This window comes from Drosophila tropicalis, unplaced genomic scaffold (assembly GCF_018151085.1).
Source record: "Drosophila tropicalis isolate 14030-0801.00 unplaced genomic scaffold, ASM1815108v1 contig_979, whole genome shotgun sequence".
In the NCBI taxonomy this organism is placed as follows: Eukaryota; Metazoa; Arthropoda; class Insecta; order Diptera; family Drosophilidae; genus Drosophila; species Drosophila tropicalis.
In genome coordinates this window covers 1,009,985-1,143,204 of record NW_027173482.1, presented here as the reverse complement: position 1 = coordinate 1,143,204, position 133,220 = coordinate 1,009,985, and the positions used below count along the sequence as shown (strand labels likewise).

The following is a 133,220-nucleotide window of genomic DNA, read 5'->3' as shown; positions in this document are numbered from 1 at the left end:
TTTTCAAATGTAGTGTGCTATTTACGTTAGAATTACCAATGCCTTTTAAAGCGACTAGATTGTTAATTCTTTTGCCACTTAGAATTTTTGCATATCCTTTAATAACAAATACTCTGCTCCAGAGCAAAGGTAATTGGAAAATTATCAGCTCGTAACTGCATATTTGTTTTTAGCTCGTCTATCACACATAATTCAGCTCTCTTTTCGGTGCGTGAAGCCGCTCCTCCCCTCGACAGTTTCCATGGATAGTGAGTAGCCATATGCTCTTTTTCCTTATAGCGACAGCACGTTATGTTGTCCTTTGCCTATGGTAAACTTCCTCGGTGGTCTCGTCTCGAACATGTTCCAGTGCCTTGACCTCGGACTCCGCATTAGGCCATCTTGCATCCCAGCTTTCCACATTTATGGCACTTTATTGAAAATGACTTTGCCCGCTTTGAGGCTCCTCATTTGCAAAATTGGGTGCTCTCTTGTCGAGCCCAAAGTCTTGCAACTCCGCCTGAAGATTGCGTCTATTTTGAATGTCGGCAGTGTACGTAATTCGTGGCACACGCCTATATGTCCCAGAACCAGGGACACGGCAATTTATTCTAAATTCATGTTCTTTCATTTCGTAAAAAGTGACGTTACCAGGCGACTCGCATATATTGCAAGAGATTCACCGTTGTTGGGACGACTATTCGGCATATTTAAAATGGCAGCGGCAGACGTCTCTGTTTTCAAAGCGTTGTTAAAATAACTGCTTAAACTATGGAAATTTGATTCCAGCATAAAACGCATGCGACAGCCATCGTACTGCACTTCCTTTAAGCGCTTTGCTTAATGCCAAAATTAATGCAGACCCTTGTAATGGCTTCTCACATAACACAATGCCAACAGTCGTACACCATTGCTTAGCATCGGTAGTATCACAGCACTGCCAAGCGACGGTTCTCTTACCGACACTTGCAAGTTTTTTGTCAATTCCATGAAATTTGCATGTTGCTGCTCCTATAGGACGCGCAGATGAACTTCAATACTTTCTTGACGAGGATTGCATCCCACTTCTGATGTCGGGGCGCCAAGACTGTTGTTCACTTCGAAATAAACAATGCTCTAAATACTCGAGTGTCTTCGGCTTTTCAAAAGTTTTGATCTGCTTTACGCTTCATTCACTCGAGTGAGTACCTTGGTTATGAGTCACAATACACAAAAACATTCATACACATCGAATTCATTGTGTGCGCCTCACTCACACAATTCCCTGTAATCTGTTCAGAGTCTTCTATCCTTTTTCGCACAAAAAAATTTGTTTCCAAAATAATTGTATTTGTTGATTTGTTTGGTTTGCACTTTAAGCAAGCATGTTTGGAGCTAAGAAACATAGCGACTCGCTCTCTTCGTCTTTCCTTTTTGCTTAGTTTTTGAAGTAACTTCCGTCACTCAATGTTTGCAGTGCTGAATTACAACCGCCTCCTAAGTTTCTCTTAAAATACCCAAACGAATTCTGGTTTTTCGGCTTTGATATGATTTAACATTAGTAATTCGCACGATATATCAAAGAGTAAAACTTTCTAACTTCCTTCTTCTGCATCTAGATACACAATTTCTCAATAATTATCCTGATTTTATGTGTTTTATTTATCTGTTCAAAGAAGGTTATATGTTTAATAGTTACAAAAGAATACATTTACCATTATCTATAAGCTTGCTTGTCCATATTTTAGACGAATATTTATAAATATATATATTCTTATATTGTACTGCCATCATAACTAAACAACTTGCAATTGAATTTTCTTTTCTCTTAGTAATTCTTGTGAATTTTCGTATTCAGTTAACTTATTGAGGAAAAATACATCATCTTGGTGGTAGTCTGCATCAACAACAAAAACATCTACTACCTTTTCAAAATAATACCGCCTGTTTTGTAGAGTATCAACCAGTAACAACGTTGATACTCTGATTAGGCCCAAATTTGAAGGAGAAATTGATAAAGAAAACTCGGTCTTTTCCGCCGGTTGTAATACCTCCAAAAGAAAATCAGCAGATCCAGTATAGCTGCTTGTTAACATTTTAGTATCAATATGAATATGCAATTTCATAGGATGATCAGAACTATTTGTGACACAGAAAGGAAAATATTGATCCAATTTTAATTACGTTTTTTGGCATCTATCACTTCCAAACAAAGATCTTTGTTTTCAAAATTTATGTATGTACAAGTACACTTGTTAGTTTTAAACATTCTGTACACACCTTTATGCAATAAAGAAACTGACAGCTATTGTTAGGCTGCAGTATGTGTTTTGAAGTTAAAAATTATCCTCATTTTATGTGTTTTATTTATCTGTTCAAAGAAGGTTATATGTTGTAAGGAAGCTCTGGCTGGGGTACAGTTCTCAGTCCCAGAGTCCCGTCTACAGAACATTTATTTGATCTGGAGACCTTGATGAGTATTAGGATAGGTGACTGAGACCACATACAGGGGTGGAAAGGGAAGGGAAAGGAGTAGAAGGAGAGTCCACTTGTCAACTTTTCACTCTCGAGGTTACTGGCGAAGTGATTTTCTCCTAATTCTAACTCTCTGTTCAAACCCACCCTTGCTCTGCCTACTTATGTCCTTACGGTGAAGACATACGATGCGTCTTGTGCTTTGTCACGCGTCACGATCGCCGTCTCTCTCTTTCACTTTCGATTTTCTCATGGTCTCTTTAGCGTCGACATGCAGCGCAGCGTCCGCTGTCGGGAGGTTGTTCTCTCCGCGACGCGTCGACGCTGCAGCCGCATCAAGACGATAGCTAGAAAGAGAGGGAGGCGGCGATCGTAAGTATTGACTATCAGAAAAAAGAACTACAGTTAGTTTGGGTGTTGGGATATTTAATGTGTCCTCCATGGGCGTATCAAAATAAACGAAAAAATAAAAAGGGGCCCCACAGGAGCGTAGTTGAGATTCCAGCAAAAAAAAAGTGACTCGTCACACGGTGTCCTTATTTGGACCGGACGAAATGGACCGTGACTCGCCCGTGTATCTTGATCTCGATGCGGAATAGTCGGTCGTCTGCCCTCATGAGGAAACGGTGATTTCTGTGGGGTTAATCCTGACGGACTACCACCACCCGATCTCGGACTTCGGCGGGCACTCGCCTATCCGGGGTGTTGACGATCCATTCTGGCGGTGTGATGACCCAATTGGAAGCCGCGGCGGTGGCCTCCGGCACATAAATTGCCGTGGATCGGCGCAAAGTACCTCGCGACGTTAGCCCAATGCTGGCGTGAGTTGGTGTGGTAGCGGTCTCGTTTGCTGGGGCGAGCGCTGGTCGGGGGCGGGGCCCAGAAAGATCCAGAGGCATCTCCTCGTTGACAGGTGGACACTCACGGACCCTGACGGTTGGGGGACTTATCGGCTCATACGCTGTCCGCGGAGGGGTGTCCGGTACTGTACTTTTACGTACTTCTACGGCTGCCAGAGATGGACGTGTCTCCAGACACTCACAAACGGGCCGCGGAGGGGTGTCCGTTGTGAGTGGAACTGGGTCTGCTCGGGCTTTGGAAGACTCATGTACGGGCCGCGGAGGGGTGTCCGATACACGGTGGGACGGAGAGTGGGACTTGGATCCCTGGTCATCGGCGGCTGGGACTCTGTAGTCCTCCATTGGGACGGCGAGTACTTCATCAGGGTCCGGCCCTGGGTACGGCAGGACGAACATCTCCTCCAAGAAAACGCGCTCTGCCGGCCAGACGAGGGGCTCCGTTTGGGGTAGCGGGGGGTGTGACCATGTTTTGTCGATATTGTCCGAGCGCCATATATCGGGGGCACACGGGCACCGGGACTGATCCAAAGAACGTAGCTGCGGCCGAGACGATCGTCTCTTCCTCTGTATGAATGGGGACGGCAGACTCCGAGGGTCCAATATCTTGTGCCAAGGAGGGGAGGTTGACCACCGACAGGATCACGGCGCGCTCCGGTCGGGCAGAATCTGCAGCTCGTTGAGCCTCGTCGGGTGGTTTTCGGTCGCCCTGGTGACCCTTGCTCCCTGATGGTCGCTCCATAGGGATGTCTGTCGGGGCCAACTCTACGCGGCAAAGCCGGACAGGTTCTTCCGGTGCACTATCGCCTGTGGGGGAACGGGCATGACAGGGCCATGTTCCCTTTCCCATACGGCTATAATTTCTTCGACGATCCGGGCTGTATCTGCCGCGCGATCGCCGTCGTCTTCTCCTTGCTGTGACATACTGTCAAATATAAAGTGCGTTAAAACTACCCTGCATTCTGAGTGTACTAACGGGGCCCTATGAGTGCGGTTTACAAAAATGCTATGATTAAAACTAAGATACAATGGTTTTAGACAATTCTTGCCTGGCATCGGCGCGACGAACCCCTCTTTAGAAGGGAGGGGGACGTTGGGCAGGCGCACCCACCAACAAGTGATCCCCCTTGAAAGATCTTTAATCAGTGGCCTCGTGCGGGCCGTGGGAACGCGGTGTCCCGAGGCCGATGTCGTCAGAAGGACCAAGTTCTGGTGGTTCGCTGTCGTCACAATTGAAGGCCTTTAAGTCAGCCAGACCCGCGGTACGTCGTTTACGCCCCTGGGTTTCTTGTAGTCTAACGACGATGCTGGAAAGAAACTTGATTATTTTACACCGGCCTTTATACTTAGGCTCCAGTTTGGCATTGAACCCTTCGATGGCATTAGACAGCACATGTTGCTTGAGCATGACCATGCTCCCGATGTTTGGACGCCAGTTGCGTCGCCTCAGGTCGTAGTATTTCTTTTGATTCTGGGTCGCGTTCAGTTGATTCTCATGTACGAGCTTGAAAATATCTTCCATTCGTCGGGTGCGCTCTTCAGGGCTAGGGGGTTCGTTACCGGCGACATCCGTTACTTGGTCATAAAGGGCGCCGGGCATACGGGGTTCCCACCCTAATATGATGTAGGCTGGACTGAATCCGGTGGTGTCGTTGACGCTTGAGTTGATCGCTAGTGTTATTTCTGGAAGCCATTGATCCCAAGTGTTTTGCCCATTCTCCAGGTATTGTGCAATCATGGTTTTGATTGTTCGATTTGCGCGCTCGGTAGGATTCTGCTGTGGAGAATAGGGGGCGGTATGCTGGAGTATAATTCCGGACGTTTTGCAGAAGTTTTTAAAAAGCTTGCTAGTGAACTGGGTACCGTTATCGCTCACGAGGGTACGAGGATTGCTGAATCGGGCCCAGATCCTTTCCCGAAATGCCTTCTCCAAAGCAACTGCAGTGGCCTTACGAAGTGGTACCATCTCGACCCAATTACCTTGCTTAGAACGCGGCAAAGGCCCGATAAAGTCAGTACACACGGTATCGAACGACTCCGCGACTTGACGGGTGAGCATTTTGCCCGCTGGTTTCATTTGCGCCGGCTTAAACTGCGAGCAGATGAGGCAGCATCTAACGTAACGCGCGACATCTCGGAAGAGGCCAGGCCAAAAGTATCTTTGGGTCACTCGCAAAGTGGTTTTCCTGATTCCCAAGTGGCCAGCCGTCACCATATCATGACATTCCTTTAGTACTTGGTGTCGAAATTCTAAGGGGACGCATAGTTTCCAAGGTGTAGAATCGTGGTCATCGGGGTGGGAGTCTCGTCTGCGATAAATCTGGCCGTTTTCGAATATATAGTCTGAGAAATCCACAGGGTGCTCCGTGACGTGCTGCCGCATCTTTAGCCACCATTTGCACTCCGGTTCTACTAGTTGTGCCCAGTGAAGTACATCCAAAGGTTGACGCGATAAGGCATCGGCAATCACGTTCAGCTTACCTCGTCTATAATGTACCTCGAACTCGTATTGTTGCAACTCCAGCGTCCATCTGGCCACCCGCCTGTGGGATTTTCTATCGAGTTTAGCCATTTGAGAGCTAAATGGTTCGTGATCACGTCGAAGCAATAGCCTTCCAAATAGCAACGATATTTCCTGATGGCCCAGACTATCGCTAGGCATTCTTTCTCAGTAGTCGAGTAATTTTCCTCCGCCTTCAAGGGACGTTGACTAGCGTAAGCAATGACTCTTTTCGCACCGTTGATACTCTGAGTGAGCATTGCGCCGAGGCCAACGTCGCTGGCATCAGTCTGTAAGCAGAACTTTACCGGAAAATCCGGACAAGCTAGGACAGGGGCAGTGATGAGACGGGTCTTGAGTACATCGAACGCCTGTTGTTGTTCTAAGTTCCAAAACCAACTCAAACCTTTCTTTAACAAACTCGTGAGAGGTTGCACCGTGTCAGAGAAGTTGGGTACGAACCGACGATACCAAGAGGCGACACCGAGACATCGATGTAACTCCTTGCCATTGGTTGGAGGCTGAAGATTGCGGATAGCTGCTACCTTTTCAGGGTCAGTATGGATATTATCCTCTCTGACAACGTGACCTAGAAATTGGATCCGTTTTTTGAAGAAACGACATTTGTCTCGGTTGATTCTTAAATTGGCTTTACGTAGATGTCGAAAAACTTCAAGCAGGTGTGAGAGGTGTTGCTCGAGCGTCTTTCCGATTACGATAATATGGTCTAGATAAGCGAAGGCATGTGGTTCCATATCGGGTCCAATCACGCTATCCAAAGCCCTCTGGAACGTGGCGGATGCGGAGTGTAAGCCGAAAGGCATGACTTTCCAATGGAATAACCCGCGTCCGGGCACTGTGAAAGCTGTACACTCTCTACTTTTGACCTATAAGGGTATTTGCCTATACCCACTCATTAAATCTAGAGTAGAGATGTATTTTGCGTTCCTCAATTTCTCTAGAATATGGTGTATATGAGGTAAGCGGTATGCGTCGCGCACTGACTGAGCGTTCAGCTGCCGAAAGTCTATGCACATGCGAGTATCGCCAGTTTTCTTACCTACCAACACGATTGGTGCGCTGTGAGGGCTTTTGGATGGTTCAATACGGTCTTCCTTCAGCAATGCGTCTACTGTTTCGTTGATAATTTGTTGTTGGGCCGGATTACGGGGATAGTACCTCTGCTTCATGGGTCGATCGTGTTTCAAAACAATGACATGTTGTGCTATTGGGGTAATGCCGTTGAGTCCATCGAACTTAGTGATTTCCGCGTCAAGAATGGCTTAAAGTTCCGGCTCTAGTGTCTCCTGTTCCATACTGGATGATTGTTCCGGCTTTAAGTCCTCGTCGCGGATCTCAGCTTCTACTGAGGCTAATCGGGCGTCCATCTCGGTTACCGGTTCCTTTTCGCTGGCGGAATGGGTTTTTAAGGACGGCATCAGGTGTTGGAGGCGGCAAGACTGAGCCCGACTGAGATACTGTTTTGTCGCTATGTTGAGAGTCCGAGCTATCCTGGGGCTTAGCGGGCGTTTCTGCAGGATCTAACCGAGTTATAAGAGCATTAGGCTGCGTGTGTTCCTTCGTCACGACGGGACTGTGGGGCTTATCGAAAGTAGGCAACTGTAACAGATAACCTCCACAACATATTGAAGTTCCTATGTTCCGAAGGAAATCCACTCCCAGAATAAGAGGGTCCATCATCGATGGCATCGCTAACAATGTCATATGTACGGTTTGTGCCCCGAGACTGATGCTTGCCCTGAGAGAACTTTTGATCGAGGTCCGAGTATTATCGGCAAGGTTAATATTAGTATGAATGTCTCGCAGAAGGAACGGAAGTATTGAAGAGCCACTTCCTCGTTTATGAAACTCTTGTTTGCTCCTGAATCCAAGGTAGCTACCATTGGTTTTCTATTGACGAAGACATGGAGTTGGATGCGGTCTTTCTTTAGGAGAAGGGGGTTACTGGGCTGGGATCCTGGTCTGTCCCCTCCGTCTGGCCCAGATTGAGACGGAGGTTCGGTCCGTTTCCCGAACGGCGGCAGCATTCGATAGTCCGTACCCCCCTTCGTCCGCATTGCCAACAGAACATGCACTTCGTACATTCTCGTGCGAAGTGGCCAGCTCCCGCACATTTGCGGCAAGCTGCGCTAGTATCCACGAGTGCTTCAGAGAGTTGGCATAAAGCAGTCCCGTTTAGGTTAGAAGTTATTTGATCCGAGGGCTTATTTTGAACGGCGTTGCTCCTTTTCCAAGATTGCGCTGAGTCATCGCTGCCTTGCTCCAATCGGATTGTCTCATAATTTACCACCAACTTAGTTAAGCCGGGTAACGTTTGGAAATCATTTCGTCGGGTATACAGCTTGTAGTCTGTCGAGTTCCTGTAACGTCGAGTAGTGAGCTCTCTTCATCATCAATCGTAGATCCACTAGATACTCCTTGTATGGTTCCTGATGGCGTTGCTTTCGGGCGCGTATGCTATCCTCTAGTTTCTCAAAATAGCGTGGGGGTAGAAAAAACTCAAAAAATTCGGACTTGAAATCGACCCATACCATCTCCGGATACCCGCTAGTTTGCCACCAACTTTCGGCCCTTCCGGTCAATAAGATTGCTATCATCGGAGGCAGGGTCTCCAAACTCAACCGGTACGTCGCGGCTCTGGTCTCTATTTGTTCTATGAAATAGATAGCATCGGTAGTTTAGTTATCCGCTCCGCGATCGAAGCATAGCTCCCAGTCGTACGGCCTACCATAAATTCAGGGCTCGATTCCGCTTACTGGGTTCGACGTTGATCTTTGAGCCAGGCATAACGAAAGGTGTCAGAGAATCGGAACGAGAACCAGAATGCGATTCAGAACGATAGTCAGTGTCTTGTGGCACCGGTAGTTGAGAAACGATTCCTTCGGGAGTAGGCAACGGTGCTCTAGACTGTAGTTTTACATCTAATGTCTTGTCCCCGGCACTAAATTGGGCTTCGATTTCGGCAAGTCGACTCAATACCTCAGGATGATGATCTTCCCTGGAGGCGAACTCGCGGAAACGATTTCTTAGGTCCTCCACGATTCCACCGGTGTCTAGTCCGAATTCGTCACAAAGGACTTCCAACTCGGCTTTGCGACGATGGTTTATCCAATGAACGCCCATTGCTAGTATATTAGTAAGGACTCGGGGTCGTAATCTAAGCGATAAGCAACCGAAGGATATCGGAGTTCGCCCAGTAGGCTACGCGATACGATGTAAGGACGGCTACGGTAAACCGATAGACTATGATATGGATGTGCAAGTTGACCAATGCGTATATATATTTTATTTAATTTTTAATAAATTCTGCAGGGGAAGGGTCAGAAAATATAAAAATATATATGTTTGTCCAAAGATAAGTAAATAACGGTGACGCGTAAATGAGACTTATAGCCGCTATGGAAACTTTCGAGGTGGTTTTCGGTTTAAATATTTTGAACAAAATTTTTGCAATGGTTCGAATATATAAGAAAGATCTTGCCTGTTGATGGAATTAGACCCAGTTTGTTTATTTAGATTCTGAAAATGCTTGAATGTAGAATATATTCGTTGGGGAAGTTATTAAATCTCCCTCGATGTTGCCCAAAGAAAATAAGCGTTTACTCCGATTAATGTTTAGAATATCCTTGGGAAAGTAATGGTCCTTGCTGACGAATTTCCTGATGTCCTTTGCATTAATCTCCTTGGGTGCTGAGGTATCCTTGAAGCTTAGTTCACCTTAGCAGTGAATATCCTTGTCCTATGTCCTTGTTGATCCTTCCGTCATAAATCCTTGTTTCGACGAGTAGTCCTGTTGATGATCCTTGCCCAATTGTTATCCTTCCTGATTGAAGCAATTTTTTTCTCCTCGATGTTCTCTTGCTGAGTTCCAAACACTGACTCCCTTTTTAGTGCATATGCTTGGACTTAAATGGCCCCTTGTGTTTTACTCTTCCGTCTCTTTCACTCTGCTGCTATTGCTGCTGCTGCCACTGCTGCTTTGGGTGAGAGTGGTGGATTTTTAGGTTACCCATGCCCAGGTCCCGTTCAACTCGTAATGCGGTAGGTTACATCCTCACTAATGGCTCTCTGAAAGAGGCACCTAGACTCGTACTATCTGCTTCGGATAACTTTACCTTTTTTTCTGCTCTGTTGTAAAAAAAAATTTTAATAAAACTAATTTCCTTATGCGAATCTGTCGATGGCTCCGTTGATGACTCTATCGTTAGCTCTGTCGGTAACTCAGTAGCTGACTTCATTAATAATTCCCTCCGAACTATGATGTTGAGGATGCTGTTAATCCTGTCGAAAACTCTGTTGATGACTCTGCTGATAATTCTGTCGAAACCCTACCCGAGACTGCCGATTTTCTCACATAGCATGGCATGAATGTGTGAGTGTTATATATACATTTTTTTTTTTTTTTTTTTTTTTAAATGTTGCTTTTGTTTCACTGTACTCAACAAAAAAAAAAAATAATCATGCAAGTCTGCATAAAAACGAATGGTTTTCTTTTGCTCATGTGTGTGTTAAACTTAGGCGATATACCCGTGCATACCCTTCCATACGTATACCCATACGAATGTGTTGATGTCTATGAGTCGCCTCTTCACGCATATGTACGTCACGAGTGAACCAGAAATTTTCTACCTTGGAGGACGCTTGCGTCACACACTGACACTTTCAGGCCAATCTGTACAATTCGTGTCGTGAGCGCACACATACACGAGAGTCAGCGACACTCATACACACTCACACGATCGGATGTGGCATCACCCATGTGAGAGCCAGTGCACACACACGCACTTTGAAAACTCTTTTTTTTTGGCACAATAAAAAAAATACACTGACACGAAACCCAACGCGCGACTGTACTTGCGAATCAGTGTGAATGAATGCTGTGTGTAAGAGTGAGATAAAAATGGCGAGAGAATGCTCGTAGCTCACACACACGCCCCGAATCAAGCGGTGAATTGTCTGCTCTCATTCTTAACTGTCGCTTGCAAAGAAAACTAAAAGCACGTGGCACATCGACAACGTATATGCGACTTTTAAATACCCTAACCAAAAATATTCATATATAAGTTAATAATTAATATACTCAGACTGTTTACTTGTGATCTCTGCACGAAGTTAAATCAGAGAGATAGAATTATACTTGTTCGTTTATTGGTCAAATCCGTACTAAAATATGAATGACAAAATATTCTTAACATAAGCTAGCCCTGACCTATAATCGCTGTGTCAGCGATTATGCTGAATGGATTATGTTTCAACGTCGCGACGGCGCATGGAATGTTGACGGCAACGTATTGTGCAGTTTGGCATAATTGGCATTAAGCATTGTTGCGGCTTTGCTGATCGTGCAGAACTGCAGTCGTTGACTTTGTTTGACCGGACGTGTTAACTCCTCCCTCACTAGTTTGAAGGCCGTCCTCGGTTTTCCTCAAAGTGTCGATGACAGCTCGTATCGAGATTTGTTGTTTATTCTCTTTGCATTTTTGATGAACCTTGAAGACGACGAGACCGATGATCAGAGTGACAAGGAATGCTGCAAACATCATAGGCCATATTGCCAGTTTTTTTTCGATGTTTCCAATATATTGAAGATTCCCAAGGTTCAGCCTCTGAAGATAGGGCATGCTTAAAATTTCTCGGTGGCCAGTTATGTTTAGGGTTGTCGATACTGCTGGGCCTGGGTGACGCCTGAGTACGTTTTTGGTATTTTCAAAGAGAGACCCATTCACGTAGATTTCCTCATCAAACGTCAGCAGGTGTGTGCCATGAATGACTCTATCAGTGTTGTTATTCATCTGTATTGTAGCTGTAGCATCGTTGATAACGATGATACCATCGTCAATTATCATCAGCGGCTGCAGATGGCTGGGACGAGTCCTACAGTGTGCTATACCTCCAGAATGTAGTTGTTGCGCACAAGTTGCTGATTTCAGCTGCTTGCAGAATGTAGAGGTGAGAGTAGCGGTGCAGTTTCCGATTGCTAAGATATTGTTTCCACAATCTGCGACGTTGTTATTTTCTTCGAGGTCAAGTATCGTTCCATTATGTTGGACGGGGAATATGGTTATTTTCTTACATATTACGCTAGGATTTGGGTACTTGATAAGAAAGTGTACAAAATTATGATCTAAAAAGACTTTTACATAGGCTATTTCAATTAAATCTGTTATAGTTAAATTTGTAGAGTGCTCATTTAAAATTTGACTTAGGTCATTAGAGTCAAGAATTGTTGGGTTTATAATTTGAATCTTTGCGAGCGTAATAGACAATATTAATGTTTCGAGTTCGGAGATTATAATTCTATTTCTTGTGAGTAATACTTGATAGAGGTTTCTTGTATCGATCTGTGTCTCTTTTGCAAATCTAATTATTTTATTTACGGATTCTGTTAAGTTATTAATTTTTTCTTGTACTTTTGTATTTATAACTGCCTGCTGTTCAATTGAGTCAGTTAGTTTTTGCTGGTGAAATTTCAGATTTTCGAAGTCATCAAAGTCAGGAGTTCCTGCTACTATCTTTAAAGCTGTTCCTAAAATATTTATACTCCTAGCTTGCCTATGGTGAGTGTTAACTGTTTCTAGCAGTGTCCTAATATGACCTAAATCTGATTCAAGAATTTGTCTCATATGAGACTGTGGGAATTGTGAATTCATAAGTGAATTAGTTTCCTCGGCAATTTCCGAGTACATTGTGAGATTAGAAGAATGTCTTAAAATTTTAAAATTTTCCCAAATAACTACGTTTCCGTCCATGATGGGAATATAGTCCGAGTTCGAGTAATTAATAATCTCTCCAGCTGCTGTTGCTACTAGGAGTAGAAAGCGAAGAATCCAAGCCCTAGTAAAGATAGGATACAAAGCAGAATAAGTACTGGAAGGATAATTATTTTTTCTTATCTTATGTTATCCTTGTGTACCTCCCTCCCCTTTATAAGAACCGTTGACCCCAAATCGGCTTCCACAATGACTTCCTCAAACAAAGGTGTTAGCTTGTTAATAAGTCTTTTATTTAATTTCATAAGTACCTTGTCGCCTACTTGAAAAGTTCTATTTCTTCTGTCCGCGTTTTGTCTTTTCAGTAGCAGATCTTGCGCTTTAGATATTTTTCCTCTTATTTCTGCTTCAAATTCTGGTGGGGATGCATGAATTATATCGATTGGTTTTTTATTAACGACTGAGTGAATTGATTTATTGTATTCTATTGTTGCCTGAAGTATAATATCGGTAGTGTCATTTAATTGTTTTTCTAATTTCAAGCACCTGGCAATTTCTGCAAGAGTACTGTGAAATCTTTCTACCTGTCCATTTGAAGTACTATGTAATGGTGGCGAATTTACAATATCAACATTAAACCGGTTTTTTAAAAGAGACCTTATTGTTTCTGAATTCAGTGATGGTTCGTTATCGCAGTAGATAATTTTAGTATTAGGGTAGAAATTCATGAGCTGTAAGATGGGGGACTCGATATCTATTATCGTTCTGGAAGCTATGGGCTGAACAATGGCAAATTTAGAAAATTTATCAATACAGGTTAGAAAATACTTTTTATCTGTAGAAAAAATGTCAATATGGAGAATTTCCCCTACTTGATTAGGTACTGGCGTTTCGCCAATGTACTGTTTTTGTGGGTGTCGGTCATATTTTCCTTTGCTACAAGTCTTACAATTTGCAACTACTTCGTTTGCAAGACGGGTCATTTTTGGGAAAAAATAGTCTTGGAGAATTTGTTTTACATTCTCTTGCACTGCTCCATGTGCTCTGCCATGTTCTGTGACTATGATTTCTTTTTGCTCATTCCTATCATGAACATCGATGACCAATTTATTTGAATGACAAAATTTGGTTGAAGGGAAAGTCTCAACTAGCTTGTTTTGTATGAATGCTAGTATCGGCAGGTCGCATTTGATTGCATTCACTACTTCTTTTTTAACCGCATCACACACTTTTTCTATTAAGTTTTCTCTATTCGAAAAATGTATGATATGTCTTGTTTTTTGTCCGAACATAATAATAATTTTTTCGGAAGCTATAGTGCTTTCTTCAATAATTATTTGGTTCCTGAAACAATTAATCGGTTTTTCAGTAGACTCTATAGTGTATGTCAATGATAACTCACTATGTATAGTGGCTAAGTCTGATGGAGCATCTTCTTCAAGAGCGTAAAGGTTTTGTCTTGATAAAGCATCGGCGACAAAATTTTCTTTACCGGGCTTGTAGAAAATTTGAGCATTGTGTTCATCGATAAAGGATTTCCATCTCTTAATTTTTGCATTAGTGTTTTTGTCTGAGACTGCAAATGTTAGTGGCTGGTGATCGGTATAAATACTTAAATTTTTTACACCGTACAAATAGTTTCTTAGGGATTTTAGGGCCCACACTATTGCCAGTAGCTCACGTTCATTTGTGGCGAAATTTAATTCGTTGTCTTTTAAAGTCCTGGAAATCATGGTTATCGGCTTCTTGTTTTGTGACAAAACAGCGCCTAAGCCAGAGGACGAAGCATCTGTCGTCAAATCGAATGGCTTCTGATAATCAGGGTATAGGAGCATTACATCTTCGGAGCTTAAGATATTCTTTAATTTCTCGAAGCTGGCTATCTGCTCTTTATCAAGGGTAACAGGAATTTTTTTTGATTGTCCTGCACTTGTTTTACCATTATCACCCTTTAGTATATCTGTCAGTGGTTTGGCTATAGATGCAAAATTTTTTATAAAGCATCTGTAATAGCTCGCTAGACCAAGGAACAAATTGGAAGGCTGTTGAAATTTGCTAAGTGCTTCAACTTTGCTGGGATTAGTTGTTATACCGCCACGGGAGACCACAAATCCAAGATACTCGACCTTTTCTTTAAAAAAATGAGATTTTTCCCGTGATACTCTCATGTTAGCGTTATACAATTTATCTAGTACCCAGGCGATGTGGTGAACATGACTTTGCATATTTTCAGAGAATATGATCACGTCATCCACGTAGACGTAGCATGACTTCCCAATCTGTTCTCTAAGTACGTCGTCAATTGCTCGTTGGAAAATTCCGGGGGCATTCTTCAAACCAAAGGGAAGTCTGCAAAATTCATACTTCCCATTTCCTACAGAAAATGCAGTTTTTTCTCTATCTTTTTCTGCAAGAAGTATTTGATGAAATCCTGATTTCAGATCGAGCGTCGTGAAATATTTGGCTTTACCAAGGTTTGAGAGAATAGCTACAATGTTCGGTATAGGGTATTTGTCATCAACAGTTTTTGAATTAAGCTTCCTAAAGTCAATTACAAGGCTTTTTTTCTATTTCCTTGTTCGTCTAGACCCTTTTTATCTACTACCCACACCGGATTATTATACGGTGAATTAGATGGTCTGATAATATTGTTTCTCAGCATGTCATTAGTTTCGTTATTGACAAACTCTGACACTCCTAATGGGTATGGGTAAAGTCTAGAGAACACTGCTTTTTCGTCTTCTGTTCGAATTGTAGCGACAATATTTGTGTTGTAGGGAAGAGATTCGTTAGGGTCAGCAAAAACGTTTATTTTTTCTTGTAACATTTTCTTAAATTCTTTTTCAATTTCTTGCGGAACTTTAATATTTTCTACTTCGGTAAAGTTAACATTTGGGCTTTTTTTATATTGAATTATTTCAGATCCATTTTTTGTTTTTAAGACGTTATTTTTCAAATCTAGATTTGCGTTAATTTTTTTTAAAAAAATCAAGTCCTATTATTCCATCAAAGCTTGACAAGCTAGGAAGTAAAAAAAAATGTGGTTGTTGTATTAAAAAGGTGCATAAGACATTTCTCTTGGACGGCATTAAAGCCATGAAGTGACTTAACTAAAAATTTTTCTTTAACTTTAGTTACATTTTTAAGTTCCGGGCTTGGTTTTATATTGTTTTTTGAAGCGCCTGTGTCTATAAGTAATTTAATCTGTCTACCTGCTATCGTTCGCTCTACAAACGGTAACAGGGAACAATTTCTAAAAAATTGACCTCTTGAATCTGATCCTCATCTTCTAAATCTGATACCTCAGCCTCCGCTACTGCTTGATACTCCTGCTCCGATTGACCTTCAGAATTTTCATCTTGTGAGAGATGATTAATTCTCTGTTGTTTGGGACCTGTAGTTCTAGCTGTTCCACTACTTGCTCTTTTTGGCACCTGATTTTGGTAGGAACCACCTTGGTTTGGGTATTGAGTTGTTTGCTTAAACCGAGATGAAGTGTCAACGTCCATAGGTTGTGGTGGTTCTTGTTTTATATTCGGGCTATTGTTTTGGGTTTTTTGTTTGTAAAATGGAGTTTTTACTTGGTTTGGGGTATTTTCTACAGTGGGCTGCCTTTGCTGTCTCTGTTCCTGACGCTGAGCTCTTTCTTCATTATTCCTAGCAAAACAACTAGCGAATTGGAAGCGTTCATTATTAGATTCAACTTCCTGTGCAAGTGCCAGTGCTGATGGCAAATCTTTTGGCCTTGCTGAAAATAGAATGTCACTGAGAGATTTCTTTGTGCCTGAAATGAAGACTCTCAATGCATCTGCTCTGTATTTTTCGTTTAAAGAAGCAGCCAAAGTAGAATCGTAAGTCATAATTGTTTTGTTTATGAGTAGTGTTAATTTCTTTTCAATTTCCTCATAATATTGGGTTATTGTCAGGGTTCCATGACGTAGAACGGACAACTCTTGCTCGATTATATAGATGGGACGTTTATCGGCATATGTAAAGTCAAGTCTATTGATAATTGCTTTAAAATTTAATGGAGTGTCGTATGACGACAATACCATATCAGCGGGGCCTTTGATTTTATTCCTGATTATACCCAGCGCCTGATAATGCTTTGAGCTTCCTACATAATTTTCAAAGATTTTATATGCAGTGTGTGCGGCTTTCCGCCACGAAACATAAGTCTCGATTTTTCCCTCAAAGTCTGGTACTGATTTAATTATGTCCAGTGTTTCGTCACATTTAATACCTACAATAATTTCTGCATCTTTAAATACTTCAACCTCGGGTACGGACACTGTTGTATTTCTAAACTCGTTTCTCATTTCCTCCATTTTTCTTTCAAATAATTGCGCTTGATTTTCTAATGCACTGTTTACTGCATACTCGAGCAGCGCTTTCAAATTTTCTTCACTCATTGTCATTTTATTTTTTGTTTGTTCCGACACTAGTTTGTTTTTTATATCTTTTATTAGTTCTTCTAGTTCTAAGTCATATACTTCTTTTTTACTCATAAGATTTTCAATTTAATTCAAAAATTTTCTGTCGCAAAGACTCTTTACAAACACTTTTTGTTTAAATTTTTGTATTTATTTACTTTAAATAAGCACTCTACTCACATTTCTTTTAAAACTATGGTTTTTATATGTTATTGTAAATCTCCTTTTTCGTCTGTTTATCCCGTCTGCAAGTCCAACGATGTCGATCCAACGATGTTGCCTCCTTGCTTGAGATTTCTTTGGTGAGCAGGTTCTGCCAGTTGGGCGCCAGTTAATAATTAATATACTCAGACTGTTTACTTGTGATCTCTGCACGAAGTTAAATCAGAGAGATAGAATTATACTTGTTCGTTTATTGGTCAAATCCGTACTAAAATATGAATGACAAAATATTCTTAACATAAGCTAGCCCTGACCTATAATCGCTGTGTCAGCGATTATGCTGAATGGATTATGTTTCAACGTCGCGACGGCGCATGGAATGTTGACGGCAACGTATTGTGCAGTTTGGCATAATTGGCATTAAGCATTGTTGCGGCTTTGCTGATCGTGCAGAACTGCAGTCGTTGACTTTGTTTGACCGGACGTGTTAACTTATATATATATAAAATTTTGCCTCTGTTTTGACTCCGATATATATATATATATTAATGAATAGGCATACATATACAATTTTCACCCTTGTGTGGACTCATATATTGTAACGTGTATATTGTAACGTTCCTTTCTCGTCCCTTGGGATATTTATGCTATCTCTTGGGCCAGGTTCGGCACAACAAAATTTATTTTGTGCCGAATTTATTTGTGTGTATTTATTTACGATTATTTATGGGCTTGGTTGGATATGACAAGTTTCTCTGAAGGAGTCCCGAACTTGGACAGCGCTGCTTGTGGCTGGGGTCCCTCGACGCTCGACCCCAGTCCGTCTCTCGTTCCTTGTGTCTCCTCTGGTTCCTGTTTCAGACTCGTGATATAAATATCTTGTCTGATATCTCTCTCTTCAGAATAATGCCGGCGCGTTTATTGGCCTTAGGATATATCCTATGGCTTTTCTCTCACGTTACTGGCGTATTCTGATCTTCTAGGGACGTTGCTTCCACCTCAATGGCCCTGACTGGGTTTCAAAGATGGTCTTTGCGTGCTCGTAGCCCCAAGGATAAATAATGTGGCCGTTTGTCGTAGGGCAGGATTCTCTCAGCAATTGGTATTCGTCACGATATATAGATCCTGGAATTTCGGTAACAGGATATATCCTTGTACCTTCCAATATGCTGGGAATCGTCCTGGAGCAGCTTGACTTTTCTTATTTCTTGCCTGGGCACTGTGTTCTAGTCCTATTCCAAGGACTTGCTGGTTATAGGATAATTTGAGAGGTTACTCGTAAGGCCTTCTCAAATTATTCTAACTTTCTTGATCCTTTCACTCGTTTTTGTTTCACTAGCTGATGAGCTTTTATGGTTACTCGTAAGGCCTTAAAACTCCCTTGGTTGATCACGACTTGTAGACTTGATAATTTGCTTGATGGGCGTTGCCCTTATATAGGCAACTCCCACGGCCTCAGGAATAGATTGGTGTAGTACCGCTATACAGCTGGTACATTTCCATCGGCCCTCTGCTTTCACCTACGCATCCACTTGTTTCTATGCGTGGTGAAAGTCCCGTAAATCCTTGGCGCATATGTCCACTTTCTCTGTGGCTGCGCGCCCATTCATTTCTTATTCATTCTTATTCATTTCGCTGCTTTCCCTTTTTCTGGCGGCGCTGCCGTCGCCCGTCGCTTCCCTCAATCCGCTTGTCATACCCAACTTTGCTCAAATTATTCCCACATTATAATTATGCATATGTACATATATATTCGTTGTATTTAAACTTAATCTATTATTTAATAATAATTAGCCTGATTAACTCAATGTATAATGTTGATTACTTTTATTTATATCGCAATTCAACGCACGCATCGTATCTATTAGATAGAGGGCTTCCACATTGCTCATCCCTCCCCCTTCGGCTTGCATATTCCCTTTTCCAATCCACAAACCATTATCGTTTTTACATGTTGTCACTCTCCCCCCTACTCCCAGTTCATCAGCATAGCCCTCACTTGGTTTTGTTTCGGCACCATGCATTCCCCGCACCCGTCTCGCGGGCTTGCTTAGCCCTCACTTTTATGTATAATGTGGGTGTATGTTTATTCAGCGTATTTGCACATGCATTGTATGTTAATGCATGCATCTCTATTATGGCCTCTCTGTGCTCCTAAATTGTCTCACTGGGCCAATGCCCTTTTTCGCTTGCATTTATTTGCTCTTACACAGCCGATTTCGTCTATTATGCCTCCCACGCATCTTCCCGCTTGTACGAAATTGCCAATGGTTGCGTGCGGTTCGATCGATTGCGTTTGATCGTAACCGTATGGTATATCGTACCTCGTATATGTGATTGCCGACTTCTCGCATTATGCTTCCCACGCATCTTCCCGCTTGCACGAAATCGCTCGCGGTTGCGTGTGGTTCGATCTTATTTGATCGTAACTTATTTGCTTTGCACTGGTTCGATCGACCAGTAACTAGCTTGGTCGTATATCGTACATTTTGTTTGTGTCTCGGCTGTATCTTGTATCTGGTGCGTTATTTTCACCGTTGGATTGCTTTGCTGCTAGTTGGTTGTGTGGGATATTATTATCATTTATAATATTCCTCACAATGTATAAATATATATATCTATAAATGTGCATACATATATATATATATTTAATTTAACATTTCCCCCATAATACGCATCAAGGTTCCTGATCGGGCACCATCTGTAAGGAAGCTCTGGCTGGGGTACAGTTCTCAGTCCCAGAGACCACATAAAGGGGAAGAAAGGGAAGGGAAAGGAGTAGAAGGAGAGTCCAAGAGGAGTAGCAACGACTGATCTTGTCTGCCAAACGAAGCCCGCTTGCCTCTTGGACTGGGAAAAGGAAGCGGGAAAGGAAATGTTAGTGGGGTTATTAGAAAGGGATGGTGAAGAGGAACTGCAACGACTGATCTCGCCTGCCGAGCGAAGCCCTGAGCGAAGACTGAGCCTAGAGACCAACGACTGACTTCGTCTGCAGGAGAATAAATCATCCTGCCGAAGTCCGCTGATCCTTTGGCTCCACTCAAATAGTTAAGTGGCCAAGGAAAAGGGAAGGGAAAGGGTATACATAATTTGGTCACAAATAAAGAAATAATGCTGGGTGTATTAAATGATAATATATATTTTATTGTTAATTAACTAATACTAAGCATTTTTAGTAAGTTGGGTCCCTACCGCACTCAAGCAATAATAAAGGGGATCTAAGGACATGGGCTCACCTGCTAATCCTGGATGATTTCCTAAGGGCACTATGTGTTTTGTCTTCTGCTGCTATTGATTTCACTTGTCAACTTTTCACTCTCGAGGTTACTGGCGAAGTGATTTTCTCCTAATTCTAACTCTCTGTTCAAACCCACCCTTGCTCTGCCTACTTATGTCCTAACGGTGAAAACATACGACGCGTCTTGTGCTTTGGCACTCGTCACGATCGCCGTCTCTCTCTTTCACTTTCGATTTTCTCATGGTCTCTTTAGCGTCGACATGCAGCGCAGCGTCCGCTGTCGGGAGGTTGCTCTCCGCGACGCTGCAGCCGCATCAAGACGGTAGCTAGAAAGAGAGGGAGGCGGCGATCGTAAGTATTGCCTATCAGAAAAAAGAACTAGTTAGTTTGGGTGTTGGGATATTTAATGTGCCCTCCATGGGCGTGTCAAAATACACGAAAAAAAAAAAAGGGGCCCCATAGGGGCGTAGTTTAGATTCCAGCAAAAAAAATGTGACTCGTCACAATGTTTAATAGCTACAAAAGGATATATTTACCATTATCTATAAGCTTGCTTGTCCATATTTTAGACGAATATTTATAAATATATATTTTCTTATATTGTACTGCCATCATAACTAAACAACTTGCAGTTGAATTTTCTTTTCTCTTAGTAATTCCTGTGAATTTTCGTATTCAGTTAACTTATTGAGGAAAAATACATCATCTTGGTGGTAGTCTGCATCAACAACAAAAACATCTACCACCTTTTCAAAATAATACCGCCTGTTTTGTAGAGTATCAACCAGTAAAAACGGTTATCAATGTATTTCCAAATATTATTTCTAACTACAAAAATAATGAATGGTTGAGTGAGCGAGCAATTTTAGCGGCTAAGAATAAAGATGTAGATGACCTGAACTACATAATTCAAAATAAGATCATTGGAACAATGCATTCATTCAAATCTATTGACTGCGTCACAAATCAAGATGAAGCCACCAACTATCCAATTGAGTTTTTAAACTTTGGACGTGACTGGCTTACCACCGCACAATTTGCGCCTAAAGGTTGGCTCCGTAGTAATCATGCTTCGAAACATAAACCGACCAAAACTGTACAACGGTACGCGGTTGGTGGTAAGCAAATTGATCAACAATGTAATTTACGCTACGATAATGATAAGAAAATTCAAAGGTGAGGAAGTTCTCATTCCGAGGATCCCGATGATCCCAACCGATATGCCGTTTGAATTTAAAAGACTTCAATTTCTAATACGTCTTGCATTTGCCATGACCATCAACAAATCACAAGGCCAATCCTTAAAAGTTTGTGGTTTAAATCTGGAACATTCATGTTTTGCCCATGGTCAATTATACGTGGCATGTTCACGGGTCGGAAGACCATCTGCGTTGTTTGTTTTGCGTCGATAATAAAACAAAAAATGTCGTGTATCACAAGGTACTGTTTTCTAAACTATTGGGGGAAAATAAGAAGATTTTTTTAAAGAAAATAAAGGCTTCTAAACTCAAAAATGAAATCAGAAAAAAATCTACAAGTTTTCGTTTAGCTTCCAGGTGCAAAAAATGTAATGAGTGTCTCAAGGATCTCTTGAGTAAAGTATTGAATAGAATTGTTAAATTTATTTATTCGTATGGTATATTTTGTAACAATTTTTATTGAGCTGGATTGCTTTTATCGATTTTTTATTTCAATTTCTGCAAAACACTACATGCAGCAGATCATATTACACGCGCGAAAAAACACATGTTTTGTGTTTGTTAAGAAAAAAGGTACCTTTAAAAACTTTGGTGAGCCTTTAAAGATTTTTTATAAATATTGTGGTGGGATTTATTAACGATCAAAAAATATTTGAGTGGCCAAAAAGCTCCAAGTTTTTTTCTAAAATAAATAATAAAATAAGTGTCTGAAGACACTTGAAGAGCAACCTATGTACTAAATACAGAAATAATAATGAATGATTAATGCAGTTAGTTAATTTTCTTTTGTATTTTTTCCAAAAAAAAAAAAAAAACACAATCTGCTTATTTATTGTCATTATTAAGGCGAAACAAAGTTCGCCGGGTCTCTAGTTGGAAATATATTTTATAATATTAAATAAAATACCTACCAATCGTTGCAATTGACTTGTTTGCAATCTTCCTCTTTCACCCAGACTAGATCGCCAAACAATATCAAGCTTACCCACATTGGTAAATTGACGCAATACTTTGGAGCATCTCGCAATAGTAGATTTTGGCTGTGAATTTATGTATGTACAAGTGCACTTGTTAGTTTTAAAAAATACCTTTATGCAATAAAGAAACTGACAGCTATTGTTAGGCTGCAGCATGTGTTTTGAGGTTAAGTATTATATTCCACCTTTTCTAGTCAAAAAGGTCCAGTCGTAACATTTTGTATTTGAGATTGAAGGTATATTTCATCCATTTCCGCATTATAAAATTTGGTCTTTACATGTGGTTTAAGCACTTTAAACTTGAACAATTTCCGTAACGATTGACCAAATCCAGCAGGAGTGGTGTAGTTGACTTCGCAAACCAGTCTAAATGTATATATTTATAAATAAACAGAAGGTATACGCTAGCCGATTAAGGATAGGGAAAAGACCTACAGAAAGTAAGTCGTCTTTCCGACTTTGGCAGACTATGTACTACATACTTGTATGTACTACGTACATATACATATGTTTATTAAACTCTTTTTGCATGCCTCCTACCATATGCTATTTCGCTCACTCTTATAAACTCACGTGCACTCTGACACCAACTCCGCCCCTTAGACCGCCTAGTAAAACTCGTTTATAAGAATATTTTGCGTGTTTTTAGTCCGATTTTAGTCAAATTTAGTAGGTCGGTAGAAATGAGTAAGAGTAGCTTGTGTGCCAAATTGAATTATTCGATTCGATAGTCAAAAATTGCTTGAGGCAATCGAGTTTTTCTTAAATTATGGTTGGAGCTATGATCATGATATCATCCATGTAAACTATCACGTACGAATATGCTATCTCCTAATGCTTTCAAAATAGCCCCTTGGAACACTGAACGAGCGTTTTTAAGTGCAAAGGGCATGGACAAAAATTTATATTGCCCATCTAGTGTAACGAATGCCGTATATTCAATAGAATTTAAACTTATCGGAATGTGATAAAATCCGCTTGCCATATCCAAGCAGGTAAAGTATTGCGCGTCTCTTAGTCTAGCTATTTGATCTGCAATCAATGGCAAAGGAAACCTGTCAGAAACCGTGTTCAAATTCAACTGGCGATAGTCTACATATGGACGTCTCTGTTTTTAAAGCGTTGTTGAAATAACTGCTAAAACTCTGGACATAACCAGCATGCGACAGCCATTGTACTGCCGTTCCTTCAAGCTCTTTGCTTAATGCCAAAATTAATGCAGACCCTTATAATGCCTTCTCACATAACACAATGTCAACAGTCGTACACCATTGCGTAGCATCGGTAGTATCACAGCACTGCCAATACCTACCTTGGTTATGAGTCACAACACACAAAAACATTCATACACATCGAATTCATTGTGTGCGCCTCACTCACTCAATTCCCTCAGAGTCTTCTACCCTTTTTCGCACAAAAAAATTTGTTTCCAAAATAATTGTATTTGTTGATTTGTTTGGTTTGCACTTTAAGCAAGCATGTTTGGAGCTAAGAAACATAGCGATTCGCTCTCTTCGTCTTTCCTTTTTGCTTAGTTTTTGAATTAACTTCCGTCACACAAATGGTTGCAGTGCTGAATTACAACCGCCTCCTAAGTTTCTCTTAAAATACCCAAACAAATTCTGGTTTTACGGCTTTGATATGATTTAACATTAGTAACTCGCACGATATATCAAAGAGTAAAACTTTCTAACTTCCTTCTTCTGCATCCAGATACACAATTTCTCAATAATTATCCTGATTTTATGTGTTTTATTTATCTGTTCAAAGAAGGTTATATGTTTAATAGCTACAAAAGGATATTTACCATTATCTATAAGCTTGCTTGTCCATATTTTAGACGAATATTTATAAATATATATATTCTTATGTTGTACTGCCATCATAACTAAACAACTTGCAATTGAATTTTCTTTTCTCTTAGTAATTCCTGTGAATTTTCGTATTCAGTTAACTTATTGAGGAAAAATACATCATCTTGGTGGTAGTCTGCATCATCAACAAAAACATCTACTACCTTTTCAAAATAATACCGCCTGTTTTGTAGAGTATCAACCAGTAAAAACGGTTATCAATGTATTTCCAAATATTATTTCTAACTACAAAAATAATGAATGGTTGAGTGAGCGAGCAATTTTAGCGGCTAAGAATAAAGATGTAGATGACCTGAACTACATAATTCAAAATAAGATCATTGGAACAATGCATTCATTCAAATCTATTGACTGCGTCACAAATCAAGATGAAGCCACCAACTATCCAATTGAGTTTTTAAACTTTGGACGTGACTGGCTTACCACCGCACAATTTGCGCCTAAAGGTTGGCTCCGTAGTAATCATGCTTCGAAACATAAACCAACCAAAACTGTACAACGGTACGCGGTTGGTGGTAAGCAAATTGATCAACAATGTAATTTACGCTACGATAATGATAAGAAAATTCAAAGGTGAGGAAGTTCTCATTCCGAGGATCCCGATGATCCCAACCGATATGCCGTTTTAATTTAAAAGACTTCAATTTCTGATACGTCTTGCATTTGCCATGACCATCAACAAATCACAAGGCCAATCCTTAAAAGTTTGTGGTTTAAATCTGGAACATTCATGTTTTGCCCATGGTCAATTATACGTGGCATGTTCACGGGTCGGAAGACCATCTGCGTTGTTTGTTTTGCGTCGATAATAAAACAAAAAATGTCGTGTATCACAAGGTACTGTTTTCTAAACTATTGGGGGAAAATAAGAAGATTTTTTTAAAGAAAATAAAGGCTTCTAAACTCAAAAATGAAATCAGAAAAAAATCTACAAGTTTTCGTTTAGCTTCCAGGTGCAAAAAATGTAATGAGTGTCTCAAGGATCTCTTGAGTAAAGTATTGAATAGAATTGTTAAATTTATTTATTCGTATGGTATATTTTGTAACAATTTTTATTGAGCTGGATTGCTTTTATCGATTTTTTATTTCAATTTCTGCAAAACACTACATGCAGCAGATCATATTACACGCGCGAAAAAACACATGTTTTGTGTTTGTTAAGAAAAAAGGTACCTTTAAAAACTTTGGTGAGCCTTTAAAGATTTTTTCTAAATATTGTGGTGGGATTTATTAACGATCAAAAAATATTTGAGTGGCCAAAAAGCTCCAAGTTTTTTTCTAAAATAAATAATAAAATAAGTGTCTGAAGACACTTGAAGAGCAACCTATGTACTAAATACAGAAATAATAATGAATGATTAATGCAGTTAGTTAATTTTCTTTTGTATTTTTTCCAAAAAAAAAAAAAAAACACAATCTGCTTATTTATTGTCATTATTAAGGCGAAACAAAGTTCGCCGGGTCTCTAGTTGGAAATATATTTTATAATATTAAATAAAATACCTACCAATCGTTGCAATTGACTTGTTTGCAATCTTCCTCTTTCACCCAGACTAGATCGCCAAACAATATCAAGCTTACCCACATTGGTAAATTGACGCAATACTTTGGAGCATCTCGCAATAGTAGATTTTGGCTGTGAATTTATGTATGTACAAGTGCACTTGTTAGTTTTAAACATTTTGTACATACCTTTATGCAATAAAGAAACTGACAGCTATTGTTAGGTTGCAGCATGTGTTTTGAGGTTAACACGGACTCTCCGTTTGAAAGAGTATTTAAGGATGTGACTGTGTAATGTTCCGAGTTATCCAATTCCACCTTTTCTAGGCAAAAAGGTCCAGTCGTAACATTTTGTATTTGAGCTTCTAGGTATATTTCATCCATTTCCGCATTATAAAATTTGGTCTTTACATCAAGCGGTTTAAGTACTTGAAACTTGAACAATTTCAGTAACGATTGGCCAAATCCAGCAGGAGTGGTGTAGTTGACTTCGCAAACCAGTCTAAATGTATATATTTATAAATAAACAGAAGGTATACGCTAGCCGATTAAGGATAGGGAAAAGACCTACAGAAAGTAAGTCGTCTTTCCGACTTTGGCAGACTATGTACTACATACTTGTATGTACTACGTACATAAATGTTTATTAAATTCTTTTTGCATGCCTCCTACCATCTGCTATCTCGCTCACTCTTATAAATTAACGTGCACTCTAGCACCAACTCCGCCCCTTAGACCGCCTAGTAAAACTCGTTTATAAGAATATTTTGCGTGTTTTTAGTCCGATTTTAGTCAAACTTAGTAGGTCCGTAGAAATGAGTAAGAGTAGTTTGTGTGCCAAATTGAATTATTCGATTCGATAGTCAAAAATTGCTTGAGGCAATCGAGTTTTTCTTAAATTATGGTTGGAGCTATGATCATGATATCATCCATGTAAACTATCACGTACGAATATGCTATCTCCTAATGCTTTCCAAATTGCCCCTTGGAACACTGAACGAGCGTTTTTAAGTGCAAAGGGCATGGACAAAAATTTATATTGCCCATCTAGTGTAACGAATGCCGTATATTCAATAGAATTTAAACTTATCGGAATGTGATAAAATCCGCTTGCCATATCCAAGCAGGTAAAGTATTGTGCGTCTCTTAGTCTAGCTATTTGATCTGCAATCAATGGCAAAGGAAACCTGTCAGAAACCGTGTTCAAATTCAACTGGCGATAGTCTACATATGGACGTTTCTGTTTTTAAAGCGTTGTTGAAATAACTGCTTAAACTCTGGACATTTGATTTATCTGTTTAGAGTCTTCTACCCTTTTTCGCACAAAAAAATTTGTTTCCAAAATAATTGTACTTGTTGATTTGTTTGATTTGCACTTTAAGCAAGCATGTTTGGAGCTAAGAAACATAGCGATTCGCTCTCTTCGTTTTTCCTTTTTGCTTAGTTTTTGAAGTAACTTCCGTCACACAAATGGTTGCAGTGCTGAATTACAACCGCCTCCTAAGTTTCTCTTAAAATACCCAAATAAATTCTGGTTTTTCGGCTTTGATATGATTTAACATTAGTAATTCGCACGATATATCAAAGAGTAAAACTTTTTAACTTCCTTCTTCTGCATCCAGATACACAATTTCTCAATAATTATACTGATTTTATGTGTTTTATTTATCTGTTCAAAGAAGGTTATATGTTTAATAGCTACAAAAGGATATATTTACCATTATCTATAAGCTTGCTTGTCCATATTTTAGACGAATATTTATAAATATATATATTCTTATGTTGTACTGCCATCATAACTAAACAACTTGCAATTGAATTTTCTTTTCTCTTAGTAATTCCTGTGAATTTTCGTATTCAGTTAACTTATTGAGGAAAAATACATCATCTTGGTGGTAGTCTGCATCATCAACAAAAACATCTACTACCTTTTCAAAATAATACCGCCTGTTTTGTAGAGTATCAACCAGTAACAACGGTGATACTCTGATTAGGCCCACATTTGAAGGAGAAATTGATAAAGAAAACTCGGTCTTTTCCGCCGGTTGTAATACCTCCAAAAGAAAATCAGCAGATCCAGTATAGCTGTTTGTTAACATTTTAGTATCAATATGAATATGCAATTTCATAGGATGATCAGAACTATTTGTGACTCTACACAGAAAGGAAAATATTGATCCAACTTTAATTACGTTTTTTGGCATCTATCACTTCCAAACAAAGATCTTTGTTATCACAAGTACACTTGTTAGTCTTAAACATTCTGTACACACCTTTATGCAATAAAGAAACTGACAGCTATTGTTAGGCTGCAGCATGTGTTTTGAGGTTAACACGGACTCTCCATTTGGAAGAGTATTTAGGGATGTGATTGTGTTATGTTCCGAGTTATCCAATTCCACCTTTTCTAGGCAAAAAGGTCCACATTTTGTACTTGAGCTTGTAGGTATATTTCATCCATTTCCGCATTATAAAATTTGGTCTTTACATCAAGTGGTTTAAGTACTTTAAATTTGAACAATTTCCGTAACGATTGGTCAAATCCAGCAGGACTGGTGTAGTTGACTTCGCAAACCAGTCTAAATGTATATATTTATAAATAAACAACAGGTATACGCAAGCCGATTAAGAATAGGGAAAAGACCTACAGAAAGTAAGTCGTCTTTCCGACTTTGGCAGACTATGTACTACATACTTGTATGTACTACGTACATAAATGTTTATTAAATTCTTTTTACATGCCTCCTACCATATGCTATCTCGCTCACTCTTATAAACTCACGTGCACTCTGACGCCAACTCCGCCCCTTAGACCGCCTAGTAAAACTCGTTTATAAGAATATTTTGCGTGTTTTTAGTCCGATTTTAGTCAAATTTAGTAGGTCGGTAGAAATGAGTAAGAGTAGCTTGTGTGCCAAATTGAATTATTCGATTCGATAGTCAAAAATTGCTTGAGGCAATCGAGTTTTTCTTAAATTATGGTTGGAGCTATGATCATGATATCATCCATGTAAACTATCACGTACGAATATGCTATCTCCTAATGCTTTCAAAATTGCCCCTTGGAACACTGAACGAGCGTTTTTAAGTGCAAAGGGCATGGACAAAAATTTATATTGCCCATCTAGTGTAACGAATGCCGTATATTCAATAGAATTTAAACTTATCGGAATGTGATAAAATCCGCTTGCCATATCCAAGCAGGTAAAGTATTGTGCGTCTCTTAGTCTAGCTATTTGATCTGCAATCAATGGCAAAGGAAACCTGTCAGAAACCGTGTTCAAATTCAACTGACGATAGTCTACATATGGACGTTTTTGTTTTTAAAGCGTTGTTGAAATAACTGCTTAAACTCTGGACATTTGATTTATCTGTTTAGAGTCTTCTACCCTTTTTCGCACAAAAAAATTTGTTTCCAAAATAATTGTACTTGTTGATTTGTTTGATTTGCACTTTAAGCAAGCATGTTTGGAGCTAAGAAACATAGCGATTCGCTCTCTTCGTTTTTCCTTTTTGCTTAGTTTTTGAAGTAACTTCCGTCACACAAATGGTTGCAGTGCTGAATTACAACCGCCTCCTAAGTTTCTCTTAAAATACCCAAATAAATTCTGGTTTTTCGGCTTTGATATGATTTAACATTAGTAATTCGCACGATATATCAAAGAGTAAAACTTTCTAACTTCCTTCTTCTGCATCCAGATACACACTTTCTCAATAATTATACTGATTTTATGTGTTTTATTTATCTGTTCAAAGAAGGTTATATGTTTAATAGCTACAAAAGGATATATTTACCATTATTATTAGCTTGCTTGTCCATATTTTAGACGAATATTTATAAATATATATTTTCTTATATTGTACTGCCGTCATAACTAAACAACTTGCAGTTGAATTTTCTTTTCTCTTAGTAATTCCTGTGAATTTTCGTATTCAGTTAACTTATTAAGGAAAAATACATCATCTTGGTGGTAGTCTGCATCAACAACAAAAACATCTACTACCTTTTCAAAATAATACCGCCTGTTTTGTAGAGTATCAACCAGTAACAACGGTGATACTCTGATTAGGCCCAAATTTGAAGGAGAAATTGATAAAGAAAACTCGGTCTTTTCCGCCTGTTGTAATACCTCCAAAAGAAAATCAGCAGATCCAGTATAGCTGTTTGTTAACATTTTAGTATCAAGATGAATATGCAATTTCATAGGATGATCAGAACTATTTGTGACTCTACACAGAAAGGAAAATATTGATCCAATTTTAATTATGTTTTTGGCATCTATCACTTCCAAACAAAAGGCAAAAAGGTCCAGTCGTAACATTTTGTATTTGAGCTTCTAGGTATATTTCATCCATTTCCGCATTATAAAATTTGGTCTTTACATCAAGCGGTTTAAGTACTTGAAACTTGAACAATTTCCGTAACGATTGGCCAAATCCAGCAGGAGTGGTGTAGTTGACTTCGCAAACCAGTCTAAATGTATATATTTATAAATAAACAGAAGGTATACGCTAGCCGATTAAGGATAGGGAAAAGACCTACAGAAAGTAAGTCGTCTTTCCGACTTTGGCAGACTATGTACTACATACTTGTATGTACTACGTACATAAATGTTTATTAAATTCTTTTTGCATGCCTCCTACCATCTGCTATCTCGCTCACTCTTATAAATTAACGTGCACTCTAGCACCAACTCCGCCCCTTAGACCGCCTAGTAAAACTCGTTTATAAGAATATTTTACGTGTTTTTAATCCGATTTTAGTCAAATTTAGTAGGTCGGTAGAAATGAGTAAGAGTAGCTTGTGTGCCAAATTGAATTATTCGATTCGATAGTCAAAAATTGCTTGAGGCAATCGAGTTTTTCTTAAATTATGGTTGGAGCTATGATCATGATATCATCCATGTAAACTATCACGTACGAATATGCTATCTCCTAATGCTTTCAAAATTGCCCCTTGGAACACTGAACGAGAGTTTTTAAGTGCAAAGGGCATGGACAAAAATTTATATTGCCCATCTAGTGTAACGAATGCCGTATATTCAATAGAATTTAAACTTATCGGAATGTGATAAAATCCGCTTGCCATATCCAAGCAGGTAAAGTATTGCGCGTCTCTTAGTCTAGCTATTTGATCTGCAATCAATGGTAAAGGAAACCTGTCAGAAACCGTGTTCAAATTCAACTGGCGATAGTCTACATATGGACGTCTCTGTTTTTAAAGCGTTGTTGAAATAACTGCTAAAACTCTGGACATTTGATTCCAGCATAACCAGCATGCGACAGCCATTGTACTGCCGTTCTTTCAAGCTCTTTGCTTAATGCCAAAATTAATGCAGAACCTTGTAATGCCTTCTCACATAACACAATGTCAACAGTCGTACACCATTGCGTAGCATCGGTAGTATCACAGCACTGCCAATACCTACCTTGGTTATGAGTCACAACACACAAAAACATTCATACACATCGAATTCATTGTGTGCGCCTCACTCACTCAATTCCCTCAGAGTCTTCTACCCTTTTTCGCACAAAAAAATTTGTTTCCAAAATAATTGTATTTGTTGATTTGTTTGGTTTGCACTTTAAGCAAGCATGTTTGGAGCTAAGAAACATAGCGATTCGCTCTCTTCGTCTTTCCTTTTTGCTTAGTTTTTGAATTAACTTCCGTCACACAAATGGTTGCAGTGCTGAATTACAACCGCCTCCTAAGTTTCTCTTAAAATACCCAAACAAATTCTGGTTTTTCGGCTTTGATATGATTTAACATTAGTAACTCGCACGATATATCAAAGAGTAAAACTTTCTAACTTCCTTCTTCTGCATCCAGATACACAATTTCTCAATAATTATCCTGATTTTATGTGTTTTATTTATCTGTTCAAAGAAGGTTATATGTTTAATAGCTACAAAAGGATATATTTACCATTATCTATAAGCTTGCTTGTCCATATTTTAGACGAATATTTATAAATATATATATTCTTATGTTGTACTGCCATCATAACTAAACAACTTGCAATTGAATTTTCTTTTCTCTTAGTAATTCCTGTGAATTTTCGTATTCAGTTAACTTATTGAGGAAAAATACATCATCTTGGTGGTAGTCTGCATCATCAACTAAAACATCTACTACCTTTTTAAAATAATACCGCCTGTTTTGTAGAGTATCAACCAGTAACAACGGTGATACTCTGATTAGGCCCAAATTTGAAGGAGAAATTGATAAAGAAAACTCGGTCTTTTCCGCCTGTTGTAATACCTCCAAAAGAAAATCAGCAGATCCAGTATAGCTGTTTGTTAACATTTTAGTATCAAGATGAATATGCAATTTCATAGGATGATCAGAACTATTTGTGACTCTACACAGAAAGGAAAATATTGATCCAATTTTAATTATGTTTTTGGCATCTATCACTTCCAAACAAAAGGCAAAAAGGTCCAGTCGTAACATTTTGTATTTGAGCTTCTAGGTATATTTCATCCATTTCCGCATTATAAAATTTGGTCTTTACATCAAGCGGTTTAAGTACTTGAAACTTGAACAATTTCCGTAACGATTGGCCAAATCCAGCAGGAGTGGTGTAGTTGACTTCGCAAACCAGTCTAAATGTATATATTTATAAATAAACAGAAGGTATACGCTAGCCGATTAAGGATAGGGAAAAGACCTACAGAAAGTAAGTCGTCTTTCCGACTTTGGCAGACTATGTACTACATACTTGTATGTACTACGTACATAAATGTTTATTAAATTCTTTTTGCATGCCTCCTACCATCTGCTATCTCGCTCACTCTTATAAATTAACGTGCACTCTAGCACCAACTCCGCCCCTTAGACCGCCTAGTAAAACTCGTTTATAAGAATATTTTACGTGTTTTTAATCCGATTTTAGTCAAATTTAGTAGGTCGGTAGAAATGAGTAAGAGTAGCTTGTGTGCCAAATTGAATTATTCGATTCGATAGTCAAAAATTGCTTGAGGCAATCGAGTTTTTCTTAAATTATGGTTGGAGCTATGATCATGATATCATCCATGTAAACTATCACGTACGAACATGCTATCTCCTAATGCTTTCAAAATTGCCCCTTGGAACACTGAACGAGAGTTTTTAAGTGCAAAGGGCATGGACAAAAATTTATATTGCCCATCTAGTGTAACGAATGCCGTATATTCAATAGAATTTAAACTTATCGGAATGTGATAAAATCCGCTTGCCATATCCAAGCAGGTAAAGTATTGCGCGTCTCTTAGTCTAGCTATTTGATCTGCAATCAATGGTAAAGGAAACCTGTCAGAAACCGTGTTCAAATTCAACTGGCGATAGTCTACATATGGACGTCTCTGTTTTTAAAGTGTTGTTGAAATAACTGCTAAAACTCTGGACATTTGATTCCAGCATAACCAGCATGCGACAGCCATTGTACTGCCGTTCTTTCAAGCTCTTTGCTTAATGCCAAAATTAATGCAGACCCTTGTAATGCCTTCTCACATAACACAATGTCAACAGTCGTACACCATTGCGTAGCATCGGTAGTATCACAGCACTGCCAATACCTACCTTGGTTATGAGTCACAACACACAAAAACATTCATACACATCGAATTCATTGTGTGCGCCTCACTCACTCAATTCCCTCAGAGTCTTCTACCCTTTTTCGCACAAAAAAATTTGTTTCCAAAATAATTGTATTTGTCGATTTGTTTGGTTTGCACTTTAAGCAAGCATGTTTGGAGCTAAGAAACTGAGCGATTCGCTCTCTTCGTCTTTCCTTTTTGCTTAGTTTTTGAATTAACTTCCGTCACACAAATGGTTGCAGTGCTGAATTACAACCGCCTCCTAAGTTTCTCTTAAAATACCCAAACAAATTCTGGTTTTTCGGCTTTGATATGATTTAACATTAGTAACTCGCACGATATATCAAAGAAAAAAACTTTCTAACTTCCTTCTTCTGCATCCAGATACACAATTTCTCAATAATTATCCTGATTTTATGTGTTTTATTTATCTGTTCAAAGAAGGTTATATGTTTAATAGCTACAAAAGGATATATTTACCATTATCTATAAGCTTGCTTGTCCATATTTTAGACGAATGTTTATAAATATATATATTCTTATGTTGTACTGCCATCATAACTAAACAACTTGCAATTGAATTTTCTTTTCTCTTAGTAATTCCTGTGAATTTTCGTATTCAGTTAACTTATTGAGGAAAAATACATCATCTTGGTGGTAGTCTGCATCATCAACTAAAACATCTACTACCTTTTTAAAATAATACCGCCTGTTTTGTAGAGTATCAACCAGTAACAACGGTGATACTCTGATTAGGCCCACATTTGAAGGAGAAATTGATAAAGAAAACTCGGTCTTTTCCGCCGGTTGTAATACCTCCAAAAGAAAATCAGCAGATCCAGTATAGCTGCTTGTTAACATTTTAGTTTCAATATGAATATGCAATTTCATAGGATGATCAGAACTATTTGTGACTCTACACAGAAAGCAAAATATTGATCCAACTTTAATTACGTTTTTTGGCATCTATCACTTCCAAACAAAGATCTTTGTTATCAAAATTTATGTATGTACAAGTACACTTGTTACTTTTAAACATTCTGTACACACCTTTATACAATAAAGAAACTGACAGCTATTGTTAGGCTGCAGCATGTGTTTTGAGGTTAACACGGACTCTCCATTTGGAAGAGTATTTAAATAAACAACAGGTATACGCTAGCCGATTAAGGATAGGGAAAAGACCTACAGAAAGTAAGTCGTCTTTCCGACTTTGGCAGACTATGTACTACATACTTGTATGTACTACGTACATAAGTGTTTATTAAATTCTTTTTGCATGCCTCCTACCATATGCTATCTCGCTCACTCTTATAAACTCACGTGCACTCTGACGCCAACTCCGCCCCTTAGACCGCCTAGTAAAACTCGTTTATAAAAATATTTTGCGTGTTTTTAGTCCGATTTTAGTCAAATTTAGTAGTTTGGTAGAAATGAGTAAGAGTAGCTTGTGTGCCAAATTGAATTATTCGATTCGATAGTCAAAAATTGCTTGAGGCAATCGAGTTTTTCTTAAATTATGGTTGGAGCTATGATCATGATATCATCCATGTAACGAGCGTTTTTAAGTGCAAAGGGCATGGACAAAAATTTATATTGCCCATCTAGTGTAACGAATGCCGTATATTCAATAGAATTTAAACTTATCGGAATGTGATAAAATCCGCTTGCCATATCCAAGCAGGTAAAGTATTGTGCGTCTCTTAGTCTAGCTATTTGATCTGCAATCAATGGCAAAGGAAACCTGTCAGAAACCGTGTTCAAATTCCACTGGCGATAGTCTACATATGGACGTTTCTGTTTTTAAAGCGTTGTTGAAATAACTGCTTAAACTCTGGACATTTGATTCCAGCATAACCAGCATGCGACAGCCATTGTACTGCCGTTCCTTCAAGCTCTTTGCTTAATGCCAAAATTAATGCAGACCCTTCAGACCCTTGTAATGCCTTCTCACATAACGCAATGTCAACAGTCGTACACCATTGCGTAGCATCGGTAGTATCACAGCACTGCCAATACCTACCTTGGTTATGAGTCACAACACACAAAAACATTCATACACATCGAATTCATTGTGTGCGCCTCACTCACTCAATTCCCTCAGAGTCTTCTACCCTTTTTCGCACAAAAAAATTTGTTTCCAAAATAATTGTATTTGTTGATTTGTTTGGTTTGCACTTTAAGCAAGCATGTTTGGAGCTAAGAAACATAGCGATTCGCTCTCTTCGTCTTTCCTTTTTGCTTAGTTTTTGAATTAACTTCCGTCACACAAATGGTTGCAGTGCTGAATTACAACCGCCTCCTAAGTTTCTCTTAAAATACCCAAACAAATTCTGGTTTTTCGGCTTTGATATGATTTAACATTAGTAACTCGCACGATATATCAAAGAGTAAAACTTTCTAACTTCCTTCTTCTGCATCCAGATACACAATTTCTCAATAATTATACTGATTTTATGTGTTTTATTTATCTGTTCAAAGAAGGTTATATGTTTAATAGCTACAAAAGGATATATTTACCATTATCTATAAGCTTGCTTGTCCATATTTTAGACGAATATTTATAAATCCATATTTTCTTATATTGTACTGCCGTCATAACTAAACAACTTGCAGTTGAATTTTCTTTTCTCTTAGTAATTCCTGTGAATTTTCGTATTCAGTTAACTTATTAAGGAAAAATACAACATCTTGGTGGTAGTCTGCATCAACAACAAAAACATCTACTACCTTTTCAAAATAATACCGCCTGTTTTGTAGAGTATCAACCAGTAACAACGGTGATACTCTGATTAGGCCCAAATTTGAAGGAGAAATTGATAAAGAAAACTCGGTCTTTTCCGCCGGTTGTAATACCTCCAAAAGAAAATCAGCAGATCCAGTATAGCTGTTTGTTAACATTTTAATATCAAGATGAATATGCAATTTCATAGGATGATCAGAACTATTTGTGACTCTACACAGAAAGGAAAATATTGATCCAATTTTAATTATGTTTTTGGCATCTACCACTTCCAAACAAAGATCTTCGTTTTCAAAAGGCTAAAAAAAAGTCTATTAGAAATATATTTTATAATATTAAATAAAATACCTACCAATCGTTGCAATTGACTTGTTTGCAATCTTCCTCTTTCACCCAGACTAGATCGCCAAACAATATCAAGCTTACCCACATTGGTAAATTGACGCAATACTTTGGAGCATCTCGCAATAGTAGATTTTGGCTGTGAATTTATATATGTACAAGTGCACTTGTTAGTTTTAAACATTTTGTACATACCTTTATGCAATAAAGAAACTGACAGCTATTGTTAGGTTGCAGCATGTGTTTTGAGGTTAACACGGACTCTCCGTTTGAAAGAGTATTTAAGGATGTGACTGTGTAATGTTCCGAGTTATCCAATCCCACCTTTTCTAGGCAAAAAGGTCCAGTCGTAACAATTTGTATTTGAGCTTCTAGGTATATTTCATCCATTTCCGCATTATAAAATTTGGTCTTTACATCAAGCGGTTTAAGTACTTGAAACTTGAACAATTTCCGTAACGATTGGCCAAATCCAGCAGGAGTGGTGTAGGTGACTTCGCAAACCAGTCTAAATGTATATATTTATAAATAAACAGAAGGTATACGCTAGCCGATTAAGGATAGGGAAAAGACCTACAGAAAGTAAGTCATCTTTCCGACTTTGGCAGACTATGTACTACATACTTGTATGTACTACGTACATTAATGTTTATTAAATTCTTTTTGCATGCCTCCTACCATCTGCTATCTCGCTCACTCTTATAAATTAACGTGCACTCTAGCACCAACTCCGCCCCTTAGACCGCCTAGTAAAACTCGTTTATAAGAATATTTTGCGTGTTTTTAGTCCGATTTTAGTCAAATTTAGTAGGTCGGTAGAAATGAGTAAGAGTAGCTTGTGTGCCAAATTGAATTATTCGATTCGATAGTCAAAAATTGCTTGAGGCAATCGAGTTTTTCTTAAATTATGGTTGGAGCTATGATCATGATATCATCCATGTAAACTATCACGTACGAATATGCTATCTCCTAATGCTTTCAAAATTGCCCCTTGGAACACTGAACGAGCGTTTTTAAGTGCAAAGGGCATGGACAAAAATTTATATTGCCCATCTAGTGTAACGAATGCCGTATATTCAATAGAATTTAAACTTATCGGAATGTGATAAAATCCGCTTGCCATATCCAAGCAGGTAAAGTATTGCGCGTCTCTTAGTCTAGCTATTTGATCTGCAATCAATGGCAAAGGAAACATGTCAGAAACCGTGTTCAAATTCAACTGGCGATAGTCTACATATGGACGTCTCTGTTTTTAAAGTGTTGTTGAAATAACTGCTAAAACTCTGGACATTTGATTCCAGCATAACCAGCATGCGACAGCCATTGTACTGCCGTTCCTTCAAGCTCTTTGCTTAATGCCAAAATTAATGCAGACCCTTGTAATGCCTTCTCACATAACACAATGTCAACAGTCGTACACCATTGCGTAGCATCGGTAGTATCACAGCACTGCCAATACCTACCTTGGTTATGAGTCACAACACACAAAAACATTCATACACATCGAATTCATTGTGTGCGCCTCACTCACTCGATTCCCTCAGAGTCTTCTACCCTTTTTCGCACAAAAAAATTTGTTTCCAAAATAATTGTATTTGTTGATTTGTTTGGTTTGCACTTTAAGCAAGCATGTATGGAGCTAAGAAACATAGCGATTCGCTCTCTTCGTCTTTCCTTTTTGCTTAGTTTTTGAATTAACTTCCGTCACACAAATGGTTGCAGTGCTGAATTACAACCGCCTCCTAAGTTTCTCTTAAAATACCCAAACAAATTCTGGTTTTTCGGCTTTGATATGATTTAACATTAGTAACTCGCACGATATATCAAAGAGTAAAACTTTCTAACTTCCTTCTTCTGCATCCAGATACACAATTTCTCAATAATTATACTGATTTTATGTGTTTTATTTATCTGTTCAAAGAAGGTTATATGTTTAATAGCTACAAAAGGATATATTTACCATTATCTATAGCTTGCTTGTCCATATTTTAGACGAATATTTATAAATATATATTTTCTTATATTGTACTGCCGTCATAACTAAACAACTTGCAGTTGAATTTTCTTTTCTCTTAGTAATTCCTGTGAATTTTCGTATTCAGTTAACTTATTAAGGAAAAATACATCATCTTGGTGGTAGTCTGCATCAACAACAAAAACATCTACTACCTTTTCAAAATAATACCGCCTGTTTTGTAGAGTATCAACCAGTAACAACGGTGATACTCTGATTAGGCCCAAATTTGAAGGAGAAATTGATAAAGAAAACTCGGTCTTTTCCGCCGGTTGTAATACCTCCAAAAGAAAATCAGCAGATCCAGTATAGCTGTTTGTTAACATTTTAATATCAAGATGAATATGCAATTTCATAGGATGATCAGAACTATTTGTGACTCTACACAGAAAGGAAAATATTGATCCAATTTTAATTATGTTTTTGGCATCTACCACTTCCAAACAAAGATCTTCGTTTTCAAAAGGCTAAAAAAAAGTCTATTAGAAATATATTTTATAATATTAAATAAAATACCTACCAATCGTTGCAATTGACTTGTTTGCAATCTTCCTCTTTCACCCAGACTAGATCGCCAAACAATATCAAGCTTACCCACATTGGTAAATTGACGCAATACTTTGGAGCATCTCGCAATAGTAGATTTTGGCTGTGAATTTATGTATGTACAAGTGCACTTGTTAGTTTTAAACATTTTGTACATACCTTTATGCAATAAAGAAACTGACAGCTATTGTTAGGTTGCAGCATGTGTTTTGAGGTTAACACGGACTCTCCGTTTGAAAGAGTATTTAAGGATGTGACTGTGTAATGTTCCGAGTTATCCAATTCCACCTTTTCTAGGCAAAAAGGTCCAGTCGTAACATTTTGTATTTGAGCTTCTAGGTATATTTCATCCATTTCCGCATTATAAAATTTGGTCTTTACATCAAGCGGTTTAAGTACTTGAAACTTGAACAATTTCCGTAACGATTGGCCAAATCCAGCAGGAGTGGTGTAGTTGACTTCGCAAACCAGTCTAAATGTATATATTTATAAATAAACAGAAGGTATACGCTAGCCGATTAAGGATAGGGAAAAGACCTACAGAAAGTAAGTCGTCTTTGCGACTTTGGCAGACTATGCACTACATACTTGTATGTACTACTTACATAAATGTTTATTAAATTCTTTTTGCATGCCTCCTACCATCTGCTATCTCGCTCACTCTTATAAATTAACGTGCACTCTAGCACCAACTCCGCCCCTTAGACCGCCTAGTAAAACTCGTTTATAAGAATATTTTGCGTGTTTTTAGTCCGATTTTAGTCAAATTTAGTAGGTCGGTAGAAATGAGTAAGAGTAGCTTGTGTGCCAAATTGAATTATTCGATTCGATAGTCAAAAATTGCTTGAGGCAATCGAGTTTTTCTTATATTATGGTTGGAGCTATGATCATGATATCATCCATGTAAACTATCACGTACGAATATGCTATCTCCTAATGCTTTCAAAATTGCCCCTTGGAACACTGAACGAGCGTTTTTAAGTGCAAAGGGCATGGACAAAAATTTATATTGCCCATCTAGTGTAACGAATGCCGTATATTCAATGGAATTTAAACTTATCGGAATGTGATAAAATCCGCTTGCCATATCCAAGCAGGTAAAGTATTGCGCGTCTCTTAGTCTAGCTATTTGATCTGCAATCAATGGCAAAGGAAACCTGTCAGAAACCGTGTTCAAATTCAACTGGCGATAGTCTACATATGGACGTTTCTGTTTTTAAAGCGTTGTTGAAATAACTGCTTAAACTCTGGACATTTGATTCCAGCATAACCAGCATGCGACAGCCATTGTACTGCCGTTCCTTCAAGCTCTTTGCTTAATGCCAAAATTAATGCAGACCCTTGTAATGCCTTCTCACATAACACAATGTCAACAGTCGTACACCATTGCGTAGCATCGGTAGTATCACAGCACTGCCAATACCTACCTTGGTTATGAGTCACAACACACAAAAACATTCATACACATCGAATTCATTGTGTGCGCCTCATTCACTCAATTCCCTCAGAGTCTTCTACCCTTTTTCGCACAAAAAAATTTGTTTCCAAAATAATTGTATTTGTTGATTTGTTTGGTTTGCACTTTAAGCAAGCATGTTTGGAGCTAAGAAACATAGCGATTCGCTCTCTTCGTCTTTCCTTTTTGCTTAGTTTTTGAATTAACTTCCGTCACACAAATGGTTGCAGTGCTGAATTACAACCGCCTCCTAAGTTTCTCTTAAAATACCCAAACAAATTCTGGTTTTTCGGCTTTGATATGATTTAACATTAGTAATTCGCACGATATATCAAAGAGTAAAACTTTCTAACTTCCTTCTTCTGCATCCAGATACACAATTTCTCAATAATTATACTGATTTTATGTGTTTTATTTATCTGTTCAAAGAAGGTTATATGTTTAATAGCTACAAAAGGATATATTTACTATTATCTATAAGCTTGCTTGTCCATATTTTAGACGAATATTTATAAATATATATTTTCTTATATTGTACTGCCGTCATAACTAAACAACTTGCAGTTGAATTTTCTTTTCTCTTAGTAATTCCTGTGAATTTTCGTATTCAGTTAACTTATTAAGGAAAAATACATCATCTTGGTGGTAGTCTGCATCAACAACAAAAACATCTACTACCTTTTCAAAATAATACCGCCTGTTTTGTAGAGTATCAACCAGTAAAAACGGTGATACTCTGATTAGGCCCAAATTTGAAGGAGAAATTGATAAAGAAAACTCGGTCTTTTCCGCCGGTTGTAATACCTCCAAAAGAAAATCAGCAGATCCAGTATAGCTGTTTGTTAACATTTTAATATCAAGATGAATATGCAATTTCATAGGATGATCAGAACTATTTGTGACTCTACACAGAAAGGAAAATATTGATCCAATTTTAATTATGTTTTTGGCATCTACCACTTCCAAACAAAGATCTTCGTTTTCAAAAGGCTAAAAAAAAGTCTATTAGAAATATATTTTATAATATTAAATAAAATACCTACCAATCGTTGCAATTGACTTGTTTGCAATTTTCCTCTTTCACCCAGACTAGATCGCCAAACAATATCAAGCTTACCCACATTGGTAAATTGACGCAATACTTTGGAGCATCTCGCAATAGTAGATTTTGGCTGTGAATTTATGTATGTACAAGTGCACTTGTTAGTTTTAAACATTTTGTACATACCTTTATGCAATAAAGAAACTGACAGCTATTGTTAGGTTGCAGCATGTGTTTTGAGGTTAACACGGACTCTCCGTTTGAAAGAGTATTTAAGGATGTGACTGTGTAATGTTCCGAGTTATCCAATTCCACCTTTTCTAGGCAAAAAGGTCCAGTCGTAACATTTTGTATTTGAGCTTCTAGGTATATTTCATCCATTTCCGCATTATAAAATTTGGTCTTTACATCAAGCGGTTTAAGTACTTGAAACTTGAACAATTTCAGTAACGATTGGCCAAATCCAGCAGGAGTGGTGTAGTTGACTTCGCAAACCAGTCTAAATGTATATATTTATAAATAAACAGAAGGTATACGCTAGCCGATTAAGGATAGGGAAAAGACCTACAGAAAGTAAGTCGTCTTTCCGACTTTGGCAGACTATGTACTACATACTTGTATGTACTACGTACATAAATGTTTATTAAATTCTTTTTGCATGCCTCCTACCATCTGCTATCTCGCTCACTCTTATAAATTAACGTGCACTCTAGCACCAACTCCGCCCCTTAGACCGCCTAGTAAAACTCGTTTATAAGAATATTTTGCGTGTTTTTAGTCCGATTTTAGTCAAATTTAGTAGGTCGGTAGAAATGAGTAAGAGTAGCTTGTGTGCCAAATTGAATTATTCGATTCGATAGTCAAAAATTGCTTGAGGCAATCGAGTTTTTCTTAAATTATGGTTGGAGCTATGATCATGATATCATCCATGTAAACTATCACGTACGAATATGCTATCTCCTAATGCTTTCAAAATTGCCCCTTGGAACACTGAACGAGCGTTTTTAAGTGCAAAGGGCATGGACAAAAATTTATATTGCCCATCTAGTGTAACGAATGCCGTATATTCAATAGAATTTAAACTTATCGGAATGTGATAAAATCCGCTTGCCATATCCAAGCAGGTAAAGTATTGCGCGTCTCTTAGTCTAGCTATTTGATCTGCAATCAATGGCAAAGGAAACCTGTCAGAAACCGTGTTCAAATTCAACTGGCGATAGTCTACATATGGACGTCTCTGTTTTTAAAGCGTTGTTGAAATAACTGCTAAAACTCTGGACACTTGATTCCAGCATAACCAGCATGCGACAGCCATTGTACTGCCGTTCCTTCAAGCTCTTTGCTTAATGCCAAAATTAATGCAGACCCTTGTAATGCCTTCTCACATAACACAATGTCAACAGTCGTACACCATTGCGTAGCATCGGTAGTATCACAGCACTGCCAATACCTACCTTGGTTATGAGTCACAACACACAAAAACATTCATACACATCGAATTCATTGTGTGCGCCTCACTCACTCGATTCCCTCAGAGTCTTCTACCCTTTTTCGCACAAAAAAATTTGTTTCCAAAATAATTGTATTTGTTGATTTGTTTGGTTTGCACTTTAAGCAAGCATGTATGGAGCTAAGAAACATAGCGATTCGCTCTCTTCGTCTTTCCTTTTTGCTTAGTTTTTGAATTAACTTCCGTCACACAAATGGTTGCAGTGCTGAATTACAACCGCCTCCTAAGTTTCTCTTAAAATACCCAAACAAATTCTGGTTTTTCGGCTTTGATATGATTTAACATTAGTAACTCGCACGATATATCAAAGAGTAAAACTTTCTAACTTCCTTCTTCTGCATCCAGATACACAATTTCTCAATAATTATACTGATTTTATGTGTTTTATTTATCTGTTCAAAGAAGGTTATATGTTTAATAGCTACAAAAGGATATATTTACTATTATCTATAGCTTGCTTGTCCATATTTTAGACGAATATTTATAAATATATATTTTCTTATATTGTACTGCCGTCATAACTAAACAACTTGCAGTTGAATTTTCTTTTCTCTTAGTAATTCCTGTGAATTTTCGTATTCAGTTAACTTATTAAGGAAAAATACATCATCTTGGTGGTAGTCTGCATCAACAACAAAAACATCTACTACCTTTTCAAAATAATACCGCCTGTTTTGTAGAGTATCAACCAGTAACAACGGTGATACTCTGATTAGGCCCAAATTTGAAGTAGAAATTGATAAAGAAAACTCGGTCTTTTCCGCCGGTTGTAATACCTCCAAAAGAAAATCAGCAGATCCAGTATAGCTGTTTGTTAACATTTTAATATCAAGATGAATATGCAATTTCATAGGATGATCAGAACTATTTGTGACTCTACACAGAAAGGAAAATATTGATCCAATTTTAATTATGTTTTTGGCATCTACCACTTCCAAACAAAGATCTTCGTTTTCAAAAGGCTAAAAAAAGTCTATTAGAAATATATTTTATAATATTAAATAAAATACCTACCAATCGTTGCAATTGACTTGTTTGCAATCTTCCTCTTTCACGCAGACTAGATCGCCAAACAATATCAAGCTTACCCACATTGGTAAACGCAATACTTTGGAGCATCTCGCAATAGTAGATTTTGGCTGTGAATTTATGTATGTACAAGTGCACTTGTTAGTTTTAAACATTTTGTACATACCTTTATGCAATAAAGAAACTGACAGCTATTGTTAGGTTGCAGCATGTGTTTTGAGGTTAACACGGACTCTCCGTTTGAAAGAGTATTTAAGGATGTGACTGTGTAATGTTCCGAGTTATCCAATTCCACCTTTTCTAGGCAAAAAGGTCCAGTCGTAACATTTTGTATTTGAGCTTCTAGGTATATTTCATCCATTTCCGCATTATAAAATTTGGTCTTTACATCAAGCGGTTTAAGTACTTGAAACTTGAACAATTTCCGTAACGATTGGCCAAATCCAGCAGGAGTGGTGTAGTTGACTTCGCAAACCAGTCTAAATGTATATATTTATAAATAAACAGAAGGTATACGCTAGCCGATTAAGGATAGGGAAAAGACCTACAGAAAGTAAGTCGTCTTTCCGACTTTGGCAGACTATGCACTACATACTTGTATGTACTACTTACATAAATGTTTATTAAATTCTTTTTGCATGCCTCCTACCATCTGCTATCTCGCTCACTCTTATAAATTAACGTGCACTCTAGCACCAACTCCGCCCCTTAGACCGCCTAGTAAAACTCGTTTATAAGAATATTTTGCGTGTTTTTAGTCCGATTTTAGTCAAATTTAGTAGGTCGGTAGAAATGAGTAAGAGTAGCTTGTGTGCCAAATTGAATTATTCGATTCGATAGTCAAAAATTGCTTGAGGCAATCGAGTTTTTCTTAAATTATGGTTGGAGCTATGATCATGATATCATCCATGTAAACTATCACGTACGAATATGCTATCTCCTAATGCTTTCAAAATTGCCCCTTGGAACACTGAACGAGCGTTTTTAAGTGCAAAGGGCATGGACAAAAATTTATATTGCCCATCTAGTGTAACGAATGCCGTATATTCAATAGAATTTAAACTTATCGGAATGTGATAAAATCCGCTTGCCATATCCAAGCAGGTAAAGTATTGCGCGTCTCTTAGTCTAGCTATTTGATCTGCAATCAATGACAAAGGAAACCTGTCAGAAACCGTGTTCAAATTCAACTGGCGATAGTCTACATATGGACGTTTCTGTTTTTAAAGCGTTGTTGAAATAACTGCTTAAACTCTGGACATTTGATTCCAGCATAACCAGCATGCGACAGCCATTGTACTGCCGTTCCTTCAAGCTCTTTACTTAATGCCAAAATTAATGCAGACCCTTGTAATGCCTTCTCACATAACACAATGTCAACAGTCGTACACCATTGCGTAGCATCGGTAGTATCACAGCACTGCCAATACCTACCTTGGTTATGAGTCACAACACACAAAAACATTCATACACATCGAATTCATTGTGTGCGCCTCATTCACTCAATTCCCTCAGAGTCTTCTACCCTTTTTCGCACAAAAAAATTTGTTTCCAAAATAATTGTATTTGTTGATTTGTTTGGTTTGCACTTTAAGCAAGCATGTTTGGAGCTAAGAAACATAGCGATTCGCTCTCTTCGTCTTTCCTTTTTGCTTAGTTTTTGAATTAACTTCCGTCACACAAATGGTTGCAGTGCTGAATTACAACCGCCTCCTAAGTTTCTCTTAAAATACCCAAACAAATTCTGGTTTTTCGGCTTTGATATGATTTAACATTAGTAATTCGCACGATATATCAAAGAGTAAAACTTTCTAACTTCCTTCTTCTGCATCCAGATACACAATTTCTCAATAATTATACTGATTTTATGTGTTTTATTTATCTGTTCAAAGAAGGTTATATGTTTAATAGCTACAAAAGGATATATTTACTATTATCTATAAGCTTGCTTGTCCATATTTTAGACGAATATTTATAAATATATATTTTCTTATATTGTACTGCCGTCATAACTAAACAACTTGCAGTTGAATTTTCTTTTCTCTTAGTAATTCCTGTGAATTTTCGTATTCAGTTAACTTATTAAGGAAAAATACATCATCTTGGTGGTAGTCTGCATCAACAACAAAAACATCTACTACCTTTTCAAAATAATACCGCCTGTTTTGTAGAGTATCAACCAGTAACAACGGTGATACTCTGATTAGGCCCAAATTTGAAGGAGAAATTGATAAAGAAAACTCGGTCTTTTCCGCCGGTTGTAATACCTCCAAAAGAAAATCAGCAGATCCAGTATAGCTGTTTGTTAACATTTTAATATCAAGATGAATATGCAATTTCATAGGATGATCAGAACTATTTGTGACTCTACACAGAAAGGAAAATATTGATCCAATTTTAATTATGTTTTTGGCATCTACCACTTCCAAACAAAGATCTTCGTTTTCAAAAGGCTAAAAAAAGTCTATTAGAAATATATTTTATAATATTAAATAAAATACCTACCAATCGTTGCAATTGACTTGTTTGCAATCTTCCTCTTTCACCCAGACTAGATCGCCAAACAATATCAAGCTTACCCACATTGGTAAATTGACGCAATACTTTGGAGCATCTCGCAATAGTAGATTTTGGCTGTGAATTTATGTATGTACAAGTGCACTTGTTAGTTTTAAACATTTTGTACATACCTTTATGCAATAAAGAAACTGACAGCTATTGTTAGGTTGCAGCATGTGTTTTGAGGTTAACACGGACTCTCCGTTTGAAAGAGTATTTAAGGATGTGACTGTGTAATGTTCCGAGTTATCCAATTCCACCTTTTCTAGGCAAAAAGGTCCAGTCGTAACATTTTGTATTTGAGCTTCTAGGTATATTTCATCCATTTCCGCATTATAAAATTTGGTCTTTACATCAAGCGGTTTAAGTACTTGAAACTTGAACAATTTCAGTAACGATTGGCCAAATCCAGCAGGAGTGGTGTAGTTGACTTCGCAAACCAGTCTAAATGTATATATTTATAAATAAACAGAAGGTATACGCTAGCCGATTAAGGATAGGGAAAAGACCTACAGAAAGTAAGTCGTCTTTCCGACTTTGGCAGACTATGTACTACATACTTGTATGTACTACGTACATAAATGTTTATTAAATTCTTTTTGCATGCCTCCTACCATCTGCTATCTCGCTCACTCTTATAAATTAACGTGCACTCTAGCACCAACTCCGCCCCTTAGACCGCCTAGTAAAACTCGTTTATAAGAATATTTTGCGTGTTTTTAGTCCGATTTTAGTCAAATTTAGTAGGTCGGTAGAAATGAGTAAGAGTAGCTTGTGTGCCAAATTGAATTATTCGATTCGATAGTCAAAAATTGCTTGAGGCAATCGAGTTTTTCTTAAATTATGGTTGGAGCTATGATCATGATATCATCCATGTAAACTATCACGTACGAATATGCTATCTCCTAATGCTTTCAAAATTGCCCCTTGGAACACTGAACGAGCGTTTTTAAGTGCAAAGGGCATGGACAAAAATTTATATTGCCCATCTAGTGTAACGAATGCCGTATATTCAATAGAATTTAAACTTATCGGAATGTGATAAAATCCGCTTGCCATATCCAAGCAGGTAAAGTATTGCGCGTCTCTTAGTCTAGCTATTTGATCTGCAATCAATGGCAAAGGAAACCTGTCAGAAACCGTGTTCAAATTCAACTGGCGATAGTCTACATATGGACGTCTCTGTTTTTAAAGCGTTGTTGAAATAACTGCTAAAACTCTGGACACTTGATTCCAGCATAACCAGCATGCGACAGCCATTGTACTGCCGTTCCTTCAAGCTCTTTGCTTAATGCCAAAATTAATGCAGACCCTTGTAATGCCTTCTCACATAACACAATGTCAACAGTCGTACACCATTGCGTAGCATCGGTAGTATCACAGCACTGCCAATACCTACCTTGGTTATGAGTCACAACACACAAAAACATTCATACACATCGAATTCATTGTGTGCGCCTCACTCACTCGATTCCCTCAGAGTCTTCTACCCTTTTTCGCACAAAAAAATTTGTTTCCAAAATAATTGTATTTGTTGATTTGTTTGGTTTGCACTTTAAGCAAGCATGTATGGAGCTAAGAAACATAGCGATTCGCTCTCTTCGTCTTTCCTTTTTGCTTAGTTTTTGAATTAACTTCCGTCACACAAATGGTTGCAGTGCTGAATTACAACCGCCTCCTAAGTTTCTCTTAAAATACCCAAACAAATTCTGGTTTTTCGGCTTTGATATGATTTAACATTAGTAACTCGCACGATATATCAAAGAGTAAAACTTTCTAACTTCCTTCTTCTGCATCCAGATACACAATTTCTCAATAATTATACTGATTTTATGTGTTTTATTTATCTGTTCAAAGAAGGTTATATGTTTAATAGCTACAAAAGGATATATTTACCATTATCTATAGCTTGCTTGTCCATATTTTAGACGAATATTTATAAATATATATTTTCTTATATTGTACTGCCGTCATAACTAAACAACTTGCAGTTGAATTTTCTTTTCTCTTAGTAATTCCTGTGAATTTTCGTATTCAGTTAACTTATTAAGGAAAAATACATCATCTTGGTGGTAGTCTGCATCAACAACAAAAACATCTACTACCTTTTCAAAATAATACCGCCTGTTTTGTAGAGTATCAACCAGTAACAACGGTGATACTCTGATTAGGCCCAAATTTGAAGGAGAAATTGATAAAGAAAACTCGGTCTTTTCCGCCGGTTGTAATACCTCCAAAAGAAAATCAGCAGATCCAGTATAGCTGTTTGTTAACATTTTAATATCAAGATGAATATGCAATTTCATAGGATGATCAGAACTATTTGTGACTCTACACAGAAAGGAAAATATTGATCCAATTTTAATTATGTTTTTGGCATCTACCACTTCCAAACAAAGATCTTCGTTTTCAAAAGGCTAAAAAAAAGTCTATTAGAAATATATTTTATAATATTAAATAAAATACCTACCAATCGTTGCAATTGACTTGTTTGCAATCTTCCTCTTTCACGCAGACTAGATCGCCAAACAATATCAAGCTTACCCACATTGGTAAATTGACGCAATACTTTGGAGCATCTCGCAATAGTAGATTTTGGCTGTGAATTTATGTATGTACAAGTGCACTTGTTAGTTTTAAACATTTTGTACATACCTTTATGCAATAAAGAAACTGACAGCTATTGTTAGGTTGCAGCATGTGTTTTGAGGTTAACACGGACTCTCCGTTTGAAAGAGTATTTAAGGATGTGACTGTGTAATGTTCCGAGTTATCCAATTCCACCTTTTCTAGGCAAAAAGGTCCAGTCGTAACATTTTGTATTTGAGCTTCTAGGTATATTTCATCCATTTCCGCATTATAAAATTTGGTCTTTACATCAAGCGGTTTAAGTACTTGAAACTTGAACAATTTCCGTAACGATTGGCCAAATCCAGCAGGAATGGTGTAGTTGACTTCGCAAACCAGTCTAAATGTATATATTTATAAATAAACAGAAGGTATACGCTAGCCGATTAAGGATAGGGAAAAGACCTACAGAAAGTAAGTCGTCTTTCCGACTTTGGCAGACTATGCACTACATACTTGTATGTACTACTTACATAAATGTTTATTAAATTCTTTTTGCATGCCTCCTACCATCTGCTATCTCGCTCACTCTTATAAATTAACGTGCACTCTAGCACCAACTCCGCCCCTTAGACCGCCTAGTAAAACTCGTTTATAAGAATATTTTGCGTGTTTTTAGTCCGATTTTAGTCAAATTTAGTAGGTCGGTAGAAATGAGTAAGAGTAGCTTGTGTGCCAAATTGAATTATTCGATTCGATAGTCAAAAATTGCTTGAGGCAATCGAGTTTTTCTTAAATTATGGTTGGAGCTATGATCATGATATCATCCATGTAAACTATCACGTACGAATATGCTATCTCCTAATGCTTTCAAAATTGCCCCTTGGAACACTGAACGAGCGTTTTTAAGTGCAAAGGGCATGGACAAAAATTTATATTGCCCATCTAGTGTAACGAATGCCGTATATTCAATAGAATTTAAACTTATCGGAATGTGATAAAATCCGCTTGCCATATCCAAGCAGGTAAAGTATTGCGCGTCTCTTAGTCTAGCTATTTGATCTGCAATCAATGGCAAAGGAAACCTGTCAGAAACCGTGTTCAAATTCAACTGGCGATAGTCTACATATGGACGTTTCTGTTTTTAAAGCGTTGTTGAAATAACTGCTTAAACTCTGGACATTTGATTCCAGCATAACCAGCATGCGACAGCCATTGTACTGCCGTTCCTTCAAGCTCTTTGCTTAATGCCAAAATTAATGCAGACCCTTGTAATGCCTTCTCACATAACACAATGTCAACAGTCGTACACCATTGCGTAGCATCGGTAGTATCACAGCACTGCCAATACCTACCTTGGTTATGAGTCACAACACACAAAAACATTCATACACATCGAATTCATTGTGTGCGCCTCATTCACTCAATTCCCTCAGAGTCTTCTACCCTTTTTCGCACAAAAAAATTTGTTTCCAAAATAATTGTATTTGTTGATTTGTTTGGTTTGCACTTTAAGCAAGCATGTTTGGAGCTAAGAAACATAGCGATTCGCTCTCTTCGTCTTTCCTTTTTGCTTAGTTTTTGAATTAACTTCCGTCACACAAATGGTTGCAGTGCTGAATTACAACCGCCTCCTAAGTTTCTCTTAAAATACCCAAACAAATTCTGGTTTTTCGGCTTTGATATGATTTAACATTAGTAATTCGCACGATATATCAAAGAGTAAAACTTTCTAACTTCCTTCTTCTGCATCCAGATACACAATTTCTCAATAATTATACTGATTTTATGTGTTTTATTTATCTGTTCAAAGAAGGTTATATGTTTAATAGCTACAAAAGGATATATTTACTATTATCTATAAGCTTGCTTGTCCATATTTTAGACGAATATTTATAAATATATATTTTCTTATATTGTACTGCCGTCATAACTAAACAACTTGCAGTTGAATTTTCTTTTCTCTTAGTAATTCCTGTGAATTTTCGTATTCAGTTAACTTATTAAGGAAAAATACATCATCTTGGTGGTAGTCTGCATCAACAACAAAAACATCTACTACCTTTTCAAAATAATACCGCCTGTTTTGTAGAGTATCAACCAGTAACAACGGTGATACTCTGATTAGGCCCAAATTTGAAGGAGAAATTGATAAAGAAAACTCGGTCTTTTCCGCCGGTTGTAATACCTCCAAAAGAAAATCAGCAGATCCAGTATAGCTGTTTGTTAACATTTTAATATCAAGATGAATATGCAATTTCATAGGATGATCAGAACTATTTGTGACTCTACACAGAAAGGAAAATATTGATCCAATTTTAATTATGTTTTTGGCATCTACCACTTCCAAACAAAGATCTTCGTTTTCAAAAGGCTAAAAAAAAGTCTATTAGAAATATATTTTATAATATTAAATAAAATACCTACCAATCGTTGCAATTGACTTGTTTGCAATCTTCCTCTTTCACCCAGACTAGATCGCCAAACAATATCAAGCTTACCCACATTGGTAAATTGACGCAATACTTTGGAGCATCTCGCAATAGTAGATTTTGGCTGTGAATTTATGTATGTACAAGTGCACTTGTTAGTTTTAAACATTTTGTACATACCTTTATGCAATAAAGAAACTGACAGCTATTGTTAGGTTGCAGCATGTGTTTTGAGGTTAACACGGACTCTCCGTTTGAAAGAGTATTTAAGGATGTGACTGTGTAATGTTCCGAGTTATCCAATTCCACCTTTTCTAGGCAAAAAGGTCCAGTCGTAACATTTTGTATTTGAGCTTCTAGGTATATTTCATCCATTTCCGCATTATAAAATTTGGTCTTTACATCAAGCGGTTTAAGTACTTGAAACTTGAACAATTTCAGTAACGATTGGCCAAATCCAGCAGGAGTGGTGTAGTTGACTTCGCAAACCAGTCTAAATGTATATATTTATAAATAAACAGAAGGTATACGCTAGCCGATTAAGGATAGGGAAAAGACCTACAGAAAGTAAGTCGTCTTTCCGACTTTGGCAGACTATGTACTACATACTTGTATGTACTACGTACATAAATGTTTATTAAATTCTTTTTGCATGCCTCCTACCATCTGCTATCTCGCTCACTCTTATAAATTAACGTGCACTCTAGCACCAACTCCGCCCCTTAGACCGCCTAGTAAAACTCGTTTATAAGAATATTTTGCGTGTTTTTAGTCCGATTTTAGTCAAATTTAGTAGGTCGGTAGAAATGAGTAAGAGTAGCTTGTGTGCCAAATTGAATTATTCGATTCGATAGTCAAAAATTGCTTGAGGCAATCGAGTTTTTCTTAAATTATGGTTGGAGCTATGATCATGATATCATCCATGTAAACTATCACGTACGAATATGCTATCTCCTAATGCTTTCAAAATTGCCCCTTGGAACACTGAACGAGCGTTTTTAAGTGCAAAGGGCATGGACAAAAATTTATATTGCCCATCTAGTGTAACGAATGCCGTATATTCAATAGAATTTAAACTTATCGGAATGTGATAAAATCCGCTTGCCATATCCAAGCAGGTAAAGTATTGCGCGTCTCTTAGTCTAGCTATTTGATCTGCAATCAATGGCAAAGGAAACCTGTCAGAAACCGTGTTCAAATTCAACTGGCGATAGTCTACATATGGACGTCTCTGTTTTTAAAGCGTTGTTGAAATAACTGCTAAAACTCTGGACACTTGATTCCAGCATAACCGTTCCTTCAAGCTCTTTGCTTAATGCCAAAATTAATGCAGACCCTTGTAATGCCTTCTCACATAACACAATGTCAACAGTCGTACACCATTGCGTAGCATCGGTAGTATCACAGCACTGCCAATACCTACCTTGGTTATGAGTCACAACACACAAAAACATTCATACACATCGAATTCATTGTGTGCGCCTCACTCACACGATTCCCTCAGAGTCTTCTACCCTTTTTCGCACAAAAAAATTTGTTTCCAAAATAATTGTATTTGTTGATTTGTTTGGTTTGCACTTTAAGCAAGCATGTATGGAGCTAAGAAACATAGCGATTCGCTCTCTTCGTCTTTCCTTTTTGCTTAGTTTTTGAATTAACTTCCGTCACACAAATGGTTGCAGTGCTGAATTACAACCGCCTCCTAAGTTTCTCTTAAAATACCCAAACAAATTCTGGTTTTTCGGCTTTGATATGATTTAACATTAGTAACTCGCACGATATATCAAAGAGTAAAACTTTCTAACTTCCTTCTTCTGCATCCAGATTTTATGTGTTTTATTTATCTGTTCAAAGAAGGTTATATGTTTAATAGCTACAAAAGGATATATTTACCATTATCTATAGCTTGCTTGTCCATATTTTAGACGAATATTTATAAATATATATTTTCTTATATTGTACTGCCGTCATAACTAAACAACTTGCAGTTGAATTTTCTTTTCTCTTAGTAATTCCTGTGAATTTTCGTATTCAGTTAACTTATTAAGGAAAAATACATCATCTTGGTGGTAGTCTGCATCAACAACAAAAACATCTACTACCTTTTCAAAATAATACCGCCTGTTTTGTAGAGTATCAACCAGTAACAACGGTGATACTCTGATTAGGCCCAAATTTGAAGGAGAAATTGATAAAGAAAACTCGGTCTTTTCCGCCGGTTGCAATACCTCCAAAAGAAAATCAGCAGATCCAGTATAGCTGTTTGTTAACATTTTAATATCAAGATGAATATGCAATTTCATAGGATGATCAGAACTATTTGTGACTCTACACAGAAAGGAAAATATTGATCCAATTTTAATTATGTTTTTGGCATCTACCACTTCCAAACAAAGATCTTCGTTTTCAAAAGGCTAAAAAAAAGTCTATTAGAAATATATTTTATAATATTAAATAAAATACCTACCAATCGTTGCAATTGACTTGTTTGCAATCTTCCTCTTTCACCCAGACTAGATCGCCAAACAATATCAAGCTTACCCACATTGGTAAATTGACGCAATACTTTGGAGCATCTCGCAATAGTAGATTTTGGCTGTGAATTTATGTATGTACAAGTGCACTTGTTAGTTTTAAACATTTTGTACATACCTTTATGCAATAAAGAAACTGACAGCTATTGTTAGGTTGCAGCATGTGTTTTGAGGTTAACACGGACTCTCCGTTTGAAAGAGTATTTAAGGATGTGACTGTGTAATGTTCCGAGTTATCCAATTCCACCTTTTCTAGGCAAAAAGGTCCAGTCGTAACATTTTGTATTTGAGCTTCTAGGTATATTTCATCCATTTCCATTGCGTAGCATCGGTAGTATCACAGCACTGCCAATACCTACCTTGGTTATGAGTCACAACACACAAAAACATTCATACACATCGAATTCATTGTGTGCGCCTCACTCACTCGATTCCCTCAGAGTCTTCTACCCTTTTTCGCACAAAAAAATTTGTTTCCAAAATAATTGTATTTGTTGATTTGTTTGGTTTGCACTTTAAGCAAGCATGTATGGAGCTAAGAAACATAGCGATTCGCTCTCTTCGTCTTTCCTTTTTGCTTAGTTTTTGAATTAACTTCCGTCACACAAATGGTTGCAGTGCTGAATTACAACCGCCTCCTAAGTTTCTCTTAAAATACCCAAACAAATTCTGGTTTTTCGGCTTTGATATGATTTAACATTAGTAACTCGCACGATATATCAAAGAGTAAAACTTTCTAACTTCCTTCTTCTGCATCCAGATACACAATTTCTCAATAATTATACTGATTTTATGTGTTTTATTTATCTGTTCAAAGAAGGTTATATGTTTAATAGCTACAAAAGGATATATTTACCATTATCTATAGCTTGCTTGTCCATATTTTAGACGAATATTTATAAATATATATTTTCTTATATTGTACTGCCGTCATAACTAAACAACTTGCAGTTGAATTTTCTTTTCTCTTAGTAATTCCTGTGAATTTTCGTATTCAGTTAACTTATTAAGGAAAAATACATCATCTTGGTGGTAGTCTGCATCAACAACAAAAACATCTACTACCTTTTCAAAATAATACCGCCTGTTTTGTAGAGTATCAACCAGTAACTACGGTGATACTCTGATTAGGCCCAAATTTGAAGGAGAAATTGATAAAGAAAACTCGGTCTTTTCCGCCGGTTGTAATACCTCCAAAAGAAAATCAGCAGATCCAGTATAGCTGTTTGTTAACATTTTAATATCAAGATGAATATGCAATTTCATAGGATGATCAGAACTATTTGTGACTCTACACAGAAAGGAAAATATTGATCCAATTTTAATTATGTTTTTGGCATCTACCACTTCCAAACAAAGATCTTCGTTTTCAAAAGGCTAAAAAAAAGTCTATTAGAAATATATTTTATAATATTAAATAAAATACCTACCAATCGTTGCAATTGACTTGTTTGCAATCTTCCTCTTTCACCCAGACTAGATCGCCAAACAATATCAAGCTTACCCACATTGGTAAATTGACGCAATACTTTGGAGCATCTCGCAATAGTAGATTTTGGCTGTGAATTTATGTATGTACAAGTGCACTTGTTAGTTTTAAACATTTTGTACATACCTTTATGCAATAAAGAAACTGACAGCTATTGTTAGGTTGCAGCATGTGTTTTGAGGTTAACACGGACTCTCCGTTTGAAAGAGTATTTAAGGATGTGACTGTGTAATGTTCCGAGTTATCCAATTCCACCTTTTCTAGGCAAAAAGGTCCAGTCGTAACATTTTGTATTTGAGCTTCTAGGTATATTTCATCCATTTCCGCATTATAAAATTTGGTCTTTACATCAAGCGGTTTAAGTACTTGAAACTTGAACAATTTCCGTAACGATTGGCCAAATCCAGCAGGAGTGGTGTAGTTGACTTCGCAAACCAGTCTAAATGTATATATTTATAAATAAACAGAAGGTATACGCTAGCCGATTAAGGATAGGGAAAAGACCTACAGAAAGTAAGTCGTCTTTCCGACTTTGGCAGACTATGTACTACATACTTGTATGTACTACGTACATAAATGTTTATTAAATTCTTTTTGCATGCCTCCTACCATCTGCTATCTCGCTCACTCTTATAAATTAACGTGCACTCTAGCACCAACTCCGCCCCTTAGACCGCCTAGTAAAACTCGTTTATAAGAATATTTTGCGTGTTTTTAGTCCGATTTTAGTCAAATTTAGTAGGTCGGTAGAAATGAGTAAGAGTAGCTTGTGTGCCAAATTGAATTATTCGATTCGATAGTCAAAAATTGCTTGAGGCAATCGAGTTTTTCTTAAATTATGGTTGGAGCTATGATCATGATATCATCCATGTAAACTATCAAGTACGAATATGCTATCTCCTAATGCTTTCAAAATTGCCCCTTGGAACACTGAACGAGCGTTTTTAAGTGCAAAGGGCATGGACAAAAATTTATATTGCCCATCTAGTGTAACGAATGCCGTATATTCAATAGAATTTAAACTTATCGGAATGTGATAAAATCCGCTTGCCATATCCAAGCAGGTAAAGTATTGCGCGTCTCTTAGTCTAGCTATTTGATCTGCAATCAATGGCAAAGGAAACCTGTCAGAAACCGTGTTCAAATTCAACTGGCGATAGTCTACATATGGACGTTTCTGTTTTTAAAGCGTTGTTGAAATAACTGCTTAAACTCTGGACATTTGATTCCAGCATAACCAGCATGCGACAGCCATTGTACTGCCGTTCCTTCAAGCTCTTTGCTTAATGCCAAAATTAATGCAGACCCTTGTAATGCCTTCTCACATAACACAATGTCAACAGTCGTACACCATTGCGTAGCATCGGTAGTATCACAGCACTGCCAATACCTAGCTTGGTTATGAGTCACAACACACAAAAACATTCATACACATCGAATTCATTGTGTGCGCCTCATTCACTCAATTCCCTCAGAGTCTTCTACCCTTTTTCGCACAAAAAAATTTGTTTCCAAAATAATTGTATTTGTTGATTTGTTTGGTTTGCACTTTAAGCAAGCATGTTTGGAGCTAAGAAACATAGCGATTCGCTCTCTTCGTCTTTCCTTTTTGCTTAGTTTTTGAATTAACTTCCGTCACACAAATGGTTGCAGTGCTGAATTACAACCGCCTCCTAAGTTTCTCTTAAAATACCCAAACAAATTCTGGTTTTTCGGCTTTGATATGATTTAACATTAGTAACTCGCACGATATATCAAAGAGTAAAACTTTCTAACTTCCTTCTTCTGCATCCAGATACACAATTTCTCAATAATTATACTGATTTTATGTGTTTTATTTATCTGTTCAAAGAAGGTTATATGTTTAATAGCTACAAAAGGATATATTTACTATTATCTATAAGCTTGCTTGTCCATATTTTAGACGAATATTTATAAATATATATTTTCTTATATTGTACTGCCGTCATAACTAAACAACTTGCAGTTGAATTTTCTTTTCTCTTAGTAATTCCTGTGAATTTTCGTATTCAGTTAACTTATTAAGGAAAAATACATCATCTTGGTGGTAGTCTGCATCAACAACAAAAACATCTACTACCTTTTCAAAATAATACCGCCTGTTTTGTAGAGTATCAACCAGTAACAACGGTGATACTCTGATTAGGCCCAAATTTGAAGGAGAAATTGATAAAGAAAACTCGGTCTTTTCCGCCGGTTGTAATACCTCCAAAAGAAAATCAGCAGATCCAGTATAGCTGTTTGTTAACATTTTAATATCAAGATGAATATGCAATTTCATAGGATGATCAGAACTATTTGTGACTCTACACAGAAAGGAAAATATTGATCCAATTTTAATTATGTTTTTGGCATCTACCACTTCCAAACAAAGATCTTCGTTTTCAAAAGGCTAAAAAAAAGTCTATTAGAAATATATTTTATAATATTAAATAAAATACCTACCAATCGTTGCAATTGACTTGTTTGCAATCTTCCTCTTTCACCCAGACTAGATCGCCAAACAATATCAAGCTTACCCACATTGGTAAATTGACGCAATACTTTGGAGCATCTCGCAATAGTAGATTTTGGCTGTGAATTTATGTATGTACAAGTGCACTTGTTAGTTTTAAACATTTTGTACATACCTTTATGCAATAAAGAAACTGACAGCTATTGTTAGGTTGCAGCATGTGTTTTGAGGTTAACACGGACTCTCCGTTTGAAAGAGTATTTAAGGATGTGACTGTGTAATGTTCCGAGTTATCCAATTCCACCTTTTCTAGGCAAAAAGGTCCAGTCGTAACATTTTGTATTTGAGCTTCTAGGTATATTTCATCCATTTCCGCATTATAAAATTTGGTCTTTACATCAAGCGGTTTAAGTACTTGAAACTTGAACAATTTCCGTAACGATTGGCCAAATCCAGCAGGAGTGGTGTAGTTGACTTCGCAAACCAGTCTAAATGTATATATTTATAAATAAACAGAAGGTATACGCTAGCCGATTAAGGATAGGGAAAAGACCTACAGAAAGTAAGTCGTCTTTCCGACTTTGGCAGACTATGTACTACATACTTGTATGTACTACGTACATAAATGTTTATTAAATTCTTTTTGCATGCCTCCTACCATCTGCTATCTCGCTCACTCTTATAAATTAACGTGCACTCTAGCACCAACTCCGCCCCTTAGACCGCCTAGTAAAACTCGTTTATAAGAATATTTTGCGTGTTTTTAGTCCGATTTTAGTCAAATTTAGTAGGTCGGTAGAAATGAGTAAGAGTAGCTTGTGTGCCAAATTGAATTATTCGATTCGATAGTCAAAAATTGCTTGAGGCAATCGAGTTTTTCTTAAATTATGGTTGGAGCTATGATCATGATATCATCCATGTAAACTATCACGTACGAACATGCTATCTCCTAATGCTTTCAAAATTGCCCCTTGGAACACTGAACGAGAGTTTTTAAGTGCAAAGGGCATGGACAAAAATTTATATTGCCCATCTAGTGTAACGAATGCCGTATATTCAATAGAATTTAAACTTATCGGAATGTGATAAAATCCGCTTGCCATATCCAAGCAGGTAAAGTATTGCGCGTCTCTTAGTCTAGCTATTTGATCTGCAATCAATGGCAAAGGAAACCTGTCAGAAACCGTGTTCAAATTCAACTGGCGATAGTCTACATATGGACGTTTCTGTTTTTAAAGCGTTGTTGAAATTACTGCTTAAACTCTGGACATTTGATTCCAGCATAACCAGCATGCGACAGCCATTGTACTGCCGTTCCTTCAAGCTCTTTGCTTAATGCCAAAATTAATGCAGACCCTTGTAATGCCTTCTCACATAACACAATGTCAACAGTCGTACACCATTGCGTAGCATCGGTAGTATCACAGCACTGCCAATACCTACCTTGGTTATGAGTCACAACACACAAAAACATTCATACACATCGAATTCATTGTGTGCGCCTCATTCACTCAATTCCCTCAGAGTCTTCTACCCTTTTTCGCACAAAAAAATTTGTTTCCAAAATAATTGTATTTGTTGATTTGTTTGGTTTGCACTTTAAGCAAGCATGTTTGGAGCTAAGAAACATAGCGATTCGCTCTCTTCGTCTTTCCTTTTTGCTTAGTTTTTGAATTAACTTCCGTCACACAAATGGTTGCAGTGCTGAATTACAACCGCCTCCTAAGTTTCTCTTAAAATACCCAAACAAATTCTGGTTTTTCGGCTTTGATATGATTTAACATTAGTAACTCGCACGATATATCAAAGAGTAAAACTTTCTAACTTCCTTCTTCTGCATCCAGATACACAATTTCTCAATAATTATACTGATTTTATGTGTTTTATTTATCTGTTCAAAGAAGGTTATATGTTTAATAGCTACAAAAGGATATATTTACTATTATCTATAAGCTTGCTTGTCCATATTTTAGACGAATATTTATAAATATATATTTTCTTATATTGTACTGCCGTCATAACTAAACAACTTGCAGTTGAATTTTCTTTTCTCTTAGTAATTCCTGTGAATTTTCGTATTCAGTTAACTTATTAAGGAAAAATACATCATCTTGGTGGTAGTCTGCATCAACAACAAAAACATCTACTACCTTTTCAAAATAATACCGCCTGTTTTGTAGAGTATCAACCAGTAACAACGGTGATACTCTGATTAGGCCCAAATTTGAAGGAGAAATTGATAAAGAAAACTCGGTCTTTTCCGCCGGTTGTAATACCTCCAAAAGAAAATCAGCAGATCCAGTATAGCTGTTTGTTAACATTTTAATATCAAGATGAATATGCAATTTCATAGGATGATCAGAACTATTTGTGACTCTACACAGAAAGGAAAATATTGATCCAATTTTAATTATGTTTTTGGCATCTACCACTTCCAAACAAAGATCTTCGTTTTCAAAAGGCTAAAAAAAAGTCTATTAGAAATATATTTTATAATATTAAATAAAATACCTACCCATCGTTGCAATTGACTTGTTTGCAATTTTCCTCTTTCACCCAGACTAGATCGCCAAACAATATCAAGCTTACCCACATTGGTAAATTGACGCAATACTTTGGAGCATCTCGCAATAGTAGATTTTGGCTGTGAATTTATGTATGTACAAGTGCACTTGTTAGTTTTAAACATTTTGTACATACCTTTATGCAATAAAGAAACTGACAGCTATTGTTAGGTTGCAGCATGTGTTTTGAGGTTAACACGGACTCTCCGTTTGAAAGAGTATTTAAGGATGTGACTGTGTAATGTTCCGAGTTATCCAATTCCACCTTTTCTAGGCAAAAAGGTCCAGTCGTAACATTTTGTATTTGAGCTTCTAGGTATATTTCATCCATTTCCGCATTATAAAATTTGGTCTTTACATCAAGCGGTTTAAGTACTTGAAACTTGAACAATTTCAGTAACGATTGGCCAAATCCAGCAGGAGTGGTGTAGTTGACTTCGCAAACCAGTCTAAATGTATATATTTATAAATAAACAGAAGGTATACGCTAGCCGATTAAGGATAGGGAAAAGACCTACAGAAAGTAAGTCGTCTTTCCGACTTTGGCAGACTATGTACTACATACTTGTATGTACTACGTACATAAATGTTTATTAAATTCTTTTTGCATGCCTCCTACCATCTGCTATCTCGCTCACTCTTATAAATTAACGTGCACTCTAGCACCAACTCCGCCCCTTAGACCGCCTAGTAAAACTCGTTTATAAGAATATTTTGCGTGTTTTTAGTCCGATTTTAGTCAAATTTAGTAGGTCGGTAGAAATGAGTAAGAGTAGCTTGTGTGCCAAATTGAATTATTCGATTCGATAGTCAAAAATTGCTTGAGGCAATCGAGTTTTTCTTAAATTATGGTTGGAGCTATGATCATGATATCATCCATGTAAACTATCACGTACGAATATGCTATCTCCTAATGCTTTCAAAATTGCCCCTTGGAACACTGAACGAGCGTTTTTAAGTGCAAAGGGCATGGACAAAAATTTATATTGCCCATCTAGTGTAACGAATGCCGTATATTCAATAGAATTTAAACTTATCGGAATGTGATAAAATCCGCTTGCCATATCCAAGCAGGTAAAGTATTGTGCGTCTCTTAGTCTAGCTATTTGATCTGCAATCAATGGCAAAGGAAACCTGTCAGAAACCGTGTTCAAATTCAACTGGCGATAGTCTACATATGGACGTCTCTGTTTTTGAAGCGTTGTTGAAATAACTGCTAAAACTCTGGACACTTGATTCCAGCATAACCAGCATGCGACAGCCATTGTACTGCCGTTCCTTCAAGCTCTTTGCTTAATGCCAAAATTAATGCAGACCCTTCAGACCCTTGTAATGCCTTCTCACATAACACAATGTCAACAGTCGTACACCATTGCGTAGCATCGGTAGTATCACAGCACTGCCAATACCTACCTTGGTTATGAGTCACAACACACAAAAACATTCATACACATCGAATTCATAGTGCGCCTCACTCACTCAATTCCCTCAGAGTCTTCTACCCTTTTTCGCACAAAAAAATTTATTTCCAAAATAATTGTATTTGTTGATTTGTTTGGTTTGCACTTTAAGCAAGCATGTTTGGAGCTAAGAAACATAGCGATTCGCTCTCTTCGTCTTTCCTTTTTGCTTAGTTTTTGAATTAACTTCCGTCACACAAATGGTTGCAGTGATGAATTACAACCGCCTCCTAAGTTTCTCTTAAAATACCCAAACAAATTCTGGTTTTTCGGCTTTGATATGATTTAACATTAGTAACTCGCACGATAAATCAAAGAGTAAAACTTTCTAACTTCCTTCTTCTGCATCCAGATACACAATTTCTCAATAATTATACTGATTTTATGTGTTTTATTTATCTGTTCAAAGAAGGTTATATGTTTAATAGCTACAAAAGGATATATTTACTATTATCTATAAGCTTGCTTGTCCATATTTTAGACGAATATTTATAAATATATATTTTCTTATATTGTACTGCCGTCATAACTAAACAACTTGCAGTTGAATTTTCTTTTCTCTTAGTAATTCCTGTGAATTTTCGTATTCAGTTAACTTATTAAGGAAAAATACATCATCTTGGTGGTAGTCTGCATCAACAACAAAAACATCTACTACCTTTTCAAAATAATACCGCCTGTTTTGTAGAGTATCAACCAGTAACAACGGTGATACTCTGATTAGGCCCAAATTTGAAGGAGAAATTGATAAAGAAAACTCGGTCTTTTCCGCCGGTTGTAATACCTCCAAAAGAAAATCAGCAGATCCAGTATAGCTGTTTGTTAACATTTTAATATCAAGATGAATATGCAATTTCATAGGATGATCAGAACTATTTGTGACTCTACACAGAAAGGAAAATATTGATCCAATTTTAATTATGTTTTTGGCATCTACCACTTCCAAACAAAGATCTTCGTTTTCAAAAGGCTAAAAAAAAGTCTATTAGAAATATATTTTATAATATTAAATAAAATACCTACCAATCGTTGCAATTGACTTGTTTGCAATCTTCCTCTTTCACCCAGACTAGATCGCCAAACAATATCAAGCTTACCCACATTGGTAAATTGACGCAATACTTTGGAGCATCTCGCAATAGTAGATTTTGGCTGTGAATTTATGTATGTACAAGTGCACTTGTTAGTTTTAAACATTTTGTACATACCTTTATGCAATAAAGAAACTGACAGCTATTGTTAGGTTGCAGCATGTGTTTTGAGGTTAACACGGACTCTCCGTTTGAAAGAGTATTTAAGGATGTGACTGTGTAATGTTCCGAGTTATCCAATTCCACCTTTTCTAGGCAAAAAGGTCCAGTCGTAACATTTTGTATTTGAGCTTCTAGGTATATTTCATCCATTTCCGCATTATAAAATTTGGTCTTTACATCAAGCGGTTTAAGTACTTGAAACTTGAACAATTTCAGTGACGATTGGCCAAATCCAGCAGGAGTGGTGTAGTTGACTTCGCAAACCAGTCTAAATGTATATATTTATAAATAAACAGAAGGTATACGCTAGCCGATTAAGGATAGGGAAAAGACCTACAGAAAGTAAGTCGTCTTTCCGACTTTGGCAGACTATGTACTACATACTTGTATGTACTACGTACATAAATGTTTATTAAATTCTTTTTGCATGCCTCCTACCATCTGCTATCTCGCTCACTCTTATAAATTAACGTGCACTCTAGCACCAACTCCGCCCCTTAGACCGCCTAGTAAAACTCGTTTATAAGAATATTTTGCGTGTTTTTAGTCCGATTTTAGTCAAATTTAGTAGGTCGGTAGAAATGAGTAAGAGTAGCTTGTGTGCCAAATTGAATTATTCGATTCGATAGTCAAAAATTGCTTGAGGCAATCGAGTTTTTCTTAAATTATGGTTGGAGCTATGATCATGATATCATCCATGTAAACTATCACGTACGAATATGCTATCTCCTAATGCTTTCAAAATTGCCCCTTGGAACACTGAACGAGCGTTTTTAAGTGCAAAGGGCATGGACAAAAATTTATATTGCCCATCTAGTGTAACGAATGCCGTATATTCAATAGAATTTAAACTTATCGGAATGTGATAAAATCCGCTTGCCATATCCAAGCAGGTAAAGTATTGTGCGTCTCTTAGTCTAGCTATTTGATCTGCAATCAATGGCAAAGGAAACCTGTCAGAAACCGTGTTCAAATTCAACTGGCGATAGTCTACATATGGACGTCTCTGTTTTTGAAGCGTTGTTGAAATAACTGCTAAAACTCTGGACACTTGATTCCAGCATAACCAGCATGCGACAGCCATTGTACTGCCGTTCCTTCAAGCTCTTTGCTTAATGCCAAAATTAATGCAGACCCTTCAGACCCTTGTAATGCCTTCTCACATAACACAATGTCAACAGTCGTACACCATTGCGTAGCATCGGTAGTATCACAGCACTGCCAATACCTACCTTGGTTATGAGTCACAACACACAAAAACATTCATACACATCGAATTCATAGTGCGCCTCACTCACTCAATTCCCTCAGAGTCTTCTACCCTTTTTCGCACAAAAAAATTTATTTCCAAAATAATTGTATTTGTTGATTTGTTTGGTTTGCACTTTAAGCAAGCATGTTTGGAGCTAAGAAACATAGCGATTCGCTCTCTTCGTCTTTCCTTTTTGCTTAGTTTTTGAATTAACTTCCGTCACACAAATGGTTGCAGTGATGAATTACAACCGCCTCCTAAGTTTCTCTTAAAATACCCAAACAAATTCTGGTTTTTCGGCTTTGATATGATTTAACATTAGTAACTCGCACGATATATCAAAGAGTAAAACTTTCTAACTTCCTTCTTCTGCATCCAGATACACAATTTCTCAATAATTATACTGATTTTATGTGTTTTATTTATCTGTTCAAAGAAGGTTATATGTTTAATAGCTACAAAAGGATATATTTACTATTATCTATAAGCTTGCTTGTCCATATTTTAGACGAATATTTATAAATATATATTTTCTTATATTGTACTGCCGTCATAACTAAACAACTTGCAGTTGAATTTTCTTTTCTCTTAGTAATTCCTGTGAATTTTCGTATTCAGTTAACTTATTAAGGAAAAATACATCATCTTGGTGGTAGTCTGCATCAACAACAAAAACATCTACTACCTTTTCAAAATAATACCGCCTGTTTTGTAGAGTATCAACCAGTAACAACGGTGATACTCTGATTAGGCCCAAATTTGAAGGAGAAATTGATAAAGAAAACTCGGTCTTTTCCGCCGGTTGTAATACCTCCAAAAGAAAATCAGCAGATCCAGTATAGCTGTTTGTTAACATTTTAATATCAAGATGAATATGCAATTTCATAGGATGATCAGAACTATTTGTGACTCTACACAGAAAGGAAAATATTGATCCAATTTTAATTATGTTTTTGGCATCTACCACTTCCAAACAAAGATCTTCGTTTTCAAAAGGCTAAAAAAAGTCTATTAGAAATATATTTTATAATATTAAATAAAATACCTACCAATCGTTGCAATTGACTTGTTTGCAATCTTCCTCTTTCACCCAGACTAGATCGCCAAACAATATCAAGCTTACCCACATTGGTAAATTGACGCAATACTTTGGAGCATCTCGCAATAGTAGATTTTGGCTGTGAATTTATGTATGTACAAGTGCACTTGTTAGTTTTAAACATTTTGTACATACCTTTATGCAATAAAGAAACTGACAGCTATTGTTAGGTTGCAGCATGTGTTTTGAGGTTAACACGGACTCTCCGTTTGAAAGAGTATTTAAGGATGTGACTGTGTAATGTTCCGAGTTATCCAATTCCACCTTTTCTAGGCAAAAAGGTCCAGTCGTAACATTTTGTATTTGAGCTTCTAGGTATATTTCATCCATTTCCGCATTATAAAATTTGGTCTTTACATCAAGCGGTTTAAGTACTTGAAACTTGAACAATTTCAGTGACGATTGGCCAAATCCAGCAGGAGTGGTGTAGTTGACTTCGCAAACCAGTCTAAATGTATATATTTATAAATAAACAGAAGGTATACGCTAGCCGATTAAGGATAGGGAAAAGACCTACAGAAAGTAAGTCGTCTTTCCGACTTTGGCAGACTATGTACTACATACTTGTATGTACTACGTACATAAATGTTTATTAAATTCTTTTTGCATGCCTCCTACCATCTGCTATCTCGCTCACTCTTATAAATTAACGTGCACTCTAGCACCAACTCCGCCCCTTAGACCGCCTAGTAAAACTCGTTTATAAGAATATTTTGCGTGTTTTTAGTCCGATTTTAGTCAAATTTAGTAGGTCGGTAGAAATGAGTAAGAGTAGCTTGTGTGCCAAATTGAATTATTCGATTCGATAGTCAAAAATTGCTTGAGGCAATCGAGTTTTTCTTAAATTATGGTTGGAGCTATGATCATGATATCATCCATGTAAACTATCACGTACGAATATGCTATCTCCTAATGCTTTCAAAATTGCCCCTTGGAACACTGAACGAGCGTTTTTAAGTGCAAAGGGCATGGACAAAAATTTATATTGCCCATCTAGTGTAACGAATGCCGTATATTCAATAGAATTTAAACTTATCGGAATGTGATAAAATCCGCTTGCCATATCCAAGCAGGTAAAGTATTGTGCGTCTCTTAGTCTAGCTATTTGATCTGCAATCAATGGCAAAGGAAACCTGTCAGAAACCGTGTTCAAATTCAACTGGCGATAGTCTACATATGGACGTCTCTGTTTTTAAAGCGTTGTTGAAATAACTGCTAAAACTCTGGACACTTGATTCCAGCATAACCAGCATGCGACAGCCATTGTACTGCCGTTCCTTCAAGCTCTTTGCTTAATGCCAAAATTAATGCAGACCCTTCAGACCCTTGTAATGCCTTCTCACATAACACAATGTCAACAGTCGTACACCATTGCGTAGCATCGGTAGTATCACAGCACTGCCAATACCTACCTTGGTTATGAGTCACAACACACAAAAACATTCATACACATCGAATTCATAGTGCGCCTCACTCACTCAATTCCCTCAGAGTCTTCTACCCTTTTTCGCACAAAAAAATTTATTTCCAAAATAATTGTATTTGTTGATTTGTTTGGTTTGCACTTTAAGCAAGCATGTTTGGAGCTAAGAAACATAGCGATTCGCTCTCTTCGTCTTTCCTTTTTGCTTAGTTTTTGAATTAACTTCCGTCACACAAATGGTTGCAGTGATGAATTACAACCGCCTCCTAAGTTTCTCTTAAAATACCCAAACAAATTCTGGTTTTTCGGCTTTGATATGATTTAACATTAGTAACTCGCACGATATATCAAAGAGTAAAACTTTCTAACTTCCTTCTTCTGCATCCAGATACACAATTTCTCAATAATTATCCTGATTTTATGTGTTTTATTTATCTGTTCAAAGAAGGTTATATGTTTAATAGCTACAAAAGGATATATTTACCATTATCTATAAGCTTGCTTGTCCATATTTTAGACGAATATTTATAAATATATATATTCTTATGTTGTACTGCCATCATAACTAAACAACTTGCAATTGAATTTTCTTTTCTCTTAGTAATTCCTGTGAATTTTCGTATTCAGTTAACTTATTGAGGAAAAATACATCATCTTGGTGGTAGTCTGCATCATCAACAAAAACATCTACTACCTTTTCAAAATAATACCGCCTGTTTTGTAGAGTATCAACCAGTAACAACCATATTTTAGACGAATATTTATAAATATATATTTTCTTATATTGTGCTGCCGTCATAACTAAACAACTTGCAGTTGAATTTTCTTTTCTCTTAGTAATTCCTGTGAATTTTCGTATTCAGTTAACTTATTAAGGAAAAATACATCATCTTGGTGGTAGTCTGCATCAACAACAAAAACATCTACTACCTTTTCAAAATAATACCGCCTGTTTTGTAGAGTATCAACCAGTAACAACGGTGATACTCTGATTAGGCCCAAATTTGAAGGAGAAATTGATAAAGAAAACTCGGTCTTTTCCGCCGGTTGTAATACCTCCAAAAGAAAATCAGCAGATCCAGTATAGCTGTTTGTTAACATTTTAGTATCAATATGAATATGCAATTTCATAGGATGATCAGAACTATTTGTGACTCTACACAGAAAGGAAAAGATTGATCCAACTTTAATTACGTTTTTTGGCATCTATCACTTCCAAACAAAGATCTTTGTTATCAAAATTTATGTATGTACAAGTACACTTGTTAGTTTTAAACATTCTGTACACACCTTTATGCAATAAAGAAACTGACAGCTATTGTTAGGCTGCAGCATGTGTTTTGAGGTTAACACGGACTCTCCATTTGGAAGAGTATTTAGGGATGTGATTGTGTTATGTTCCGAGTTATCCAATTCCACCTTTTCTAGGCAAAAAGGTCCACATTTTGTACTTGAGCTTGTAGGTATATTTCATCCATTTCCGCATTATAAAATTTGGTCTTTACATCAAGTGGTTTAAGTACTTTAAATTTGAACAATTTCCGTAACGATTGGTCAAATCCAGCAGGACTGGTGTAGTTGACTTCGCAAACCAGTCTAAATGTATATATTTATAAATAAACAACAGGTATACGCTAGCCGATTAAGGATAGGGAAAAGACCTACAGAAAGTAAGTCGTCTTTCCGACTTTGGCAGACTATGCACTACATACTTGTATGTACTACTTACATAAATGTTTATTAAATTCTTTTTGCATGCCTCCTACCATCTGCTATCTCGCTCACTCTTATAAATTAACGTGCACTCTAGCACCAACTCCGCCCCTTAGACCGCCTAGTAAAACTCGTTTATAAGAATATTTTGCGTGTTTTTAGTCCGATTTTAGTCAAATTTAGTAGGTCGGTAGAAATGAGTAAGAGTAGCTTGTGTGCCAAATTGAATTATTCGATTCGATAGTCAAAAATTGCTTGAGGCAATCGAGTTTTTCTTAAATTATGGTTGGAGCTATGATCATGATATCATCCATGTAAACTATCACGTACGAATATGCTATCTCCTAATGCTTTCAAAATTGCCCCTTGGAACACTGAACGAGCGTTTTTAAGTGCAAAGGGCATGGACAAAAATTTATATTGCCCATCTAGTGTAACGAATGCCGCATATTCAATAGAATTTAAACTTATCGGAATGCGATAAAATCCGCTTGCCATATCCAAGCAGGTAAAGTATTGTGCGTCTCTTAGTCTAGCTATTTGATCTGCAATCAATGGCAAAGGAAACCTGTCAGAAACCGTGTTCAAATTCAACTGGCGATAGTCTACATATGGACGTTTCTCTTTTTAAAGCGTTGTTGAAATAACTGCTTAAACTCTGGACATTTGATTCCAGCATAACCAGCATGCGACAGCCATTGTACTGCCGTTCCTTCAAGCTCTTTGCTTAATGCCAAAATTAATGCAGACCCTTCAGACCCTTGTAATGCCTTCTCACATAACACAATGTCAACAGTCGTACACCATTGCGTAGCATCGGTAGTATCACAGCACTGCCAATACCTACCTTGGTTATGAGTCACAACACACAAAAACATTCATACACATCGAATTCATTGTGTGCGCCTCACTCACTCAATTCCCTCAGAGTCTTCTACCCTTTTTCGCACAAAAAAATTTGTTTCCAAAATAATTGTATTTGTTGATTTGTTTGGTTTGCACTTTAAGCAAGCATGTTTGGAGCTAAGAAACATAGCGATTCGCTTTCTTCGTCTTTCCTTTTTGCTTAGTTTTTGAATTAACTTCCGTCACACAAATGGTTGCAGTGCTGAATTACAACCGCCTCCTAAGTTTCTCTTAAAATACCCAAACAAATTCTGGTTTTTCGGCTTTGATATGATTTAACATTAGTAACTCGCACGATATATCAAAGAGTAAAACTTTCTAACTTCCTTCTTCTGCATCCAGATACACAATTTCTCAATAATTATACTGATTTTATGTGTTTTATTTATCTGTTCAAAGAAGGTTATATGTTTAATAGCTACAAAAGGATATATTTACCATTATCTATAAGCTTGCTTGTCCATATTTTAGACGAATATTTATAAATATATATTTTCTTATATTGTGCTGCCGTCATAACTAAACAACTTGCAGTTGAATTTTCTTTTCTCTTAGTAATTCCTGTGAATTTTCGTATTCAGTTAACTTATTAAGGAAAAATACATCATCTTGGTGGTAGTCTGCATCAACAACAAAAACATCTACTACCTTTTCAAAATAATACCGCCTGTTTTGTAGAGTATCAACCAGTAACAACGGTGATACTCTGATTAGGCCCAAATTTGAAGGAGAAATAGATAAAGAAAACTCGGTCTTTTCCGCCGGTTGTAATACCTCCAAAAGAAAATCAGCAGATCCAGTATAGCTGTTTGTTAACATTTTAGTATCAAGATGAATATGCAATTTCATAGGATGATCAGAACTATTTGTGACTCTACACAGAAAGGAAAATATTGATCCAATTTTAATTATGTTTTTGGCATCTATCACTTCCAAACAAAGATCTTCGTTTTCAAAAGGCTAAAAAAAGTCTATTAGAAATATATTTTATAATATTAAATAAAATACCTACCAATCGTTGCAATTGACTTGTTTGCAATCTTCCTCTTTCACCCAGACTAGATCGCCAAACAATATCAAGCTTACCCACATTGGTAAATTGACGCAATACTTTGGAGCATCTCGCAATAGTAGATTTTGGCTGTGAATTTATGTATGTACAAGTGCACTTGTTAGTTTTAAACATTTTGTACATACCTTTATGCAATAAAGAAACTGACAGCTATTGTTAGGTTGCAGCATGTGTTTTGAGGTTAACACGGACTCTCCGTTTGAAAGAGTATTTAAGGATGTGACTGTGTAATGTTCCGAGTTATCCAATTCCACCTTTTCTAGGCAAAAAGGTCCAGTCGTAACATTTTGTATTTGAGCTTCTAGGTATATTTCATCCATTTCCGCATTATAAAATTTGGTCTTTACATCAAGCGGTTTAAGTACTTGAAACTTGAACAATTTCCGTAACGATTGGTCAAATCCAGCAGGAGTGGTGTAGTTGACTTCGCAAACCAGTCTAAATGTATATATTTATAAATAAACAGAAGGTATACGCTAGCCGATTAAGGATAGGGAAAAGACCTACAGAAAGTAAGTCGTCTTTCCGACTTTGGCAGACTATGTACTACATACTTGTATGTACTACGTACATAAATGTTTATTAAATTCTTTTTGCATGCCTCCTACCATCTGCTATCTCGCTCACTCTTATAAATTAACGTGCACTCTAGCACCAACTCCGCCCCCTTAGACCGCCTAGTAAAACTCGTTTATAAGAATATTTTGCGTGTTTTTAGTCCGATTTTAGTCAAATTTAGTAGGTCGGTAGAAATGAGTGAGAGTAGCTTGTGGCCAAATTGAATTATTCGATTCGATAGTCAAAAATTGCTTGAGGCAATCGAGTTTTTCCTAAATTATGGAGCGATTACTGTATATACATACTACATAAGTCTACATATCAAATTTGGGGACTCTAGCTCTTTTAGTCTCCGAAATCTTACAATTAGTGTTTATAAGGACGGACAGATGGACATGGCTAGATCGTTTTGGCTGTTGATGCTGATCAAGAGTATATGGGGTCGGAAAATCTTCCTTCTCCCTGTTACATACATTTTGTTGACTTTAATATGGTATAAAGGTATTGTTAACTTTATTTTGTTAGAATTAAAATGATTTATGAATTAGTCAGGCTTCGAGCACAAACTGACCAATATATCAAAGTCGTTGATGTCCTAGTTTGCTAGTTACAACTTGCTTCTGCAATTAGTTTCTGCGCGCTAACTAAACGAGTATACAAACCGAATTTGATGTCTCTAGGTGTTATAATTTTTAGGCAAAAACAGTTTTATGTGATTCCTGGGGGCGTAACCAAAATTCCAATTAACTCTATACATTTACATACTACACGAGCATACATAAAAAATTTGGTGGCTCTAGCTCTTATAGCCTCCGAGATCTGCGTGTTCATACAGACAGACGGACGGATGGACAGACGGACATGGCCAGATCGACTCAACTGTTGATCCTGATCAAGAATAAATATAGGGTCGGAGAAGCTTCCTTCTGCCTGTTACATACATTTTGGCGACTTTAATACACCATTTCACCCTATAGGTGTATGGTATAAAAATCTAAAATATTTTATATTTAATTGTAGCTAAGGAGGTTGAAGAAATACCTTAAGCTAGAAGCTAAGAAATGAAAGAGAAAGACAATGTTTTTTTATCGTATTTAATTACAATTTTTTGTTTTTAACAATACACGAGTCTTTCAATATTTAACCAATTGAAATCAACAATATTTTACTTGACGCGAAATGTAATTTACGTTTTTTTGTTTCTACACGAAAAAAAGTCTTCAAAGTCAGTAGAACTATAAAACATCGTTTAAGTAGAAGTTAAAAAAAAAAAACCAATAACAACACGCGTTTTCCATTTCAGTCTTTATACCATGTACCCATAGAATCAAATGGTATATTAAAGAAACCAAATTCTGTAAAGAGCCTCGTGTAGTAAGTACAGTTATCGCGTTTATTTCAATTTTATTTTTTTCTGCGTTATTTAAAAAAGCGTTTATCTTATCTTTATTCGCTTAGTAAATGCGCAGATTTTGTATGCGTAAAAATTTTGTTACGTCCCCTTTTGCCACGGTAATTTTTTACCCTATGGAAAAAATGTTGAGTACTTAAATTTGATATCAATATTCAGCAACATTTTGCGTACTATAAAATTCAGCAGCAAATAAAATGTTATCCAAATCGGACAAAATATAGCCAACTTATGCATAAAAACGTTTTTCAATAGGGCCGGACTTGGTGGTCATATGCCTGGTTGAGTGAGATACTAAGATATGCTTGTAAGCATGTAATAAGAATTTTTTAATAATACAAACATTATATATTTGTTATTGTCAATTTTAAATATATTGGTTTTATTGGTGCATTGTATACCAACCATAGTGTATTAATAGGAAAAATTAGAAAAAAAAAAACAAACAAAATATATACATATCTATCATCCCCGACGGAACTACCTTTCAGTATTGTTCATCGGGGGAAACTTCACCTACGTCGGCGGTCGAACTCGAGCACAACAGAATTGTAGTTTTAGTAGGTCTCAATTGAGCCACCGACTAGGTGCTATATACATACATATACATATATATATGTACATATATTCTTATAAAAATATGACCCTAAAAGTATGACAATATATAAATATAAATACATACAAAGAAATATAATAATAATATATATACAAAAAAGGAATTATTACATGACAGGGAATTAAACATCAGAAATTAATACCAAAAAAAATAAAAAATTGTTAAAATTGTTTATAAAAATAAAAAAAAGCATTAACCAAGTTATTTAATAATAGTATAAGTAAGTCTGATGATATATTTATTACACCCACAATGGAGGTTCATCGATAGAAAAACCAGTGGACTCCACTGCAAATATCATTAACAAAATCGAATCATCAAATGTTGTTTTTCAGTTAACAATTATATTGCTTTGATAATTGTTATAATATTGTGCGCATATGTATTGTATAAAGCTTATATATTACATAATAAATGTGTAATAAAAAGAGCCTTAAGCTAAGCGAATGATCTTGGCAAGATCTAAAAATACATATGCACACAAGCATGTACATGTTACATACATAGTAACAATATATTTAAAACGTTCAAAATAAAAAAAAAATATATAAGACTTAATCGAATAACCATTTATATAAAAATATGGTAAAACTTGGCAGGTATTTTGAAAAAAAAAGAGAAGCATCCGAGCATAGTCCAGGACTTAATTGAGGTTTTAAGGGCGAGCAAAGCCACTCACCTTAACGCTCAATCAACTTAGTGCAAGTTAGGTTAGCGTACCTTGATATAAAGGGAGAAAGTTTCCCAGTTCAAGAAAGCACTCGTGTACAAATTAGTTTCATTCTCACAGTACCATATGTATGCTGTTTCTCAAACGCAGCAGGCACACTTTTCTACCTAATGGAGCAATATAAAAGGAAAAAAATAATATCAAAGAAGCTAACATCGGCTATGCCGAAGTTTATATACCCATAAAAATGTTTCTTCTAGAGCTATGATATAGTGGTCCGATCCCGATAATTTTCATACTTGATCTGCTCCAGATAATAAAAAGCACAAAAAAAATTTCAGCCCGATAGCTTTTGAGATGGCTGAGTAGAACGCATACTCACGGACGGACAGTCGGACATGGCTCATGCTGATCAAGAATATATATACTTTATGGGGTCGGAAACGTCTCCTTCTGTGCGCTACAAACATCTCACCAATTTTATAATACCCTCTGGCAGGGTATAAAAAAACTCATTTTTTTAGAGAACTTAATACAATAGTAATCTGTTTAATAAACTTAGCCAGTTAGTGTAGCATTTGGATGTAATAGAAACTAGAAAACTTCAAAAATATTTACCTTTCCTTGATCTCCTGATACACTCAGGTGAAACTAACTACAAATACAAGGAAATTAGGTATAGGATATTTAACAACTACAAATTTAAAAGAAGTACCTACATATTACACATATGTCTTTATAGATCTGTTAGCTGAACTTGCTGATATATTCAGCACTAAAAAAGCCGTCAACGCAATGGTTAAAAATTGTAAGCATGGCAAACTAAAAACGATCCTTGAGGTTGGAAACTTCAAAACAATGAATGAAGCCGTCACAAAATACTTACTTACACTGAAATGACTGGAAATCCAAATACAGAGTTGTTTACCCAGAGAGGCCGTGATAATTGTAGAAATAATTACCGCGGTAGAGGAAATGGTCGCGGTTATTATAACAACTACAATAATAATCGCAGTAAAGGCCAGAACAATACCTATAATTACAACAACAGTAATCGAGAAAGTAACAGAGGCAACATTAGAAACAACAATAGCGGAAATAATAACCAATATTTAGGTTACAACTCTAACGATAGGGTAACCCAAAATACTTTGGGAAACTCCCGGACACCTCCAGACACTCAAGATTAGATAACAGAAAATATGCGGTTAACTTGAATCTCAATAATATCGTATCATTCAAAAATGTAGCAACAAATAAAAATTTAACATTTTTGATTGATACTGGTGCAGATATTACAATTATATGTTGATTTTATTGTTATTGGTTGTTCAGAACAACAAATGATTAAGAATTCAACAGATGTTTTCAAACTTTGTAGAAAACACAATCTAAAATTACATCCAGAAAAATGTTAATTTTTTATACACGAGGTGACGTTCTTATGTCACAGGTGCACAGATAAAAGAATCTTATCAGATGACAAGAAAATTGACGTCAATTCATAATTATCCAGTCCCTACGAACGCAGACAGCGCTAGAAAATTCTTTGCATTTTGCAATTACTATAAACGTTGTATAAAAAACTTCGCGGCACATAACAATTTGCCGATTATGTAAAAAGAATGTCCCATGTGAATGGACACCAGAGTGTCAAAAATCATTTAAGTATGTATCTAAAAAAAAAAAACTTGTTCAACCAAGTTCATTACAGTACCCAGATTTTAGCAAAGAATTTTGCACAATTACAGATGCAAGCAACCACGCATGTGGAGCAGTTTTAACTCAAAACTCTAATGGACTATAACTCCCAGTTGCATATGCATCAAGAGCATGTACTAAAGGTGAAAGCAATAAGAGTACTTAACACGCATGCGACTCGAATTAGAAGAATATGATTTTACTGTAGAGTATCTGAGAGGGAAAGATGATTTTATGACAGACGCCCTGTCAAGGATAACAATATCTGACCTCATTGACATGAACAGAAAATTCCTGAAAGTTACTTGCAGGCACCAAAGTGCGCAGAAAATAAACGCCCGCTTATACATAAGTATTTATGCAAAAGCAGACAGCTCCTCTGTCGGCGTCCCTGTCAGCGTAGCTACGCGTTCTTTAGCTGTACAAGAATTATGTATAAGAACATTGAAAAAACTGAAGACACAAGGCAAAGACGTGTCTTGTCTAAAACCTAAATGATAAATAAAGAAAAATTAAATAAAAACTAATCATAGTCTTCCACTATTAATTGAATGGAACTGTTACAATATAAACATTTTTCCAATGACAAACTTTCTGTGTCTAAGCCCGACCGGGGGTAATGCACTGGACTTGGCCATGTTGTGCCAGCCAGCAGCTAGATTTTAGCCGGACGTATAGGGATGTTTATAGTTTCTTTTTCTAAACAAACTGACAAAACAGCTGTCTAAAGAGTGTGACTCTAGAGTTCATTAATTATCGCATTTCAAAGTCTTTCCAGCTACTGAGAAGTTGCCAAGAAGTGTTTAGTTGCCTCATAAACAATCGCCAGCCCTATCCATTACTTACTTTCCCAAAAATGGTTTTCTTTTTAAATTTAAGTATCTTAACAACACCAAATGTACCCCAATCTATCCTTCACGAAAATTCTGATCAGTTCATGCCCAATCACTCGTATATTCCAATGAGCCTACGGCTCCACTTACTGTAGTGCCTTATCGCAAACGATTATTTATCTCTAGGTTTGCTCCAGATACTTCTGAGACGTCTGTTGCAGCTTACATTGGTAATATATGTTCTGCTAAGGTTTAATTCGAAATATCCTCTTTTTAAATTACTGTTCCAAATTAGTATTTCTCAGTTATGGTAGACCCTAATTTTTGCCAGAGGGCTTAGTTGTACACTAGTTTGCGTCCAATAAGCGATCCCGCCCGGTACCTCAACACCTTAATTCTGTATCTCAAGCACAGCTCCTAGTAAAGCCTGTAGATCCTTATTACCCTACCGTTAAAGTTATTATATCCTATAATTCCGTTACTAATTTATTTAATAACATCTCAAATTATTGTGTAGCGAAATCCCAATTTTGTCTCTTAAACTCAAAGCTACAACAATTATATGCGCTGTAAGGTTGAATTCTATAATATTAAACGACGCACAGTTGGGCCTCTGCTCGGATAGCGTTGGGAAATGAGTTTTTTCATGATCGCGTTTGGCAAAAATGATATACACAATCGATAGGGAATACTTCAGAGAATTTGAATTCAAACAATTTTTGGAATCGGTTAAGATTCATGGGTGCTAGAGGTGCCCAATTTCAACAATCGATCTTGGATTTTTTGGTTTTATCTGAAAAGGTGAAATACAACTAACAAGTATCACCTAGTATCAATACCGGACTACATACACTAGGTAAGTGAAATATTTACCTATCAGATGTATTTGGTCCCAATATGCGGAGACCTGCATAAAAAATGCGCTGCAGGTATAAGGAAGAAGAAGAGCGCATGCGTATTTTCCTATAGCTTCTTTCTATTTAAATGATAACATTGCGTAATGCAAATACTACCTGATGACGTATATGCCTTTCTACAATGTTAGATTGAGGATATACAGAGTAGGAAGGGGATTATACAAGCTGAATTCTCTCGGAAGCTAGGACTAAAAGTTGACTGCCCAAATCACGGAGCCGGAAATACTTTAAGGACATTTTTTGAAAATGATGAAATGACGTCTTTAATAACAGGTGTTAGTGAAGAGATCATTAAAAGGTTGGCTGTTATCTTGAATGTTATAAATTGCAAGGAAATGGTATACGGTGAAAAATTTGCCGAATATACGTCAAAAACTGCCCAATATTTGATTGAATTGTATCCGCAAAAAAAAAGTTGCCCCAACGGTATGTAGGATTTTGGCACACGGAAAGGATTTAATAGAATATTAGTGTTTACCAATTGGAGAGTTATCCGAAGAAGCACAGGAATGTAAAAACAAGGACTACAAAAGGTTCAGATTTACTAATACATTAAAAACTTCTCGTGTTTGACAAAATGAAGACCTTTTTAACATGCTGGCAGACTCTTCGGACCCACATTTTGCATCACTGAGACACGTGCGATCACGAAAGGATTTGGAAAATAGCAACTATAGTGCCGAAATGTTGAGTTTATTAGATATTGATGTAAATATTGAAAATTATTTTGAAAAAAATCAGCCATAAATCATCAGCAAACTTTCAAAATTAACCTAAATTGGTCAGATGTTTGTAACGCATAGAAGGAGACATTTATATATATTCTTGATCAGCATGAGAAGCTGAGTCGATATAACCATGTCCGTCTGTCCGTCCGTCCGTCTGTGCAAATCATCTTCACGCCGCCATCTGAAGAGCTATCGAGATGAAACTTGGTAAATGAACTACTTGTATCCCGGAGCAGATAAAGTATGAAAATTGTCAGGATCGGACCACTATATCATATAGCTCTAGAAGAAACATTTTCATGAAAATTGGAGCATCCCCATGAAATTTACTACGATGATAGTATTGGATATAAAAACTCAGGTTCCCAAATTTGAAACTGATCGGATAAATAGAACACAAGTTACAGTCAATATAAATCGGTTCAACCGCTACCGGCAGCGCTGCTTGCTGACTACTACGTCATCATCAAAACAAAAGAGTACATACATACACAAACATACGCAACGCTACATGAACTGAATGTGTATGCGTGCCGCGCGTTGCTTAGGGAAAGATGTAAAAGGAAGAAAAAATTTTAGTAAAAAGAGTAATAATGTTTTGTTAGTGTTAGTGATGAATTAAGTTGCAGGGAAAGAAATTTAAAAAAGTAAAAATATTATTGCCAAGGACTGCAAGGGTATAAAAACTTCGGCCTAGCCGAGGTTACCTTCTTTGATATTTTTCTTCTTGTAATTATGTTAGAAAATCTATTTAAAACATTAAAAAATGTTACATAGTCGTTTAAAACAATGAAAAATTTTATTTGTGATTTAAAAAAAACCGGGTTTCGCCCCATTTTTAAAGGAAAAACATGCTTGGAAATACTTTCTGACTTTGACCTTGAATATTACAGCACCACGAACACCCAGCACTTTTGACAAACATTCATTAAGCTTAAAGTATTATGTATCGAATGCTTTTAAATTTTTTAAATCGCTTTATTGGTTTAGAAGTTATGATTTTTGCAATGTAAAATACCAAAAGGCCCCACTGTGCGACGCTCTAATTTACTACCTTCCACCTTCAAAATTAATTGTGACGCAGCTAATAATGATTCAGATATTGCAGATCTGTTTGCTAAATTCTGTTAGTCGACTTATTCTACTACTGCTTCGGATCCCATATCCGAACCCTTCTCAATCCCACATTTAAGGGGTTACGCCACCCCTGAAAAAAAAAAAAATTTTTTTTTTTTGTTCTAAAAATCCTCTATAGTTTCAAGAATCTTTTACGCCTTACATCATATCGGTACTCGAATCAGTTCCGAAGTTACAGCGTTTAGAAGTGAGCGAGGCCGAGTCGATGATGTCGCGGTACATTTTTTTCTTTTGCGTTTTTCTCGAAACTACTTTTTTTAAATGGGGTGTCAAATATCTCCGAGTCTGCTGGACCGATTTTTACAAATTTTTACCACATATTCTTTACAGTGTTGGGTATCCGCCCACGTAGGATTTTTTGATTTAACTTCCTATTTGGAAGTCATGAATTTTGTTAGCCAAAAATTTTCCCCAAAAAAGAGCGTTTTTTTCGAACAGCCGCCATTTTGGCAAAAAAAAATTTTTTTTAAATCCTACGTGGGCGGCTATTGCTAGCCTTCCTGAACAACAAGATTTTTTTTTTTGATTTTTTAAGTGATGCCTAGCCGAGAAATTTGACACCCCACCTGCAAAAATTTTGAAATCATGGTGGCACTTGACGGCCCATACCTCCGCCATTTTTGTTAGTAAAAAAATTTGTTTTTTCTTATAATATTCTTGAAAGTACCCTCAATCTGTGTATAATAAAAGTTTTTTCCTACATAGTATACTGGCCGCACAGCAAAAATTCTTTTTTCACCAGTTTTTTGCACTTCAGGGCGTAACCCTTTAAGTTCAGTTCGCACCAAACTCTCACAGAGTACGGTCGCGCGCATGCTCAGTTAACGAAATTGTCTAGAAACAAGCGCTAAAGCAAATTACTGAAAACTAACGGCACCTGTTCTAAAAATAGAACTACTGGCAAGAACTAGCAATTTCGCTGTTGCTAAGCAGCAAATATCTAAGCGTAAGAAAGAAAACTCTCTAAACTTGACAAGAAAACTGCCGGCCTTGGACATTGGACCCTCAACATCTAGCCACGCTAACTACTTTGCCCTGTTGGCAGAACCAGTGGAGGAAACCAATTATAACAAATCAGTAACAAACCCAACACTTAATAATGATATTGAAAGCGATACACCAGCATCTGAAAAACCACCCCGATCTTTATCTCTTATGTCAGAGAAATTAATGGGTTGCTTGAATACTTCAAGCCACGTATAGACACCGCTGACTTTACTTATACCTCCCAACGAGACGGGCACATTCGTGTCATGGTAAAAATGAAGCAAGTAAGTCGACTCGTCGACTCGGGTATACCATACACCAGGTGAAACAAATTTTTTTAAATTTCGAAAACCAAATGTACATATGTATATTAAATTGTTTTTACATGTCTTATACTATGTGCTATCTCGCTGACTCTACAAACACACGAGCACTTTAGCGCCGCCACTAGCCAACGGCCAATTCTGGCCTTGTGGACCGCTTAGTAAAATACGTTCATACTCATATTTTGCATGTTTCTAGTCCGATTTTAATAAAATTTGGTAGTTTGATAGAAATAGATAAGAATAATTAGTCTGCCGAATTTGAATGCGATAGTCAAAAAAATTCATCGGTTTTTTCTAAATTATGGAGGCGGAAGTGGGCGTGGCAAAATGTGAAAATATATAAATTCTCCGCGCATACTATGCCAGTATACATACTAAATTTGGTGACTTTAGCTTTGTTAGTTTTTGATAAAATCAGTTTTGTTTAATTTGCGGGGGCGGAAGTGGGCGTGGCAAAATTTTTAAATAGCCAGTTTCTGCGCGTCTATTAAACTAGTCTGCATACCAAATTTGATGTCGGTAGCTGTCATAGTTTTTAAGAAAATCAGTTTTATGTGGATTCCGGGGGCGTGGCAAAAAGTTTAAACAATTAGTTTCTGCGCGCCAACTAAACGAGTATATAAACCAAATTTGATGTCTCTAGCTGTTATACTTTTTAAGAAAAACAGTTTTATGTGATTCCTGGGGGCGTAAGAGGGCGTGGCCGGAATTCCAATTGACTCTATATGTGTACATAATACACGAGTATACATACCAAATTTGGTGACTCTAGCTCTTATAGTCTCCGAGATCTGCGTGTTCATACGGACGGACGGACGGACGGACAGACGGACATGGCTAGATCGACTCGGCTATTCATCCTGATCAAGAATATATATACTTTATAGGGTCGGAGAAGCTTCCTTCTGCCTGTTACATACATTTTGGCGACTTTAATATACCATTTCACCCTATGGGTGTATGGTATAAAAAGTGGAAAACTACAGGGACTTAGTTAAAATACTAAACAAAGATAAACCAGAGGGCCGGGGCTAACTTCCTTGAAACTTTTTTGGTAACTTTTTCCTTGATAGAACGTTTTATCTAAAAAGGCTTATGCTTGCGAAAGAATGGCCCACAATCATAGGAAATAACGAAGATATTGATCAAAGTCACTGTTTTCCAACGATTGCTCCTATGGGAGCTATATGATATAGTCACTCGATCTTTATCAAATTTGGCACAGTCATTAACAGATATTTACAAAAGTCACTGTTTTCGACCGATCGTTCCTATGGGAGGTATATGATATACTCACCCGATCTTGTTTAAATTTGGCATGGTCGTTTATAGGCGTAATAAACTGTATAATATTAAGTTTCACGACAGTAGCAAAGAAAACAACGAAGTTATTGATTAAAGTCACTAGTCGTGACTTTGGCGTTTGTATGGGAGCTATATGATATAGTGGTCCGATCCGGCTGTATCCAAGATATACAACCCCTGCAGTATATTTCAGCTCTGTAGCTCTTACGGTCTAGGAGGAGTTTGCGTTGATCCAGACAGACGGACGGACATGGCTATTTGAACTCATCTCGTCGTGCTGATCAAGAATACATATACTTTGTATGGTCGGAGATGCTTCGTTATGTGCGTTGCAAGGGTATAAAAAGAGTACCATACATTTCAGCTCAAGCAGGAAAGGGCATTTAGGGTTGTAGCCAAAAATAAAGCATGAGCTAGAGTTGCAGGGGCATTTAGTTAGGGGTATTCACAACATTAAAAGCCGTATCACGTAGGAGCCATTGCCAATGTTTTTCATAGACAATATTAAATATTCACCTAGGGACACGAAAAAATATCGATAATTTCTGGTATCGAGTATTTTCGTTATTGATAACGATATTTTATACTCGATAGTTTTTGTTTCGATATTTGTACTTATCGAGTATCTCTTACTCTATCGAGTAAGAACAAATTTCGGGGAACCACGTGAACCACGCCAGTCAATTTGCGACGCCGCTAGTTGAGCTTAAAACAAAAACTAAAATATTATTAAAGCAAATTTATATGATTTATAGTTAAAGTAAGTACATAATAAAGCTATTATTCTGTGCAGTTTATTAAAACTTGTGTCTCTAGAAGAATGCCGCCAAGTCGAAGCAACGTTTGGTCATATTTTACAAAAATATGGAACGATGAGGTGAAGTGTAAGATTTGCTTCAAAACTGTTAAAACATCAGGAAACATCTCAAACATGCATAAGCACTCAAAGAGCCATCCCGATGCGAATATGTAATTATTACCATCAATCTATATTTATATTATTGCCTCATAGTATGTGCACAAAACAAATTATGATGTTTTATATTTTGTTTTAATGCAAATGAATTTGAAAAAAAAAAGCAATTTTTCCATCAACACGTTAAACTGAGCCGGAAACATCTGCACCACTACCACTTGATGCCGAAAATGACAGCGATGTCGAAAATGTACTTGAGCCACCAAAAAAAAAAAAAAAAGACAACTGTCCATATTGCAAACAATAGAACGCAAATGTTCGTATTCACATGGTGGAAAAGATCATGTAAAACTCAGCAAGTGCTTGCTCTACTTTATTTGCGCCGACAAAAGACCGTTTGATATCGTTAAAAGGCATGTATTTAAGAAACTGATGAAGCTAGCCTGCCCATCATTAAAAATTCCACACGTTGATACGCTAAAAGCTGAACTGCATTATTTTTATACAATAATGCATTGTAAAATTCAAAGCACATTTGAAAATGTAGCTCACGTGGCATTAACATGTGATGTTTGGAGCGAGATGATGACTCTTACCAGTTATTTAGGAGTTACTGCTCATTATTTGCATAATGATAGTCTTATGTCCCGTTGCATTAGATGAAAGGCATACTGGCCAATACATAGCTGCAAAATTGAATGAAATTTGTACAAGCATGCACATCAATACCGAAAAAATAACTGCGGTAGCGACAGACAACGGCGCGAACATAATATCAGCTACAACTATTTTTGTTGGGAAAAACAAACACTTGTCTTGCTTTGCCCATACAATTAATCTCATCACTGAATCTGCAATGTCAGTTAATGACTTGAATTTATTAATAAGTAAAGTGCGAGACATTGTAAAATTCTTCAAGAGCAGTGTACTGGCCAGCGATGCATTACGAGAAAAACAAGCTGGCTCTCAACCTCGTAAACTGATTTTGGATGTAAAGACACGCTGGAATTCCGTTTATTATATGCTCCATGGATTTATTGAGCTAACGCCTTTAGTTTATCAAGTTTTAATGTTGAATGCTAAAGCACCGTCCACACTCTCAGCTTTAGAAATTGAAAATATTAAAACATTGATGAGCATTTTGAGTCCATTAGAGTATGTTACCAAAGAGCTGTCGGGTGAACAGTATGTCACCATAAGCAAAATTATACCGCAGATTTGTAATGTACCTGTGGCTGTAGGTGAGGACAACGATGGCATGACAGTGATACATGCCGTAAAAAAAGAAATAATTAAACAAATAGAACGCCGATTCGGACGCATTGAAGAAAACCACTAAATTGCAATTTCTTGTTTACTGGATCCGAGATTCAAAAATATCCATTTTAAAGATAAGTTAGCCTGTGCAAAATCAATTCATTTACTAAGACAATATATAACATCCAGTCCTAGTGTTCAATCGAGTGAAAATTACAGCGATTCTTCCACAGAAACAACATCAGATTTTTGGAGCAGTTGGAAAACACAGAGAAGCGGACCAAAAAATCAAGTTTTGAAATAATCGTTTCATATAATGATGAATGAAATCGGTACTTGTCTGCCGAGATTTCACCACTCTCTATCGACCCATTAAAACAATGGGAAGGCATGAAACTGATATATCCAATACTTTGCAACCTGGCACAGAAGTATTTGGCAATTCCTGCGACATCGGTGCCCTCTGAACGTTTATTCTCTAAAGCTGGGAATACTATTACAAAAATTCGCAACCGACTTTCACCGAAACGACTTGACAAAATGCTTTTTTTAGGAGATTGTACGGAAGAGGAGTGGGATATTTAACATATGAGAACGATGCTTTTCTTTTGATGCTTCTTATGAGTACCAGATCGATACTTTACATTCGATATCGTGTCCCTAGGTACACCTGCCGATAAGGCAAACGATTTACAGAAGTTGTAGAGAAAATAAAAAGAATAAATAAGAAAAAATCCCCCGTATATGACAAAATATGTGGAGGTACAATAAAAAATCTGCCGCATTTACGTGCATTTTTCTGGCGTAGATATGTCGCTCCGCCGGTGATCGTCGTTTCTAACGGCGGAGATATGTCGTTACCCCGCTGGTGACATTCTCTAAAGTATTTGAGCGCATACTTTTAAGAAGAATGTTACCTGTACTGGACGAACTAAACATCATACCTGAACATCAGTTCGGGTTAAGAAGGGGGCACGGCACGATCGATCAATGCCACCGCATTACGAACGCAATTACTAACGCACAAGAATGCAAAATGTACTGCACAGGGGTATTCCTAGATATTAAGCAAGCATTTGACAAAGTCTGGCATGAAGGTCTACTCTACAAAATTAAAAAGTGGCTACCTGCACCAAAGTTTCTAATTCTAAAATCATATTTGAAAAACAGAGCATTTTATGTCCATGAACATGGGGAATCGTCTAGCATAAACACTGCTAATGCCAGTGTTCCCCAAGGGAGCGTTTTAGGCCCAGTTTTGTACACTATTTTCACTGCCGATCTACCTTTCACAAACGGTGTTGAAATAGCAACATATGCTGACTACACCGCAGTCATCGCTACATGCAGTAACATACTTGTACCACTTTTGTACACTATTTTCACTGCCGATCTACCTTTCACAAACGGTGTTGAAATAGCAACATATGCTGACGATACCGCAGTCATCGCTACAAGCAGTAACATACTTGAAGCGTCAAACATAATTGAAGAGGAACTTAGACTTATTGAGGTTTGGGTTAAAAAGTGGATAATAGTGGTGAATGCTCAGAAATCAGTACAGGTCACATTCTCGCTGAGACCTGGAAAGTGTCCCCCCAGTAGCTGAATGGCTCTATCATTCCACATAGCGAATCGGTGAAATATTTGGGAGTTCACTTGGATCGACGACTTACTTGGAAGCAGCATATCAAGGCAAATCAAAAACAGCTAAAAGAAAAGACCAGGAAATGGTACTGGTTACTCAGACCTCGATCTCAGTTAAGCCTTGAAAACAAAATACTGCTATACAAGGCTGTTCTTAAGCCTGTATGGACTTCCGCGCTGCAGCCATGGGGTACAGCCAGCAAATCAAGCATAGAAATACTGCAGAGATATCAGTCCAAGACTCTCAGATCCATAACAGGCGCTTGGCGATTTATGACCAACGCAAATATCCATAAAGATCTATAAATGCCCACCGTCATAGACGAGGTAAAATCTCATACAAGTAGAGTGGCCTCCATATTCACCGGACCTCAGTATTATTGAAAATGCTTGGGGTTGGCTTTCTTGGAAAGTTTATGGATCTGGTAAACAATACGACACAAAGGAGTCGCTAATAGAGGCCATTAAAGCTGCATGGTCGCAAATTTCGCTAAATTACCTAAATAGCCTATACGACTCTTTGCCTAATCTAATGTACGAGGTAATAGTAAATAAAGGCGGGTCCACCCACTATTAAATCGTTATAAATATTGTAAGCTTACTCTAAAAAAATGAAAACTTAATTTTGTCTCTCGCATTTTCATATAATTATACAGTATCACCAGGTGTTCTTATTCAAGTGACCGATAAACATCATTTTTTTATACTTCATTCATAATTATTATACCCTTGCAGAGGGTATTATAAAATTGATCAGATGTTTGTAATGCACAGGAGACGTTTCCGACCCCATAAAGTATATATATTCTTGATCAGCACGAGAGCTGAGTTAATAACTGCGGTAGCGACAGACAACGGCGCGAACATAATATCAGCTACAACTATTTTTGTTGGGAAAAACAAACACTTGTCTTGCTTTGCCCATACAATTAATCTCATCACTGAATCTGCAATGTCAGTTAATGACTTGAATTTATTAATAAGTAAAGTGCGAGACATTGTAAAATTCTTCAAGAGCAGTGTACTGGCCAGCGATGCATTACGAGAAAAACAAGCTGGCTCTCAACCTCGTAAACTGATTTTGGATGTAAAGACACGCTGGAATTCCGTTTATTATATGCTCCATGGATTTATTGAGCTAACGCCTTTAGTTTATCAAGTTTTAATGTTGAATGCTAAAGCACCGTCCACACTCTCAGCTTTAGAAATTGAAAATATTAAAACATTGATGAGCATTTTGAGTCCATTAGAGTATGTTACCAAAGAGCTGTCGGGTGAACAGTATGTCACCATAAGCAAAATTATACCGCAGATTTGTAATGTACCTGTGGCTGTAGGTGAGGACAACGATGGCATGACAGTGATACATGCCGTAAAAAAAGAAATAATTAAACAAATAGAACGCCGATTCGGACGCATTGAAGAAAACCACTAAATTGCAATTTCTTGTTTACTGGATCCGAGATTCAAAAATATCCATTTTAAAGATAAGTTAGCCTGTGCAAAATCAATTCATTTACTAAGACAATATATAACATCCAGTCCTAGTGTTCAATCGAGTGAAAATTACAGCGATTCTTCCACAGAAACAACATCAGATTTTTGGAGCAGTTGGAAAACACAGAGAAGCGGACCAAAAAATCAAGTTTTGAAATAATCGTTTCATATAATGATGAATGAAATCGGTACTTGTCTGCCGAGATTTCACCACTCTCTATCGACCCATTAAAACAATGGGAAGGCATGAAACTGATATATCCAATACTTTGCAACCTGGCACAGAAGTATTTGGCAATTCCTGCGACATCGGTGCCCTCTGAACGTTTATTCTCTAAAGCTGGGAATACTATTACAAAAATTCGCAACCGACTTTCACCGAAACGACTTGACAAAATGCTTTTTTTAGGAGATTGTACGGAAGAGGAGTGGGATATTTAACATATGAGAACGATGCTTTTCTTTTGATGCTTCTTATGAGTACCAGATCGATACTTTACATTCGATATCGTGTCCCTAGGTACACCTGCCGATAAGGCAAACGATTTACAGAAGTTGTAGAGAAAATAAAAAGAATAAATAAGAAAAAATCCCCCGTATATGACAAAATATGTGGAGGTACAATAAAAAATCTGCCGCATTTACGTGCATTTTTCTGGCGTAGATATGTCGCTCCGCCGGTGATCGTCGTTTCTAACGGCGGAGATATGTCGTTACCCCGCTGGTGACATTCTCTAAAGTATTTGAGCGCATACTTTTAAGAAGAATGTTACCTGTACTGGACGAACTAAACATCATACCTGAACATCAGTTCGGGTTAAGAAGGGGGCACGGCACGATCGATCAATGCCACCGCATTACGAACGCAATTACTAACGCACAAGAATGCAAAATGTACTGCACAGGGGTATTCCTAGATATTAAGCAAGCATTTGACAAAGTCTGGCATGAAGGTCTACTCTACAAAATTAAAAAGTGGCTACCTGCACCAAAGTTTCTAATTCTAAAATCATATTTGAAAAACAGAGCATTTTATGTCCATGAACATGGGGAATCGTCTAGCATAAACACTGCTAATGCCAGTGTTCCCCAAGGGAGCGTTTTAGGCCCAGTTTTGTACACTATTTTCACTGCCGATCTACCTTTCACAAACGGTGTTGAAATAGCAACATATGCTGACTACACCGCAGTCATCGCTACATGCAGTAACATACTTGTACCACTTTTGTACACTATTTTCACTGCCGATCTACCTTTCACAAACGGTGTTGAAATAGCAACATATGCTGACGATACCGCAGTCATCGCTACAAGCAGTAACATACTTGAAGCGTCAAACATAATTGAAGAGGAACTTAGACTTATTGAGGTTTGGGTTAAAAAGTGGATAATAGTGGTGAATGCTCAGAAATCAGTACAGGTCACATTCTCGCTGAGACCTGGAAAGTGTCCCCCAGTAGCTGAATGGCTCTATCATTCCACATAGCGAATCGGTGAAATATTTGGGAGTTCACTTGGATCGACGACTTACTTGGAAGCAGCATATCAAGGCAAATCAAAAACAGCTAAAAGAAAAGACCAGGAAATGGTACTGGTTACTCAGACCTCGATCTCAGTTAAGCCTTGAAAACAAAATACTGCTATACAAGGCTGTTCTTAAGCCTGTATGGACTTCCGCGCTGCAGCCATGGGGTACAGCCAGCAAATCAAGCATAGAAATACTGCAGAGATATCAGTCCAAGACTCTCAGATCCATAACAGGCGCTTGGCGATTTATGACCAACGCAAATATCCATAAAGATCTATAAATGCCCACCGTCATAGACGAGGTAAAATCTCATACAAGTAGAGTGGCCTCCATATTCACCGGACCTCAGTATTATTGAAAATGCTTGGGGTTGGCTTTCTTGGAAAGTTTATGGATCTGGTAAACAATACGACACAAAGGAGTCGCTAATAGAGGCCATTAAAGCTGCATGGTCGCAAATTTCGCTAAATTACCTAAATAGCCTATACGACTCTTTGCCTAATCTAATGTACGAGGTAATAGTAAATAAAGGCGGGTCCACCCACTATTAAATCGTTATAAATATTGTAAGCTTACTCTAAAAAAATGAAAACTTAATTTTGTCTCTCGCATTTTCATATAATTATACAGTATCACCAGGTGTTCTTATTCAAGTGACCGATAAACATCATTTTTTTATACTTCATTCATAATTATTATACCCTTGCAGAGGGTATTATAAAATTGATCAGATGTTTGTAATGCACAGGAGACGTTTCCGACCCCATAAAGTATATATATTCTTGATCAGCACGAGAGCTGAGTTGATATAGCCATGTCCGTCTGTCCAGCTCAGCCATCTTAAGAGCTATCGGGCTGAAATTTTTTTTCGTGGGTTTTTATTACCCGGCAAAAATAAAGTATGAAAACCATCAGGATCGGACCACTATATCATATAGCTCTAGAAGAAACATTTTCATAAAAATCGAGTATGCTATGAAATTTACATATGTTATAATATTGGATATAAAACCCCAGATCCCAAAATTTGAATGTGATCGGATAAATATAACACAAGTTACAGTCAATATAATAATCGGCTCTGCTCCCAGCTCTGCCGGCTGCGCTGCTTGCTGCCTACTACGTCTTTCGTCATCAACAGAGTATATGCATACACACACAGACGCAGCGGTACATAAAGTGTATGTGTGCGTTGCTTTGCTTTGGGAATGAGGGAAGAAGAAGAACAAATTGTAAAATAGAGAGTAAAATCCCTAACCATAGAATACATAGATGCGTCAAACTTAAGATTTTTTTGATTACAAACGCTAGCCTGAGCGTGGAACCCCAGAGAACTTCGGCAAAAGCCGAACAGCGTAGAACCCCAGAGAGCGGCCGCAGCGAGAGCGAAAAACGTTCGCTCGCAGCACTGTCGCTACGCATCGAAAATAATTCAGTCTGCCACAGATCGCAGAACGATAAGGGCATGTCTGTCGGTACATGCTCAGGCTTCGTAGTGTGTGTGTGTGAGACGTGAAGTTGTACAACATCGCATTTCAATAGCTCCCTCGAGCAAAATTTATAATTTTCGACAAAATAGGTTATGCCTCTGTGGAAAGAATAACAAGAAATATTGGCGTCAGCTTCATATGAATCCCGGTGGCTGTGCTGATAAAGTGCTCGCTTGGCGATCGGAATGTTCTTGGTTCGATTCCCAACTCATACTCGTAAAAAGGTTTTTTTGTTGTCTAGCGACAGTGCTGCGAGCGAACGTTTTTCGTTCTCGCTGCGGCCGCTGTCTGGGGTTCTACGCTGTTCGGCTATTGCCGAAGTTCTCTGGGGTTCCACGCTCAGGCTAACGTTTGTAATCAAAAAATCTTGGGTTTGACGCATCTATGTATTCTATGGTTAGTGATAAAATTGTTTTGTTTCTATATTGATGAATTGAGTTGCAGAAAACAAATTTTGAACATGTAAAATTATTATTACCAAGGACTGCAAGGGTATATAAACTTCGGCATAGCCGATGCTAGCTTCTTTGATTTTTATTTCTTAATTAAACAAATTTAAAAATTGGCAACTTTATGTACATATGTATGTATGTATTCTCATGGGAAATTATTAAACTTTGGAAATTAAAACCAAGTTTTAACATGCCAGAACGAATAAAAACAAACTAGGCGGTATTTTAAAACTAAATACTTAGTAGACAACGCAAAAAAAGATCCAAACCGATTGAACCTTATTAACATATTTTACGCCCGTTCAAAATTTGCATACCGAGGTTTCCGGATTTCTATGTCCGCTACTGTACGAAAGTAAATTTAAGGTATAAAAATGCAATAAAACTTTTGAACCGTACTAACATATGTGTACCAATTTCTTTAACCTCGTAGCGTATAACATCATCCAATGTTTCATCGGGCGCTAACATAACAGAAGATTTGCAATTTTCATGTATCGGCAAATTAATTCGAGAAGTATTAGACTGTAAGTCAGCCTTTACTGTAACACATTCAACAGAATTCGCAGTACAATTGTGAACGCAAATATAGCTTGAAAAAGTTTCGCCTAGATATATATTCCCGAATGACTGCGGAAGTAATAGAATTTCACCCGCTGTCAGGGGTTTTCCTACAACTTCACTTTTTTTGTCCTTTTTTTGAACACTAGAAAAGGGCCGAAGTTCATCTCCCAGATCACAATTCACGATTGGTCCAGTTGCAACCAAAGCAGGTCTGGTTAGACGCATTACTGTAAACTTTTGATATTAACACTAATGAATTGCAAAATTTTTAAATAATCATACCTTTTAGTGCCAATAAATGAACGTCTGACTCTAAAGAACTCATTTTACAACTTTAATGTGATAAACTAGAGCTGGGTACTCCATCGATGGCACTATCAACAGTATTAACAGTTAAAACCCGATAGATCGATGTCGATAAATGGGACTTGCATTATAAAGGTCCGATTCCCACTGAAGACCATCCACAGTCTCCTTAGGGGATGGTGCATGTCCTTGTCGAAATTTTAACATCCATAAGACATTCCCACCTCAGGCGGTTCGATATTTTGCGTATACTTATTTGTGCCATTCTCAGCAAAAATGTAAACAATGTTTCTTGCCTTAACAAAAAAAAAGTTAAATAAATTTTTCAACTGGACAAAATGTTTGTTGCGTTTAATCTTTTTAAAAGATCGATTTTGTATGAAAAAAAAAAATTATTCGTTATCCACAATCGTTTCCATTTTCCCCGACGGAACTACCTTGCAGTATTGCTTCATCGGGGGGAAACTCCACCTACACTTGCCAGAAAAACTATCCGATCATGCAAGTATTATATAGAAAATTCAAGTTTACATCGGATAATAACAGCGATAAAGTTATAATTTGATAGGTCTGTTTTATTATTATATTTATTCGATATTTTTTTTGATTCTCACGATGTTTTATAATTCTTGTTACACGAGAAGCATTTTTTTTAAATTTAAAATGAAAATGTGGCAACATTGTAACCTAGAAAAAGTTTCCGTACGCATCGAAAAGGGGGCATCCCATGCTGTCACCTGATCTTTATTAACTCAATTACAGTTACATTTTAGTTTGTGGTATTTTGTAGCGTGAATACATGACTTTCAAGATAGTTTAACATATAAAAAGTTAGAGTATTTAGCATGGCACCCAAAAGTAAGGAAATTACTCCAGACGAACGGAAAATTATTCTAAAACTTCGAAATGAAGGGAAGTCTTTTCGAGAAATTGGAAAAATAATAGGCAGGTCCCACTGCTCTGTCCAGTATGTATGTCGGGGTTCGAACTCGAGCACAATAGTATTGTAGTTTTAGTAGGTCTCCATTGAGCCACCGATTTTGTATGAGCATTAAGCTATACGCATTTTTTTTACGTTAGAAAATCTAAATATATCTGATTCGTTTTTAAATTTTTTTTAGAGCGAAGCTCTCTTAGGCACGTCGCGGTAGGAAATTATTTTTAAAAATCGTCAGACGTCAAATCTGCAGCGCGTCAGATTTTTTTTTCTTGTAGCGCAATAAAACGATAATTTATCCATTAACTTCTACATGCCAATGTAGTTCTGAAGGTGTGTGTTGGCCTCCCCTGCACCTGGCCCGTGGTTCAAATGATGTAGATGTCGTTGAATATTTTTTTTTTTTTTTTTTTAAATTATATGCTTTTATTATAAATATGTACATACATATGCATATATACATTGTACACAAATATATCATCTGTATTTATATATGTATATTTTGTATAATAATTATGTTAACAAATTTTTAAGAATATATGTATGTATGTATATACATATATGTATGTATGTACATATATGAACGTGAAACTTTATGTATATGTACATATGTATAACTTTATTATATGTACCTATGTATGTATGTATGTAACGTACATTTTTCTCATTTAGATTTGAAAACGCATGTATGTATGTATGTATATACAACCATGTAAATGCATTCATATGTATGTACATATGTATTTATGTATGTTATCATTACTATTGAATACGGATGCGTACATTTGTACATATTCAAATATTTGTACACACTTGGCCTTAAAACCCATGCGTACACACATCTATGTATATACATACATATGTATGTATGTATACATTTTCGGCAGGCAAGTGTGCATGCATATAAGTATGTATGTATGTATGTACATATATCTACATATGTATGTCAGTACATACATACATATGTACATATCAGATTTAGTCTTGTTAACGTACATTTGTATGTATATGATATAGTGATCCGATCCGGCTGAATCCGAGATATACAAGCCTACATGCGAAATTTCAGCTCTGTAGCTCTTACGGTCTAGGAGGAGTTTGCGTTGATCCAGACGGACGGACGGACATGGCTATTTGAACTCGTCTCGTCGTGCTGATCAAGAATATATATACTTTATATGGTCGGAGATGCTTCCTTCTATGCGTTGCACACTTTTGACCAACATTAATGTACCCTTCTTGCAAGGGTATAAAAAGTATGTGTACACAAGGGCGTCGCCTAGTACTGGCATGGGGTGTTACCTTCACTCCCCCAATATTGCGATCAATTTAGTGAGACTTCAAATCGAAATGTATTAACAAAATTTAGCTACACTTCAGTGACCTAAATTCGACGAATTCCTAGAGAGCTTCGCTCTCTGTGTGTCCCGTGACACCTCATTGCTTTTTTTATACTGAAATGTATACATTCAGTATATTATACATATGTCGGAGATTTTAAAAGTAGTTTATATTCCTTGCTACACGAGGAGGTGTAATTTGTCAGGATGTCCGTGTCGGAGATTGAATTAGGCATTTCTAATAATTTGAATTGCGTGCCTAGAATTGTTTAACACTAGATATGTGCGACGACAGTATAGGCTGTCATCGAGTGTGGCTCAGTGTGCGTTTGAGAGAATTCAGTCTCTTTTCCTTTTGGAATTCAACCCAAACGCACGTCGAGATTCGCTGCACAAACCTAGTGACAAAAATGGAAGCCAATAATGGAATCAACGATTCAGGAATCCCTGAAATACTCAACTTGCCGATATCAGAAGTGGGATCTAACTCAGGATCAACAATAAATGAGGAGCAGTTTCGGAATTTATTAGAACAACAAAATCGAAACTTCTGGGAGCTAGTAAAAACTTTTCATGCATCGCCTAGTGAGTCTCGACAAGATGGTAAAATTGTTCTACCGAAATTTAACGAATTGACGAAGTCATTGAAAGGGAGCTCTTCGCAGTGGTTATTGCAGTTTTGCTACCCAGGCATGACATGTTAACAATTTAGACAGCTTTTCGAGCAAAGATACGAAAACTCAGAGACACCAGCCGCAACTATTTTGAATTTGCTGAACAGTCGCCCAAATTCTGGCGAGTGTCTTGCCGTGTGCGCGAGTCGGCTAATGACGTCAGTTTTAACAAAATGGCGTGGCATGGTTGTTCTTGGTCATTTAGCAAACTATGACCGCAGATTGCAACGAATTGCGTACACAGGGACTATTCGCAGCAGACGAGACATACAGTCCAAGTTACAAGTCTTTTCGTTTGACAATAAGCGGTCCAGCTCTTCAGACGATTATTCGATTGCAAAGCGTGCTAAAACTTTGCCAATCAAATGTTACTCGTGTGGGAAGCTTGGACACAGGAAGTCGAAATGCAGAGTTCAGAAACCTTCTACATCTGGAGAAGATCATCGAGCTTCGTCCGTAACTTAATATCATTAAGTGGAATTGGTAATGTTAGTGTAGTTTCGTCAATTCAAATCCCAAGTAATGTAATTGTTACCGCCGTCATTACAAATTTAAAAATTAACCGTCAACCCGAAAATACTGGGGTATGGCAGCCCTGAAAACACTGGGATCTGGCAGCCCTGAAAAACACGAGCGGGACCGACCGAGAGTTTTGGCGTCAGTCTGTGATGGCACCAGGGGAAGAAAGCGACAATCTTTTTTAAAGCCTTCTTCGTTTAAAATGTCAAATTACATCACACATGTTGTAAAATCGCGCTAAATAAACTAGATGCTATATAAACTGTTACTTAAGTTTGTTTTAATACAAACAAAACCCCGTGCGTCACATTTCTTTAAAAAAGTTTATTGAGGTTAAAAAGTTTCCGCGTGCCCGAATTTCACCATATGTATCAAGTGCAAATACATAAAGACACACATACACATGTATATTAGAGCGTAACTACACATAAGGTGTTCAAAGCCATGCATGTGTAAAAAACCTTTAAGTAGTACATGCACAAATTGCAGGGGATAAATTCATAGCACAATATAATCGGAAACCAATAGACTAAAACAAATCCAAAGCATCATGAATAAAGATCAAGACATTTGTAGTGCCTGTAACAAGAGTCGCCTAAACAGTAGTACCCAACATTGGGTTCAATGCGACAATTGCCAGAAATGGTACCACTTTCAATGTGCTGGAGTCAATAGCTCAATAGCTGAGGCTGAATGAATTTGCAACAGCTGCCAACAAGCGCTGGACAACGTGGCATCGACAAGCACGGGTCGTAACCCGTCAACAGGATCGCCCAATATACCATATGCCAACAAAGCCACCGAACAGCAATGCCCCGAACCTCACGCGGCAAATGCGTCTTATCTCGGCAAAGTAAACTTAGTCGAGCAAACTCAATCGCCAAGGCGGGAAGCCGAGAAAAGATACATCGAGCAAAAATACAACTTGCTTGCACAGCAGCAAGGAACGCAGGTATCGTGTTTCCAATTAAATGGACCTACTGCTTCTCAGCTAGCCGCAAGGCAAGTTTTACCCGCAGATCTACCCATCTTTAACGGAAATCCAGAGGACTGGCCAATCTTTATTAGCATGTAAGAGAACAGCTGCCGTATAGCGGGATTTTCAAACGCCGAGAACATGCTACGACTTCAGAAGAGCCTCAAAGGTAAAGCCTACGAACTAGTTCGTGATAAGCTACTGCTGCCAATACTGGTTCCTGATGTCATTAATACGCTCAAGACATTCTTTGGACGCCCGGAGCAAATACTCGATCGATTGATCGACAAAATAAGAAAAGTAAACGTACACAAGGATAAATTAGAATCCATCGTTGATTTCGCAATGGCGGTGAGAAACGCATGTGCAACTATGGAAGCGTGCAATTTAACCTCACATTTAAATAACCCGATGCTTCTTCGAGAACTTATCGATAAACTACCAACCCAGCAAAAGTTAAACTGGGCTATGCATTCACGTAACGAATCCATCCCGGTTATAAAATCATTTAGCGATTGGTTGTACAAAATAGCTGAGGCCGCAGCCACTGTCATGCCTGGCCAAAACACTAAGGCCAATAATGTCAACACACACTCGCAAGCACATCAACAACCACAGAAAGGACCAAATAATCGAGAAAATGGGTGGCAACAAAACTGTAAGCCGAAGCTACACTGCGTGATGTGTGCTTCCACGGATCACCAGGTTGCTCTATGTCAAAGCTTCAAGCGACTGTCCGTTGACGATAGACAACGAATAATAAACGAAGCCAAGGTATGCTACAGGTGCCTCAAAAGTCACCGCCGTAAATGCTTCTCTAATCGTGACTGCGGTATTGAAAATTGCAACTCAAAACATCACCCGCTTCTTCACAAAGGCACAGGCAGAACCGAAGTTGTTACTGCTCATCATAAAGACAATGTAGTGGAAGGACAATTTTTCCGCGTTGTACCCATCAAACTGTATGGAGCCAATGTAACCTTTAACACGTTCGCATTTTTAGATGAGGGCTCATCAGTCACTCTCATCGATAAAAGCATTTTGGACAAGCTGAAGATCTCTTCAACGCCAGAGCCAATTTGCCTACAATGGACAAATCTCGGAAGCGGGAACTGACAAAAAGCTATGGCTCTACAACGTCCACTCAGTAAAGAAATTAGGATTGCCGAAACAAAGCATCAATGTTGAAGAATTATCCAAGCAATATCCTTATTTGCGTGGCTTACCGCTAAAGTCGTACCAAAACGGTACACCACTAATTTAAATCGGCAGCAACAATTGGAATCTAGCAATACCCCGCAAAATCCGCGAGGGCAGACGAAACGAACCCATTGCTTCAAAGTGCACATTAGGATGGTGCATCCAAGGATCAACAAACTCAAGCAAACACGTAACAATGCATCATTGCGAGTGCAATTGGAGTGAAATAGATAAAGCCATAAAGGAAAGTTTCACAATGGAACCAATCGTATCTAGATAAATGCAATCTAAAAACGACAAAAGGGCCAAAGGCATTCTCGAAGATACCTGCAAAATGATCAATGGTCGATACGAAGTCGGCCTACTCTGGAAAGACGACACAGTCATTTTACCCGAAAGCTATACCGCAGCGCTGAAACGCCTCGAATGCCTACGGGCCAAATTTAAAAGAATGCCGGAACTGTTTGATAAAATTCAATCACAAATTGACAATCTATTACAAAAAGGATATGCATTTGAGCTCAGACCAGAAGAAATATCCGATCGAAAGGAACGCGTCTGGTATCTCCCAATATTTATTGCTTTAAATCCGAATAAGCCAAACAAAATACGACTAGTTTAAGACGCCGCCGCCAAAAGTCATGAAAAATCACTGAACGATTTTATGCTTACTGCGCCTGATTATCTAAATCCATTGACTTCTGTCCTAATGGCTTTCAGAGTAGGACGGATTGCCGTGTGCGCAGATATAGCCGAGATGTTTCATCAAATAAACATTCAGGAAAGCGACATGCACGTCCAGCGGTTCTTATGGCTCTTCAAAGATCTTCGTTATGCGCGCGATGACATTCGGAATTAATTGCGCCCCTTGTATTGCCCACTATGTATGCGATAAAAATGCAGAGAATTTCCAAATCAAAAATCCACGAGCGTACGAATCCATTACAAAGGCCTACTACGTGGACGACCTCATCGACAGTTTCAAAGATGAACTTGAAGCCATAACAGTTACATCATCAGTTAGAGACATACATGCCGATGGTGGATTCCAAATAAGAAATTGGTGCTCAAACTCTGTATCTGTTCTCCAAAATCTAGGAGAACAGCAAATAAATCAACACCCCAAAGAATTAGGGAACCCTGAAAAGGTCCTCGGTCCCAAAGGTCCCAAATAATGACGTTTTTAAGTTTATCTTCAGATTTTCGAGATTAAAACGAGACGTCCTAACCCACGAAATAGCGCCAACGAAACGTGAGGTCCTACAAGTACTGATGTCTATTTTTGATCCCCTCGGTCTATTATCGTGCTACACTGTAGGCCTTAAAATGCTGCTTCAAAAGGTCTGGCGCACAGGAATAGGATGGGACGAAGATTTACCCGAACAACTCCTCGAACAGTGGCGACAATGGAAAGGTGTCCTACTACACTCCAGCAATTTAGAATTTCCACGTCACTACTCTGCTCTGCTGTTAAACGAAAGCCAGGTAGACCTTCATACCTTCGTAGACGCAAGCGAACATGCCTACGCCGCAGTAACCTATCTTCGCATTAAGCAAGGTCAAAACATAAGTACAGTGTTGGTAGCAGCCAAATGTAAAGTAGCTCCACTCAAACCTGTATCTATACCTCGAATGGAACTTTTGGCAGCCGTCATGGGCGTAGGCCTAACAATGCGTATACTCAGCACTCGAGGCCTAAGAATCGATTCCTGCACATATTGGTTAACCATGGACCCAAGGAGACTCCAGTCATTCGTCATGTATAGAGTGGGCGAGATAATTGACAAAACCAGCCCAAACCAATGGCGCTGGGTCAGCACAAAGGATAACGTTGCAGACTTTGCCACAAAATTTTTTAAAGTACCAGATGCATCTCGTTGGATTAAAGGTCCTGATTTTCTAGGACTGTCTATCGACGAGTGGCCAGATCAAAGAGGAATATCTGAGAATATCTCACAGGAAATCGAATTGCGTAAAAATGTATTCACCATAGTAAAGCTTAACCATTTCGATTTTGCAGTAGAATACTTTTCTGACTGGAAGCGCCTATATAGAGCAGTGGCCAACGTCATGCTGTACGCCCGAAGGTTACGCGCTAAGTGTTCGGGAAAGCCTCTACCACAAACCCTAAGCCCCGAAAATATACACACAGCAAAATCTCTTTTATGCAGACAGGCCCAATTAGCTACGTACTCAAATGAAATCAATTCGCTCAAAGACAAATCAGTAGTGGACAAGTCAAGCTCATTAATTGCTTTGAATGTTTACCTGGACTCAAAAGACATCATCCGCGTGAAGGGCAGGTCAGACAGCATAACTTCTGACGGTGACGCCATCGTAATCCCAAGACACAGCAGAATTGCCTTTTTAATCGCAAAGGATTATCACGAAAAATCTCACCATATATTTCATGAGTGTACTATCAACCTTATTAGAAGCGTATATTATATACCACGCCTAAGAGCCCTATATAAAATCGTCCGAAATGCATGCCAACACTGCAAAATATCCACAGCGAAGCCTCAAGTGCCACAAATGGCACCTATACCGATCGCCAAACTAGCTTGTTTCGAACGGCCATTCACATATACAGGAGTCGACTATTTCGGCCCCATACTAGTCAACGTTGGAAGACACAAAGAAAAGCGCTGGGGAGTCCTATTTACGTGCCTAACACTAAGGGCAGTTCATCTAGAGGTCGCCTACAAACTCGATGTGAGCTCATGTATAATGTGCCTAAAAAACTTCATGGCACTACGTGGCACACCGAGAGAAATCTTCTCCGACAACGGAACCAATTTCAAAGCTACGGAAAAACTAGTTAAGGAGGAACTTGTGAAGATTGACTTCGATCAGATCGCCGTTCACTATGAAGCTATAAAATGGCGTTTTAACCCACCAGCCGCACCCCACATGGGAGGAGCGTGGGAACGTTTGGTCCGGACTGTAAAATCCGTCCTAAAGGCCATTTGCCCCTCTAGCAACTTTAATGACGAAACACTTCGAAGTGCCCTAATGGAAGCCGAAATTATAATTATTTCCAGGCCTCTAACGTTTGTTTCTTTAGATACAGGTGACGATGAAGCGCTTACACCCAACCACTTGCTTCTGGGATCAAAAGCGGGCTACAAACCAGTATCAGGAAATGTCGCCGACTTAAGGTTACGATGGCATCAAACGCAATCGTTTGCTGATCGCTTCTGGAAAAGATGGGTGAAGGAGTATACACCAACATTAACTCGACGCAGCAAATGGTTTACTAAGCGTCCACCAGTCGATATCGGAGATGTAGTTATTGTCGTGGACGATAATCTGCCGAGGAACCTGTGGCCAAAAGGCCGCATAACCGATGTCGTAACCGCCAAAGATGGCCAAGTTCGCAGAGCAACCATATGTACACCAAACGGCATCATGATACGCCCCGTTTCCAAAATTGCTGTTCTAGACGTCGGATTAAAGGAAAGTGAACATACTGAGGTCGTTCACGGGGGAGGGGGAATGTTACCGCCGTCATTACAAATTTAAAAATTAACCGTCAACCCGAAAATACTGGGGTATGGCAGCCCTGAAGACACTGGGATATGGCAGCCCTGAAAAACACGAGCGGGACCGACCGAGAGTTTTGGCGTCAGTCTGTGATGGCACCAGGGGAAGAAAGCGACAAACTTTTTTAAAGCCTTCTTCGTTTAAAATGTCAAATTACATCACACATGTTGTAAAATCTAAATAAACTAGATGCTATATAAACTGTTACTTAAGTTTGTTTTAATACAAACAAAACCCCGTGCGTCACAGTAATGATAAATGGAAATTGTATCGAAGTAGTATTTCATGTAGTCCAAGATAATAATATGAAAAATAATATTGTATTCGGCCGCGAAATAAAGAGAATTACTCCGGTCAAAAGTTCAAGAGCTAATAGATTATAATGATGTAATAAGGCTAAGCACTATTAGTGAAAAAGAAAACCGGATCTGTAAGACTCTGTCTCGATTATAGGGAATTAATCAGAAATACCACTGCAGATAAGTTTCCTCTACCATTAATCTCAGATCAGATACCTAGATTGCGTGGAGCAAGATATTTTACTTGTTTGGACATGGCTTGCCGGTATTATCAGGTCCAATTACATGAGAACTCCATTGAGTACACTGCATTCGTCACTCCCGACGGACAATTTGAGTTTTTAGCGTTGCCATTTGGTCTAAAGAACGCACCGTCGGTTTTTCAAAGAGCAGTGATGAAAGCAGTGGGCGATTTGGCATTTTCGTACGTTATCGTCTAGATGGATGATATAATGATCGTGGCCTCAACTAAGGAAGAAGCTATTGAAAGATTAGAGATAGTCTTGAACATTTTGACTAAGGCAGGCTTTTCGTTTAACGTATACAAATGCTAATTTTTGAGGGATTCTGTTCAGTATCTAGGATACGAAGTACAGGCGGGTGAGATTCGTCCAAATTTGCGTAAAATTGAAGCATTAAGCGCATTGCCACCACCCAGGTCAATTACAACATTGAGACAATTTATAGGATTGGCTTTGTATTTGTACCAGGATTCTCCCAGCTATTAAAAACTCTTTACTCTCTTAAAATTGATTTTGATTGGACGAATGAACATGAGAAGATTCGCAAACAGATTATTGATATCCTAACAAGCAAACCAGTCTTGGTAATATTTGATCCTAAATACCCCATAGAACTGCATACAGATGCAAGTGCCATTGGCTATGGAGCCATACTTTTGCATCGAATTAAAAATAAACCGTATGTGGTTGAATAAAACTACTAGTGTGTGTTAATCGAAATACACGTTTTATAAGTTAGAAACACTCGCTATAGTTAATGCAGTAAAACACTTTAGACATTATCTACATGGTAATAGGTTTATCATTTTTATTGTAATTCGTTAAAGGCTTCTAAAGCAAAAATTGAGCTATCACCTAGAATATATCGCTGGTGGGCATTCCTTCAAGCATTCGATTTTGATATTCAATATCGTGAAGGCAAACGTATGGCCTATGTAGTTTTTCTGTCAAGGAATCATTTGCCTGATGATGGAAATTTCTGAAAAGTGGATTCAAGCCAACAGGCTATGTCCTGGTGTCGTAGGGGCCACTTGAACGTACTGCGCATAGTATCGTCAACGTCCGCTAAATAAAAAAAAAAAAAAAAAAAAAAAAAAGCCGAACACCAACGTGATCAGGATATTTTGCAAACAATTAACAAGTTGGATGAGGGTGAACTATCTAAAGATTTAGCTGCAACTTATGAGATGAGAGCTAATGTGATTTACATAAAAATTCAAAGAAATTGTAGGACTTATTGTTTGCCAGTCATTCCTAGAACCTTAAGGTGGTCTATAATAAACCAAGTACACGAATCGATTTTACACTTAGGTTGGGAAAAGACCCTAGATAAAGTGTACGAGCATTACTGGTTTGCGTTAATGGCGAATTACGTTCGAAAGTTTGTAGAGAATTTCATCAATTGTAGCGTGAGAAAATCAGCGTCCGGAAAGTTAGTTGTATTGACGCATTAAAGGCGTCGATTGCGCTTTTTGGATGCTCGATTAGTGGCTGATCAAGGCAGAAGTTTTACGGAATCGAATTCTGTGCTTCTAAGAAAATTCAGCTTCACCTGATAACGACAGGTGCTAGCCAGGCAAATGGACATGTCGAAAGAGTGATGAGCACTTTAAAATCTATTAACTATCGTTGAATACAGTGAGCGTTCATGGCTGTAGAGGACGTTCAATTAGCATTAACTTGTACAATTAATCGAGTTACAAAATCGAGTCCGTTAGAATTATTAATTGGTAAGAGTGCTCTACCATTGGGATTAGTTCCCATTGATGATGATGAGACAGCGATAGACTTAAAAGAACACAGATCTCAGGCTACAAGAAATATGGACAATGCAGCAAGCTATAACAAACATAGATTTGATAAAGACAAAGCAAAAGTAGTCAGATTCAGTAAGGGAGACTAAGTTGGACCCTAAGTATCGTGGACCTTTTATGGTCATAGAAGTATTGGAAGGCGATAGATATACGTTAAAGTCCATGTCAAATAAAAGACAGTATGAGTACCCACATGATAATTTACGGAGAATGCCGGAGGCGCAGGTATCAAGCGAGCTGGATATCGACGGAGATGAGTTTGATTCATCTAATGAAACGGGTGAAACAGACCGTAATGGCACAGTTGAAAGAGACTGTGGTGAAACGGGTAAAACAGAAACAGTTGGAAAGGACTGTGATGAAGAGACGGATGAAAAAGACCGTATGGACTAGTGAATGAGAAAGAGTGCTACGTGGTGGTACCCTGCCGTGGATTCTTGAAACGTAAATGAGAACATAAAGAAAAGAGAATGTTTGTAAAACTAAAAGTGAAAATGTTGTTTGATAAGAATGAAAATGTGAAGGTTATAAAATAAGAAAATATTGAAAACATTGTAATGTTTAATGAATTGTAAAAGAAATATGAACGAACGAATGTTGAAATAGGCAATATGAAATAAGAATTTTAAGTTACGAAATATGTTATAGCAAATAAGAGATTTTGAATTAACATTAACCTGGATTTGTCAAGCTGCATAATACAGAATGTTTTTGGTTCAGTTGGTTTAAACAAAGAAGTGAAAATGATGTTTGTAAAAGTGGTTTATATTCCTGCTACACGAGGACGTGTAATTTGTCAAGATGACCGTGTCGGAGATTTTAAAAGTAGTTTATATTCCTTGCTACACGAGGACGTGTAATTTGTCAGGATGTCCGTGTCGGAGAATGAATTAGGCATTTCTAATAATTTGAATGGCGTGCCTAGAACTGTTTAGATACGAACTAAATTTTTGGCACAGCAAGCTTTTTTAACTTTGTGGCCACCGTGTGACCCTTGGAATGAAAATGAGTCGCAAAAAATATATTGGACAAGGAGATTAAAGTATTTATTATACATAAACAAAGAACTTTTTTTTTAAAACTTAAACATAGTATTACTAAAAAACAAAAAACTAAAAAATAAGGCATATTTCGATGAACAAAATTATTGGCACACTAATATATACAAAATTTACCTTCAGCTCTCGTAGCAACAAACGACAAAAATCCTTCTGGGTGGAAATTAAAAATGTCCAAAGAAGCATGGATAGTATTTGTGTTTAGATCATGGCAATCATGATTCGCGCTTATTTATCACGGTGGGCATTAGGGGTGTTCTTATTTTCAAAAATTCGAATTTTACCAAGTGCTGGGCATTTTTTTTTCCTATTAGTCTAAAATGAAATAAGTAAGTCGTCTCGCCGACTTATGTATACCATACACCAGTAAAGCAAATATTTTAATTTTATTAAACTGTAAACACCCAATTATTTATTCTAAACGGTATCCAATTCTTGGATGTCGGCAGTAATCGACCTCGATTCTAGTTGCTAATAAAAGGGGTAAATAATAACATTAGGTGGCTAGTGTCGCCTTTGCTTGGATATCGGAAGTCCAGTCTTTATCAGGGGCTATCCATTGCTTCAGTTTGTAGGAGGCGGAAGCGGCAGGCGTGATGACTGGAGCGGAGGACGGCACGGAGGGCATTACGGCAGGAATGTCTTCCCATTGGTCAGCGGCCAAGGGAAGGTCAGAGTCAGCGACGGGTGCGGCAGACAGCAGTATGTACGGCATGCATGGCATAGAGCAGAGCGGCAGGCGTCATCGTCAGTTGGAGAGCAGGAGTAGCGGCAGTCGAGACAGCAGCGGGTACTGCAGAGGCAGGCATGTGGATAGCGGGCACGGCAGCAGCGGCTACGGCAAGCGAGGCAGCCGCATGCATAGCGCACATGTAAGCGGCGGGCACAGCAGAGATGGGTGCGGTGGGCACAGCAGAGGCGGGTACGGCGGCAGCAGGTGCGCCAACGACGGCGGCGGGCACGGCGGCATCAGGTACTGCAGCGGTAGGCACAGCAGTAGGTGCGGCAGCGGCAACAGGTACTGCAGCGGCAGGCACAGCATTGGGTGCGGCAGCGGCGGGCACGGCAGCGGCAACAAGTACTGCAGCGGCAGGCACAAAAGAGGGTGCGGCAGCAGCGGGCACGGCATCGGCGGGTACAGCGGCAGTAGCAGTGGTCACGCCAGCAGCAGACACAGCCATGACGTCGACGGCACCGGGCACAGCAGTGGGCACGGCAGCAGCGGTTACTGCAGCAGCAGGCGCGGAAGCAGTGGGCACGGCAGTAGTGGGTACAACGGTGGATGCGGCGGGTACAGCAGTGGATGCGGCGGGTACATCAGTAGCTGGGACAGCAGTGACGTTGACGGCAGTGGTGTGTACTGCAGCGGCGGGCACAGCAGTGGGCACGGCAGTAGCCGCGGGTACAGCTGTGGGCACAGCAGCAACGGGTACTACAGCGGCGGGTACGGCAGTGGGCACGGCAGTAGCAGCGGGTACAGCTGTGGGCACAGCAGCAACGGGTACTACAGCGGCGGGTACGGCAGTGGGCATGTCAGTAGCAGCGGGTACAGCTGTGGGCCCAGCAGCAACGCGTACTACAGCGGCGGGTACGGCAGTGGGCACGGCAGTAGCAGTAGGTGCAGCTGTGGGCACAGCACCAACGGGTACTACAGCGGCGGGTACGGCAGTGGCGGGTATGCCAGCGGCGGGGTTAGCAGTTAGCACCCCGGCAGCGGGTACAGCAGTACCGGGTACAGCGGTGGATGCGGCGGATACAACAGTGGCGGCGGGTACAGCAGTGCCGGCAGCAGGTTCCGCGATGGTTGGCACGGCGGCCACATGTATCGCAGCGGCAGGCACAGCAGTGGGTACGACTTCAGCGGCGGGCACAATGGCAACTGGCACCGCAGCGGCAGACACAGCAGTAAGCACGGCGGCAGCGGTGGTGATGCCCAAAGAAGCGTGCAGTCGGCGAATTTGCACGACTGAGGCTGACGGCGGCCCCCAACTCTGCTAGCGCGCAGAGCTTTCGTTATCTCGTCTTTGGTGATTCCCATTATGGAGCTGGTCAGGACAATTTGAACTGAAATGATCAAGACTTTTTAAAATTGGTGGCGTGTCAGAAATATGTATATTCCTGTGTAGTTATCCCACTTCTAAGATGTAAACACGCAATTATTTATACTAAGCGACATCCAATTCGCGGATGTCAAAGGATTTATTTTTATCGACAGAGTATGGTATGTGGTGCGTCTAGCTCGTTCAAGTGTCACCGGGAGAAGAAGGAGCAGCTCTCCAGTGTGGCCTTAGCCCGCATATCGATATTTTCCCCGGGAAACTTAACACTAACAATCGATACTTAAAATACTGACTTACTTCTAACAATCGATACTTAAAATACTGACTTCTAACAATCGATATTAAAAATACTAACTTCTATATATGTTCAAACTATTAACACAATTCATAAGTAACTGACATCTTACAAAACAAATGCATTTTCACATGCTTTTTACAAGCATATCTTAGAATCTCGTTCCCTCAAGTATACGAGCACCCTAGCGAGTTATGTACGAAATCGTATTGCGAAGCGTATTTGAACTATAATGCTCCACATCTACAGCAAAAGTTCCGATATTTGAAAGGTTTTCAAAATCATGACCAAATTTGAAGAAGGAGAAACTCGAAAGTGGCGCTGTAGATGAAACAATTCGTGTCCAAATTTGTGGAGCAGTGCCGAGAAGATCATAAAGAATTGCTTCAGCTAGCATTAATCTTTCTTGGTGTAAAGCATTTTACTTTTCGTACTTCTGGACCAACTAGACATGTCCGCTGGACGTCAAAAGCCATATATTCCTTTAATGTATTTATACCCTTGAAAAAGGGTATATTAATTTTGGTCAGACGTGTGCAACTCATAGAAGGAAGTATCTCAGACCAAACAAAGTATATATATTCTTGATCAGCACGACGAGTCGAGTTCAATTAGCCATGTCCGTCCGTTCGTCCGTTTGGATCAACACAAACTCCTCCTAGACAGTAAGAGCTATAGACCTGAAATTTATTGAATGTAGGCTTCTATATGCTGGAGGGGTTGTATATCTCGGATTCAGCCGGTTCGGATCACTATTTCATATACAGTGGCCGTCAAAACTGATTCAATGTTTGCAACTCTTGCAGTTAAACAGCTGCTGTATGAATATAGAGCAAGCAAATGAAACAAAACTTATTTTTACAGTTACTTAGATTATTCTTAATAAAATAATGCAAATTAGACAACGAAGGAGCGGAAACAACAGAAAAGGGAGATGTAAAACAAAAACAACATGCATTGACTCACTTTTGACTATTCCTATTTTTAGGTTCTTTATCAATAACTGCATCTTAATTTACAGTTATTTTGGGGAATTGTTTTTCGCTTTTGATTTATTCATATTTGTAGTCAATTTTGAAGAAGTAAAGTCATTTGTAATTTGCACCGGGTACCTAATAGTTGCAAAATTGATTGAAAACTCGAGAATGAAAAAAATTTCTAAACCCGTTGAGGACAGTATAGTGTGCCTTTCAGAAAGAGGATCCTCGTCGCGAGAAATAGCCAAATCCCTCTCTATAAGTCAAGCGACAGTCATTAGAGTATTAAAACGGCGTGAAATCAATAACCAAAATACATCCAACGGACGCCCTCGACTGATTACTGATGGTGATGCACGCTTAATGATCAGCCAAATTAAAAAAGATGGTCATATGACGCCCAAGGATGCTGCCAAAGCAATTGGTAAGCCGGTTAGTGAATCAACTGCAAGAAGGGCACTTCGAAATATCGGCTACACTGCGATTGTAAAGAAAAAAAAGCCAGCACTGTCCGAGAAAAACGTTAAGGCACGTCTGCAATTTGCCAAAATGCATCGGAATTGGACCATTGAGGACTGGAAGAAGGTTATTTGGTCAGACGAGTCCAAATTTAACCGATATCAGTCCGATGGAAAGGAATACTGCTGGATAAGGCCCGGAGAAACCATTCAAAGGCGACATGTCAGAGAAACTGTGAAACACGGAGGCGGGCACGTTATGGCATGGGGATGTTTTACTTGGTGGAGTTCTGCAAAATTAGTCAAAATTAATGGAATAATGCGAAAGGAAGATTACTTAAACATTCTGCAGACCAATCTTGGCAATTTTATTGACAGATGCGCTTATGGTACAACAGATCTTACTTTTCAGCAAGATAATGACCCTAAGCATACAGCTAGAATTGTCCAAGATTGGTTATCTAACCAAGAATTCAAGCTGATGAAATGGCCAGCACAAAGTCCTGACCTCAATCCAATTGAGAATTTATGGTCAATTGTGAAAAGACGGCTGGGACAATATAAAACACCGCCAACAAACCTGGAGAGCTTATGGCAACGCGTGGAGGAAGAGTGGGCAAAGATTCCTCAGGAAATTTTTCACAATCTTGTGGAAAGTATGCCCTCTCGAATCTCTGCAGTAATAAAACATAAGGGACTTTGGACAAAATATTGAAAATTAGAAAAGAAAAAAAGTTTAAAAAATGTTTGAAAAAAGTCAAAACTGAGTCAATGGTTATTATTTTTGTTTATTAATTTTTGCTGAGAAGCTTGAACAATATCGAATTATTTTTTTATATGGATTTGTTAAGAACTTTATTAGAAATAAAATAAAAAAAAAATTGGTTGACTTTGGGTTGTTTTTGTTTATTCTGTGAACGCTCAAACGTAAAATTGCAAACATTGAATCACTTTTGACGGCCACTGTAGCTCCCATTTAAATGCCAAAGTCACGAACAGTGACTTTTCTTAATAACTTCGTTATTTTCAAAGCTATTACGGTTCTTTCGAAACTTTAGCCTTTTTAGAAAAAACGTTCGATAACTATAGGTAAGCAAAGAGTTACAAAAAAAGTTGCAAGGCCTTACAAACTTTAAGGTCGAAGTTACACCCGGCCCTCTGGTTTTATTTAGACATCAATCAAGCATCTGCTGGTGTGTTAAAAAACTAGCTTCGTTCCTTAACCTGGGTTACCAGAACGTTAGAGGACTGAAATCTAAACTTCCTAATCTCTATGTAGATAGTCCTTCTTTTGAACATAACATTCTAGCTTTTACAGAGACGTGGCTAAAACCTGATATTGCTGATGCATCGGTTTTTTCCACAAACTTTTATATATTCTGACGTGACCGGGCGATGCCATTCTGATATCTGTTGATGCTGCTTTATCATGTGAAATGATTCAATTTTCTAGTACCCAGGAGATTGAATTTGTCGGTGTTAAAGTAAATTTTAAATCTTTTAATGCTTTTATTACTTGCTCCTATATTCCACCATTGTCAGACATGGTGGTATACTTTAATCATTTAGAGGCAATTCAGCTTGTCTCCTCTTTAGTTTCCCGTCAAAACATGCTCATAGTTGTAGGTGATTTTAATTAACCCGCTTTAGCATGGTCACTAACAGATGAATCTACCACGTTGCTGCCCTCGTTGTCACATGACTTCTTTGATGGCCTTCTAGGCTTATCTTTATCCCAAGTCAATCCTGTCTTAATTTCTAATAGAAAATCTTTAGATCTTATTTTTGTATTGGATTCTTCAGATCAGATTCAGAAGACAAATTTCATCCTACATTAAATTTAAAAATTGATTTGCCCTTGCTTTCACCATTACTTGGTTCAAATGAGTTACCTCTAACTAGGTGCTTTCGTAAGACTGACTTTGCCAGCCTTAATGAAAACATTACTACTACAGATTGGTCTTATCTGTACAATTGTAGAGATATGAACACAGCTGTTCGTTTTTTTGATTCACTCTTTGATATTTGTGTGTCTCTTGGTAGGCTGGAGCGGCTTAACAAACCTCCCTGGTTCTCTCGTGAGCTATCCAATTTGAAAAATGTGAAGACTCGATATTATAAGAAGTTTCAAAAAACACGTCGTTCATCAGATTAGGTAGGCTGGAGCGGCTTAACAAACCTCCCTGGTTCTCTCGTGAGCTATCCAATTTGAAAAATATGAAGACTCGATATTATAAGAAGCATAAATCGATATTGCCTGGCACTCAGTAAAGGTACATGAATTCATCCCCAACGCAATGGGCTGTAAAAATGCCAACTACTTTGCCATACGGCCAAACATTGCAAAAATTATGCTCTCTGTGTCAATTGTGCCTTACGCCCCCACACGCCAACTGAGTGCACACAGCTGAAATGCGTTAACTGCACCGAAGAACACCCCTCCTCTTCCCGTCAATGCCCAAAATATCAGCTGTTATGTATCATTTAAAATCTAAAATAATAATTTCCCAACATTGTTAACATTTTCTAGTGCTAGTAATTCAAGCCACGCGGGTGAATTATCTATGTGTCCTCCATTTCACAAATTTGACAAAGACAATCAAAATGGGGAGTCATATCTTGAACAGTTATCGTAAAATTTTAATGCATATTCGGTCAGTGCAGATGAAAACGAAAAGCATATTTTATTTCTTGGTGTGGCGTCAAAATGTTCGAGCTTCTTAAAAATCTCTTCGGGAGTAACAACTTAAACACTTATACATATAATTCAAAAAGTAACAGAATAAACCGAACAAAGAGAAACATTGCAAAAACTCGTGGAAGTCATGTTCTGGGTGTGGAACTTCACACTAGAGAGAGAAGCAAGTATCGTGACGCCGTATGTTACAAATGTGGTAGAAAAGGCCATATATCTGTCCTGTGTATGTCAAAGCCAGACAAAAATAACTCGCAGACACAAAAAAGTTAAGAAGTTAAGAAATTTAATGGAAAAAGTGAACACTATAACAGGTTAAGTCAAAAACGAAAATCGTAAAAAGCTAATAGATGTCTGATGAACAATAAACCACTGTGTTTAATTTCTCATAAGAACTTAACTATATTTTTACTTTACCTTCACTGAACAGTGTCTGCCACTGCTACAACTCGTCTTGATCGTTCGTTTGTTTGCTTATTACTAAATTTTCTTTTCTTACGCAACTACGTATGCCATATAGGTCTATACGAGGGACAGAGACAGAGAGTACCAGACTGACGCCAGTATATTCCAGAAAACTTAAGAAAATACAAAAACATCATTGTGAGATGTGGAAGATCATTCATGAGACTTTGCTTTGCTGCCTATTGTAATGACCGGGTTCCACTTGCTTTGAAGTTTTTAGAAATGAACACGTCAGTTCAGTTTGGTGGTAATATTCAGATTGATTTTTATTCCAATAATATTCTTTTGCTTAACCTATTGGTGCATAGATATTCTTATGCTGCGACTTAGGCGACAGCTACAAAAGAGAGGGAAAGTGTCAATACATACATACATATTAATTGGGGCACTTGCATCAAAGTGCATGGTCAGCGTTCACATGCTGTGTATTATTGTGTACATATTTGATTGTTTATACTTGCAACAAAGTGTTACAAGTTGAACTGTTTGTGTTGAATGATTTTTGGTATGGATATACTACACTTCCCCTTTTTAGAAAATAACGTAATATTATGGAGTTATTTATTAATTACTATTAATGATAATAAATGATTGATTAATAGAAATGTATGTATGTTTGTTAGGTAAAACTGTTTTTTTTTTTTGTGTCTGGCCAGATAAATTTTCTTTCTCACCATTTTTTTTTGTATATATTTTTAATAAAATGAATTAGTTATAGTAATTGAATCCATAAAAAATTTTATGTTTCTTTCGTGTTTTTTTTTTTTTTTTTTTTTTTTTTAATTATTTTTGCAAATTTTTAACCTATTCTTATGTACTGTTTGTGTCTTATTTTTATTGTTCCTAATTTTTATGTTGTTGTTTTTAGATATTTCTACCACTTCGAAGGGTCCTATACAGGCTGAGTCAAGCTTATGACCAGCTTCGTTTTTTAAGAAAACCTTATTTCCTATTTCTATTTTAAAATCTGTTGACTTATTATCATAAAAAATTTTCTTATTTTCCTAACGTTTCTCTAACATTATTCTAGCTCTACTGTATGCTAGTTCTAATCTAAGCTTAACTTCTTTAGCATAATCATCTACGTTATATAATGGTTCTATTCTATTTATGTGGGACTGTTAGTGCAATCCCACTTTTTCCTCCCGAATTTCTAGGCCGTTTTTTCTCACAATCAATCAGTTTTATTCAACATTATTTCTTTATACATTTATCACTTAATTACCACATAACTACACTCTTCTTATTCGAGCAGCCACGAGGAGCACAACCGGTCGACACAACTTGACGCCATAAAACTCTTTTCTCAATTGATATCGATGGTTTGTCATCGATATCGTTGATAAACTTTAAATTATGCACCTCTGAACTGGTTCAGTACAATCGACCGCTTCTCGTCTCTCGACCCATTCCCACATTCGGCCGGACTGACTTATCATTCGCCTCGAATGTTGAATCGTCTGATGAATTCACTTGACCATTCCACGACTTCATATACTCTGCGACAGTTGAGGTTTTCCCAGGACCTTCGTGATCTCCTACCTTTTCTACGTCATAGCGTCCATGAGACTTAACTTGCACCACCCTATATGGTCCAAAATATTTAGCCTTAAGTTTTAATCCTGAACCATATTGCGTTCGCTTAATTGCTATCAAATCATCGATTTTATACTCAACTACCTTTTTGCGTTTTTTGTTATAACTTTTACGATTCTCCTCTTGGATTCTCTCAATATTATGCTGAGCTTCCTGACGAACGTTAGTGCGTTCAATTTCTAGCTCTTCTATGGCTTCCTCTTCCAAAAGTTCTTGTAACTCAGGGAAACTATTAGTTCTCATCTCAACCCCGGTTAATAATTTAAATGGCGACACTTTTGTGCTTCTAGGAGGGGTACTATTGATTGCTTGCTGCACTCTTTCAACGTACCTATACCACATAGTCGGTTTTTCATAACAAAGTTTTGTTAGCATAGGAATAATTATCTTATGGATACGTTCAACTTGACCATTTCCCCTAGGTACTCCGGTAGCTATCATTAAATGCTGAATGTTTTGCTCTTTACAATAATCTCCGAACTGGTGAGAAACAAATGCTGCACCTCTATCTGATATAATACGCCCTGGATTTCCAAAAACTGATGCTTGACGCCTGAGTCTATCTACTACCGCTTCTGATGCCGTATTTTTTGTTGGATAGAGCCACACAAATTTCGAAAACGCGTCGACAACTACAAATAGATAGTTATAACTCTTCGCTGTCGGATCCATAGGTCCTACATGATCGACATGATAAGTCCCTAAAGGTTTAACTTCTTTATTTATTGGAGCTAAGAAACCTTCTTTCTTGCCTGCTTTACCTTCCGAAACAATGCATTCGATACAATTTTTTACAATCTCAGAGGCCTTTTGGAACAACTTCGGTATGTAAAACTTTCTCTCAACTTTCTCTTGAGTTCTTTTGGCCGAAAAATGACCCTTTCTATGTGCAATCTTAATTAATTCCTCTTCCATAAGTGATGGGACTACAATTAAATCCTTAATGGGATCCTTGTACAAAACACCGTTTTTTATAAAGAAATCTTCATAAGTCTGATGCTCTAAAACAGCTGTCACTGCCCTAATCCAATCATCACTAGCTTGAGCTATTTTAAGTCTGTGATGCATTGAATCCTCTAACATTAAACAGGACATACGACTTAGAGCATCTACATGCTTCATTTTACTGCCACTTCTATGTTCAATTTCATACTTGAATTCTTGAAGAAATAAAGCCCAACGCGAACCTCTTACTGGAATGTCTCTTTTTTTTCATTGTCATTGCAAAAGCATTGCAATCTGTTATGATTTTGAATTCTATTCCTAGTAAATATACGCGCCACTTCTTCAACGCCTCCACTATTGCTAACACTTCCAATTCGTATGAGTGATATTTTTCTTCCGCAGGCTTGGTTTTCCGGCTGAGATATTGTACTGGATGGAATAACTCTCTTTCTCTAGATGCTCCTTCAATTGTTTTTTTTTATTTTATTTTTTATAATTTTTTTGATTTTTAATGTATATGTGTGTGTTTTTTTTGTTTTTCTTCTATTCTTCTAAAAATCTAACTTTACTTTTTACTATTTAAGCGTATTAACATTTAAGCTTTTTTTGTAATTGTTAATTCTAAAACAAAAAAACAAGTAGCGACTGCGTTTTGCTTTTTTCTTATGATTTTGTTTCAACCTTTTTTTTTATTGTATTTTATTTTTATAACACAAAAACGAAAAAAAAAACTGCAAAAACTTTCTCAAAATTGTTCTCTAAATTTCTTGGTTTTTTTTTTTTGTCTGTTGAGTAACTTTTTTTTCCTTCTTTCGTATCATATGGATTATTAATAGTTAAATAATAATATTACTATATAAATATATATATAAATTTATATATATATATTTTTGCGATTTCTACTGATTACTGATTAACAAAGCAAAAACAAAGTGGAAGTGGAAACTGATCATCGCTATCTTTTTGTAGAAGAACTCCTCCGTAACCAAACATGGATGCATCAGTGTGTACTTCAGTTACTGCCTTTGGGCTATACAATCGTAAAACTGGTGCGCTAATCAAGGCTGCCTTTAGCTGTTCAAATGCGATTTGATGATCGTCACCGAACACAAACGTTGCATCTTTTCTTAACAAGTCTGACAGTGGTTTCGCTATCAATGCGTAAGACTCTATGAAACGACGAAAATATGAAGTTAGCCCAAGAAACCTTTGTACACTCTTGTAATTCTGTGGTTTTGGGTAATTTTTCACCGCCTGTGTTTTTGCTTTAGAAGGCCTTATAGAACCCTTTTCGACAATGTATCCCAAAAACTCTATACTTTCTTTTAAGAACTGACACTTCTGCCATTTAATGCGCAAACCAAACTCAGATGCCCTCTTTAACACACATTTCAGCTTGTAAATTCCTTCTTTAATATCCTTTGAAGGAATAATTAGATCATCCATATATGTTACGACTGTGCCATCTCTAATCAAATCAATAAATGTTGCAAAGATGTAGCGGGAAAACACATGAGGGGAATTCGAAATTCCAAATGGGACATACAAAAATTCGAACTGACCGCTATGTGTCACAAAAGCAGTATACTTCCTTGAGTTGGGCTCCACAGGAACATGAAAATATCCATTTTCAAGATCCAAGGTTGTAAACACTGTATTACCCTGCAATCTCTCAATTACATCATCTATAAGTGGCATTGGGAAATGTTCTCTTACAATCTTAGCATTCAAACGTCTATAATCACAGCAAAGTCTTTTTCCTCCATCCTTTTTTGGAACAAGAACAATAGCAGACGCATATTCTGATATACTTGGTTGAATGATACCCTCGGCTAACCATTTTTCTACTGTTGAGTCCACGATACCTTTATCAACGAAAGATAAACGCCTTGGCCGTTCGTATACTGGGCATTCGTCACTTAATAATATTTTCATTTCGACTGGACTCTTCTTTGAAGACTGTGGTACATAACTGTGAATAAGCTGCTTGACTTCTTTGACGTCCGATTTAGTTAAATGGCACAAATCTATTTCACTCTTTTCTTCTTCAGCTAATAAACACAAACTCTCAAATTCCTGTAACATACCCTTCGGAGTTTTCACTTCTTCATTGTGTACAGTTTCTTTCGCTTCTGTGTTTGGCATCACTTCTACTTCTCTAGGCTTAAAAGTAGCATTTCCTTTTGTGATAACCAAATTAGCTAATTCTAAAATGTTGTTTCCAATCACTACTTCGTAGTCAATATCCTCTTTTCTATAAACGTGGAACGTTAAGGGCCATTGAAGACCATCAATAGTCACCTGCGCTTTAAAACTACCTATAGTATTTAACTCACTTTTACACACTCCCAATAAACGGTTTCGTTCATCGTTTAATTCTATACCATGAAGTTTTCTGATAATATCATCTCTTATTAAACATAGATCACATCCTGTATCTATGAGTGCAGACAGCTCAACGTTTCCACATGATATTGTTTTGAAAATAGTTTTCCTTTTACATTGATTTCTTTTGACATTGTACTAGCCCTACTGTATTCCTTTTTAGTATCTGATTTACGTGTCGGGCATACTGATGCTTTATGCCCTATCTGATCGCATTTAAAGCACTTAATCTTCGGACACTCACTCATCAAATGAGATACTTCGCCACACTTATAGCATTTTCTCGGTTGTTTAGATATTTCCGCTTTTTTATCATCCTTCTCATTATGATTTCTATTTCTATTTACCACTTGAGGGTGACCAAAGTAAACCTTTTCGTAAATTGTAATCTGTTCCTTCAGCTGAATGACTGTCTTTGCCTGATACAAGTTACTTTTGTTAGCTTTTGAATCAGGTATTCCTTCTATGAAATATTCTATAAGACTAGCTTCATCTAAATTTATGGAACTGCCTATTTCCCTCAGACTATAAAGGTACTCACGAAAATCTTCATTTGGGCGTTTACGTCTATTTCGCAACAATTTATGTACTTCAGTTGCTGATACTTCTGCGCCGAACTCGCTTAACAAAATTCTTTTTAATGATATCCAATCAGTCACTCCTCGCTCACTACGCACAAAAACTTTTGCTGCACCTTTTAATAATTGCTTCGCATAGATAAATTTCTGTAAAGAGTTCCATTGAACTGCTTCTGCATTATCTTCAAAATCCCGTAACCAATTTTCTATAGACGGTTGACCTGACCCATTGAACGAAGAAAGAGAATCCTCAATGTCGCGCAAAGTAAAATTATTTCTAACTACAGTTGGTGCCGTAGACTGAAATGATCCCGCATCATCACTTTCGGATTCAACCTCGACTTCGTCAGCCACCAAACCGAAATGTTCGAGAAGACGATCTTGCAACGATTGCTTTCTACCAGTTATTGCCAAATTCAAACTGGCTAACTTAGCTTTGAGCTCATTTACATTTAAACTTAATACTTCGTCTCTATTCATTTTGTATTCGTCGTAGCTTACTCGTTACAGCTGAAATTTCAATATATTTTACAAAAGTATAATCTTACTCTATTGTTAGTAATTTAATTTTCTCTTCTTTTAGCAATTTCAAAATATAATTATTTCTCTTTTAACATTTACTTTTCTTTTAATTCCAAATTTATTTACTTCACTTTTGAATTCCAAATTTATTTACTTTACTTTTGAATCAACATTAATTTACTTTACTTTTATTCAAGCCAATCTTTAAATTATTATTTATAATTTTGACATAAATTTATCTTGATTTAATTTAATGATTGCATCAACTCAATTTAAATTATAACATTTTTCGTTCTGTTAACATACTGTTAATTAACATAAACATCTGGCTCACCACTATGTTGCCTTCTCGCTCGCTCGTGTTGACTCACCAACGCCGTTTATTCGCGCCAATTCTGCTGATATGCCGATCTTTCACGAATGCTCTCACTAACGCTGTCTCGCTCGTGACGCCAATGCCGATGCCTCGCTCTTGTACAAATTTTTCCACTGACGCCGCCAAACTTGTGCGTCTAATGCTTTCTCGCTCTTGCCGCCAATTGTTGTAGCTTCTCTTGCCGCCAATTTTCAAGAATTTCCCACTCTAGGTACAGCTGCTCACCACATAGATTCTATGTTCCAGGCCATTTGCCACATAAATCTACCATCTCAGTGAATAGTTCCCACGACGATACTCAAACACATTTTCCAAAATTACGCTATATCAGCCTCATTGCCACGTAAATTTGTGCAAAATTCCAACGATCGTCAATCTCTTAGCGTTTTCAGCCTCTTTGCCACGCAAACTTCAGGGTTCTGTACTGTTCGCACCTCCACACTTTTCACTCTCACTTGAACTTGGACGTTTCGCTGTCTCTCTCTAACATACAAGCATTCATCAACTGGGGTGGTTTTTTTTACCGCGCTTTGTACATTTTTTTTCGAACTTTCTGTCTTTGGCGACTCAATTTTAATGAATTTTTCGCTTCGAACGATTTGTTTTAATTATTAGTGTTCTTTATTTAACAACATCTTTTAAATGCACGTAAGTTCGATGCACTATGTAAATGTACATATCTCACTTCTGACACCAATTTGTGGGACTGTTAGTGCAATCCCACTTCTGACACCAACTTGTGGGACTGTTAGTGCAATCTCACTTTTTCCTCCCGAATTTCTAGGCCGTTTTTTTCTCACAATCAATCAGTTTTATTCAACATTATTTCTTTATACATTTATCACTTAATTACCACATAACTACACTCTTCTTATTCGAGCAGCCACGAGGAGCACAACCGGTCGACACAACTTGACGCCATAAAACTCTTTTTCTCAATTGATATCGATGGTTTGTCATCGATATCGTTGATAAACTTTAAATTATGCACCTCTGAACTGGTTCAGTACAATCGACCGCTTCTCGTCTCTCGACCCATTCCCACATTCGGCCGGACTGACTTATCATTCGCCTCGAATGTTGAATCGTCTGATGAATTCACTTGACCATTCCACGACTTCATATACTCTGCGACAGTTGAGGTTTTCCCAGGACCTTCGTGATCTCCTACCTTTTCTACGTCATAGCGTCCATGAGACTTAACTTGCACCACCCTATATGGTCCAAAATATTTAGCCTTAAGTTTTAATCCTGAACCATATTGCGTTCGCTTAATTGCTATCAAATCATCGATTTTATACTCAACTACCTTTTTGCGTTTTTTGTTATAACTTTTACGATTCTCCTCTTGGATTCTCTCAATATTATGCTGAGCTTCCTGACGAACGTTAGTGCGTTCAATTTCTAGCTCTTCTATGGCTTCCTCTTCCAAAAGTTCTTGTAACTCAGGGAAACTATTAGTTCTCATCTCAACCCCGGTTAATAATTTTAATGGCGACACTTTTGTGCTTCTAGGAGGGGTACTATTGATTGCTTGCTGCACTCTTTCAACGTACCTATACCACATAGTCGGTTTTTCATAACAAAGTTTTGTTAGCATAGGAATAATTATCTTATGGATACGTTCAACTTGACCATTTCCCCTAGGTACTCCGGTAGCTATCATTAAATGCTGAATGTTTTGCTCTTTACAATAATCTCCGAACTGGTGAGAAACAAATGCTGCACCTCTATCTGATATAATACGCCCTGGATTTCCAAAAACTGATGCTTGACGCCTGAGTCTATCTACTACCGCTTCTGATGCCGTATTTTTTGTTGGATAGAGCCACACAAATTTCGAAAACGCGTCGACAACTACAAATAGATAGTTATAACTCTTCGCTGTCGGATCCATAGGTCCTACATGATCGACATGATAAGTCCCTAAAGGTTTAACTTCTTTATTTATTGGAGCTAAGAAACCTTCTTTCTTGCCTGCTTTACCTTCCGAAACAATGCATTCGATACAATTTTTTACAATCTCAGAGGCCTTTTGGAACAACTTCGGTATGTAAAACTTTCTCTCAACTTTCTCTTGAGTTCTTTTGGCCGAAAAATGACCCTTTCTATGTGCAATCTTAATTAATTCCTCTTCCATAAGTGATGGGACTACAATTAAATCCTTAATGGGATCCTTGTACAAAACACCGTTTTTTATAAAGAAATCTTCATAAGTCTGATGCTCTAAAACAGCTGTCACTGCCCTAATCCAATCATCACTAGCTTGAGCTATTTTAAGTCTGTGATGCATTGAATCCTCTAACATTAAACAGGACATACGACTTAGAGCATCTACATGCTTCATTTTACTGCCACTTCTATGTTCAATTTCATACTTGAATTCTTGAAGAAATAAAGCCCAACGCGAACCTCTTACTGGAATGTCTCTTTTTTTTCATTGTCATTGCAAAAGCATTGCAATCTGTTATGATTTTGAATTCTATTCCTAGTAAATATACGCGCCACTTCTTCAACGCCTCCACTATTGCTAACACTTCCAATTCGTATGAGTGATATTTTTCTTCCGCAGGCTTGGTTTTCCGGCTGAGATATTGTACTGGATGGAATAACTCTCTTTCTCTAGATGCTCCTTCAATTGTTTTTTTTTATTTTTTATAATTTTTTTGATTTTTAATGTATATGTGTGTGTTTTTTTTGTTTTTCTTCTATTCTTCTAAAAATCTAACTTTACTTTTTACTATTTAAGCGTATTAACATTTAAGCTTTTTTTGTAATTGTTAATTCTAAAACAAAAAAACAAGTAGCGACTGCGTTTTGCTTTTTTCTTATGATTTTGTTTCAACCTTTTTTTTTATTGTATTTTATTTTTATAACACAAAAACGAAAAAAAAAAACTGCAAAAACTTTCTCAAAATTGTTCTCTAAATTTCTTGGTTTTTTTTTTTTGTCTGTTGAGTAACTTTTTTTTCTTCTTTCGTATCATATGGATTATTAATAGTTAAATAATAATATTACTATATAAATATATATATAAATTTATATATATATATTTTTGCGATTTCTACTGATTACTGATTAACAAAGCAAAAACAAAGTGGAAGTGGAAACTGATCATCGCTATCTTTTTGTAGAAGAACTCCTCCGTAACCAAACATGGATGCATCAGTGTGTACTTCAGTTACTGCCTTTGGGCTATACAATCGTAAAACTGGTGCGCTAATCAAGGCTGCCTTTAGCTGTTCAAATGCGATTTGATGATCGTCACCGAACACAAACGTTGCATCTTTTCTTAACAAGTCTGACAGTGGTTTCGCTATCAATGCGTAAGACTCTATGAAACGACGAAAATATGAAGTTAGCCCAAGAAACCTTTGTACACTCTTGTAATTCTGTGGTTTTGGGTAATTTTTCACCGCCTGTGTTTTTGCTTTAGAAGGCCTTATAGAACCCTTTTCGACAATGTATCCCAAAAACTCTATACTTTCTTTTAAGAACTGACACTTCTGCCATTTAATGCGCAAACCAAACTCAGATGCCCTCTTTAACACACATTTCAGCTTGTAAATTCCTTCTTTAATATCCTTTGAAGGAATAATTAGATCATCCATATATGTTACGACTGTGCCATCTCTAATCAAATCAATAAATGTTGCAAAGATGTAGCGGGAAAACACATGAGGGGAATTCGAAATTCCAAATGGGACATACAAAAATTCGAACTGACCGCTATGTGTCACAAAAGCAGTATACTTCCTTGAGTTGGGCTCCACAGGAACATGAAAATATCCATTTTCAAGATCCAAGGTTGTAAACACTGTATTACCCTGCAATCTCTCAATTACATCATCTATAAGTGGCATTGGGAAATGTTCTCTTACAATCTTAGCATTCAAACGTCTATAATCACAGCAAAGTCTTTTTCCTCCATCCTTTTTTGGAACAAGAACAATAGCAGACGCATATTCTGATGTACTTGGTTGAATGATACCCTCGGCTAACCATTTTTCTACTGTTGAGTCCACGATACCTTTATCAACGAAAGATAAACGCCTTGGCCGTTCGTATACTGGGCATTCGTCACTTAATAATATTTTCATTTCGACTGGACTCTTCTTTGAAGACTGTGGTACATAACTGTGAATAAGCTGCTTGACTTCTTTGACGTCCGATTTAGTTAAATGGCACAAATCTATTTCACTCTTTTCTTCTTCAGCTAATAAACACAAACTCTCAAATTCCTGTAACATACCCTTCGGAGTTTTCACTTCTTCATTGTGTACAGTTTCTTTCGCTTCTGTGTTTGGCATCACTTCTACTTCTCTAGGCTTAAAAGTAGCATTTCCTTTTGTGATAACCAAATTAGCTAATTCTAAAATGTTGTTTCCAATCACTACTTCGTAGTCAATATCCTCTTTTCTATAAACGTGAAACGTTAAGGGCCATTGAAGACCATCAATAGTCACCTGCGCTTTAAAACTACCTATAGTATTTAACTCACTTTTACACACTCCCAATAAACGGTTTCGTTCATCGTTTAATTCTATACCATGAAGTTTTCTGATAATATCATCTCTTATTAAACATAGATCACATCCTGTATCTATGAGTGCAGACAGCTCAACGTTTCCACATGATATTGTTTTGAAAATAGTTTTCCTTTTACATTGATTTCTTTTGACATTGTACTAGCCCTACTGTATTCCTTTTTAGTATCTGATTTACGTGTCGGGCATACTGATGCTTTATGCCCTATCTGATCGCATTTAAAGCACTTAATCTTCGGACACTCACTCATCAAATGAGATACTTCGCCACACTTATAGCATTTTCTCGGTTGTTTAGATATTTCCGCTTTTTTATCATCCTTCTCATTATGATTTCTATTTCTATTTACCACTTGAGGGTGACCAAAGTAAACCTTTTCGTAAATTGTAATCTGTTCCTTCAGCTGAATGACTGTCTTTGCCTGATACAAGTTACTTTTGTTAGCTTTTGAATCAGGTATTCCTTCTATGAAATATTCTATAAGACTAGCTTCATCTAAATTTATGGAACTGCCTATTTCCCTCAGACTATAAAGGTACTCACGAAAATCTTCATTTGGGCGTTTACGTCTATTTCGCAACAATTTATGTACTTCAGTTGCTGATACTTCTGCGCCGAACTCGCTTAACAAAATTCTTTTTAATGATATCCAATCAGTCACTCCTCGCTCACTACGCACAAAAACTTTTGCTGCACCTTTTAATAATTGCTTCGCATAGATAAATTTCTGTAAAGAGTTCCATTGAACTGCTTCTGCATTATCTTCAAAATCCCGTAACCAATTTTCTATAGACGGTTGACCTGACCCATTGAACGAAGAAAGAGAATCCTCAATGTCGCGCAAAGTAAAATTATTTCTAACTACAGTTGGTGCCGTAGACTGAAATGATCCCGCATCATCACTTTCGGATTCAACCTCGACTTCGTCAGCCACCAAACCGAAATGTTCGAGAAGACGATCTTGCAACGATTGCTTTCTACCAGTTATTGCCAAATTCAAACTGGCTAACTTTGCTTTGAGCTCATTTACATTTAAACTTAATACTTCGTCTCTATTCATTTTGTATTCGTCGTAGCTTACTCGTTACAGCTGAAATTTCAATATATTTTACAAAAGTATAATCTTACTCTATTGTTAGTAATTTAATTTTCTCTTCTTTTAGCAATTTCAAAATATAATTATTTCTCTTTTAACATTTACTTTTCTTTTAATTCCAAATTTATTTACTTCACTTTTGAATTCCAAATTTATTTACTTTACTTTTGAATCAACATTAATTTACTTTACTTTTATTCAAGCCAATCTTTAAATTATTATTTTTAATTTTGACATAAATTTATCTTGATTTAATTTAATGATTGCATCAGCTCAATTTAAATTATAACATTTTTCGTTCTGTTAACATACTGTTAATTAACATAAACATCTGGCTCACCACTATGTTGCCTTCTCGCTCGCTCGTGTTGACTCACCAACGCCGTTTATTCGCGCCAATTCTGCTGATATGCCGATCTTTCACGAATGCTCTCACTAACGCTGTCTCGCTCGTGACGCCAATGCCGATGCCTCGCTCTTGTACAAATTTTTCCACTGACGCCGCCAAACTTGTGCGTCTAATGCTTTCTCGCTCTTGCCGCCAATTGTTGTAGCTTCTCTTGCCGCCAATTTTCAAGAATTTCCCACTCTAGGTACAGCTGCTCACCACATAGATTCTATGTTCCAGGCCATTTGCCACATAAATCTACCATCTCAGTGAATAGTTCCCACGACGATACTCAAACACATTTTCCAAAATTACGCTATATCAGCCTCATTGCCACGTAAATTTGTGCAAAATTCCAACGATCGTCAATCTCTTAGCGTTTTCAGCCTCTTTGCCACGCAAACTTCAGGGTTCTGTACTGTTCGCACCTCCACACTTTTCACTCTCACTTGAACTTGGACGTTTCGCTGTCTCTCTCTAACATACAAGCATTCATCAACTGGGGTGGTTTTTTTTACCGCGCTTTGTACATTTTTTTTCGAACTTTCTGTCTTTGGCGACTCAATTTTAATGAATTTTTCGCTTCGAACGATTTGTTTTAATTATTAGTGTTCTTTATTTAACAACATCTTTTAAATGCACGTAAGTTCGATGCACTATGTAAATGTACATATCTCACTTCTGACACCAATTTGTGGGACTGTTAGTGCAATCCCACTTCTGACACCAACTTGTGGGACTGTTAGTGCAATCTCACTTTTTCCTCCCGAATTTCTAGGCCGTTTTTTTCTCACAATCAATCAGTTTTATTCAACATTATTTCTTTATACATTTATCACTTAATTACCACATAACTACACTCTTCTTATTCGAGCAGCCACGAGGAGCACAACCGGTCGACACAACTTGACGCCATAAAACTCTTTTCTCAATTGATATCGATGGTTTGTCATCGATATCGTTGATAAACTTTAAATTATGCACCTCTGAACTGGTTCAGTACAATCGACCGCTTCTCGTCTCTCGACCCATTCCCACATTCGGCCGGACTGACTTATCATTCGCCTCGAATGTTGAATCGTCTGATGAATTCACTTGACCATTCCACGACTTCATATACTCTGCGACAGTTGAGGTTTTCCCAGGACCTTCGTGATCTCCTACCTTTTCTACGTCATAGCGTCCATGAGACTTAACTTGCACCACCCTATATGGTCCAAAATATTTAGCCTTAAGTTTTAATCCTGAACCATATTGCGTTCGCTTAATTGCTATCAAATCATCGATTTTATACTCAACTACCTTTTTGCGTTTTTTGTTATAACTTTTACGATTCTCCTCTTGGATTCTCTCAATATTATGCTGAGCTTCCTGACGAACGTTAGTGCGTTCAATTTCTAGCTCTTCTATGGCTTCCTCTTCCAAAAGTTCTTGTAACTCAGGGAAACTATTAGTTCTCATCTCAACCCCGGTTAATAATTTAAATGGCGACACTTTTGTGCTTCTAGGAGGGGTACTATTGATTGCTTGCTGCACTCTTTCAACGTACCTATACCACATAGTCGGTTTTTCATAACAAAGTTTTGTTAGCATAGGAATAATTATCTTATGGATACGTTCAACTTGACCATTTCCCCTAGGTACTCCGGTAGCTATCATTAAATGCTGAATGTTCTGCTCTTTACAATAATCTCCGAACTGGTGAGAAACAAATGCTGCACCTCTATCTGATATAATACGCCCTGGATTTCCAAAACTGATGCTTGACGCCTGAGTCTATCTACTACCGCTTCTGATGCCGTATTTTTTGTTGGATAGAGCCACACAAATTTCGAAAACGCGTCGACAACTACAAATAGATAGTTATAACTCTTCGCTGTCGGATCCATAGGTCCTACATGATCGACATGATAAGTCCCTAAAGGTTTAACTTCTTTATTTATTGGAGCTAAGAAACCTTCTTTCTTGCCTGCTTTACCTTCCGAAACAATGCATTCGATACAATTTTTTACAATCTCAGAGGCCTTTTGGAACAACTTCGGTATGTAAAACTTTCTCTCAACTTTCTCTTGAGTTCTTTTGGCCGAAAAATGACCCTTTCTATGTGCAATCTTAATTAATTCCTCTTCCATAAGTGATGGGACTACAATTAAATCCTTAATGGGATCCTTGTACAAAACACCGTTTTTTATAAAGAAATCTTCATAAGTCTGATGCTCTAAAACAGCTGTCACTGCCCTAATCCAATCATCACTAGCTTGAGCTATTTTAAGTCTGTGATGCATTGGATCCTCTAACATTAAACAGGACATACGACTTAGAGCATCTACATGCTTCATTTTACTGCCACTTCTATGTTCAATTTCATACTTGAATTCTTGAAGAAATAAAGCCCAACGCGAAACTCTTACTGGAATGTCTCTTTTTTTTCATTGTCATTGCAAAAGCATTGCAATCTGTTATGATTTTGAATTCTATTCCTAGTAAATATACGCGCCACTTCTTCAACGCCTCCACTATTGCTAACACTTCCAATTCGTATGAGTGATATTTTTCTTCCGCAGGCTTGGTTTTCCGGCTGAGATATTGTACTGGATGGAATAACTCTCTTTCTCTAGATGCTCCTTCAATTGTTTTTTTTATTTTTTATAATTTTTTTGATTTTTAATGTATATGTGTGTGTGTTTTTTTGTGTTTTTCTTCTATTCTTCTAAAAATCTAACTTTACTTTTTACTATTTAAGCGTATTAACATTTAAGCTTTTTTTGTAATTGTTAATTCTAAAACAAAAAAACAAGTAGCGACTGCGTTTTGCTTTTTTCTTATGATTTTGTTTCACCCTTTTTTTTTATTGTATTTTATTTTTATAACACAAAAACGAAAAAAAAAAACTGCAAAAACTTTCTCAAAATTGTTCTCTAAATTTCTTGGTTTTTTTTTTTTTGTCTGTTGAGTAACTTTTTTTTCCTTCTTTCGTATCATATGGATTATTAATAGTTAAATAATAATATTACTATATAAATATATATATAAATTTATATATATATATTTTTGCGATTTCTACTGATTACTGATTAACAAAGCAAAAACAAAGTGGAAGTGGAAACTGATCATCGCTATCTTTTTGTAGAAGAACTCCTCCGTAACCAAACATGGATGCATCAGTGTGTACTTCAGTTACTGCCTTTGGGCTATACAATCGTAAAACTGGTGCGCTAATCAAGGCTGCCTTTAGCTGTTCAAATGCGATTTGATGATCGTCACCGAACACAAACGTTGCATCTTTTCTTAACAAGTCTGACAGTGGTTTCGCTATCAATGCGTAAGACTCTATGAAACGACGAAAATATGAAGTTAGCCCAAGAAACCTTTGTACACTCTTGTAATTCTGTGGTTTTGGGTAATTTTTCACCGCCTGTGTTTTTGCTTTAGAAGGCCTTATAGAACCCTTTTCGACAATGTATCCCAAAAACTCTATACTTTCTTTTAAGAACTGACACTTCGGCCATTTAATGCGCAAACCAAACTCAGATGCCCTCTTTAACACACATTTCAGCTTGTAAATTCCTTCTTTAATATCCTTTGAAGGAATAATTAGATCATCCATATATGTTACGACTGTGCCATCTCTAATCAAATCAATAAATGTTGCAAAGATGTAGCGGGAAAACACATGAGGGGAATTCGAAATTCCAAATGGGACATACAAAAATTCGAACTGACCGCTATGTGTCACAAAAGCAGTATACTTCCTTGAGTTGGGCTCCACAGGAACATGAAAATATCCATTTTCAAGATCCAAGGTTGTAAACACTGTATTACCCTGCAATCTCTCAATTACATCATCTATACGTGGCATTGGGAAATGTTCTCTTACAATCTTAGCATTCAAACGTCTATAATCACAGCAAAGTCTTTTTCCTCCATCCTTTTTTGGAACAAGAACTATAGCAGACGCATATTCTGATGTACTTGGTTGAATGATACCCTCGGCTAACCATTTTTCTACTGTTGAGTCCACGATACCTTTATCAACGAAAGATAAACGCCTTGGCCGTTCGTATACTGGGCATTCGTCACTTAATAATATTTTCATTTCGACTGGACTCTTCTTTGAAGACTGTGGTACATAACTGTGAATAAGCTGCTTGACTTCTTTGACGTCCGATTTAGTTAAATGGCACAAATCTATTTCACTCTTTTCTTCTTCAGCTAATAAACACAAACTCTCAAATTCCTGTAACATACCCTTCGGAGTTTTCACTTCTTCATTGTGTACAGTTTCTTTCGCTTCTGTGTTTGGCATCACTTCTACTTCTCTAGGCTTAAAAGTAGCATTTCCTTTTGTGATAACCAAATTAGCTAATTCTAAAATGTTGTTTCCAATCACTACTTCGTAGTCAATATCCTCTTTTCTATAAACGTGGAACGTTAAGGGCCATTGAAGACCATCAATAGTCACCTGCGCTTTAAAACTACCTATAGTATTTAACTCACTTTTACACACTCCCAATGAAGTTTTCTGATAATATCATCTCTTATTAAACATAGATCACATCCTGTATCTATGAGTGCAGACAGCTCAACGTTTCCACATGATATTGTTTTGAAAATAGTTTTCCTTTTACATTGATTTCTTTTGACATTGTACTAGCCCTACTGTATTCCTTTTTAGTATCTGATTTACGTGTCGGGCATACTGATGCTTTATGCCCTATCTGATCGCATTTAAAGCACTTAATCTTCGGACACTCACTCATCAAATGAGATACTTCGCCACACTTATAGCATTTTCTCGGTTGTTTAGATATTTCCGCTTTTTTATCATCCTTCTCATTATGATTTCTATTTCTATTTACCACTTGAGGGTGACCAAAGTAAACCTTTTCGTAAATTGTAATCTGTTCCTTCAGCTGAATGACTGTCTTTGCCTGATACAAGTTACTTTTGTTAGCTTTTGAATCAGGTATTCCTTCTATGAAATATTCTATAAGACTAGCTTCATCTAAATTTATGGAACTGCCTATTTCCCTCAGACTATAAAGGTACTCACGAAAATCTTCATTTGGGCGTTTACGCCTATTTCGCAACAATTTATGTACTTCAGTTGCTGATACTTCTGCGCCGAACTCGCTTAACAAAATTCTTTTTAATGATATCCAATCAGTCACTCCTCGCTCACTACGCACAAAAACTTTTGCTGCACCTTTTAATAATTGCTTCGCATAGATAAATTTCTGTAAAGAGTTCCATTGAACTGCTTCTGCATTATCTTCAAAATCCCGTAACCAATTTTCTATAGACGGTTGACCTGACCCATTGAACGAAGAAAGAGAATCCTCAATGTCGCGCAAAGTAAAATTATTTCTAACTACAGTTGGTGCCGTAGACTGAAATGATCCCGCATCATCACTTTCGGATTCAACCTCGACTTCGTCAGCCACCAAACCGAAATGTTCGAGAAGACGATCTTGCAACGATTGCTTTCTACCAGTTATTGCCAAATTCAAACTGGCTAACTTTGCTTTGAGCTCATTTACATTTAAACTTAATACTTCGTCTCTATTCATTTTGTATTCGTCGTAGCTTACTCGTTACAGCTGAAATTTCAATATATTTTACAAAAGTATAATCTTACTCTATTGTTAGTAATTTAATTTTCTCTTCTTTTAGCAATTTCAAAATATAATTATTTTTCTTTTAACATTTACTTTTCTTTTAATTTCAAATTTATTTACTTCACTTTTGAATTCCAAATTTATTTACTTTACTTTTGAATCAACATTAATTTACTTTACTTTTATTCAAGCCAATCTTTAAATTATTATTTATAATTTTGACATAAATTTATCTTGATTTAATTTAATGATTGCATCAACTCAATTTAAATTATAACATTTTTCGTTCTGTTAACATACTGTTAATTAGCATAAACTGGCTCACCACTATGTTGCCTTCTCGCTCGCTCGTGTTGACTCAACAACGCCGTTTATTCGCGCCAATTCTGCTGATATGTCGATCTTTCACGAATGCTCTCACTAACGCTGTCTCGCTCGTGACGCCAATGCCGATGCCTCGCTCTTGTACAAATTTTTCCACTGACGCCGCCAAACTTGTGCGTCTAATGCTTTCTCGCTCTTGCCGCCAATTGTTGTAGCTTCTCTTGCCGCCAATTTTCAAGAATTTCCCACTCTAGGTACAGCTGCTCACCACATAGATTCTATGTTCCAGGCCATTTGCCACATAAATCTACCATCTCAGTGAATAGTTCCCACGACGATACTCAAACACATTTTCCAAAATTAAGCTATATCAGCCTCATTGCCACGTAAATTTGTGCAAAATTCCAACGATCGTCAATCTCTTAGCGTTTTCAGCCTCTTTGCCACGCAAACTTCAGGGTTCTGTACTGTTCGCACCTCCACACTTTTCACTCTCACTTGAACTTGGACGTTTCCCTGTCTCTCTTTAACATACAAGCATTCATCAACTGGGGTGGTTTTTTTTACCGCGCTTTGTACATTTTTTTTCGAACTTTCTGTCTTTGGCGACTCAATTTTAATGAATTTTTCGCTTCGAACGATTTGTTTTAATTATTAGTGTTCTTTATTTAACAACATCTTTTAAATGCACGTAAGTTCGATGCACTATGTAAATGTACATACATATCTCACTTCTGACACCAATTTGTGGGACTGTTAGTGCAATCCCACTTCTGACACCAACTTGTGGGACTGTTAGTGCAATCCCACTTTTTCCTCCCGAATTTCTAGGCCGTTTTTTTCTCACAATCAATCAGTTTTATTCAACATTATTTCTTTATACATTTATCACTTAATTACCACATAACTACACTCTTCTTATTCGAGCAGCCACGAGGAGCACAACCGGTCGACACAACTTGACGCCATAAAACTCTTTTCTCAATTGATATCGATGGTTTGTCATCGATATCGTTGATAAACTTTAAATTATGCACCTCTGAAATGGTTCAGTACAATCGACCGCTTCTCGTCTCTCGACCCATTCCCACATTTATGCTATTAAAATGGATTGGTAAATTATTTTGTTTACCAAATACAAGTTCGTGTTCAAACAATACACAAAATATTGTTACCATATGTCCCAATCAGTTTTATCTACTGATATATATGATCGAATGTACTCATTGAATGTCCTATGACTTCTTTCAACGGTACCCAAGGTCTGGTGGTGGTGTGCAGTAGACGTAATGTTGTCTATTTTTAAATATTTGCACAAGTCATTTATTATTGAATTTTTGTATTCTGTTCCCATGTCCGTAATGAACGTCTTCATTGGAACTGGTATTGCTACTTCGTCAAGTCACATATTAGAGTGACTGCATATTCGTTACCACTTTCGGATTTCGTTAATGGACCAATGATGGCTACTATTACCCTATCAAAAGCATGTATGGGGGTTTCTGTAATAACTAAGGGTGTTTTTATGTGTTTTGTCGTTTTTGACTTCAGGCATTTTTCACATTTATTAATGTAGTCTTTTACATAACGTGTCATGTTTTTCCAATAATAATATCTTTTTACTTTGGCCAAAGTTTTTGTGATGCCTGTATGGCCACCCTGTATCGGATCATCATGGTATGTAGACAATATTGCTTCTTTATCTCTTTCTATAATGGTCACTGGTTGGAGTAGCGCTACTCTTAATGTTTTCAATATTTTATTGCCCATTTCTTTAAAAGATTCTACTGAAAATGTTTCAAAGATCTTTTCACTCGGTGCCGATTTGAGTTGTTTGATTTCGAGTATACCGTCTTGTTTTTGAAGCCTTTGAAAAAACTGACCCAAGTCTAGATTTCCATTGGTATACAGATCTCCAATCTCAATTCTTGCTATAACTTTCTTTCCATGTTTGAGGAAACATAAATCGTGTGTTATGCGCAAGGTCACTACTTTTCGTACTTCATCATTGTAGAGTACTTCATGTATTTTGGGCTTAGAAGCGTCATTAGGTACCTGCCTAATTGTATTTTCATTTTTATCATCTGGCCAGAGATTATTTTGTCTACTTTGCTGCCTGGTAGTGACTTTTTAGATCCTGTATTGTAATGCGGGATAACGCATCCGCAACAAAATTATCTTTTCCCTTCAGATATTCTACTGTAAATTCATATTCCTCTAGATCAAGTAGAGTATACAGAACAGTATTTACGTCCTGTAATCTGTATGCCGGGGATATCTTTGATTACATAACGATCGTTTCCAAGGACTTTGACGACTTCATAAGGACCTCGGTATCGTGGTTCCAGTTTACGTGGTTCGCCTGTCGCGGCTGGTTCGTTCTCGACTACTACAAGATTACCTGTAGAATAAACAAAAGGGTTAGCGTGTTTGGCATCAAAACGTTTCTTTTCATTTGCACGGGGTGTTCGTACAGCGTTCTTAACGTGTTGGATATGGTTTTGCTTACGTAATCCTTAAATATTTTTGACGTAAACGCTGTTCCACGGTCTGTTATAATAAAATTTGGCAAGCCGAAGTAAATAGAAATTTCGTTTAGCGTTGATAGAACGGGTAATGTTTTTGTACTTTTAACGGCTTTTACAATTAGGAATTTACTGAATGAATCAGATATATCCTCGTTTGCTTCGAACAAAAGGACCCAAATGATCCGCGTGAAGTCGACGAAAAGGGACCGGTTCAACATCGTTGTAATGCTTCGACCTTCAGGCTTCCTCCTTTAGACTTATGGTAGCAGCATTGGATGCATGCAGAGCTTTGAATTCTCTCCATGGTTTTATCAAGACCAAAGTGTCCGACATCATCATGGCAACTTTTAACAACGCGCCATCTTACTGCTTTTGGTACAACAAACGCAATAGTGTTTTCCGTTTTTCGATAAAGGCGATGATTTTCGATGACATAATCAGTACGTAGTCTTCAGTTGATCATTGTGACGATTTCCCTTCAGTACTGCGATTATTTCGGAAAGTATTTTATCCTGTAGTTGCATTGTTAACAACTAATCGTCGATTTCCGAAATTATGGTCCGAACAAAATTTATCTAGCGATCCTTCTGGGAGTAAATTTGGAGCACGGCTCAACGCATCTACATGAGTCATTTTGCTTCCATCTCGATGAACAAATTCACAGTCGTAATCCATTATTTTCATCCACCAGAGCGCCACCTGTGGAATGAGTTTCTTATTCGTTTTAACCTTAGCAATAGCGGAGCAATCGGTGATCAGGCGAAATGATTTTCCCAAAAGGTACACTCTGAACCTTTGAAGTTTTTCTACTACTGCAAGCGTTTCCAATGCGTAACTGTGGTATTTACTCTCAGCGTTAGTACAGTGTCGACTAAAATAACAAACGGGACGCCAAACATTGTCATTATGTAACTGCAGTATAACTCCTGCTAGGCCTAAAGCACAAGC

The 133,220-nt window shown here is 37.5% G+C and overlaps 7 protein-coding genes and 4 pseudogenes across 10 annotated transcripts; 1 reads left to right on the top strand and 10 right to left on the bottom strand.

Annotated features, from left to right (window-relative positions):
• Window positions 1-27,706: 27,706 nt before the first annotated feature.
• On the bottom strand, window positions 27,707-31,296 carry LOC137586333 (probable trafficking protein particle complex subunit 13 homolog; annotated as a pseudogene).
• A 4,790-nt stretch (window positions 31,297-36,086) lies between these two features.
• On the bottom strand, window positions 36,087-37,161 carry LOC137586332 (probable trafficking protein particle complex subunit 13 homolog). Its single transcript, XM_068302343.1, has 4 exons — window positions 37,148-37,161; window positions 36,766-37,078; window positions 36,581-36,709; window positions 36,087-36,527 (listed from the first exon to the last, which is right to left on the bottom strand). Exons 1-4 carry the CDS (start codon window positions 37,159-37,161, stop codon window positions 36,087-36,089), a joined length of 897 nt encoding a protein of 298 aa, XP_068158444.1.
• Window positions 37,162-41,129: 3,968 nt separating this feature from the next.
• Window positions 41,130-43,042, bottom strand: LOC137586331 (probable trafficking protein particle complex subunit 13 homolog). Its single transcript, XM_068302342.1, has 4 exons — window positions 43,038-43,042; window positions 41,815-42,127; window positions 41,630-41,758; window positions 41,130-41,576 (listed from the first exon to the last, which is right to left on the bottom strand). Exons 1-4 carry the CDS (start codon window positions 43,040-43,042, stop codon window positions 41,136-41,138), a joined length of 888 nt encoding a protein of 295 aa, XP_068158443.1. The 3' UTR covers window positions 41,130-41,135.
• A 611-nt stretch (window positions 43,043-43,653) lies between these two features.
• LOC137586330 (probable trafficking protein particle complex subunit 13 homolog) lies at window positions 43,654-46,781 on the bottom strand (annotated as a pseudogene).
• A 1,915-nt stretch (window positions 46,782-48,696) lies between these two features.
• LOC137586329 (probable trafficking protein particle complex subunit 13 homolog) lies at window positions 48,697-50,609 on the bottom strand. The gene is made up of 4 exons (XM_068302340.1): window positions 50,605-50,609; window positions 49,382-49,694; window positions 49,197-49,325; window positions 48,697-49,143 (listed from the first exon to the last, which is right to left on the bottom strand). Exons 1-4 carry the CDS (start codon window positions 50,607-50,609, stop codon window positions 48,703-48,705), a joined length of 888 nt encoding a protein of 295 aa, XP_068158441.1. The 3' UTR covers window positions 48,697-48,702.
• A 7,106-nt stretch (window positions 50,610-57,715) lies between these two features.
• On the bottom strand, window positions 57,716-59,628 carry LOC137586328 (probable trafficking protein particle complex subunit 13 homolog). The gene is made up of 4 exons (XM_068302339.1): window positions 59,624-59,628; window positions 58,401-58,713; window positions 58,216-58,344; window positions 57,716-58,162 (listed from the first exon to the last, which is right to left on the bottom strand). Exons 1-4 carry the CDS (start codon window positions 59,626-59,628, stop codon window positions 57,722-57,724), a joined length of 888 nt encoding a protein of 295 aa, XP_068158440.1. The 3' UTR covers window positions 57,716-57,721.
• Window positions 59,629-60,240: 612 nt separating this feature from the next.
• On the bottom strand, window positions 60,241-62,162 carry LOC137586326 (probable trafficking protein particle complex subunit 13 homolog). The gene is made up of 4 exons (XM_068302338.1): window positions 62,158-62,162; window positions 60,926-61,238; window positions 60,741-60,869; window positions 60,241-60,687 (listed from the first exon to the last, which is right to left on the bottom strand). The coding sequence occupies exons 1-4, from the start codon at window positions 62,160-62,162 to the stop codon at window positions 60,247-60,249; spliced, it is 888 nt and encodes a 295-aa protein (XP_068158439.1). The 3' UTR covers window positions 60,241-60,246.
• Window positions 62,163-68,068: 5,906 nt separating this feature from the next.
• LOC137586325 (probable trafficking protein particle complex subunit 13 homolog) lies at window positions 68,069-69,796 on the bottom strand (annotated as a pseudogene).
• A 1,233-nt stretch (window positions 69,797-71,029) lies between these two features.
• On the bottom strand, window positions 71,030-91,889 carry LOC137586360 (probable trafficking protein particle complex subunit 13 homolog). Its single transcript, XM_068302372.1, has 3 exons — window positions 91,790-91,889; window positions 91,347-91,734; window positions 71,030-71,405 (listed from the first exon to the last, which is right to left on the bottom strand). Exons 1-3 carry the CDS (start codon window positions 91,830-91,832, stop codon window positions 71,045-71,047), a joined length of 792 nt encoding a protein of 263 aa, XP_068158473.1. The 5' UTR covers window positions 91,833-91,889; the 3' UTR covers window positions 71,030-71,044.
• LOC137586316 (E3 SUMO-protein ligase ZBED1-like) lies at window positions 86,929-87,914 on the top strand (annotated as a pseudogene).
• A 12,896-nt stretch (window positions 91,890-104,785) lies between the features above and the next one.
• LOC137586359 (ice-structuring glycoprotein-like) lies at window positions 104,786-130,712 on the bottom strand. 4 transcript variants are annotated; one of them, XM_068302371.1, is made up of 2 exons: window positions 129,746-130,712; window positions 104,786-106,482 (listed from the first exon to the last, which is right to left on the bottom strand). In XM_068302371.1, the coding sequence occupies exon 2, from the start codon at window positions 105,948-105,950 to the stop codon at window positions 105,096-105,098; it is 855 nt and encodes a 284-aa protein (XP_068158472.1). In that variant the 5' UTR covers window positions 105,951-106,482; window positions 129,746-130,712; the 3' UTR covers window positions 104,786-105,095. The 4 variants fall into 4 exon arrangements, with proteins under 4 accessions (XP_068158472.1, XP_068158470.1, XP_068158469.1 ...); XM_068302369.1 differs by lacking the exon at window positions 129,746-130,712 and adding an exon at window positions 117,729-118,072; XM_068302368.1 differs by lacking the exon at window positions 129,746-130,712 and adding an exon at window positions 112,594-112,646.
• Window positions 130,713-133,220: the final 2,508 nt, after the last annotated feature.

Coding starts and splice junctions, on each gene's coding strand:
- LOC137586332 (XM_068302343.1), bottom strand. Junction 36,710..36,765: donor AGTTTCTTTATTGCATAAAG/GTATGTACAAAA, acceptor ATAAATTCACAG/CCAAAATCTACTATTGCGAG. Junction 36,528..36,580: donor CAAGTCAATTGCAACGATTG/GTAGGTATTTTA, acceptor ACTTTTTTTTAG/CCTTTTGAAAACGAAGATCT.
- LOC137586331 (XM_068302342.1), bottom strand. Junction 41,759..41,814: donor AGTTTCTTTATTGCATAAAG/GTATGTACAAAA, acceptor ATAAATTCACAG/CCAAAATCTACTATTGCGAG. Junction 41,577..41,629: donor CAAGTCAATTGCAACGATTG/GTAGGTATTTTA, acceptor ACTTTTTTTTAG/CCTTTTGAAAACGAAGATCT.
- LOC137586329 (XM_068302340.1), bottom strand. Junction 49,326..49,381: donor AGTTTCTTTATTGCATAAAG/GTATGTACAAAA, acceptor ATAAATTCACAG/CCAAAATCTACTATTGCGAG. Junction 49,144..49,196: donor CAAGTCAATTGCAACGATTG/GTAGGTATTTTA, acceptor ACTTTTTTTTAG/CCTTTTGAAAACGAAGATCT.
- LOC137586328 (XM_068302339.1), bottom strand. Junction 58,345..58,400: donor AGTTTCTTTATTGCATAAAG/GTATGTACAAAA, acceptor ATAAATTCACAG/CCAAAATCTACTATTGCGAG. Junction 58,163..58,215: donor CAAGTCAATTGCAACGATTG/GTAGGTATTTTA, acceptor ACTTTTTTTTAG/CCTTTTGAAAACGAAGATCT.
- LOC137586326 (XM_068302338.1), bottom strand. Junction 60,870..60,925: donor AGTTTCTTTATTGCATAAAG/GTATGTACAAAA, acceptor ATAAATTCACAG/CCAAAATCTACTATTGCGAG. Junction 60,688..60,740: donor CAAGTCAATTGCAACGATGG/GTAGGTATTTTA, acceptor ACTTTTTTTTAG/CCTTTTGAAAACGAAGATCT.
- LOC137586360 (XM_068302372.1), bottom strand. CDS start 91,832: ATGAGTTCTTTAGAGTCAGACGTTCATTTATTGGCACTAAAAG. Junction 91,735..91,789: donor TCATTTATTGGCACTAAAAG/GTATGATTATTT, acceptor AAAAGTTTACAG/TAATGCGTCTAACCAGACCT. Junction 71,406..91,346: donor AAAGAAATTGGTACACATAT/GTTAGTACGGTT, acceptor ATATACATTTAG/ACTGGTTTGCGAAGTCAACT.
- LOC137586359 (XM_068302371.1), bottom strand. CDS start 105,950: ATGCCCACTGCCGTACCCGCCGCTGTAGTACCCGTTGCTGCTGTGCCC.